Here is a 142442-nt window from a genome sequence, read left to right as displayed (position 1 = left end):
ATTAAGCAACGTTTCTTAAAAGCCATCTAAGTAATTTAACAGACTTTTATGAATACATGCATTTGTCATGGCAGGAAGCACAGGTGTTCCTGATAACATTAATGATACTCTCTTCCATTGAGCTGTCCCGGTAAGCCCTGAAAGTGAGCCAGCATACAAAACAGAGCGCTGGCACTAAAACACATAATGGAATGCAGCCATCATTAATGTTATTAGTTACACCTGTGCTTGACGAGTCACAATCTTTGCTTTGAGAGAGGCCTGTAGCTCTGTGATCGAAATAAAATGATCATTCATGGTTGAAGTTCCACATAAACAGTGTAATTTTCTGACTTATTATTGCAATCAAAATCTTCCTGTCAGTCATAATTGCTTCATGGATTAGCAATGGGTACACAGCAGGATTAGTATGGAGTGGTATGTCCACATGTGCAAGAGCTGATCAGTTGACATTGTATCGTCGTGATTCTGGATTGACTTCAGCCTTTAGAAAAAAGGATTTCCCCTTCGTCGAGTGTTTCCTCTGGTAGCTTTAAAAACAGCTTTAAAACATTTCCACACTTTACAGGCTTTGATTCATTAGAATATTAAGACCCTAGTTTTATGACCAAAATGTTAGATCAAATGGAAACAATCTTAAACTCTGATGAATCACTTCATAAATGTTCTCCTCCAAAGTCCTTAGCAGAATGTACACACTGTTCTGCGGGCGTTTTAACAGTGCTTGTCTGCACGCCATGCGTTTGTAATGATGGACCCACTTCAACCGGTTAACACTTTTTAAAGTCTTCTGGGGAATAAAAACACTCCCTTTATCTCTGACCTTATTCAACCTGCATGCAATCATCAAACTCTCAGCAGAGATCATACAAAGCTTTGGCATGTGACTAACATCGCTATCATGCTGTTTGAAAAAGATTCAGTTTCAGCAGCGATTATTGTTCCTGCCGAACATGTTTGCGCTGTATATGTGAACTAAAGGTGATTATTTTATCTCTTTATATACCTTTATTTGTTGTACAAGTTCAGTTTTTATTACAGATGGATGTTTTTGTTAGATTGAATGATTTTTATCTGTGGATTTTATCAAATATTAACCATACTGGCACCACCTTCCACTAAGGTGCCCCATGAAAAAGTAATAATGCTCTATATAACAGCTGTAAGTGATTGAGAATAACTTTGGGGTTGCCATTTATGCATGTTGTTTACTAAACTTACTTTTACATGACTTATAAATGCTTTCCTATCCAGTATTTTTCAAACCCACACATCTGACATTTCCCCCCACTGTGAGAGTGCTACTGCTTGAAAGGCACCTTCAAAACTCTGCACACTCCTGCTGATGCCCTTCAGTTCAGCTCCGAAAGTCTGTGTCACCGCACAGAAACATGAAGCACACTGCATATATGCCTTTACAGTCACGGGCAGAGAAGTGGGCCAAGAGCAGGGGCTCGATGGAACCCAACCGACTGATAATTAGTTAGCTGCTGGCGAGAGCCCCAGAGAGGGTGGGTGGGTGGTGTTAAGGTTAGGATTCAGGGGAGAAGGTTATGGCAGGGTTTTGGGGAAAATGGAAAAATTAGGTTAAAAAAAGAGAAAGAGAGAGCACGAGCGCTGAGGGCACTTCAAACGACATTGAGGTCCCATGTAAAAATAAACAGCTTGAGCCCCTCTCAGCACACCCCCTGTTTATAACGACAGCCGCACGGGGAACCCCGCCTGTTTACTTTCCCTCTGCCGACTCATCTTAAGTCAGGACGGCACGTTGGCGTTATTGTATACATCCTCTCACACACTCACTCGCTCAGGACTCAGCTGCCACTCCACATCAAAGACCTCGAGCCCTGAGTGGGAACGGAAGAGATATTAATGGGTATAATACCAGCATGTCCTTGTGCAGTGTGTACGTGTGTGTGTGTATGTGTGTGTGTGTGCAGGAGGGCTACGGTCTCTCTGTCCCACTGTGCCACACACACGTCCATTGCTTGTGGTGTGTGGTATCAGTGTGTCAACATTAAAGAAAGATGGCTATCAATAGCTCCTCTGCCTGTATTATTGTCCCATCCATCATTCTGACATCACACCACTGAAGGGGGTCTCTGCCCACCTCACACTGATGATTCAACCACAGCGTTTTTAAATGAGGATACCTTGAGGCCGCAGCTAGGACTCTGCAGTAACCCAATCTGCACTCCTGAAGACTCTGAGGATGTGCGCCGGCCTCGGTGTGTGTGTGTGAGTCGACTCGCTGTGGGATTATTTTTGGGTTAGCTGCTTACATTTGACAGCAGCGACTGTCCAGGATGACGGTGGGAAATTGGCTTTCCCACTCGGCGTGTAGCACATGTGTGACTAACCCACCGAGAAAAAAGATTGCTTGGAAGTACGTTTGCGTTTTCACATACATGCATGTCTGTGCATTGAGGAGGGGGTTCAGGTACCTCTCTGGTGGTATTTAGACCCTTCATTTGTGTGGAATCCAGCATCATTATCCCAAAGTGTTGCCAGCTGGAAGCGCTTGGGAGTTCCCATTTGAACTCTATGTGTGTTCTGAAGATGTAGAAAGAGCAAGAGAGCCGAAACGCTCACTAATGAAAGCTCACGCTCTGGTTCTCATTCCGCCGTGATGTTCATGAGCGGCAGAATCTGGCACTGTCTTGTCGATTAGCTAATAAATTGCATGGCCACAACAATGCCACCCAAGGCTACAGAGCCTCTCTATGAATCACTTATAATCCAGTGAGCTGGAAGTGGATGATGGTGAAGGTTCAATTCAAGCACACTGATAGTAAATAATGGCCAAATAAATGTGCAGTCAATTAGGAGAAAACTTTAAATGTTTCAGTATTTCCTGCGTGCCGAAGTCCATCAACGTCAAAAATTGTAATTATTACCAGTTTTGACTGGTGTGTGAGCATTCAGCTGATGCACTTGTGGCAACTAAGGAGCGTGCATGCTGACATTACTTGGGTTTCTAGATGTTCATGCTGATCAATTTTATGCTAGTATATATATCCTGTATTGTCACAGTAAACTCCTTGGCTAACAAAACATTGTTCCTCATCTTAGCCTTGTCAGTAATCGTCTCTTTAGCCATGCTGTACTCATAGCTGTTTGGATGGCTGTTTAAACCACTTTGGTCGAGACTGAAATATCTCAGCAACATTCATGACACCCAGAGGACAAATCCAATGACCGACTTGTTCTGTTGTGACACTCGGAGGTTGACATTTGTAGGTTTCAGTGAAATGTCTCAGAAGGCCCTGGACTGCCATATATGTCCAAAATCTTGACAAACTTCTGACATTCCCATGTGACCATGGCAAATTAGCACTTCAGCATGTTACTGATGTCATTTTGAGTATGTTAGCATGTAGTTCAAAATGTCGCTACGCCAAAGTTCAACCTCACACAGCTGCTATGACTGTAGACTCTTAGCCTTGTTCCAGTAGCATGCATTCATAAATGCCTTCAAAGCGATGCTTATCCCAGATTTGATAAACTCCAGTCAGTTCATATGCAGAATGAGAGTTTTCTAGGCTACCCAACCTGACCTGCAGAGTTAAACTGAGAATGAGTTAATTAACAAATTTGGAAATGAGTAAGATTAACAGCCAGTTTATCTGATTATATTATTTGTGCCAATCATGTGCAACCTTGAAACTGGTTCAAAAAGTCCTCAAAAGGGTCAGCGTCTCACTGCTTATCTAGGGCCACAGATAACCACAGTGTACCCCCACAGCTAGACAAGTGTACCCACATTTACTGTAAGAGACGAAGCAGTGTTTCTACCACTAGATGGCAGCGTTGGCCTAGTTTGACATGTTCTTCCACCTGTTTCAGAGTTTGCTTTGTAGGTCAAAGTAGGCGACCATTGACCAAGGCCATACCAAGAGAAAAATGGTCTAAATTGACACCAGGCTAGCACTGAGAAACTGTCACACTGAGCCAGAGGATGAAAAGCTTCTATACTGTGATTCATCAATGTAGCACTCTGCAGGTGTAAATCCTTAAAATAGATAGTTGTTTCTTTTTATTGATCAGGAAGGATTCTATTTTGTACGTGTAAACCTGTATTTGTGTTCATATTGAACATAAGAAAGTAAGAGTGGCCTGTAAGAATGTCCGGTTTTATACCCAGCTTCCTAAACCAGTAACCTCAAATATAGTCTAGGGTCAACGCGGTGTTGATGTTTTCTGTAGGGTTTAAGTCTCAAATGTCTACGGAGAAAAAGTTTTCTTTGTCAGGCCCAGTGGTCAACTTTCCGTAGTCATTTCCGTTCACAAAAGGGGCATTTACCTTCAATATGGTTTGCATAAGCGGTGAGAAGGCTCAAGGTGGCTCAGTAATTACAATGCAATTCAAAACCAGCCCTCCCATTACTAAAAGGATGTCTCACCAGTTGAATAATATTAAATGGGCATAATGGGTGGTATGGCTCACGCCTTTTCTGGGAAAATGTTAAAAGATAACACAAACCGGCTTTTATTGTTTACAGTGTTTTTGCTGTTTGAAGATTACAGCCGTCTTATACATTAATTTCATTCAACAAGAGAGCATGACCCATGTCTTAAGTGGCACACACAGTTTTAGGTAACACTATGAGAAATTCACTCGACAATTGTCCGGCCAATTACGAGAGTATTACATTGTCTTGTTGGTTGTGGTCTCTTTGAGCGTAACATGAGCCATTTCTAAATGAGACTAAATGCCCTCTGATTCAAACAAGTTCATAGCAGTGTTCCCATGGGGTCAACCCTTGTGCAATCTGAGCTGAAAAGCATCCCATTTGGCTCTCCCTTTACATTCAGATCCTATTGACAAGTGCATGCAGGCAGGCAACAACACACACACACACACACACACACACACACACACACACACACTCACAGAAACCTGCCCCCTTTGAGTCTAAACCTCTATAGCCATATATGTCCATTCCCTAATTGGTGGTTCTTCTTTCAAAGGAGTGATTATGTGTGTATGTGTTTAGAGGCGTCCTCTGTGTGCAAGGCGTCTCGATTCAGTCCATCTCCAACGCCAGAGGGGACAAAAGAGGCACCCGTTCCTCCTCTCGGGGCGAGGGGCCGTTGACACCAATAAATCCCCCCTTCCACTTCCTCCCCGGTGTGTTGGGGTTATGTCAGGAATGTCCTGGGTCCCATTGTCCCCCGGTGCTCTGTTTTTGGTAACCCATCACCAAGCATTCTCTGCTGCTCACGGTGCCTCCTCCCTCCCCCTGACACACCAACACACATACATGAGCACTCACACACGTCCACACCCCCTGGGCTGTGTGTCCCCTGGTCCCTCACTCTGAATAGACCACCTCGGCTGAATACGACAGACAGGCAGGCGTCAGGACGTCAGGTTCAGCGGCCCAAGTCGCGCATGGTGGCCAAGCGGGGAAAATACAGCCAGTTATTTTCACCTGTTTGGTTCCCTCGCGCTCTTTGTCTTATGGGAGAAAGAAAATTAAACAATGGCCAGAGTGTTTCAGCCTCAGCTCTTAATACCTATTCTGTCTTCTCAGAGGGATCGAATACGCTGCCCTCTTCACCCCGTCTGTAGTGATCAGTGTTAAAGGACACATCAATCTGATGCTTTTACACTGTCATATAACATTGATCTGTCATGTAGACGGTGTTCCAGAAGTTATCCGTGCCTGTCGATAGCAAGTTTCTCAAGTTTAAATATACTGTACACATGCCGACACATTGGTTTTTTTCATCTAGTCTTCAGCAGGGCCAGACAGATACACTGAACATCAAAATGGAAAAGTACAGAACTGTTTCGGCTTTTTCCTCTGAGGCTGTGTGTATATAATGTTAGCGTGCCGTGATGTACATTTTCTGTTCCCATGTAAACATCACTTCTCTCTCGTGCACTTCATCTCATCAAGATCCAAGTTAACAATTTCTTACCTTTACATTCAGGTGACACAGAAACTGGATAAAAAGCAGACAAAGACATAATGAGAATGAGCCATTTCATTCATTGTTCAACCGCTACCTTCTTCGTTGGATAACCTTATCTCCAAGGAGATGAAAGATTAAATAAACTCACTTGTTTTAAACAGCAGGGTCCTACTTTCTCTTTCTGACTGTTTACTATGTGGAACCTGTTATGAGGAGACTGACTTGGACTTTCTTAAACTGGGGTCTTTACACGGCTCAGCAACTGACATGTAATCATGACCCATGACCCTTCTGTCTGTCACTATCATGCACTGCAGTGTGGGTGTGTGTGTGTTCATGTTTTTGCATTGCAAGGAACAAAACCCGAAGCATGAGAACAGGACAGTGCAGTCTCCTTTATGGACTAGTGTGGGATTTAGTGGCATCTAGTGGTGAGGTTGCAGAATGCAACCAACTGAATACCCCTGACCTCCCTCTCCCCTACAGTGACCACTAAAAACGTAAAATAGCCCTCTCCAGATTCAGTGTGTGGTTTGTCCTTTCTGGGCTACTGTAGAAACATGACAGTGCAACATTGCGGACTTCATGGAAGAGGACTCACTCCCTTTAGACAGAAAGACCTCTTCTAAGGTAAAAATTCTTAGATTAAGTTGATATGAAAACAATTATGAGTATTATAATCCATTTCTGGCAGTAGACAGCTCTGAATGTTAAATATTAGACCTTTAAAATACAGCAATGCACCCAGCTGTCATTATCCCAATTTCTTCTTTAACTTGTTCGAAATCAGTTCTTGTTTCCTGTGTTTTGCCTTCAATAACCTCAAAGTAATTGCTCATTCGATTGGTTCCCCGTCCGTTTTCCTAATCTGACCAGAAAGGAGCCATCTGCAGAAATCCCACTTAACCCGAATCATCTCCATACTTCGTTTCATCCAAGCCCTCTTCATCAGCTCCCTCACTCCCTTTCTCTCTCGCGGTCACACACAGCGCACACACACATTCACAAATCTCTTTGGTTGCCACATGTCACGCATAACCATTCAAGACATCATGTGTCCATTCATTGCAAGCCCTTCGTGCATTCATTCAACCTGTAATAGCACACATACTCTCTTCTCCGGCCTTATTTTTAGCTTCATCTGATCCTTTCACTGCAGTCACAGGAGAGGTAACATCACATTCTGATGCTGCTGCTTCCTCATGTCACCTGGCTGCATTAGGGCTCGCGCTCCTGCCAAACCCCAAATACCAGAGGTTTGATTTGTTGTTTGGTGGGGGCGATGTATGTTTTCTGTGCGTGTGTATGTGTGCGAGAGGGAGTAAGAGGGAGTAGGTGGGTTGTACACATGTTACGAAGCGAGGCGCCGTTGCGGCCTAAAAAACTATTAGGCTCTGTAAATACACACTGTGGCGAAAGTAAACATTCTCAGCATGCCATCTAGGCGCACAGAGGGGTACTGGGAGACAGCCGCCGGACAGGCTGTGAGGGGGAGGTGTATATGTGAGTGTGTGTGACTGTCTATGTGTGTGCGTGTCGGGAGTACAGCAGCAATCAGTGAGCTGAGAGGAGATGGATACGGAAAATATATTTTTTAATTGGGGGGAAAACTGAAGTGTGTGTGTGTGTGTGTGAGCTGGCGCAATCATGATCAAGTTGAGTAGCCAAGTAAACAACTTAAAGATAGTTTACCTGCATGTGTCGTTATGACGGCCAGGGGCCAATTATGTATCAGGAGCGATCTGGGAACACCTTGTGTTTGTGTGGGCTGGTGATGAGTGCTGTCCAACTCTAATGTCTGTCCTGAGGTCCTGCGCGTGTGTGCGTGCGTGCGAGAGGGAGACGTTTGTGTGAGCTGTGTGTGCAGTGAGTTGTTGTGATCACTCAGCAGGGGGGTGGGGGGGTCCAATGGGTTTAAAAGAGTCTCAATTTTGTGTCCCATTTGACAGACAAGCAGGGTTTCTGATTTTAGTTTGATGAGGTAAAGATGGTAAAGTCAGTAGTGGTTAATGGCGTATTTGTGTCCATACATTTTTAGCCCCGGGTCTAACACTTTCACAATCCACAGTCTGTGACACTGGCATGTACCAAACACGCTCCACAAGCTCCACAAACGCTTGCTTCCTGATTGGTGAGGGATAAACATGATAAAAAAGTAAAATTAGGCTGTTCTTAAAGGGATGAAAACAGCAGCCGTCAATGCAAAGGGACTATTTTCTGAATTCAAGACCCATGCTGGCAATGGGAGAAAGCACAAGTAACCATGGAAACAGAGCTCAGAATATGCACTATTCCCAGCCCTGCGAGCGCCACACCACCCACAGCTCTATTTTTAGGCCTTACTTTGGGCTTACAATATCTGTTACATCTAACAAGAGTTAAACTGAGTAATCAGCAAGCATGACTACAGAAATGTGACTCTGACACTATGCGTCCGATTAAAAGGGTAGCAGCATAAGAGCATATAGGGCAGCCGGGCTCTGGCTGCAGGCTTTAGACTGCTGTGTGTTTAATGGGAGCTCCAAGGACACAAACTAACATAAATGCACATGATTTAGCTGATTATAACTTCTCAAATCGCTTGTGTTAAGAGATTAAGAGTATAAAAGGTTAATAAGATACACTGGCCTCAGGAGGATTACAGCCACAACAGAAAACACGTAAAGACAAATAACTGTGAGCATGGAGAAATGTTTTAAGAGATGATTTCAGACCTGAGGGAGCGTTGATACTGAAGGCCGGGTCAACTTTGGCCTTCTGTCTGTACTTTAAGCAGGAAAGACCTGCTTGGCACCACAAGCTGCTCTTCACATTTGGCATACTGAAGTTACCAGCCAGACCTTTCCACATGTGACAAATAATCCCTAAAAACTAACTGCCAGCCGGTGTTGAGAAACTATGATATAAGTAATAGAGTCCTGTGAGTGATGGATGGCCTCATGACTCTTTGTGGCATTGCATGCATTTCCAGTCTGCTTAATTGTCATAAGCGCCGCTTGTTGGCGGTGACTGGAGTTTGATTACAATCACCTGTTATTTGATTACAGTCACCTGTTGTTTGCCGGCAAAGATGGCCGCTGTGTTGATGTAATGGCATGTTATGAATTCTGGGCCCGCTGCTGCTGACTCCAGGTCAGGTTTGTGAGCTCTCGCAGTGATGGATGGTCGACATCGGGACGGGCCGACGATCTTGGATCGGTCTCAAAGCACTGAATGTGTGTCAAGAGGAATCCAGAAGACCGTCTTAAACACACGTAAAAACACAGACATGTCTTTCAGGTATAACCTTGGTGAGAAAGGACTGTAATTAACCAATCAGGGCCTTGTGGTGGTTTAGAGAGTGACCAATCAGCTAAAGACCACCACATCCATGTACTCACACACCATCACTACACACACACTGCTGAGACGCGTCTCCTGCTTCTTATACATGGACAAATACCCAGACACACACACACACACACACACCTCCAGACACCACAAGCTGGGGTTGGTGGTCTGACAGAATGCCGGGTATCATCTGCGGCGACTCCATTTGTGTGTGTGTGTGTGTGTGTGTGTGTGTGGGTGCCCTCCCTCCCCTCAGTGCTCCATCTAATACCCTGTCATCATCAATAACCTCAGCAGTGCTGACTCACTGGCTTTTACAACCATGGGGTTTGGGCCTTACTTACAGCCACAGACCCTTGTCTCCGTCTCTGTCTGTCTGTCAGCTTGCTGCACACGCGCCGAAGATGTGTGTGCGCCTGCGGCCGATTGCGTGCACGCGCGCAATCAGCATACATGCTTATTGCACACTTATTCTTCAGCGTGGATGCATCCGCACAGGTACGGATGTGTCCTTCACATGTGCGCTCACCGGAGACCCTTTACCACCCACCCACAGACTCACCCCAGTCATTCCCAATCGGACCACAATCCATCATAATAATTCACTCTCATCAGGAGACAGAGCCTCATCATCTTCACCACAGAACCCTTCCCCCTACCATCCCTGTCCTAATTGTCTCCAGGCCTTTATTTTATCTCCTTACAGGCAGCAAATATGTGATTTATCTTATATTAAATATATATGCAGCTTCCAAACATACCGAACAGTATTTATTATCGTGGGGTCGTTGTAGCCCCAGAGGCCTGTGCTGATGTATGTGGAGACTGTGTCAGACTATAATGATGTGGAACGTCTGACAGGGTAAAGGCCACCTCTGTCTTGACATTTTTATGAACAGTATGTGAATGCAGGCTGCTCTGATGTGTCAACGCTTCACATGTGGTGCTCCGATGGTGTTGATGGGGAGACATTTTCTAATTTTTCTCTGCGTAACGTGTCAATCTCAGGCCTGCCCGTAGCCACGACGATTGTAAATTTACATCAAGTGAATTTTATGATGACATTCTGTGATCTGTTTGATGAATGAAGGTATAGATTTTATGAATGGTGTGAAGCTGTGATATAGACAACATGAACGTGAAGACAGGGCTCTCTGACAGTTACTCATTCAAGGACTGGCATTTTTCCCTGGGTGTAAGAAGAAAAACCACAGGGTCTGTATTTAACCTACAACCGTGTTAGATGCTTCTATTAACTGTGTGTTCAAAAGGTTTCTATTTCTAGGATGGGATTAATTTAGTGGATGTACAGCGGATTTGTAGCTGGGGCTGGATTTGGAGCAAAATAGAAGAAGAAATGTGAGTTCATCTAATCAGACAACACTTTCAGGACAGTGAGGAGTTTAAAACAGTAAATATATCATATCACATATGTGTCCTGTTCATACATATTTTAGGTTAATTAAACACAAAGGGACACCCTACTGAGACGATTCTAGTTGTTCATTTAACATCTGCCGCCCTCAGTGAGGAGATGACAGTGATTAGATTGTGAATTACACTTTCAAGTTTATATTATCATTTTAATATAGTCCACTATGGGCTTCCATATTACAGTGATTAAAGTAATAACGAGCACAGACAGTAAAATGACGTTACTCTAGTGATTTAACTACTTTGCTGAAATTTAACTACTCGTCATTTTGCTGAGGACCCCCTGGAATCCCCACAAGGACCTCCTGGAGGTCCCCGGACCGCACTTTGAGAACCACTGATCTGACTGGCTGGCAGGGCCTGTTTCTAAAAGGTGCGCACCTAACTGGCTGGAGCCAGGGCGGCGTATTGCCTTTCACACGCTTCTAAAATACTCTCCGGGCAGAGCCTGAAAGGGTTACTGTTTCCCAAAGTGCCTCATTCTGCGCAGTCGAGAGGGGGCGGCTGAGTGGCGCCGTCGAGTCAGAGACGCAGTTTCTAAAAACCCCGAGACATCATCAAGAAAGAAGCTGACAGTAAGGAAAGCAGCCCCCCTCCTGCTCCTTCTCCTCTTCCTCCTCCTCCTCCTCCTCCTCCTCCTTTTCTCGCATGCCGCCGTTCTTCTCCTCTGCTTACCAAATCCCCTCAGTGGTTCTGTCACAATAACCGGGCGGCAAGTGTCAAATCCAACTCTGCCCGCAAAAACACAAATCATTTTAACGCACACAAGATGCGCCCAGTGGAAACACTAAGCTGCTTTTAGCTCGCAGACATTTAGTCATAGCTCTGTTTAAGTCGTTGATTGTATTTAAAGAATAATATAAACACTACATGGCCCCCTCCTTCCCCTGCTTCCACAAAATGACTCCTCGCTTTGATTTCACAGGACTTCATTTCCCTGCGCGTCCCGAGCGCCTTTAATTGACCATATCTCTTTAACTCGCAGACAGCGCACCCCGGCTCTCCAATTAATAGTCTGCTAACGTCAAAAACAGTTGACCATTGTTTTATGGGCTTTGTGTTTTTTTCACTCTCTCTCTCTCTCTCTCTCTCCAGGGCGGTGAGACTTGAATAGGCGCCGGTCTGCTCCAGTCCACCTCTATACAAATACCTCAGTGGAACTTGTGTGGAGCTTCCAGCGTCAAAAGCGCAGACCCCAGACGCCCCTGGCTTGCGCGTATACGCTCGCCATTTCATCATCTGACACTGTTTGAAATGTCTGAATCATATTTTACCCATTATGTTAACACCTCGGAGCCCTGAGACGAGCATGTGCGTAGACAGGGCAGATGAATGTGCGTGGCCTCTCTCTCTCTCTCTGGCTGAGACAAATGAATGCCAGGTCTGTAGAGGCGCTTGAGGTATGTGTTGCGCATTACGCAGCGTAGTAAATCAGCCCTTTCTAAAATCACTGTGACGGCGTGGAGCGTCAGGCAGTCCACACAGAATCACTGAAGCTTGGACTTACTGTGCAGTTAGTAACTCCACTCCACCTCCGAGCCCGAGCGGCCACACTGCAAAAAATATCAGTCTGGCATCGCCTGCAACCACATTTCATAAAACGTGGCTCAATTTCACTTGTTTCCAATTCTACAAAACTTTTTTTTTTTGTTTGTTTGTTTTTTATCAAATGACAATATTATGGCACGTATTTATAGAAAGGCCTCAAAATGAAGCTCCGGACAAGTGAGATAATCGCAATCAGCAGACTTCTCTTGCAAGCAAAGACTGAATGACACAACATGTTCAGATGATATTTTTTACAGTGTACACGCCCCCTTGGATATAGACACTCGTTGTAAGCAACATGGCTTGACACTAATACACGTTGAAAAGATAGACTTTATTGCTAAAACGTGTAAACATAACATGTACACTGATATGTTTTACTTTTTATTTATTTTATTTGATTTTTTTTTTTAAGTTTTTAGAAATATTCAAGTAGACATCTCCCATATTTTTTTTCTGGTATACTCTGCTATTCTCTTTCCTTATGCTCTATACTCACAATCGTTAAAATAATAAATAAAACGTACAGATTTGTTTATTTCTACAATACTATGTATTCCAAAAAAAGCTGAGTTCACGCCTTTATATATATCTTTAACCTCAACTTTTTTTTTTTTTTTTTACAATTTAATTATTATTGATATTAATATTATACAAAAACTCTAGGCAGCATTGCAGTGAAATAACAGTCAGCATCAATGTTCAGTTGAAAAAAAAAAAAGTTCACCTCTTGGAGAAGTGTAGCATATGCATTCCATCTTCAATGTCTCATAAAAATATCAAAAGAAAAAAAAAAAAAAAAAAAAAAAAAAAAAAGCTCTTCCTTATGAAGTGCTCGTGTTCCCCCAAAAAACACGTTTCAGGGTTGAGAATAAAATATGGTCCTGGTTCAATTAGAAAAAATAGCTGCATTTTTCTTAAATATGTACAATGTTGGTATTTCACTTAAAATGCTATATAAAAAAATAGATTTGCTATGGTGCCCACCTCTGTAGAGAGTTAACAGTGCAATAGAAACCGTATTTCCAGTCCACTCCCCCCCCCCACCCCCCCACCCCCCCCTCGACCACCACTAGGCCTACTTCCTTAGAGAAAATCAGCACGAACACTTGCACTCTGAGATGATTGGGTATTGCACCTGTATCCACGTACAGTATTTCTGTCTTAGAAAGCCTTGACAATACCACCGGAGGAAAATCTTGTTGATTGACTTGACGGGTTTGCAAGACATCCCCTCAGGGAAGGAGCAAGAGCGCTCGGAGAAACAGTTTCCCTCCTTGATGTAACGTGGCCAGAACCTCACGCCCAAATCCTTCCAGGTGTACACCACTGGGCAGTGCGTATAGGTCCACAGCCACTGCAGAAATTTCCTACGGGCTTTCTTGCCCACTTTTACCCGCTTTCCATAGGGGGTCTCTGTGAGGTCCAGCTTTTTAATCTCGTTAGGCATGGGACCCTGCAGCTTCACCTGGTTGTCTGATGCGGAGAGGTTCACCAGCATAGGCGAGCTGATGGACATGAAGTTGGGGTCAAAGTTACTGCCGAGCTTTTTCCTCAGAGTCCTCTCGGCCAAGTCCTGCTCCCGTGGGTCGTACTCCGGGTCGGGGTCCTCCTTAAGGTCGGGCACGGGGAGGTGATCACTGGGCGATGGACGGAGGCGAAGGTAATGCTGGGAAACTCCGAGGTGAACGCACAGCAGCACGTAAAAAAGTAGCGTTTGTGAGAGGCCCATTATTCCTCTTGTTTTACGCACCGGCTCTTCTCGAGGAAATGATATTCAATTCTTTTCCCGGTTACTGTATTCTCTGCAATGACCAGCCCGGGGCTTCATAAATAGTAGAAGTTCAGTCACCAGCAAGGCGATACTTTTAATAGACCACGTCGGGTTTGAATGACATGGAGCGGAGTGCTTTGCTTTTTAGGGCTCCTTCAACTTTGCAATTTGCCCGCTGATGCAACCCTGCAGCGCGAAGCGGTGCCCCTGCTCTGCAGAAAACTGTTTAGTCTAAACAAAAAAGAAAAAGCACAAGACAAAATGGGGAAAACTCTATTCACGCGCTCTCCGGCCTCACCCCGCTCCCTTGGATTCACTTTGGGTTTCTTTCGGTTGTCATGGTTACCCCGGGGACTCTGAGCCACGACGAACTGTCTACGCTGGATGACAGCGGCCGAGGCGAGAGCTGCATGGAATGAAGTGTTTTCTAAAGAGACAGAATAGATCCGGAGCGTCCCGAGAGACAAGGGCGCACAAAAGAGCACTTCACCAAGTTTTAAATGTCACGCGCCCGGCAATGAGGGCTGCCTTGGCCAATGTTATTTTTACGCACGGCTTTTATAAACGTGGCTTCTCTTCACGTCGCCTGACGCTCTCAGGTTTGACAAGGTCCCAGGGCGCACAATCCATGGACTGAGGAAATGGTCTGTGCAGTCCGTCCCCTCGCGGTATTCCAGCCGTCGATATGTGCACCTCGCTGAAAATGTCCAAAAACTTCGAGAAAAATGCGCCGCAGTGGGATGCAATCTCAACTTATGAAATAACAGCCATTTATCTTTTCCAGAGGATGTTCCAAATCGCAGAGCCGATTTTTCTTTCTTTCTTTTACATAAAAGTCTCAGGCTGTAACATTCCCACAAAACTCTCGGTGGCGCGTGTAATAAAAACAACGCTGAAAACAGCAAACTGCAGTGTCAGTGCATATCAAATGCAAGCTGCAGAGAGCCAGTACGCGGTGTTAGTTCAGAGTTCCTTTCACTGTGGCATTGCTGAGTCCTCTCAGAAAAACTCCAGGTCCCACTGTCGCTGCATGACGAGACAGTCCATAATCTGGAGCCTTTTCGTCCGGTCGATGCAAGCGGTCAATTCCTGAGGGAGCCTCTCCACTGCTTTGATAACTGGTACAGAAGCTCCTACTGAGTCGCTCCTACTTCAGGAGTCTGAGAGACTTGGCGCTGGAGCGTTTCTTTGCTTAGGCACACTGTGTGTGAGTGTGTCTGTAGCGAGTGGTGCTCAGTCCCAAGTTAAATATCCCCCTTCGACGGTACAAAGTGTCAGAGGGGCCTGCCCACCCCGGCCACTTTCACTATGATTGACAGCCCCCCCTCCGGGCCACCCCCTCCCCTCACAACGTGGAAAATATCAGCCACAATCACAACGATCAACTGGGTCCTAAAGCACCAGTTTTATCCCATGTTATAATGCAATATTCCGCAGCATGAACAGTGTTACCCATATGACAGAATTCCCGACATCTCACACACGCTCGAGCTGCTGTAGAAACTCCTCTCTCCCGCGCGCTTCAGCAGCAGAGTGTCTGAGATGCACTAATAGGTTCAATACGCTGTCAATAGTCAGCTGAAGCGTTTAACAGTTTCCTTGGCTTGAACTTTCCCATGAAATTGATGCGAAACGTTTAGTAGCTTGTCTACGGAAAGAGGGCATCACATTCCACCTTTGTTCGTCAACATTTGGGTCCACACAGGAATTGGCCCGTTGAACTTAGGGGTCACAAAATAGGCGCGTAATTAAAGGCTATAAATGGCCATGGATAACTAAGCGGTACCTTTCCCATGCTAAGCAGTCATTAGGCCATGCTGGACTTTTTACTCTTGCTTGAACTATGATTGCGCTCCTGTGAGCCACTTTGGGCAAGTTTCATTTGTTGACTATCGAGTTAATGTATTTAAAAATGTTGTGTAGCCATAATAACCCTTAAGTAACTCGTATTAAACTGGTATTCAAGTTTTGTCAAACTGCAATAATCCAAATATTTTAACTTTTAAAAATCAGAAATAACAAACAGTTTTACACATTATGTCATGAAAACCAGCCACAGACATCTGTTAACCTAGTTTAGATGTGTTTACACAATGAATTTTATCCTGGCTTTCGGCTGCTTTATTTATCCTGCGCAGTTTGGATAGGCTGACCAGGGTTATTGGATATTTCGGCTCGTCATTGTGCTTGTCTTTTGTAGTGGTCACTAGAGGGCGTCGATCCAGCACGGTGAGGACCTGCAGCCAGGGGCTCCCCTGACTCTCTCTCCCTCAGTGTTTGACTACTCATGATTGAGTGCATGGGGAAGGAATGTGCGCTCATAGTTATGGTGCAGATCAAGTGAAATTGCTCACCAGCTTTGTGATCAAAGTTCTAAAAACCAATGCTGCGGCCATTGAGCCAAAATTAAGTGATTAACCTGAATCATACTCTACACATGTATAATATAAAAAATGTTCTGTAGCAGGATGGGAGAACTTTTATCATAAGAACTGTTCTAATTTTAGCATCTGGCAGGGTTAAGAGACTTCATCAATCTTTACTGCATTCACCACACTGAAAGAGTTTCTGCCAGTCTTTTGCATCCTATGAGCAAATTCCCACTGACCCCTCCAACATGCATACAGACACACTAAGTCATAATCTGGTTAATGATTAGGGTGCCAGTGAAGACTGAGCTCAGTGGGCAGCGGGGACAGTAAGGCTGAGCTGGCTACTGTAGAACTGGCCATTTCCATTGTCCTCCTCCACAGGCCTTGGGGTGGTGGGTTGACAGAGAAAACCCCATGCAGGGAGAGACACTTCCCTTCCTGCTTGTCTCAAGCGCTAATACTGTCGAGCAACCTAGCAATGAGTCCACCCCCATCCCTTGGCTAATTACTGGAGATAAAGACAAGGAGAGGAGAGAGGAGGGGACCGGCGAGCACAGTGGGGTGGGGTGGTGGTGGTGATGATGTCGGGTAAGTGGGGGTGAAGGCAGAGGAGGTGATGAAGATGGTGGTGATTTCAGCAAAGAGAAGAGGATTGAGGAGGGGGCAGCAGTAGTGGTGGTGCCGGATGGCAGTTTGCTGTGGAATGGCTAATTAAATAACGCCATAAAAGGACCCCAGCTCGCTTTAACGAAGCCCGTCAACCTCTGACGAGTGGGGTTGGGGTGCTGGGATGGGGGTGGGACGCACCATGGAGGAGAGAGGTGGGGCTGGTGCTGAAAATTGGGCTTGTATAACAAGGGGACTTAGCTCTTTGGTTTTGCAGTGATTGTTCACGCTCCCTTAGGTCTCAATAGGGCGCACAGTGAGGGTGCGTTGGGGGGCAGCCCTTAGGCACAGATAGGACCCCCTTCTCCCCTTCTGCTGTGAATGCTATACACACATACACACCAACACGTAACACATGCACAAACACATACACACACTAACACCCCCACGGCTCTATACAAAGGCCTCTACCCAAGGTCCAGGCAGGAGCTTATCCAGTGCAGGGGCACAGCAAGGGGCAGGCCTGGCCAGACTGGCTGACTGTGCCCACTGGGGACTGGTAGAAAGGCACAGGGGGGTGGATGGAGACGGACAGCTTGGAGAGAAGAGAGGGGAGTAAAAAGGAGAGACTCAGAGTCCAAGACAAAAAAAAAAAAAGCAGACCTGGATGGACAAAATCAGCATTGTTTGTGCATTTCATATCTTTTTCTTGCTGCATTGAATGAGCTAATGTCAGAAGATAAGGGAAGGTAAGGAATTTGGCAGGGCGCTGTGGCCATTTGGAAACAGTCTTGAGTGGCAGAGATAGTGCAACTCTGAACTCCCCAAGCCCCCCTCCCTTCAAATCAACAGATATGCCTGGAGCATGTCTCCTAATTAGTTTTGTGTTGTGGCGTCTCCAGCAGAACACTCTCTGTTGGGCCTTTGGCAGGATGACAGACTTCAGAACCAAGCAGATCCTCCGCAGGTTCTTTGGAATTGTCAAAGCCGCAGATATATCTTAAAAGTATTTTCAACCAAATATTTCTAAGAGCTGTGAGACAAGAACCACAGCAGATTTGTTTCGATTATAAAATCCAGTATGATAGCCCACTTAAATATTTTTGTTGTAATAGCATATGAAGATGATCAATTTATTATATCTTTGGATTGTCTGGATAAAAAACACTTTTCTTGCATATACTCACGCACACGCCATGCCAAAACAATTCAAAACTTCTCAATGCAAATAAATAGCTTTCCACCATTGCCTGTCAACATTGCATTCCCTCTATTCCCTGCTGCCCTCGCCATCTTCTCCAGTCTTACTCCCCTCTTCCCTCTCCTCCATATTCGACTCTGTCTCCGAGCCTTAACCCAAAGCAGATGGCTTGGGAAGCATGTCAAAAATCTGTCTCCCGTTAACGCTACTTTTGAAGCTCCCTCTACATTTTTTTCTCTCCCTTTAAAAATTCATCATAAAGTTATTTTTGCAAAATACCCAGTAAACAGCATCAAAGTGATATGTTTCCCCTTTCCTCTGCTGACAAGGAGAAGGAAAGAATACAGCGCTGAGCGTGTAGCTCGTCCCTGTTACTGAAGAAATGCTCCACCACACCGATGTACAATCTGAAGTCAATCTGGGCACGGCCCCGCATCCTTTGTTTCTACTACGGCATTCCAGTCGTGATGGAGAAAATGCTGCTCGATGCTTGATCACAAGCTGTGATTAATGGTGATCATATCGCAGACGGCTCAGTGCCTTTGTGATGTGATGGCGGAGCCCACTTTGAACTCAGGGGCTGATGAACTCAAGCGAAGCCAGAAAAACATCACTGTGCCACACGCACACGCACATGCAAACACACACACACACACACACACACACACACACACAGAATTTAAGTGCTCCGCTTCAGATTTTTTACACGTTCAGTCACTCATTACTGGAGTTCTGTTCTGTTCTGAAGACCCTGTATATTATGGTACGTGCAACCAGGGGTCAAAGATTCTTAAAATATTCTACGACTAGAGGTCCCGTTACTTGACTTGACGGATAATTCTGATTTATTACAACTTTGATCTTATTTTTTTTAGTGTTGACAGCTGGTAACAAAAACACTGCAATAACAACACTGTACTCTGTCAGTCAGGTTGGTTTTAAATAATTGTTGGACTACTTGTGTTTCTTGGCCCACTGGACTCAAGTGTAAACCCACCATATGGTCACCCGTTCGCTTCTGGACTACTGTTAGAGGCCTCAAGTTTGGCATTATGACCATTAGCATCTTTTTTTTCCGGAGGCATTTGTACGAAAGGGTGGGGCTGGGGAGGATGCACAGTCCTCGATCCCGATTGGATATTACTGAGAACCCAACGAGACTCGCTTCAGAAGCGTCGTGTCGATCAGAAGGGAGCCACACCTGAAAGCATACCCTGCTTTAGCATGTTTTTCACTCCAAATGGGAACATCATTTACAACATGAACATCATGGGGTATTGAAGAAAACTTGAAACGAGCTGCCGAGACCATAAACTCATTAAGAAACTATTTACTGAGGTAATAAATCAAGTGAAAACTAGAGTCATTTTCTCATAAGCTTTCATACAATCAGACTTTTTTTTGCATCCAGTGGAGTCACCCCCTGCTGGCCACTAGAATGAATGTAGGTTTAAGGTGTTTCCACATTGGCTTCACTTTTCAGACCCGGAAGCTCTGTCCACTTCTTATACAGTCTATTTTCTCGAATCACAGCACTTGCTTTGATGAGCACAGTGTGATTATAACTAATAAAAATAACATCCAAATTGTAATTACCTTTAAATATTGTCATGTAAAATGTAGAGTGCTATGCTGAGCCATCTACTTCAAATTAATTTGTTGGGCCCGTGGGGTTACTTGGAGTGAGAGACTGTTAGTTTCCGTAAGCCATTCCCCCTCTTCCTTCATTAATCACAGCTATTCTTCTGTAATGATGCCCGGCAGCTTTTAATTGGGGAGGCTGGTGTGACCTCACGGCATTCCAGGGTGATTACCCTTATTCACATCTTAGAAAGTTAAAATAAAAAAAGGATCTCAACAGCTTGGACCGTCCCGTGTTCCACATCTTTTCACTTCTCCTTTCATTTCGTTTGTTGCGTCCCGTTTTGGAAGAGTTAGAGAGTGCCTCATCCCTTTTCTATTCTCTGCATCTCCTCCTCCTCTTGCCCTCCCTCCCTTCCTCCTTCACCCCCCCTCCCTTTCGCCAGAGCAGGGAGTGATGAGGATGGAATTAAATTGATCACCGCCTTCCGGAAAACAACAGGAAAAAATAGTGCATTCCGAACGCCAGGAGGGCGTTCCCCCTGGTCTTCCCTATGGCAGGATGACATCATTGGCCTGCTGCCCAATTCCCACCGTTCACAATAGGGTCACTGTTGCCTTCTCCACGGTGGCACAACAGCCAAGAGAGGAAGAGAGACAGAGAGAGCAAGACAGAGAGAGAGAGAGAGAGAGAGAGAGAGAGAGAGAGAAAGAGAGAGAAAGGGGAAAAGAAAAAGGATGCCAGCAATGTTAAGACCTAAAGGCCTGCGCTTTACACACTAGAACACAAACACACAAACGTCTTCAGACAGCCACGCTGACCAGTGCTCCACATTCCTTGGACGCTTGAAGGCATCACGCTGCGTTTGAGTGGATGCCATGGCAGAGATATGAGAGCTGCCATAGCAGAACATACAGAATATCACAGTTTATTTGGACAGTTAAGTCATGTGTTTTCACTGCTCATATTCAATCTGTCAGTCTAATCTACTCTCTCATCAGTGAAATCATCGTTGGCCCGCTGTATCGATCACACTCTGCACGCTTGTTGTTATGAACTAACTTCCTGGGCTCTTGGTTTACACAAGCTGACAAATGGAAAAGTAACTACAATGGAATAAAGACTTCAGACGAAACATGATTTGGAGTGAATAGGTTACTTCAAACTGCAAAGTTCCACCTTAAAAGAGCACAGTTGTGTCAAGACAATGTCATTATCCTTTTTTATATCAGTAACTAAGAGTGATTTGATGTAAAATGTGACCACATGTCTTTCAGAAGCTCTGTCCAACTTAGGTAAACCCTGACCACAAGTACTGGCAATTCGGTCATTCTCCCAACCACTAAGCCATTGTGTTGCCACAGGCCATCTTGTCGAAATGAAACAGTTTGCCCACAGCCACTGACCACAACAGATGTTCCCTCGCCTGACACTCTCCTCAGCATGTGTGTTCTGTTGAGTCTAGAGCCAAGATACTTTCATAGACTGGCACTGCGTAACAAAAACAAAGGGAGGGAAATTCTACGATGGCGTCTTCATTGGTCTGTGACAGGATTCAGATTGAGGTAGCCCTGTTTAAACCTGGCAGCCTGTTAGACCGCATTAAAAACTCCTGCGTCCCGGATGGAATGCAGTCAAATAATCACTGCAGGTTGCACAGACATGATGGACCGCATCAGTGTCGCGACCTGAACGAGTCCCACCACCCCTAACCCCAATCAAGCGTGTCGACAAACGGGCAGCGCTGGCCCCTGCTGCCCTTTGGCCCTCTGGTATGTTTGTGGAACACGCAGGAGGGTAAGAAGGTGACAGCCTGCCGAGATGCCAGGAGGACTGGGAAGGCTTTGGGAAATGTCTCGCCGGTGTGTGAGCGCGCACTGCCGCCCGGGGGGTGCCTGCCTGCTTGGGAACTGGACGGAAAGGGACGGGGGTTTGACAACAGGCTGAGTGTGCGCTCAGAGAGATAGTTTGTCCAAGGGATGTACCAGATGTTGACTCACACTGGTTTGCTAATCGGGAGCCACAAGCCCCTGGAGCCATGAGTAAACAGGAGCGTCTGCCTTCCTCTGTCACCGCAGGGAAATGGAGCTGGGCTCGGGAGGATACATATGAAAAGTGAAGGAGAGTAATGAAGTGACAAAGTCCTGAGAAATTGAAGAGGGGCTGTGGTTAAAGAACAGCAGAGCGATAAATGCCTAAAGGCCCCTTAGACTTCGACCTCAAACTGCTTATGTCTCAATCAAGGATTAAGGTGGTTTTTAACTGAGAACTCAGTGGGAACAGGGAACACCCATTCCCACCCACCTGTCATTGTGAATGAGAATCTCTTCCTAATTGACCGCCCGCTGGAATAAATGCAAGCGAGGGAGCAGCAACAGACAGCGCAATTAAAATGACTGACAGGTTTCTACAAAGCTGAACAACAGTACTGCCTGATGAATCCTAGAAAAATATGACTAAATTTAGGGAGAAAATCATCAGCAAAAAGACATTTTCCAAGGATCCTCATCTCCTTTCACGAATTAATCTTTCACCCAGTTGGATTGATCGGAATATTCTAATTTAACCAATCAATTCCCACACCGACAGTTTTCTGACCGAACCGGAAACCTTCAACTGCTGGCACAGATAGCTCCGAAGCAGGAAGCAGACGACAGATAGCCCTCTCCATACGCAGAGCAGCAGACAGAGGCTGTTAAATGCATTTACACTCCAATAACTTTCACAAGTCAGAGGGCCCATGGAGAGAGAGAGAGAGGAAGAGGGAGACGGCAAACTGCCCGGCCAAGTAGATCAACAAGGAGCTATTGATACCAGCGATCTGTGCTGGTGTCAGTCTGAGAGCCAAACAGGATCACAATTGTGGTTTGTGCCAATAACCTTGTTGACCTTATTTAACCTTGGATTTGGCCAGTTGAGAGCTCAGACTACAAGTGTCCATTCACAATGAAAACTAGGAAATCCATGTATGTGTGAGAGCACTCTGAATCTGACTATTGAACTACACTATGTGGCCAAAAGTATGTGGACACCTGGTTTGGGGCAAGGCCTCTTAGCTCCAATTAAGGGAAACTTAATGTTAGAGGATACAATGATGGTTTATATAGTTGTGTGCCAATGTTACGTGTTGATATGGCGAGTAAGGTGTCATTATGTAGCCAAGCAGTAAATATATTAAAAGGCTTTCCACAGGCAGTATATAACATCCATGGTTTTCAAATGAGGAGTTCCCCAATCACATGTGGGTGTAGAATTATTGTGTCCACATACTTTTGGCCATTTTACTTTGGTGATTGTAAGTTTCCTCTCTTCAAGCTGCTTGTAAATGTAGTTCTGGGCTTGTTCAGGTGTGCGACAGAGGAAATCATAGTGGACATAAAGCTAGTGTGATAGAAAGACAGAAGGAGAGACACAGGATTCAGGAGCTGGGCACCTTTCTCAGTCTGTCTGGTAACAGTGTGTGTGCATGCATGAATGTGTGTGTTTGTGTGTGTGTGTGTGTGTGTGGTGTAATTACAGCCAGGTCCCCGGCGTGGAGCCCAGTAGAAGTATCGTCAGTCTGTCTGTGGCATGCGGTGGTGCTGACCTTCCCTCTCTCCTCTCCTCTCCTCAGGCCTGGTGACTCTCTGACTGGCTCTGGCTCCACCAGACACCCCACCCCACAGCACCGCTCGCACACAGGTGCTAGCGGGACAGCTGGCTGCTCGCTATGTGCATAACATGTTCGGTGAAGTCCTCCCTATGCAGGTCTCACTCATTAATCATAGTGAATTTTGTGTGTGCTGATATTTTTATGTTTATTAGATACTGATGCAACAGATGCACCAGGTTAAACAGAGTGGGCGCTACCTGAGCCATTATATCACAGTATGAACATTGTGTATGTGTGTGTGTATGTGTGTGTGTGAGAGAGAGAGAGAAAGCAGGGATCCATTCAGCTCTAGACACTGTTTACCTGACTGTTTGTGTAATATTTGGTCAGTTGATCCAACTATCGAGCTCTTATATCTTCATGCTGGGCTGTGAGTACACACACACACACACACACACACTCAGACACACACACACACACACACACACTCAGACACACACACACACACACACACACACACACACACACACACACACACACACAGAATTATAATAAGTGAGTCTGACATTAATCTGCTCAGGGCCTTGAAGATGAAGCCGAGATGGACATGTGTGATATAACACCAGAGAAGAAGAATGTGGGTGGATGGTGGCAGGTTCATCAAACAATCTGGTCAGTATGAGTCATGACGATTCCCCGAGGAAGTCCATGGCTTTCAGTCAAATTCCATCCGAGCGCTGTACTTGAATGAGTGCTTATTTATTTACATGTGCCTGTCGCGAGCAGCGCTCAAAGTGTACACGTCCAAGAGTGCGTCTGTACGATATTGCATGCCTTTGCTTTGTGTATGTAGTGTGTTTTTGTGTATGCAGAGTGTGTGTTTAAGTGTGTGTGCAATCAGCGAGTCTGGAATGTATCAAGACATCGTGAATTCTGATGATCAACATGGTGATGCTGTGCTACATGTGCTGCATTTTCAGGGTGTGCTTACCCAAAGTAACTTAGAGACGAGGGTCTCTTTCATGTCATACAAAGATTAGATGAATGTAATAAGAGTTAAGATTAAAGCGATATCGAACAGGGTGGCAGCTAAAACAGAAGCCCTGGGGGAAACTGAAGCGCCTCTGCTCCAAAGCTGTCGCTGAGCTCGAAGCACTGAGAGGGATTGAAATGGTGATTGAAACAGAAGCACCAAAAGATGAAAATGCTTCTGCTGTAGCTGAAGTTGAAGTACGGAAAGAAGTTAATGTGGCCGCTGAAAAGAAGCACTTGGAGCTGAAATTGAAAAGGCAGTTAAAGTGGAAGTACTGGACGTGAAGAGCTGAGCAGAGAAGATTCAACAAAAGCACACACAGACTGACATGGGTAGAACTATATGAAAGCACAGCTTCAGTATATTGATTGGACAGACAGATCTCTCTCTAAGTGTGAGATAGCTCAGGTAAACATGCTCAGAGTGTGTGTGTGTGTGTGTGTCTGTGTGTGTGTGTGTGTGTGTGCCCGCACGTAAGCCTGCACACTCTCCCCCTCCTCACTGCATCCAGGGGGATTTATTTGACCCCTTATTGCCAGCGGTGAGCCTGTGGTGGAGATGAAAGCATGCCTTCCCAGTGTGGCCCCAGTTTCTATAGCTATGGACACAGACTCACACTGGTCGGGGACAATAGAGGGGCCCTGCCACTCGCCCCTGCCAGAGCCCTCTCCTCTCCCCACCCCATCCGTCACCGCAATCATATTTTCAAAACAATAACACAGCCGGGGGGGTGGGCATGATTGAAGTGTGTGCGTGTTTGATCTGTTGGTATGCGAGTGTGTGTGTACACGTCTTTTGTGTGCGTATGCATGTGTGCTGTTATTTTTAGGCATGCGTTCGTTTCATCTGAGTGTGAACATGCTCGTTTGACTTGTGTCTTTAGGTCTGTACGTGCAGTCGGGAAGCAACTGTGTGCACGCATGCTTTTGTGTGTGCAGGCAGTGTGTGTGCGTGTGTGTGTGTGTGTGTGTGTGTGTGCTGTGAGCCGGGCCTTTGATGGCGTGGCCGAAGCGTGCCTAATGTGACTGCTTGCTGGGGTGAGGTGGGGTGGGGGGTGGCAGCGTTGAGCCTCCTGCCCTCGTACTGTCTACCCTGCCGTGGCCCAAGGCTCCCCCTGCAAACTTGAAAGGACCAAAGGAATCCCCCCCCCCCTTAAACCCCCCGACGCCGCCCCCCACATGTTTTCAGAAAGCATGACATCATCCTTTGCACAAAGGGGGCTGGAGCTGGGGTTAATATGGATGTATGTGTGAATGTGTGTGCGTGTGTGTGTGTGGGTACAAGCCCATCAGTCACACAGCATTTGGCTGAAATGTAAGATTTGTCCTCTCTCTTATTTCTCCATGTTCTCTGGATCCCCACTGGACTCAAACTGGAAGTCGACTTTTGGCATTTCCAAACATTTTCTCCTCTAATTCTGGTGTGCTGGAATTCTCCAAGTCCCCACTCACATGCTCACACACATCAAACCGAGCTGGTGTTTTTCCTCTTTCCTCTCTTTTTGAGACCCTTTAATGTCAATGACTAACAGGGATTTGATCCTAAATGTCCTGGGGAAAGAAAGTAAATTGCTTTCGGGTTGTTTGCCAGGTGCAGGGTGCTGAAACCGAGCACAGAATGCCCTCGGCTGCCCCTTCACTGCCCCTCCCTTCTCTCATCTTTGTCTGCTTCTTAGATTTTTTTTTTTTTTTTGTCATCAGTGTTGGCTCTCTTCGGAACAACCCTCTGGCTCCCCTGCATGCACCCAACTTTCACTGCAGACCCAAGCTGTTGTTTTCCCCCCAGCATTCAAACACAGGGTGGTTGAGGGAAGTTTGGAGCGATTTCAGACAAATCAGCGTGATTCATAACTGTACAGACGATGACAAATGGTTGACACGGGAAGCATCAGGGGCTGCAGTTAGACTCCACAAGGATGCTGGATGAATGATTTTTTTTCTTTGACAGCCAGCAGAGGTTTCATGTCAAGATGTTTCCATTTTATTAGCATTGGGTAACACTGGGTAACAAGAGGTGCCAAACTCGCCAAAACATGTATTATCTGGATTGCCAATTCTATGTAGGTGATTAGTTAACGATCAGACATCCCTGTGGTGAATGTGCACATAGTGTCTCAACTCTGTTTTCAGGAGCTGTTTCAAATAGTTATGATTAGAGCACTTTTAATGACCAAAACAGCTGAAATAAATACACAAACAAGCGATTTAATCAGATCCCATTTACGACCCTTTACTCAAGCAAGTAATCAAACTGGATTACCAAATGAGGGCCAGATGGCTGAGGGCATTTCAGAAAAGAAGACATTTTCCTGCCAATGCCTTGATCAGAAGGTGAGAATACACACCTCTGTGACAATGGCGGTTGTGGAGGGCAAAGGCACAGTCAAAGCCACCGGCATGGCTAATGTCATGGCCACTGAGTTGTAACTGCCACTCCCCACACCCCCAGAAATGTGCAGTCACACACGCTTCAGACTTAAGAAGCAGTCAGGTTTTGCATTTCGCAGACACACATTCCTTGATTACTTTTATCTCCTTCCCCTCTCGCTCCTTGCCTGTGTCACACTCTCTCTCTCTCTCTCTCTGCTCTTACAAGTGTTGCTTCGAGGTGAGGGCCCGTCGCCCTCGCCTGTTTAATGGGCCGTCCGTTTGCCAACTGTTCCTTTGAGGGGGCCGGTGCGTCGGGCGTCGGAGCCGGGATTTGGGAGGGAGGGCCGGTGCCGCTGGATCAGACAGATGGAGGGGGGTCCGGCTCCATTCATTTAGCTCTATGAGAACAACAGAGCCCCACTTCAAACAACAAGGACGCAACCTGCTGGCCCCCATCGTCTGTGAGCGCGTATGCAGGAATACGCAGACACACACATGCTGCAACAGATGCACGCCTGTGTTCAAACACACATGTGCTTTTATTAGAACTTTCTTAACTTTGATTTGATGTGTCTTAAATCTACCTCAAGGACATAAACTCAACACCCAAAGATAAAATTGTCGCTGTTGCTGTTCACACTGCATGTGCAGCTCATCTGCCCCCCTGACACACACTTGCATGCACATACACACACATATGCACCACACACTACACACATATGCACAGGGGGCATAAAAACATTGGCTCCACAGTGCCCACCCCCATTCCCAGCCCTTCCTTCCCTGGGACTCCCTCCTCTGCCACCACCCAGCACCGCCCGCCCCCCCCCCCCCTCCCGAATTCACTGGCACCTCCAGAAAGCTCCGAGGCGCCAGCGGAGCGGGGCTCATCTCTTGGGAACAATAAAGCCAGATCTTCATAAAAACTTCAAAAAGGCCTCGCCAAGTGTTTTATAGGTGCTTTAAAGGTTTATGGGCCCTGGGGAGGGAGGGAGAGAGAGAGAGAGAGAAATGAGTGATGCAGTAGTGGCCGGCTTCACTTTTCCCACCCACTGCACACACACACACATACAGAAACGCACACATGCCAGCATATGCATACACACTTCATATGCCACTGTTAATCTGCCAGCAAGTGCCAGGCTGGAATGGGCTGGTGGTGGGCAGGGTGGGGCAGGGGGTGGCGGTGGATGTGAGGGGCTGGGATAAGGGAGGGAAACAGGTGATCAGTTGGTGCAGGAGAAGAGGAAAGAGGGATGCAACTGTGGCGTCGATAGAAAGCTGTCAAAGCTCATATTTTTACTGCTACATAGTGTGAACTTCGATACAATTTGAAGCATATGAGAGGAGTGTTTCATGTGTATTGAACCTGTTTGTTTGAAGAGCACATGTCATTTTCCTTTAATACATGTCTGCATCCAATACCACATGTTCAGGCATCCATCCATACAAGAAGGTTGCACATGCTGGACAAGTGTGCCCATTTTTGATTCATGTAACATGAGCTACAAAGGTTGTGCGTGTGTGTGTGTTTGTACGGTTGTCTGACCGAGGTGGGGAGCAAACCTTTGGCCCATAATCCTAAACAACCTCAAGAAGGGTCAAGTTGAAGAGCATGATGTTGGGGCACTCTGAGAGAGAAGAGATTAAGGCTGGAAGCCTGCTCAGTTTCAAGATGCGCTGGCTGCTGTTTTGCAGGCGGGTTGTTTGGCCACACACAAACTGAAGCGCGGACTCACATGCAACCAGCAGTCTGGACTCCCAGTACAGGAGCTGAACTGGCTCTGGATACTACCTCTCTGTCAGGGGAAGTGCTGACAAAATCATGTATCAAATGATTCTCCCGGATGCGCAACTTCACTTTGTTGCTGTAGATATTTTGATGAGTCATGTGTCGCTGTCCCCAAAGCAATGCACACTCCACTCTGAATCCCTTTTATGAGCATGAATAGCCACTATTCAGAGTGTTTTGGGAATGTTTTCTTTATAGTTATTCAGATATATGCCAGGGGTTATATTTAGCTCGGGTCCTCCTGGAGTCAGAAGGTTTAAAATTAGGAGGTGTCAGAATTCCAGTACAATTCTTAAGTTACTGTCAATAAACAGTAAAGGGCTGCTCTTAAAGGCGCAGTGGATGTATTATGGCATGATTTGAGTGCGATAAGCTGCTTGGGAAAGTGTGTGTGAATTTGTCTTGATATAGTACAAAAGTGTAAATCCTCTGCATGGTACACATGAGCATTTACACATCTAAATATCAAGATTCCTCAGTGCATGCCGCTTACGCGCACCGATGTGTGTTTTTGTACGTGTCTGTGTGTCTATCTGCACATTAGTGTTTGTAGGATCTGTTGACAGGGAAGCATGCAGCATTTTATTTGCTCAAGAGCAGAAAAAACACATAGCGCCAGCAAGGGAGCGGTGTGACATGAGCCTGCTGAAAGCAACCTGGCCAGCCAGAATTCAACCCTGGGATCATGATTCAGCTAAACATTTAAACACACTGTGTAATAAAAGAGCTGGGCAGCATAAAGCTTATTAATACATATGCAAATGTGCATGCTTACAGTTTAGTAGTTCCATTACTTTTAGAAAATTTATCTGTGAACCAATATGCATCTAGCCTTCAACAGTAAATGCGTATGTAAACAGATATGTATAGCATGACTCTGGGCTGTGACATCAATCACATGGTGATTTTATTTAGAAAGCGTTTAAGGTACATGTCAAGACATTTTTAGAGATATTTTCTGAATTGCATTAATGTTGACAATTTAGAAAATATAAGTATATATTTACATCTTTATGTAAATGAATGCCAACATTGGGTTCAACACCTCCTCCATTGCTGCAGTGATGCACAGGTGTACTCCAGGACACTGTGACATCACTGCTGGGTGTGGTCACAGGTGCAACAAAGCATGTGTCTGAACACACCCTAACACACAAAATGAAAGTGTTCTATCAGTCTGGATGAAGAGCTGACGTTCACATTCTGACACAGAACCAGGGAAGCTGTCCATGGTTCGAATGAGCCGTCGCCTCTCTCACTGCTGTCACACCTAAACTTCGCCTGTAGCTGCCAGCAGTTCATAGACGGCTGAATGGTCCGAAACGGCTGTGGTTTGGCCTCAAGCCCAAAGCTTGAAGCCTGGCCAGATGGAAATCTCGGCTTGCATGATCTCGCGAATCCAGCTGCCTCCCAGGGTAAGAGATGATTAGAGAAAAATATTCAATTTAACTGGTAAAGGACGTGAGAAAATCAACATTTTGTGTCACTTTAAAGAGTGTGTCCCCTTTTCTAAAATGAAATGTGTAGATTCTGACCTATTATTAGTGCAGCAAAATGCTCTTTTTGTTCTCTTCCAGCAGAAAGCACACTTTCCAGGACAAAATTAAACTACATTTTGATATCCTTTGTGTACATGTGTACTTTTACAAACATGCATATCTCATCTTTGCGGTACTGCACTGAGAACGTACAGCTGACATAACGCACATCATCCTGAAACTGGTCGTGGGGATGTCATTATGTCACATATTTTCCTAATGCTAAAGCCTACACGCTATTCAAAACTGTTCCAAAACTGATGGCAAAAACACTACATCAACATCAGCAATAGTAACATCATTGTTCATCCCTGGCGAATGCACGCCGCTGGCTTCATGTGGCCGTGCCCGCCACTTACACTGTGAGATTCTGTCTGCAGCTGCCCACCATTCACTTTTCATCAACTGGGTGGCAAACACTGATGAGGTCATTGCAATTTAGCCTCTGTAGGAACAAGTGCCCTCTATTTGTCATTCCCTCTCATTCATATCAAATGAATGACCAGCTTTTGGGAGTGCATACATGTGGATGAAACTCCAAACTAAAAGAATAAGCCCCAGAGAAAATCCGATCTGCACACACTTGAAATATAAGCTTGTTATGCTCCTTATGGCGGACGAGGTTTGCCAAAATATATATATCATGGATTCTAGTGGAATTTTCAGCTCTCAAACTAAGACATTGTAGCACAGTTAATGTGTAAAGTATTTTAAGTGGTCTATCTCTCAAGCAGGAAGTGTAAAAAAGGTCAGTATCACATAAAGGATATTGTTATTGCTCAGCGGGACACACATGAAGGTTAGAAACTTCCTACACTCGTGTGCAGAGACCTGTTAAAAGAGAAGAAACCCACATAAACAAGCGAGGCTTTTATTTTGTAATATTCATTTATTGTTCAATAAAAATAGATTTTAAAAAAGTGACGTGATGTCTCCTTCATGACTTCGCCTGATGGATCTGCCAACAGCTCCTTGTAAACGTGGGGCTTTATTTTTTGACTGGAAAGGGAATTTAAACCCCCTCTTCCCCTTCAGCATAATCTTAATCCCATAACTTCACTGGCCTTTGACCTCTGCACTGACTCCAGCCCCACATTCACTTCCTTTCACATTTCAGGCAGATACTGTACATTCGTCCCCTGGTCTCGTTTGTCTACGCGCATTGGTTCGGTTTCTGGTTGTGTGATTTGTTTTTTGCAGTTGGTCCTCGTAAAAACCACTTTTAACAATGTGAATAAAGAAGACATCTAAGCGCTAACACAAGAGCTCAAGCCATTAGTAAAACCAATTACAACTTATAACATCACTTTGTCTTAGGACATCTTTATACAGTAGTTACACGTAAGCACATCTTTGAAGGTGTAAGGAAAGTAAACTCTGTAAACACTTTGAGAGACAGCACTGTCCAGTCCCCTGCGGCAGGTTCCACAGCATCCTGTGAACCTGGATTGCTACAGTAACTGAGGCCAGGTCCACCGACTTCACCCATCAAACTCTCCTCTTTTGGACCTTTCTGGTGCTACATATGGAAACGCTACAGGCTATCATAACGGCATGATGTTGCTGAGCCTGGTCGATATTTTATAGCGGAAAAAAGTATTTATCATATGCTGAAAAACGGAGGATAGAAAAAAATAAATAAAACCCGACAGCTTGCAGCTTCTGTGAGTGTGAGATGTGGAGTTCGATGTAAACAGCGTGGTTCTCTTGTACAGTGTGAACAGAGAGACCAAAACTTGGCAAAGGTTCCCAAAAATGAGCTAAAAAGGATGGTTTAAACTGTTAAGAGGCTCCTGCACCATCAGTCAACACACGTCCTGTCTGTTTTATTATCATTGTTATTGTTTTATCTGATAATATAGCTGGCTATCTTATTCAATGTTTTCCTGCAGACTGGCAGTTGTAAGGATTACAGACACATTTGTTGATTGCTGATGTGTTGTTTAAGGGGATCCTTGGACGTAGTTTTCAAACTCTTATTAAGTACAAGCTGCATTTGCAAGAATGTTCATAACAGATGAAATTCCATCAAAATTAAAGCACGCCACACGTCTCCTCTCCAGCACGCCATGCTTTATTTGCCAGTGTTTTCAGCCATGTTTTAACTTTGGTGAAACTGCACCGAAACACACACTGGTCTGCATCTCACTGTGTGCGCGTTCTCAAAGTGAGAAATTGTTGCATAGTAGATATAACGTCATATTTTGGAAGCAGGCTGGCTTGCCACAAGTCTGTAGACTGTTTTAACTGTTTTAACATTTGAAATGTTTGCATTGTTCAAATCACAATTTGTCAAAACTAAACAGAGATGACAGAATAAAGGAACGGTCGATTAGCATGGTTTTAGTTTTTTCCTTTACTGCAGAGTTTTACTTATTTTCCAGCAGTGTGCAGTCTCCATCTTCACTTCTACAAGTCAGCAAGGCGACTGAAAACTAGCCGAGAGATGGTTTCACTGTTCTTCATCCCCGCATTGCAGGTCGTAGCGGTTTAGAGTCTCTAAATATATTTCTAAGCATCTTATAGTAAAATCTTTTCATCTATAACTTATGTGGAGGCAGTTTAGGAGACAGGTTGTTGCTTTGCTAACAAACACCGAGCCTCTTAACAACTCCAGTCATCCCTCTCACACTAGCATCCCTTTGGGCGACGCTGCTCTAGACTGATGGGCACCATTTTCTGATGCATCTGGGAATACCACAGAACCAAACACAGCAAAACACTGAACTGGTTTACTTTTAGCACAGCATGACTACAGTACTTTAGATGTACTCAGCACACAATTTTGGAAGGTTTACATGCTTTTTTTCCCATCTATTAGAAAAACAAAAAGAGTATTGCTTGTTTTTTTTTTTTCTCTCTCTGTTGTGAAAATCCAAATTAGCTGGTTTTAATTTGTGGTACTTCACAAAATGAGATGATCGCATTTGTTAGCTACACTACAACTGAGTCTACTATACAGAGGATTTGTGGCTGCAAACGGGAGAAAAGGAGCACCAGAGAGCCAGTGCCAGGTTCTAAAAGATGCAGCCTCTACCCTCCTCCTCCTCCTCCTCATGCTCTCTCTCTCGCTTTCTATCAAGCTCTCTCTCCCTTGCTTGGCTGCTTCACTACCAGACGGTATAGTAGCCAAGAGCAGTTGAGTGACAGGCTGACGGGCCAAATCGTCAGGCCGATTGCGTCCCCAAGCGGAGACGCCAGCCCCCCTCTGCACTTCTCCCTTCCTTCCTGCCCTCTGGGCCGGGTCCAGAGCCCACATCCTGGGAACATGGGGCCGGGCGGCTGCAGCCGACAGCTCTTTGGGAATGACACAATGAGAGAGTTCATAGGAAAAGCCGTGTCCGCGTGTGGCTGGGGAGGAGATGATGCTGCCCATGTCGCTTTGGCAACACGCACGGCCCGATGTGCCGGCGTCAATCATGCCAGAAGTCAAAGTGACGCTCCATTAATCTTGCTCAGCATCATAATCTTTTTCCCAATGATTTCTGACAGCACAAAAAACTCTTTTCTCTTTGTTCCATTTTGTTATTGTTCATTTGGTGTCCATATGAGGGTCTCTGATGTTCATAAAAATGGAAAATGGAAACAGAAGCCTTTCAGATAACAAGAACACAGCAGAAACCATGACAACATGTTATAGCTGCAGTGGTGGACGGTAGCACCACGGTGAGACAGAAAATAGAGTAGAGTTCAGGAGCCTGTTTGTACAAATGTAAGAGTTCCAGCTTCAGTACACATATTTTCTCTTTGCTCGTTCTCTGTCAGGAAGTATCACACCGTGGTGGCCCGGCTGTGTTTGAGCGCTAGTGGTGAATACTCCTTAATGCGAACGCACAGTTTACCCCTTAGCCAGGGGTTTTGGAGCTCCAGGGGACAGAAGTCATCCTGAAGCCACTTTTCTCTATTGTCCACAACCAGCACGAGGCCAAAGTGCTTCAACTGTTCAGAGCTGTAGTACACACACTGCTGCTGCTCACCGCCGCTGCTGCTGAGCATGCGCCGAGACACCACGTTCATCTCCTGCACCACCAGCTGAACCATCTCCCGTGCTGATGTTCCTGGAGTTACACAAAGCTGAAACACAGGAGGAGAAGATATCATGTCACAAACATAACAACAGTGAATTACTTCAACGCGTCAGAACGTATCTGTACCTTAACACTGGTCTCCTTCGGCAGGCCTGTGCGGTACTGTGGGTACACTCTGAGCGTGGCATGACATCTTTTCCTGAGGGCAGCAGATGACGGCGAGGAGAGTCTCTGTGTGCCGCTGTCCTGCGATAACGTACGTGCTGGTGGAAGCTGCGGTCGGCAGCGCTCACATGAGCAACAACGGTCCACCGACGAGGGCCTGTGCCACCTCCGCTGAGGCGAGGTGGATGGCGAGGGGCAAGTGGTGTGGTAGCAGTAAGGCTGGTGGTGGGCTGAGGTGGTGGAAGGGAACTCCAGGCTGCTGGTTCTCACACAGAAAGCCTGTCTCTTCTCTGTGATGTGCAACAGCTCGATCTGCCTGCTGGGCAGGATGAAGTCACTGTCAAACAGTTCCGGAGCCCCCCTTCGCCTTTCCCCTCCACACCGGACTCCTCCTCCTCCGCCACAGCGCTCACCTTCCCTCCCGTGCTGTGGCTCTGAGGCCTGGAGGACATCTGGCGTGGAATCTCTCAGCGCTCCCCCTCCACGTCCACCCCCACTGAGACACAACCCGCCTCCTGAGGTGCTCCCATCACTGCGCAGGAAACCACGGGGCTCCAGCGGCGCAGAGGATGAGAGGGGCGAGGGGGGCAGCAGGTCAAGCTCACGGGGACTCTGGGCACGGCTGGAGTCGTAGTCACTGTCGGTGGTGAGGAAGACCTCAGAGGAGCCTTCCTCATCCGACAGTCCAGCAAAATCTGCAGAATGTGAGAAAAAGGTCACGTTGATGTGTGCATGAGAAAGTAAAGAATTGCCAATTTGAGAGAAAGAATATTAGAATTTTGTGTGTTCACGTCATTTTTGTGAGTTGCACATAAAATCCTATATTCCCAACATCATAAAACTGACCTGAGTGCTTGCGGCAGGGTTCGGGTGAAGGCATGGGGGAGGGCATGAAGTCTGGCTGAGAGGAGGTGGAGGGGGGCTTTTCGGGCATCACTTCCTTGGAGAAGTCAACAATCCAGCTTATGGAGATGCCCCCTGTTGGCTGTTTGTAGCGGGCATACTGCAAGGCGTCCATGATCCACCTCGCATCACGCCACACCTCCTCCATTTGCTGTTGTACAGTCATCATGATCACAATAATTAATCATTAAAATTTGAATCCATTTCCCACACATACTAGCCCACCTAACCTAGAAGCATATACAGTATTGTAGAGTTTATTCAAGCTGTGTAGTCCTTCGATTGTCTTTGAAGACTGACTGAATGGTTTTACCTGCATGTGTTCCTGGACCTGCTGGTGCTTCTTCTTAGCAGCCAGGAGCTCGGCCTCAGAAAAGGCCTCCCTTAGTGCCTGCTGGGACATGAGGGACTCCAGCTCCAGCAAAGCCGATACTCTGCAGTACTGGCCAATGAAACTGGGGCAATAGGCGTTAAAGTGGACTGTGGGTGAATCCAACAAGAAAAAAGAAATGTATAGCTTTGGAAACAGCAGATGGTGTCAAATATTTGTTTCACATAATGCAGAACATGTGTGATTATTAACCCGTTTCTGCCTAAAATCTGATATACTGACCCAGTTCAAAGATCTGCAGGGGCAGGGTGAGGAAGCCAGAGCGGGGGGAGTATGGGTTATTCTGACCGGGAGCGGTGCACACTTCATCTGAAGGAGGCAGGAGGAGCAGGAAGGACACTTTGTCCCCAAACTCCAACACCTCCTGGCTGTAGATACGGAAGTCCTGTGCCTAGACGCATAGAGAGACTTGATCTAAGTGACCGAAAACTAACATATCCACTGAAATCTCTTTTTAATACTGTATATATGCAGTGTTCGTCTTGTTCAGGGTTGGGGTTTCAAAAGGTCACGGTTACAGCGTAGACTGCTGGGCCACCATGAAGTCAGTTTTCACTCATTAAGGTATTTTGAAAGCAGAACTTGAGGCTCCAACTCCAATAGTGGAATGACAAGTATGGAATAAGGCAACTGCATGGTTTGCTGTAATTGGGGGTTACTGCATATCACTAATACACTGTTGGGCTCTTTTGTGGAGCAGGTCAAGAGTAAAAGTATGTAAGTGCGAAAGGCGTATTTGTTGTTTTTAAACCTTTTTTTAAACACCCATCCTCACTGAAAACAAATATTTCAGGTTTCAGTTCTGCATTCTGATGACAGTCTAATCTATCCATGTGTATATTTAATATATATGTCTATGTAACTTTTAATGGTACATCTTTGCAGTCTGTGAAGTTCTGAATAGTACTAGATGGAGCAGTGGGTGGTAAAATGTTAAAGCCAAACGGACAATGATTGCCACTGTGCTGGAATTCAAACCATGTTCTTTTGCAGAGATCATGTAGAATTAGTGGTCTAACCAGAACTGGCTGATCGTCCATTGGAAGCATTTTCTTTGCTTTGAGCTTTTGCTACTGCCTTCCACTGGAACTTGGCTGGATAGTTTCTACTGGATTTCATGGTATCAGTCAAAATCAAGTCATACACAAAATAATGTTTTTTTGCATTTAGTAATGAAATTACCAAATGGAAATGGTTTCAAATCTCACTATCAAACCTTGTGTGCTTATGGAGAAAGTTGCACGCAGTTTCAGTTTGACTATGACCTAACTCGAACCTGATTTCCAGGGACATTGATGTGTGCCATCAGATCCTTGATTGCACTGCGCAGGTCCTGTAGGAGGCGATGTGGAGCACTCTGTACCTCATGGTCCATTTCCAACGACTCCTCCAGAGAGCTGAGAGCTTGTAGCCACTGCCACTCCTCTCTAACACAACACACATCGAACACACATTCACAGGAATGCTACAAACAGTGCATCAATCCATATCACAGGTATCGCTGCTGTTGTTTTGTTGCGCATAATCCCCACCTGGACACATTGCTGTTGTCTCGAATTTTGGTGTGACAGAGGATGTTGGGCAGTTTCTGGGGCACCAGTGCTCTGATCTGCTCCACAGATGTGCACAGCTTCAGGTAGCCCAGGTATAAGCCTGGGGACAACATCTTCTTGCTCCGCCTGTGATAAGCCAGCTTCTCCTGGGAACAGCAGGTGGACAGAGACTAAGTTAGAAGACGGCGCAGTACTGTCGACTGGGGTTGAACGTGTGGTGACACTGATTCTAATTTTGTCTCCATAAGCATCCTCACATTCATTTAAATGATGTTGTTTTCATGTTTTGCTATTGTTAGTCCTCGAGGGACTTCAGTTTATAGTTGTTCCAACATGTTCAAAGTGGAAGTCAGCACTGCAGAATAGCCCATCAGCACATTTTTATGGATTTCATCATACAATTTGTTCATAACTGGCCACAAAACAAATATTTCAGTGAAATGTGGTTTTGCCAAAGGGAGTCTCCACCATTGTTTTGGAACCACAAGGCCAAACCAACTTACACTGGAGACAAAACAGCTTTGCAACAATGGTATCAAGTTTACCGGCCTATATAGACAAAATCAACTTGTGGTCTAGTTCCAGATTGTGGTCGCGCTGAACAAAACAGCCACACAGCATTAGTTACAAAACACAAAACAACAACAATTAGCTAGATTATCATCATCACGCCCACAATGCTGACATTTAAATGCAACTTTCAAATTTCCACCGCCTGAATGAGCAGCTGATTAACATTCATGATGGGCTGGCATGGATCCAATATTTGACCTGCCATGTGTCATTTTAATGAATTTGATGGCGAGTCAACTCAATATGTGTCCTTGCAAAGAAGGTGGCAAATGGAAGAGGAGAGTCATGGTGATTAATGTTGTCTAAATAAAGAATGTCTGCACAAGCAGCACTCATAATTGGAAGCACATTGCAATTTACAGTCCCATTGTTTCAACCTCGTGTTTACTGGTTTTCTGTGAATGAGAGTTTAAGAACATTAGAGCGATACCAATAAATAAATGTTTTCCAGGACTTTTGGATGTATTTTGTTGTTGACAAAGTGCCTTACGCTACACTGTTTCATCTTGCTAAATCTCTGGGTAACAAAAAATGCAAAGAATGAGCCTGATAAAAACCACAACCGCTGCTGACAAACCCTCCTGCCATTCCTAACTGCTGTGGAAGCAGCCTGTCTCCAAAACAAAAACAAAAAATAACCAATTTTCCAAAACTAACTTCCAATCGCTGCCCGTCTATTCCTGTGGGACTCACATGGAGTGTGATGAGAAGCATGTCCAAGGCAGTGGGCTCTTCAGGGGACGAGATGGACTTGCGTTGCAGCTGGAGTTTGCAAAGCTGCGTCCAGCGAACCCCATCCAGGTTGGGACAGGCATTCATGTCCTTCAGGAGCACCAGCAGGGCATTACCATGCTTGTCTTTGATTGGCTCATAATACACCTGACCAAGGTCCTGGGTACCCAGCATTCCCTGAGGAAAGATATCAGAAAATAGCTGTACTGCTGCTCTGTTTAGAGCAGAAGGATGAAATCATAGAGGGAGGGTTACCACGACTGCCACAATTTCAATTACAAACCCATAGTTCCAGTAGTTTGTGATGTTGAGGTCAAGTCTCCTGAGCATTGTACTACCTGTAGCTGGGAGACAGCCTGAAGCATCTTGAGACGTGTCTGCAGAGTACACGAACAGGATGACTGGGAAGGACTGAGACACTGCTGCAGCCAGGGAATCTCCTCCCACAGATACGACACCTGGAAAATAGATAAGATGCACACACACATTTTTTTTTGTTTGGTTTGCCATGGGTGATCAATTGTCTAAGAAATATATCAAAGTTTGTTGTTGTATGTGTCTTCCTATCTGTCTTTTTTACTTTCTGTTCCTTTCTGTCTGTCTGTCTACCTTAGTAAACCAGAGGAAGTCCTGCATTAGGGAGGTGGAGTAGGAATCTTCAACCTCCACAATCGGAATCTGGTCCTCTGAAGTCACCAACACATTATCATCTCTGTAGAATATGGATGTCAGATAGAGACCTCTGGAAAGTAACATAGAAACAGTACATGTGTCAGAGCAGAAGCACCACAGCACTGAATGGGTAAATATCAAAATGGCACATCGCACAACACACCAGGCGTTATTCATTAATTTTTTTTTATTTTGCTTTGGTATGATGGACTCGCATCAAAGCTTACACTGATTTGCATTTTGCTGAGGGTGCGTTCTCAAAGTAAGAAAAATCAAAACAATGACATATTAAAAATGTGATAAATACACTCAAAGCATGGTGCTGCCATGCAAACGATCACACAGTCATGGCACCCAGTCAGTACCGTATTTAATATTCAAACTGGGATGTAGTGTGCTCTCTCTTAAATGAATACTGATTGAAAATCTCTGTGCAAAAAGATAATGGACCTTTTCAAGCTTTTAACAAATTTGCTGGTTGGTTGGAAGAGGTGGCGCAGGCTTTTGGACACTGAGTGCTTCCTCCCTTGTGGTGGTGCTTTGCACTGTTCTGTGTGGACAAGACAGAGAAAAGAAAGGATTTTGTTAATTCCACAGCAACAGAACAACTGAGTCAATTTACTTCTTCTGAGTGAATATTCTGACACTCTTGGTGCTTTAAAGTCAAGGCACTGGTAAGAAACTGTGGCGCGACTGATTGGTTGTCTGATTTTCTCGCTAACACCAATGAATACCTCTGGCCTGACAAACTCTGGAAACATCTCTTCCAGTGACAGGCCGTTACCTAATTGACAACCAACCTGACACGTCCAACAACACGGTCGGAGTGGAATGTTTTTCGACATTTCATGCGCTCCAGTGGCGCGGCACCATTTGACAGTCATGCTGGCTGCCAACAGCAGACTATGGGCCTTGAGGGAACCACTAGCTCTCAGATCCCAGAGGGACACTAACTCTGTGTATATGTATGCATGTGTGTGTTTACCTGCATATACTATTGCTGCTGGAGCATGGCATGTCTTGAGCTACAGCCATATGAGTGGAGCCAAGGAGCTGTAGTAATTTGTGTATGTGTGTCTGTATGTGTCTTAACCCTTTGCCACTCACTGACAGGGAGGTCAGTTAAGTCTGTGGGGACATGTTTATTTTTAGTGGGCCTGGAGGGGGTTGGAGGCGAAAGAGGGAGGTGTGTGTGTGTGTGTGTGTGTGTATATATATATATATATATATATATATATATATATATATATATGTGTGTGTGTGTGTGTGTGTGTGTGTGTGTGTGTGTTTGTGTGGGCGCCTGTTGGTGAGATAACGCACCAACCCAACTCATTAGAAACCTTGAGTCCCAAACCCTTCGCAGATTCCCTCTCCTCCCCTCCCAGGTGATCTTACTCCAGCCCCAGGCCACTTAAAGTCAATAAATCCCCCCATTCAAGACCTGAAAATAACTAATTTTCTCTTCAGGTGGACGAGCCGAGGTGGAGTAAGAAGAAAAAACAGCACCCCTCGACCCCTCTCACCTCCCCAAATTTCTCTTTACTCACGAGTCTGTTCAGCTCCAGTCCTCCTGGCCTCAGTCCCTGTTTGACACTGAGTAAGACAGACAAGTATGGCCGTCTGCTGGGGTGCCTGTGTTAGTCAAGGCCTCTTTCACAGTTTAATTAATAGTGTTTGGACAAGAGGGAGAATGTGGCGTGGGCTATAAGCCGGGCTGTGATGGGGGTGCGTACATGGACATGTGTGAGAGAGTCAGGGTTGAAAGAGGGAGCATGTACTTGAATATTTGTGTCCGTTCACGTACATGTGTATCTATGTGTGCGCCTGTCTATCTTTACGTGTGTATATGTATGGACAGTAGACAGGACGACTGGTGGGGGTGTGGAGGGGGGAGGTGGCAGTAGTCAGTGTTAATTTATGCCCTCTCCCGACTCCAGCCCAGGACTCGTCTCTTACAGGAATAACAAACATGACCCCGGGACACGCCACCTTGGCTACCGTGTCTGAACTCTCAAGCTCCATCAGTCGCCGTCTGACAAACCAAGAGCCACTCAATACTGACTATTATATTGCGTCTCGCCTTATTGCAAATATGGTCTAGCCACAGTGGACAATAGTAAGTGGGTGAGTGTGTTTGGGCGTGTGGGGGTGTGAAGAAAAAGAGAGACAACTTGCTCAATGCTAAATGCAGTTTGCTGTCATGTAAAAAAGTCAGTGTGGACAGGTTTTGACACTTATGGGACCAGCTTACAGCCAGCAGTGTTTGGGGATATAAACAGGCTGAGTGTGAGAGAAGTTGATCTGCATTTTGTCACAGAGAGAGAGGTATTCAGCAGAGGAAGGGCTGAGTCATGGAAAGACGCATAAGGGGCTGTGGGGTTGTTGAGACAGAGGGGAGGGTATTATTTTTGAGGTGGCACGCCGTCTTAGGGTGTAAGGCCCCCAAAGTAGTTGTCATGCCTGAGATTGTTAAGTGTCTGTCAAGGTGAGATGAAACACGGCAATTAGTGAGACGTGTTACACCTGCGAGCCGAACTGTCCGTTGCTCGTGTTTGTTTACGCCAAGAATATTTCTGAAACATGAACTAGACGGTGGCTAAAAATTTAGATGTGTTTTTTTAACATGTGATGGGCGTAGTGAAAGCGACAGAGGCTCGGGTTAATGTCAGACGCTCATACCACAGCGAAGGGTGCATTTCACTTCAACTTGTGCACTTAACCTCAACTGATATGTGTAGTAAAACTGATCGTAAGATTAGGATCAAGAATATGAGTCTCAAGGCTGTTATTCTACCTCAGAATTTGCTGCATGTAATTCCAAAGTTAAACCCATTGGCAGTTTAAAATGTCTAGTATGATATAAGGTGCTCATATGTAACTCAATGAGTACCTCAAGTCACTATCACTGCCAAACTCGGTAGACAAACATGTCAAACAAGGCTCTCTTATTACTGTTTAGTGTTTCAGGTGAACACCCCACTAAATCGCTCAAAAAGTTGTTGATACCATGGCAGACACAGTGGCGGTGAGCTTCCTTTATCTGTCCAAGTAGCTGGTCTAGTGCCTCCTTCTGGCCTCTTTGACGTGGAGCACGGCCATCGATATCCCTCCAACCTGCAGACAGAGGTAAGAAGGACATATTAGAGAAGTGACCATGCAATGTTCTGGCTGTCTGTCACTGGTTGGTCATTGCACCACTTTGGTCCAGACTGAAATCTGAACTGATTGGATGGATTATCATGAAATTTGGGAAAAGACAATCATGTTCCCCTCATGTTGAATTGTAATAACGTTAATCTCCGAAGAAGCACCATCAGCAGGTCAAAAGTTTTATTTGTCCAATACTCGGATACTTATAAAAGTAATAACATTGTCGTTAGCCTCAGCTGTGCTTTGCTTTTAGTGGTAATTAACAAATGTTAGCATGCTAACATGCTAAACTAAGAGGGTGAACACGATAACACCGTACCTACTTGTTAAATTTGCCAATAGCCATTTCCATCTCCATATTTTTATGTACATTTTGAAGTATCGTATTAGAAAAGGTTGATTGAAACAACAAAACTCTAAAACTTTAATTCAGGTGGTTTTTGTCTTTTTCTTCTTCTTTTTATTTCTGACTTGCAACTTCTATTACCGCCATGTGCGATGTAGCATATACCGCCAATGTATGACAAAATGATGCTTCTTGTAGCCTAGTTCATTTGCTGCAAACCAGACGTTGGTCGGGTGCCCAATTTGCATTTTATGTTTTTTCACCTTTGCAAAGGTTTTCTTCAAATTTGCTATCCCAAACACAAATGCAAGAGAGACTTCCTTCTTTGTTCCACGGATTTTCACGTTTTCAGACCAACAGTCTTCATTTATTCTTCATTTATTCGTATAAATATGGATCAGCCAGTGTTGACTACTGTCAGTCATTCACTTGTTTTTGTATGTGCAAGCCTTGTAAGATTTATATCATGGACTAGTTGCCCCTGGGGAAGCATACAGATTGTGTCCAAAGTGGAAAGTTTGAATTCATCAGCATTGTTTGGTTTATTTGAAATGGGTGAACCTGGATCTATGGACTATGGAGCAATAACTTTGGTTAGATGAAAATAAACTGGACGTCATGTTTGAGCATCTACGGAAAGTTTGTTTATTTGAAGATGGCCTCGAAATCACACATAGAATTATGACATGCACAAAATATTCCTTCTTTCAATGATTTTAATTGTAGTAAAAACAGCAGTCATGTGACAATTTTACTATTGTATGACCATACAGTGCTGACACACACACCGATGGGACTTGAGGTGAGGTTAGTCTGGGGACTGGGGAGGGGGTTAATCAAATTCTGCTTGGGACCCCAAAAATTTCTTGGGCTGGCCCTATTCCTGAGGCTTCCAATAGTAGGAGTGTGAGGTGTGTGAGACGGCCTGCTTCTCAAACAGGTCTAGTGTGTGTACGATCGGAAACAGCACCCACCCCAGTGTGAGAAAGCTGTGGTTGGCTGACAGACAGACTTACTGAGCACCATTGCGACTGACTGCTCTGCGCATATTTGGGCACAGAAAAGTATGCACACACACACGGACACACATGTACCCAGACACACAGACATAGGGTGGCTTCTCCAGTGACATAAAGTGAGAAAAGTAGCACAACGCACATCCCGCTGCGCCTCCAAGAGCAAAACATACAGTTATTGTGATACAACCTCTGTCTCTGACTGTTTCTATTCCTCCCTGTGTCTCTTTGTGTTCCTCCTTCCCAGTAATAAAGGCACATTTAGAAACACGCCATCACAAAAACAATGAAACTTTTTGTTCACTGTATGACAAACAGGCACTTTCTCGACCCTCCTCATAGATGACCAGCTCTGCAGAAGACGATCCTTCGGCACCTTCTGCCTTCTGTGTAAGTAAGCCAGCATCCTTGCTTGCTCACTGGAGGATGTGTCAGCGATAACCCGCCCCCTACCACCATCAACCACCCCCCACCCCCCATCACCCCCACCCCAACTCCCTCTCCTGGAGCCCCCCGGAGGGCGCGTGGGGCTGAAACACGGTGAGCTCTATTCCCGGAAAGGTGCCTGTCCCGACAGGACAAGCGGGCCCTTTAATGGGCGTCCACGGCCCGGTATAAGGCCCCCACTGTTGGGGCCGCGCCGCGTGCTACAGCACAGACATGCAAATATTTCCAGTGGTAGGCCCAAATGGAAAACACAAACACGCAACATCGAAATTAGCTCTGAGAGAGGGAGGGAGGGAGGTGGACAGTAGAAAAAAAAGAGAGGGAAAGCCCAGTCTCCTAAAATGAAGACGCACACACACACACACACACACACACACACACACACACACACACACACACACGCTTACTGAAAAACACGGTGTGCTGATGAGGACAAACATGTTCATGTGTTCCCCAGATGTGCCCGAAGTGTGCCAACACGCACACAATCACAGTACCTATGTTCCCTCTCTTACAGTAAGTCTGTACCAACTGTGCAGACTTTACATGCTGCACGCAAACAGCAAGGATGAAACTCATCTCATAAATCAATACACTGAATTAATTACTTCACATAAATGAATTGATTTACTGACAAACCACCAAATGGACTCTTAGACTATATGGCCAAAACATAAAAACTATATACAAAAGAAAATATTTCAAAGTCCTCAATGTGGCATTTGTAACTTATTAGAAAACCTCAAGTATAGATACATACATACATACAGATAGATAGAGAGATAGAGAAAGGGAGAGAGAGGGTCAGAGCTGCTGTGGTGAGTCAACACCTCAGCTGTTGTTGCACATGACTTCACGGTTAACTTCTTGGCTGAACCCAGACAGCTTCTTCTGCCAGCCAGCCCCAAACACCATCCTGAGGCTATGGTTACACACACTGACGTCCGCAGAGGGGGTCCCAAAACCCACCCAGCCTGCTGGCCAAGGAGGGTCCAGCTGTCACCCCCCTAATGATGTCAAAGCAACGCCAGAATGACGTTGGAATAACCAAATCGATTGAGTGGATGTGAAATGATGCGATTGTCCAAGTCCCTTTATGTGTGGGAAAGCTCAAGAGAGATTGTATCTCTCACGCACACACATGCACACACACGTGCACACACACACACACACACACACATACAAGTCCTGTGTTAAAACTATTTTGCACTGGTGTTAATTTAGTGAGGCCGTCCAAACCCTTCAGGGCTCTTGTTTGGTTGTTAACTTGTTTTGTATTTCGCTTAATGCCAAACACACACATGAACATGTACATATGCTTGCGCATGATGGAGACTTACTGGAAGGTGCAGCGCAGGCAGGGGTGGAGACTAGTGGAGGCCCCCAGCCCTTCATGTTGTAGGCTGACACCTGGACATAGTAATAGGTCCCCTGTAAGGACAGGACACATAGCAGTTAAGGCAAAAGCTCGCCACACATTCAGTACACAGCTACAACCCAAAGAACAGCGTCTGTAAACCACATATGTATACATATGTATGTGTGTGGTTCAGTGCATCTGTTTCTCTCTTGTTAGATCCCTGTCTGTCTTCATTTCTGTGTGTGTGTGTGTGTGTGTGTGTGTGTGTTGTGGGTGAAGGGTCTATCTTGAAGCCCTGTCTGTCTCCGTGCCCAGTGCGCAGACAGCAGGCCTCTGTCTCTCCTTTCTCAGCCAGATCAATCAAACCAGCCGCCGACACTTCCTGACCTCGCCTTGACCCCTGTCATGTGACAAGGAGTGAGCTTTGGCTGGCAGCAGGGGTCTTAAAGGGGGTGGGGGGTGAGGTGGAGGGGGTGCTCTGTCACACAATAACATGCCCGCTTAAAAATGCCAAACATAAATCAGGTGGCAGGCTACCAAGCTGCTCTTTTTATCATTTTGGAGGCTGTTTTGCAACTGTTCTTTATGAATGGTCAAGCGCCATGACTTCGAACAAATAACAAATAAACTGTGTTTTTTTAGCAGGTCCATTTGGGATTGATGGTGACTACAAATTGTGTGTGGAGTTTGATGTATGTAATAAAGAGGCACATGGGAAATGCCTTCAAATGTCATCTAAGCAAACGCCTCAAGCTTGCATGGAAATAATATCAGGGGCCTTCATGTGGGAGAATAGCTTTTAAATTTTTTATCCGTCACCACCAACAGCTGGAGAAGCGAGAGCTTAGTGGTTCTTTGTGTTGCTTTGTCAGAAATAAACGACCAGATAATGCATGATTGTATCCTTTTTATCTGGTAGTTCTTAAGAGACTCAGGTGAAAATGGTGTGTTCTGTAAGGCTGCAGGGGAGGACAATACGCATGAGTAAACCCTTAGAAGAACTGTAAAATTTATTGTCAGTGGAGCTGCTCCTGGTTAACTTTTGACAGCATCCCATATAAGAGATTTAGTTCAGCTATTTAGGATTTTGGATGGGATTCTTCCGGATTGAATGATCACACTGAAGAAACTAATTCAACAGACCACCAATAACATGGCGGAGACAGAGATTCTGGCAGAACTTACAGATGTGAGTCCAGTGATGTTGCACTGTAGCAGAGTGGTGTCCTCCACCACCATCTCCCCCAGTAAAGGAGTGAGTGAAGGCTCACTGCTCCAGCCCACTGCAGATTCACACAAACAAAACATGTTTTAACTTAGGTATCTTCAATATATACCTTAAAAAAAATTTTAGTATCTCATTTAGCACCAGGTCTTTACATATTGTGATACTAAGCAGTTGTTTCTAAATGAAGCAATGCAATGTGGCTGACCTTTGTACTTGGTAACCACAGCAGAGTTGACACACAGAGGTTCCTGGAAGTCCACCCTTAGACTGGTGCTGCTGCTGACAGACAGGCGAACCACACTGGGAGCCTCCGGGGGGTCTGGATAGGCAGACAGATGGAAAGATGGCAAGTAAATAAGTACAGAGACGGACAGGTAAGAAGCAAACGGAGATCCTACGCTCCATATTAAAACCACTATAATGGAGCGAGCGCATGCAATTGGCAGCTTAATGTAATGACATCATTTAGTCTTCCTGGTCTGTTGCACAATGCGTTGCTCAGTTGCAGAGGTGGAAAACGTCTCAAAAGTGTCAAGTCATGGATGCTTGTGAAATTGAAGCAATTTACAGTCAGTAATGGATGGAAAAGACAACAAGGCTGGATTTGTAATCTACCATCTCCACAAATTAATGTCAACTCAATTGACACTAAAAAGAAGCAATGACGTCACTGGTAGTGATTGTGAATGTAGCTATGTAAACATAAACTACATTCATCAATTCATACATCAAACTATGTGAGTATGTCTAATTACAAAAACTGACCTTTTTTTTTTTTACATTCAAGTGCAGATTGGTTTGGGTGGAAGGGAGCAATGTGTGCACCTAAGTGTGTGTCTGCTTTCGGGGGGTGGTTGTCTACTCTAACACTAAGCGTGTCATGAAATGCCCATAAAAACTAAAGCAGGAATACAGCCGTGTTGTGTTTGCGCACACACAGACACACGCGGTGTTGTGCACTGGGCTCCCCAGTGTGGAAGCCATTAACTCAGCCCAGACAGAACGCCAGGAGAGAAAAAGGGTGCAAAAATGAAAACCAAGGACGTAAGTAACAACCATCAAAGTCATCCTGGAGCCTTACTAGCATGCTCGAAGCCCGTCTGCATGCGTCGTAAGAGTCGGAGCCTCCACTCCCAGGCCTTTAGCTGTCTCTCCCGGTCAGACCCCTCCCGGTCAGCAGGACCCTCGCTTCCAACCTGGGCCTGAAGCTCTGACACCCGCTGCTCTGCCTCCTGCACCAATGTGGCCAAATGCACTGCTCGGCCCTCCAGACTCACAACTAAGAAATGCATGAGAGAGACAGCAAGAGAGAGAAAGGTCAGTGCATTCATACTGTATTAAAAGAAGAGTTTCATTACATTTCGGCACATGTTAAAGTGACTCCATTATTTCAAACTACTTTGACATTCACAAAAATGCTTTTATATTCACACACACACACACACACACACACACAAAAGGGCAGCTGGTAAATACAGCTCAAGGCTGAGCTGAACTATAAATTTGAGTGTTCTGTTGTTCCAACCAAGATTCAAAGAGTGAATGCAAAAATACTGCAAACTGACGACAGTGAAAATTCTTAATTAAAATAAAATTCTCAAGCAAGCATCACTTTTTTGATTAGAACTGTTAAATCCGGTCAAACTATACCATTGTGGAGGTTTTCAGGAACAAAACACGCTACAAAATAATCTATCAGCTCAATTAGAGAAGTAAATAGTGTTGATTTTACTTTTGTCACGTGCCTCAACAATGTGCATGGCTACACTGATACGGCAAGAAACTCTCTGCCTGCAATGTTGCAAATTGCTTTTGCAGATGGCTCTTTTTAATGTCTTTGTTTGCCAAAATGCTGCGCAGATTCCTCAATAAACTTCATTTAACTAAGCAGTCCCTCTTTAGGGATGACATCATCTCGAAAATGACAGAGAAAATGTGGCAATGAAAGCAAGAGGGGCAAGAAAAGGAGGGGTATTTTTCATATGCGGTTATAAGGCAACACAAAACGGTGGGAACATGCATAGGCATCGTTTTAAACTGCCATTGTAAAAGTATTCTTCTGCAAAACCTGTGGAAAAATGTGTATAACTGATCTATTTTTGTTGTATACCGCAGGCTCACACAGCCTCCGTCCGAGGAATGTTTTTCTGGGTGTTACTAAAACAATGAACATTGATGTTTACTTAAACAAAAAGCACATCAGTGTAGTAGATGAGATGTAACACCCAATGAAAATATGCAAATCATGGCCGTGCGGTTAGTGATAGTGGCTGGTGGTGGCATCACACAAAGATCAAAGATTCAAATCCAACTGCACTTGAAATTGCCGACGTGTGCAGATCACTCTGAATAAAAGAAAAGAACAGGTAATGTAAAGCTGCTCAGGTCACAAAGGACAGTAGCTGTACTGTACTTCTTCTTTGGTGGCTGGTCATTCTTGGAGTGTTTGGGGCTGGTGTGTGTCTGTGTTTAGTCTGTGTGGTCTGTGTTTGTTCATTGTAGATTCCACTGTTGAGCGTTAGATTCCACTGTTGACAGTAAGTTTAAAGCTCCGTGTCAAAATGTCCATCTGGGTGTTTAATTCTGCGGCTCTCTCTGTGTCTCCGCAGTGGCTGTGAGCTTCTCTTTGAATCTGAGTGTCTCTTCAGGGTGTCAATCTTTTGCTGTTCTCTCCAGCCTCTTGTGTGAAGACTTCAAGGCCGTTTGTCACTTAAAACAGCCAACACAAGGGTTGGAGTTGAGATTTAAGTTTAGGGTTAGGACTATTGCTGCGGATCATTGGACTTGGATTGAAATAACTGTTGAAGGTCCATTTTGATTTACATTTCCAGCGCTGTCAGGCCTAGAATCTGGTCCAGATGCTGTCACCAGTGTGTACGTGTGTCTTGATTTGTCCTTATTTCACATCAAGGCTGCAGTCTTCCACAGCACATTAAAGTGACTTTGTCCTTCTGAGAGGCACTGAGGGATTTATAATGTGAATATGAAGTTGCTTTTGAGAATTTGTTTGATTGTCTTTGTCTGCCCTTTGTCTGTCTCTCTGCTAACCACACAAAATACAGTCAAGCATGGCAATATTAATACGCATCAGAATCAATTCCTTTCAAAGCTCAATGAAAAGTCTGCAGCGTCTTTGATGTCAATTCTCCTCAGATGGAGTTTGATTAGTATGTGCTTATCGAAACAGAAGGCGAGTCTTTACTTTCCTTATGTGCTATTGTTCTCTCCCTTTCTTTGTCTGTTTCAGTCTTCACACATATGCACACACACACAGACACACACACACACACACACACACACACACACACACACACACCCTCACATGAGTTATTTGAGTTCTGGAGAGAGAGCACAATCAAAGAGCAAACTTCAGTAAACATCACTTTCCATTCAAGTGTTTTCAATTTAATGATACCTTTATAAGACGTCTGGCTCAGCTCTGGAGAAGTCCGTGTGCGTGCGTGTGTGTGTGTGTGCATGCGCAAGTACAAACACAAACAGTCTAGGAGCCGTACTGGCGAGTTCTAATCATTAACAGAGGAAGGGAGCAGAGGCTCAGCAGATCACAGACAGTGAAAAGTGCTTACAAAGATGACTAATATTGCATCATTATTAATACCCCTTCATCCCCTTTAATATGTTTTCACTGCCAGCAGAAAACAGAAAGCGATGTGTGAGTTTGTCAATAGTGTGTGGACGAATGCATTACCGGTATGCATGATGAGAGATTGTGTTATGAGTTATGTGTGCGTCGTTGCTTTGGTGCCAGCTGATGTAGCCGTGACAGCGGCTTTGGCTTCCACAGCAACAGTTGCTGATTCCCATAGAGTGACTATTGAAAAACAAACAAACCCTGTCTGGTATCAGTTCCGAGCTATGCTAAAGATTGAAATCTCCATATAAAAAAAAAAATGGTTCCACATCTGTCAGTAAGTGAGAGATGTGGTTTTGGGCCTCACTCACATCATAACTTGTAAACGGTACAAGTTGTGATTGGCAGAAGACAACTAGCTTTGGCTTTTCCACGAATTACACAAGATTTGATTGGCTAAAAGATCAGGCAAATCAACTTGCTTCCCGCTCAAAGCCAAGGTAGCATTTGCTATGGTGGGATTCACCTGTAGGTGAGCCAAAGTTCTTTTAAGAAAAGCTGTCAAAAGAAAAAATATGATTCAATACAAGACTGACTACATGAGAGAAACATTGCTCTTATTAGTACAGATGACCCCAGAAGAGATTTGGAATATTTTCTTCAGAAATAAAAAGATATATAGAGCTTCTACGTAGTGATTATCTTTGTGCAATTGCATGGACTGTAACAATAGGCTTAAAAATAATCTTTTTCAGCTTTGCGTGACCTCACTTTAAAATATGTTTTGGGTTTTACTCCTTTGTGCTAATCAGTCACAGAAAATAAACACAATCCAGCACGTGGGTGTTGGTGCTATGCAGTAAAATGAAGAAATAAATTTGAAGCAAGTGTGCTAAAAAGAGTTTTCTTCATATCAGAAGCACAAAGCACCATGTCCTCCACCCACTGTGACCGGGTAGGTACTACTGTTACGTGGTGTTCCTCTACTCACAGTGGGGGCTCTCCTTGGCACCAGCTCGCAGCAGCAGCTTGGCCATGGGCACGTTGTTGGTCATGATCGCAATATCGAGGGGCAGGAGGCCCTCACTGTTTGGTGTGTTGAGGTCCAACTCTTCCAGACTGTACTGGGACAGAAGTAGCTGTACCAAGTCCAACTCCTGGTGCTCCACTGCTTCAAACAACGCTTCATTGCTCTGGAACTGGCATACAAAGAAAGTTTACATGAAGTGTATACATGCAGACTGTTTCTGTCTTGCTCTACAACAGTTAGATGGGTGGGTGTATCACATTACTACCTGAGGTTCTCATATTATCCAACTCTATATGTTTTCCCTGGCTATTTTTAGACTACGATGTTCCTGGGCTTATTATTTTTTCCTTCTCTTTCTCTCTCTGACTTACTATGGTGGTTTTGCGCAGCCTCTCCTTGTCTCCTCCCCGTCCTAACACCACACTGTCCTCCAGGGCAGGGGGGTTGGTGCCCGCACGGAACTTTCCAGACAAGTTGCGGTATAGGCGGCGAGCCGCGCTTGGCGAGGAAAGGCTGGCCGACTTGCGGGCCGGGGCCGGCTGGTGGGCCTGGTCCCCCCTCATGGGTTGCGTCATCTTGGCAGTGTCAGCCCTGGAGGAGAGATTGGAGGGCAAGAGACAAGAGGGATATTGTGGGTGAGAGAAAAGAGTGCAATATGACATTTGATTCAGCACATGGACCCTGTGAGGCTTGATCTCAAACCCATTATAAGAGTTTACGTCTCTAAAGATTATTACGCCCTCACAGACAAACACTAAGGTGCAAGGCCAAAAGAACAGCATCAAAAAAAGTTTGTCCTCTTCTCTTAAGCTTAGAGCAAACTTGCCTCATTACATTAATAATTCAAATTTTTGTTGCTGTGAGTCAAAAAGCATTTTTGCTCTACGACGGTGGAAGAACAAAGAACAATAACCTGAAATAAGCTCCTGACCTCTTATTGGCTGGGGGCCCACTGCCCAAAGGAGAAATGTCCCGACCACAGCAAAATAAGAAGAAAGTACAGGCAGATAAATACATCACCACACATTTCTGGTGAGTTATGAGTGATGATTGAGAGGGATCATTTTTAATGAGTCCATTTTAAGGAAAATCCTGCATAGTATACCTTTAACTGATACTGCTACCTGTAAACTGTGGTTAAAATCAATGTTGCTCTGGTTTCTACTCTCCAGCTTATTCAGCAAACAGGTTTAGATTCTGGCTCCAGAACAGCACCAGACACTTGTAGGGCTGAATGTGGCAATACTGTTTTAAGCACCCAGCCATCATGACTCACTTTGCATCTACATCAGCTCCACATATCAATTGCTGAAACACATTTAATGCCTAGTGTTGATTTAACAGTATGTATGGCAGTGGCCGTGGAGACTTTTGGATTGTGACCCCTTAAAACACCGGTTTGGATCATTCCACAGGTGAACAGGTTCATTGGTAACAGGTGATAGTATCATGATTGGGTATGAAAAGGGGAATCCCTGGGAAGCGGGTTCAAACGCCTCGCTCAGAACCACTGATCTGCCAGATGAGCACCACACTGGCATTGTCAGTTCAATAGGTGCCATATGAGTCATTCTGGACTGGTAATGCCTGCCTGGTAGCCAGTTTGCCAGTGCTGCTCTGTAACGTCGTCTCTCTTAAGTTTTAAAAGTCTCGGCATCTCTTGGCATCACTGGTATGAGGGCTATGCTGGCCCTCTCCATTCTGCCATGGGAACTATGTCGATGACATTGTGTTTCTGGGGTAAGTCTGGTGCTTGGTGTTCACACACGCTCAACTGCTGAAGGAGATGTCAGCAGGACTCTACAGGCGATGGTGACAGACTCCGTGATGGGTGCCACCAAACAGAAGCACAGAGATAAATGAATTCCTCAAGGAGGCACTTTCAACAGCTCTCTCTCCTTCTGTTCCTGCCTTCTCTCCGAACATCTTACGAACTTGTTTCTCCTCTTATCATCTTCTCCCCTCTCTCTTTTTCTGCTCCATTCCTTCCCTTTGCTCTTGGCTTTTGGCTCTTTACCCATATCTCCTTACTGCCTCCCATGATCATAATCAAGGAATCTTTGTGAAATAGACAGTTATTCTAGTAGCACCCCATCAGAAGTCCCCACACTCACTTCATGTTGATGAAAAAGAATCATATTTGCTTTGAATGGGAGCAGTTACATCTTTAAGCATTTGCTGAACTAGTCATTAGAAGACTTTGCAGTAACCAAAAGATCATAATTTGAATATGAATCGTTTGCCTGTGGCCATGTGCCGTGTTCAAGTCCTTGAGAAATCCTTGCTTATTATCAGTCACTCCGGAAAATACCACAAATGCAAATGTTGTTCTTAAAAAGCAATGGTTTGAACAGGGGCATGGAGAGGTTGAGGAAAGTAAATAAAGGTTGAGTTACGTTGGGCCATCATGCCATATGCCAAGAAGTATCACGCAGGCCAAGAACAGATTTGTCAAGGTGAGAACATCTGTAGGAAAAATGTTATTTATACTCCCGCTCCGCTATGGACGTGTGAGCCCACACGAGCACGCATACACACACACACAAACCCTCCCCCAACACATGCAGTTTGTACAACAGCTGACAGCGGCCCACATAGTAGACTTTAAAGCAGCTCCAAGCCCCCGCAACAAGCCCTTTTTCACAGGGCCGATACACCTAAAATACCCCCGATCCCCGTCCCTTCCCGCTCTGTCCCATCCATCTCCACTCCATCCCGTAATAGAGGCCTTATTTTAGACATCCTCGTGTTCCCGGCTGGGCCTAACCTATTCCAGGGTTCCAGATAAAGCGCGGCAGGTATTTGGAATAATTTTTCCATGGGCCTGGCCCGGAAGATAAAACAAGAGATATATTTGTAATGCGTGTGCCGGTATCCCATTTCAAAGAGAAAGCCCATTGGAATCCAGCCCCAGGCTTATTGTTATTTGCCTGAGATGGAACAGACAACTTTTTTCTGTCGGCAGGACGGTGCCCCATCACTCTCTGACGACATTAGGGAGTGTATAACATGGTGTGGGGTGAGTGTGTGTGTGTGTGTGTGTGTGTGTGTGTGTATGTGTCTTTACTTTCAAAGAGATGCTGCATCCTACATGTGAGATTGGGATGTCATTCCCCAATGACATGCCCTCTCCCCCAGAGAAAGATGAAAGACAGAGAAAAGGCAAGACAAAATCATACTATAACCAAGTACAAAACAGAGTTTATTAGAAAGAGACTGTGTTCAGCAACAACTGTAAGCTGATGACCATGATGATGACCGTAATGACCAATTTTGATGACCTAACCTCAGTGATAAATGCATTTAGTTTCCTGTGACTGTTTCACAATAAAAGCCACCCTGTGTTTGACTAGTTAAATGCTTTAAATGTGTTCCTGTAGGACATGTTCACATTAGCAGAAATTCAGCTCTGATATGGCATTTAGGAGAGCTGGATTGAATGCGTGCATCATTTCCTGTCCCTCACACTTAGGAAGACAATTTGAATCCAGAGCCTGAATGGAGGACTCCACCACTAATAATAAATACTACCATATAGAGAGGTAATCATTAGGTCTGAACAATATGCAGAAAAATCATATTCTGATTATTTTGGCAGATACTGTGATATGAGTCATGATTTTAGTGGGAATGGTAAGTCTTGCATATCATTTTCACTGAAAAATATATAAAAATTATGATCATGTCAGTTATCAAAAATTGCTGATTGCATGATTTGGATATTCCACTTGGTCATAGTGCGATTTTGATAATATTTTGATTAATCTTTTAGCCTTAGTAATTATAAAATGACAATTCATTGAATGGCTGTTGCTGAAAAAATGTTATATTTATGTTAAAGTGAGTTAAACATGGGGTGTGAACGAAAATCTTAAGGATTATAATGACAAGTTTACCGCAACCGTTTGGAAGGCATGAGTGGTACATACCAGACATGTAGACGATATCATCAACACCTTCATCATCTCAGGCACTGCTTTTGATCTACCACTGCTACATTAATCAGAATAAATGACCAGAGATCAAAGCTAGACATCCTATACCTAATGATCGACACACACACACACACATACACACACACAACAACTCACTACACTTTTACCAGGTTTGGGAAACAGGAAGCAGTTGTTCTGGGAAACCAAAGTCTCTAGCAAAAGCCAGACTCCATGTTTGGCCCCCGATCAATCCCACATCAAATACAGCCAGCCTGCTACAGTGAGACTGCATCAGCCCAACAAACAATCAACACCCCCAAACTGCATACACACAGCATCCGCTTTATTAGTTATATCAGCCTGTTTACGCAAACAGTTTAGTTCTCCAGACAGTGAGTCACATGTAAACAAAGACTACATAAAAAATACGCAGACGGAGTCTAGACAGTGAGCGTTTGACTGAAAGTTAAGATGGGAAAGACCTGCGATTTTGGAAAATTTAAAAGCAAATTATTGCTTCCAGCATCACAGAAATTCTGAGATTTCTGTGCAAGCTAAGAGGCAGCCACATGTATGCACATAACAGCCCATAAAAGCAGGAGGCAGAGTGAAATCTCTCTCTTCAAAGCAAATCTGCAAACTGACAGCGGAGTGGAAAATGTTGCTTAGTCTGATGACTCCCAGTTTATGTAGCAAAATATAAATGACATGGTCAGAACTGTAAGAAAGAATGAATCCATCCAATCTGTTTTCAACAGTACAGGAGTAACCACAAACACACACACACACTCATGGAAACACACACATCTGACTCAACTGTCAATAAGATTAGATTTCCAAATTCAAATCTGAACATCTTGGTGAGGTACCAATGAAATCATCCACGCTAATAGACACATGTCTTGGTCTGGGGGTTCAGTTTTATCAGGATCTGGACTGGATACATGTTTTCTTCTTTCTCAGCATCACCAATGAAGTTCCTTTGATTCTGAGTCATTTTGTGTCTCATTTTTGTTGTCCCTCCCACGTTTTTCTTTGTCTCTATTCTTTTTCTCTTCTTGCCTCTCTCTCTCTCCCACACACATTTTGGATTTGCCTCCATGTGGTGTTGCCCACTCTTGACATACTGATGCAACTTGGGGAAAAAATTAGGGAAAACCACTATTTTTAAAACAATTAATTTTTCAGCCTGACTGGGTAATGCAGGAATAGTTAAGACAAATGGGAACTTGAGTGTCAGCAGAAAAAAATGTTCTTGGCCCGAGCTTCCAGCATCTATAAATAAAGATAACGTTAATCTAAACTATAAACAATGGAAAATTTCTTCAGAGCACACACACACAGGCAGAAACAGTGTAAAGCTACACGTTGTGTTGCGTTGTGTGGTACGCACAGGCATATGTTTATATGTGAGTGTGCATATGTACAGAAGCATGTAGGTCCCGGAGAAAGACATTACAGGGATTGTTGCCCAAATTAGCTGCAGCAGCACGAAGAAAGATATTTTGATAATGAAGAACAATATAATAATGTTAAATGCAACTATATATGGACGCTGGCACGCCATATTTGTCCCAAAGAGCTTCAAGGCAAAGAAACAGTGTACAATAAGGCGCTTTTGTGCCAAAAATCAGTTAGATTCTCTCTGTTTTCTCTTCTTCCTTAACACATCCTGCCTCCTTTCCTCCTCTCATCTCCCTTTCTACCACCTTTCTCTCTCTGCTCCGCCTCACACCCCAACTCCATCCTATGCCATTGCACATTGCATGTCACAAGGTCAGCTGTGTGCTAACAGGACCCCCCTTTTTCCAAACTCCTCACAAAGGTTAGTTTATTGCCACGAGAACACATAAATCTCTGCCGCATGTTAGTGTGTGTCTAATCGTGTTTATTACACACAGGCACAAATGACCATTCATATTAGATGACATGTATTGCATTGGTTGTCTGCGTAGGTCAAGTCCCATAAAACAAACAAAGAACTGGAGGAAGGTAGATGGATAGAGGGGAAAGAGAGAGAGAGAGAGACGTAGAAAAGGTGAAGAGCGGCACCAGAAGGACAGTGCTCACAGAAAGCAGGGTGGTGGGGGTCAGAGAGGCAGACAGTGAGAGGAGAAAGTTACACAAACACACACACACACAGAGAGAGAGAGGGAGAGAGAGAGAGAGAGAGAGAGAGAGAGAGAGAGAGAGAGAGTACGCTGGCTGCTCTAAATGTGGCTTGTAGAAGGAAATTCTGAAATCTGAGTCTTGGCACCAGACAGGCTGGAAGCAGGCAGGCTGCTGGACGTACAGAGAGGGAGAGAGAGAGAGGGAGAGAGAGAGAGAGAGAGAGAGAGAGAGAGAGAGAGAGAATTCATAGATCCGTCCTCTCTATTTGGCTCTTATCAGCTTATAGGCAACATGAGGCCAGGCCAACACTGTGACCTGCAGCCCCTCACACACACTGAGTTGGCATGGCAACACAACAAATGCAGACACTCACATATTAAAACGCACGCATGCATACATTCAGCCGTTCGGAGGGATCTCACGTCATTTTATGGCCGAGAAGACAATCAGAGTGACTCTTACGAGTCCACAGGGGCATATTTTAACGATGAAATTTTATTGAGGGGTGTATCAGGTGTGTGCACGAGTGGGTCAGTGTTTCAGTGGTGTACATTTGCTAAAAACATCCCCTTTCACTTTATCCCAGAGGTGACTCCACAGTGAGATGCGGATGGATTGCTCTACCAGATGTGCATCGGAAAAGTGGTAAATGGCCTGGGAGCAATGTACCTGATCAGCAAGATTACTAACACGGACTGCGGCAATCAAATGATGTTGTTTTGGTAACTAGCAGGCTCTTAAACGCTGAGAAAACATGACTGAGCCTGTTGCACCACAGGCAGCAGACAGCACGACTGATACCAGACAGGATAAAGCCATGGGTTATTTTGTTTGCACCAGATTTACACCATCTAGAAAATATGTGACGTCTTCCACTTTTGGTGATCCACTGCCCACTGTAGCCTCAACGTCTTCTTCCTGATAAGCTGGATGTGCTGAGATGGTGCTCTGCATGTCACGGTTGTTCTGAGGTGATATCTATTTGAGAGAGCCAGCCTTATCTTATCTGTGTGTGAAAATCCTTGAACATTTGATGACTGTGATGCTAAAATCTGTGGTAAGATCACTGGCACCCAGGTCCCTTCGTTCACATCTGCTGTTAGCAACAGTCAAAAAGTATGCGACCCGGCCTGTAGGCCATTCTGTTTTTACTTATGCTTTTAACTCACATGTAACTCACTCTGAAGTGTGAGCTGTGTGCACACAGTGACACCAGGTACATGCTATATTGTACAGCATGCTCCCACATGGACGCGCTCATACTGCCCTTTATCTCTCTCCTATTCATCTTCTCACTTTCTCTCGCTCTCCCTTGGGAGAGCGGCAGAGAAAGAGTGGGCGGTCCGCTGTATGTTTAACCTTTGAAGTGGGCCTGCTGTGCTGAGCAAGGCCTGCCACCTGTTGGCTCTGTGTGTGTGCATGTGTTGTGTGTGCATGCAGAGGTAAATCTCTCTAATTTTGATGAGCAGAGACAACAGCGGAGTCACCATGGGGATGTGGTGGCGGGCAGCGGCCGACGTTCTCAGGATTGGGGTGGGGGGGTTGCTTCCAAGGTGGAATCACTCACACACACACACACACACACACACACTCAGCAAACGTACGCACAGCCCCTCCTCTGTCAGAGGCTTGGTGACACCATGTCTCCCACGGCGATCGTGGGCCCAGCCTGGGTGGCTCCAGGCCTTCTGTGTGTCTCTCAGTGTTTGTGTGTGTGTGTGTGTGTGTGACACCAAAGGGGTCCCTGCCTGGGCCGCCATATGCCACCCACCCAGCCAGGGAGATAAGAGGGGTGGGGGCGACCCCGGGCCACTGAAGCCACCAGTTGGCCCATTCTCTCAGTCACACGCCGGCCGGGCGCCATGTTTAAAGTCCCACGGCTGTTTATCTGGGACAAGGATGGAGGGAGGTGGTAGGGTGGGAGTATTCTCCTGATGATGATAGATCCTTGGTTAAAAAAAAACAAAAAAACAAACATTCCTGATTGGAGGGATGGATGGATGGATAGAGTGGCGGTGTATCACACATGACAACACAAACTAATTTGACATCAGTGTGTGTGGACTCACGAGCATGGCCGCAGACACAACACACCCCTGTTTACATGTACACTCACACACTCGTAATTCATATGTGCTGCATTGAGCATTGACTTAAATACAACAATATTGGAAGCTATTGACTGTTACTAATCAAATAAATATATCTGACATGGCTGAAGCATATAGGAAAAGCTACTGTGAATATCCATGAAAATTAGAAATTAGACCCCACTGTGAAATCACTATTTCTTTTGGAGGGAGTCATGGGAACATTCCCTGATGGCGTCTAGATACTTGTGGCAGTGAACATCTGAAGAAACGTGAGCCTTCAGATGGAAATCTATGAGGATCTTGAGTCCTGACAGCGACGAGGTGACTGGTTGGTTAACAGAGGCTGGGGCATAATCGACTGGGTGAGGTAAATGGGGGAAACATCATCAGCTGATTGAGTTAGAAGTGGGAAAAGAAAAATACTAAATAAGAAAGTGCAAAGAATTCCTGTGGATTGACAGAGCTCTTTACTGGCTCTTACACTGCTTCTGTTCCATTGTACGCTGACGTGGGTGTGGAGGTCTGCACTACCTGAGCTTCCTATCTCAATCTGTAAACCATTTTCCAAGACTAGTTTCAAACCGCAAGCCTCTTGGGTCCCAGGCTGATTTTCTTTCTGCCTCTGACCCCGCATACAACCCTCACACACTCACAGAAAAGTAGGCAGAGGGGTGCAGTTTCCCCAGTCTCGGTTGACTTTTATCAGCTTATAAGCAACACATGGAGCCACGCTAACCCTCTGACCCCACTGGCTGTCTCTGCACTCACAAACAAGAACAAACACACACAGGCACACTACATTAAGTGGCTTTTTTTTTTCTCCCTTGCTCTTTATTTCGTAACTTCTCCCTCTCCTCTTTCTTTCCAACTCCACAGTCAAGCATTCGAGGCTCTTCATCACTCACTCTTGCTGTCTCCCTCCATCATCTTTTCAATCTGCCTTTCCATCTACTTGAATCTCTTCCTCACTCTCTCCTCCTCCACCCCTCATCTCCTTTTCTTACCTATTTAAGTCTTCTCTGACAACCCCCCTTACTTCTCTCTTTCGGCCTCCCACCCTCCCTCTCTCTGCCCTCCATCCCCACCCCCTGTCTCTCTGTGTCTGTGTGCTGAGTTGAGGTTTGGAGTGGAAACCAGAGTATCAAGTCGGAGACACACAGGACAAGAGGGAGCCAGCCTCATAAATCTCCCTGAGTGCAGCCCACAGCATCCAGAATCAAGAACACAGTGTGTGAGTGTGTGTAAATATTTGAGTGCATGTATTTGTGTGTGTGTGCGTGCATGTGAAAAGCTATGCATGTTCATGTGTGTTCACGTCATTGATCGTACAAATGTGTGCATGTACTTAATTTACTTTATCTTTGTGTGACTGCTTGAAGCTGTGAACGGACACACATGTGAGTGGGTTTGTGTGTCTGTGTTTGTTTATGTGTGAGTGCATGTGTACATGTGTGCCTCTGTGTAGGAAAGAATAACCCCGGGCCTGTCCAAAAGCAGAGAGGTAAGCAGAAATTCTGCTCTCTCATGTGGACTGGAATCTACAGTCTCATCTGGCCAACAACCCAGTCTCAACAAATTAATACTGCAGGCCAAGAAGCAGTTGAAGTACGAACTTCACAGGACATCTGAAACAGCATGAATAAACAGTTTTGTTCTGGTGAAAATGTTTCCCACATCCTCAACGGTTTGTCAATAAAAACTATACTTATGAGTGTCACCAAACAGCACAATTTAATCCCTGCTGGAGGCACTAAATATATCACCACAAGGTCCACTTAGCAAGACTCATATCATTCATCAGAGATCAAGAAAGCCATGCCAGCATGAAGAGATGGCATCTCAGTAACTGTGGCAAATGATTTAAGATGAAAATGTTTGTGCAGTTCAGCAGTGCAGCGAGCTTTCATAACTGAAGCTGAATCCACACACCCCAAACAGACAAGGAAAAAAATTGCAGGAGCAGACAGGGGCAAAATCCAAAACACAAAGAAGAAAGACAAATTACCAAACTAATAAGAAACCAGTCAGACACAGGCAGGAAACAAACACAGGACAAGGGAACAAAGAAGACAACCTGACAACTGAAAGAGGGCAAACACTGACTAGACACACAAGAGGGGGAAAGATAACGAGGTGCAGGTGAAACAAATCTGCAATCACAAGGGTGGGAAAGGCACAAAGGCAGGAAGTCAAACAAAACACTCGGCTATTTCTCATGTATTTTTAGTGAAACAGTGAAAGGAATGACCTTCTAGCCAATATACAGTATAACATTAAGCATGTTAAAGGTTTTTTTCTGTTCAAATATGCTCTCAGAATAATATCATTTTAATGCAGCCACAAAGCAGAAGTAAAATGTCAGTCATTCCAGCACAAGCAGGAACCAGTCCCTCCCTGTAGTGATCTTTAACAGTATGTTCTGATCAGAATTTCTAAAGAGAAAAATTATAGGGATCTCTAACGTCCTCATTTGTCCGTCTCGTTTGAACTGACAGCTCACAGCCGCAGAAGAAAGGAGAAAAATCTCAAGCGAGGATGAAAAAGAAAGAGCGGGGGAATATTAAATCAAATTAGAACCAAATGAGGCGAGTGGCACACTGTCCAAAACCACTTTACACCCGGGCCCCTTGAGCATTGCCCTTCTTTTTCCACTAAGACTTTGGTGATTTTCTCTACTTTTTTTACTCCCTTTGTGCACAGTTCATAAGGATTAGCACTTGGTAACCCTCACTCCCCCTTACACACCCAACTCAACACAATCCTAACTATTGCAATGTGTGTTTGCTCATGGATGTGTGTGAGCATGAATATCAAGGAGAAAATCAGACATGCAGACATGAGTGTCTACCACTGTGTGTGTGTGTGTGTGTTGATATATCCACTACGGGAAGGGGAGACTGGTTTCTCTCCTGACGTCGAAGTTAAGACGTCATTCTAAGAGTGCTGTCAGCTCTGAGTTATCCCTGAAGACAGGGTGGCACCAGGCAGAGCAGAGGGGCCTTCAGGGGATGGAGATGGAGAGGATTTAAATCCTCCAGCGCTCACTGCATAACCACACATATCACAGTCAAACACTTACTGCTGTGGTACCAACTGCACTCTTTCAAATTTCAACTCACGTTTATGAAGTGGATATGGTTTGAGTACCGAATGCTATGTTACACGTTGATGTTGAAGTACTTATGTATAGAGTTTCCTCTCCAGGCGTACTGCGGGGGAACTGTTATGGGAAATAAAAACTGCTTGGCCGACATACATGGCTGCCTCTCCATTGTACTCAGGGTTTTGGCGCAGGGCTGGAGCTGCCTCTCTGTCACCATGAGAGGATATGGAAATAAAGACTTATTTACTGGCCCTATGCTGGAGCAAAACCAGTGTCCCTTTACAACCCCAGTGCTGACTCTCAGCCTCTACTGGATGTGTCCCGTGTCCACGCACAGGAAACAAGGCAGCAAACGAGCTGATGTTAAGCTGAGCATATTCGTTCAGATATTGAATGTTATGTTCTTATTCTACAAAGAATTCCCTTGCTGACACATAGTATCAGCGGCATACTGAAGTAAAATTACATTCTCAAATGACTTTTAGAGAACCAGAGGTACCAAACTGAATTTTATTCTGAATTATCCCAATAGAAATCTCACAAGTTGGCCATTTTTATCCAATGATGTCACAGACGTACAATGTAATTATTAAATCTAATGGTCTCCTGGAAAAAAAAGTATCAAGATTTTTTAAGCAATCTTAACAGGCAGCACATGCCCTGTTATTTCCCCTTTAACACTCTCTCTCCCCCCCTCCTTCGACTCTTTTCTCCAGCCATACCCTAGAGCCCATTTACTATGATTACCAATAACAATAACACCGCCATTATCTTTTATTATCGCATTTTCCCAAGGCCCTGCCAGCTCTTACAGACTTTGATAAAGCTACAAAGCAGCTCCTGTTTCAAGCTTGTATATGGGCTGCCTTGGCTCAGAATTCCCTTAATAGTCACAGTTTGTTTGGGTATCTGACTTGAATCGACATAAACGGCAATGGTCCACTAAATAGATAGTAAAGTGTTAAGCCACCTGAGACTGCTTTGCTGTAGAGGGCTGCCGGTAGGTCTCCAGCTTGGTATTTAATATGATCCGTGTGTCACACAACTCTTAAAAGTTTTGATTGAAGGAGTGAAAGGAGGGGGCAGTACACAGATAGAAATAATTAAACCTTAATCTAAAATTGTTGGATAACCCAATATTTCCACATTTCACTTTCATTACAGGCAAACATATTCCAGTGTTTTCCAGCAGTTTTCCAGCCTCTGTATCAAGATGCAAAAGATCCACTATGGCCTCCAACAGACAACCTTTTTAGATTGACCTAATCTGTACTCTAATTTCTTAGTACATAAGGCATCAGGGTCCTTGAATGAGTAACATAATAGAAAAAGTAGAAAAGAATGCTCCTAAAACCCAAATAATATCGGCATATCCCGCATGTCTTAATTGGAAAACACACTATTTAGAAAATATAGCTGTGTGATAACAATTACTTCTCAAAGATTCCCATAAAGAGTGAGCAAGACAATAAGACAGACTGCTTAGATAGACTACAGGAAGTGCCATAAATGTCGAACAATTCCAGAAATGCTACTGACTCATGATGTTTGCAATAGATGCTACTATCACGCGTGTTTTCTTTTTGGCCATGTTGATGACTGTGCATTCCAGAGGAGCTGTGCTGGTCTTGTCAGGAGCTAGTTCGACCTTGTTTCACCTCCTAGTAGCATGACTCAGTCTTCAACCTTGAATCTCTCCTCCTGGGGTCCCTTGTTTATTATGTCACAAAAGGCCAGTCACACTCCTGTAACAGTGGCTCGCCCCGGAGAAAGTTAGAATCCAGCTGTAGTCGAGCCCCCCTCATCCCTCTCGTAAATGAGCATGTCCAATCTACCCACTGTGTTTCATTAAAACCAGACTACATCAATCAGGGCCTGAACTTTAAAGGCCAGGTCCCCTCTCCAGCAACATGGGAGAAAAACACGGAGCTGTTAAAGTAAAGGACCTCACACTGCACATACACTCCAATGCTCATACACTTAACACCACATTTCTGGTGGCGGACCACACATTGCAACATCAGTCCGAGACCACACAGTAGGTCTCGTAAGGCCGGCAAAAGAACTTGTAAGACCTCACATCAGGCCCTAGCATGATTCGATTGGACCTCAGAGAATCCCACACCTGCGACTCCACAAACCGCAGAGTAACTCTACTGAATAGCTACTGTAGTCCCCGCACAGCAATTAGAAACCTGGAAACTGTTTAGACCCGTGACTGTTGGGACACTTTTCACTTGACAAAATTAAGTGCAAAGGAAGTGTAAGATCCGTTTTAACCCAAGGCTATTTTCCCAATGGTGAGAGAAGTATAGAGGAAGAGCCAAGAATACATAGCAGGAAGCTCAGAGGGGATGCCAGATGGATGGACGGCAGGATGGATGGGTAGATAAAGGAGTGGAGACCAGGCAACAAGAGGGGAGACTGGGAAGGAGTCCCATGGGTGGGGATGGGAAGGCAGCCTCATGATGGAAAGCTTTCAAACTCCTTTCATCGGCTGCCTGAGGACTGGAGCTTTACAAGAGCAAGATGAGCCGGCGCCACTGGAGCTGCTTGGCGCTCTTCAACGAAACCCAGACGCGGAGAGGGAGCAGGGCCCTATCACAACTCCGCCCACTCTCTGCCCCCGCCCCAAACACCAGCCCCCAATCCTCATTGGCCTCAGCCTTGACTTTGAACACAGACACATCATAGAAAGCCTTAGTTGCAGTTGTCACTGTCTTGCTAGCTGTTTCTTTTTGGATCTCAATTGTGATAATTGTCCGATTCAAAATTCTGCTTCTGGTACCAGTTTTTGAAGTCTCACTTCACCTCATAATCTTACCGTCTGAGAACATAAAAGCCCGACGATGGGTCTCATGTCTGAGTACTGCAATTGCTTCCTGTCATTTTTCATCATTTATGAGAGGAAGTAGTGAAGGCCAAGTACACTCTCACAACTTTTGATGTTTTAGGGATGGTGAATGAATGTGACTACGCAGGTTGAGGGATGGTCTTTGGTCTTACCAGTCCACACTGAGAGATCGTCTCCTGTAGGAGGGAGGTCTGTCTGAGGAAGTCTTCTCTGCCTTGGCCACACGCTCTTTGAGGGATAGACGATGGGTAAATTTGGAGATCCCCGACTCTGACCTTGGGGAAAGAACAAGAATGGATTGATTAGAATATAAGACTCGGTAACTTACATATAGGGCTTGGCCCATTGCTTTGCCACTCTTCTGTCTTGCCCCATATTCCCTTGTCATACATTATATACTCTTACATAGGGGTTCAAGAGCAGTTAACATTGAGTTAACATCCATTGTCAATATGGAAAAAACATTGGTAGTAAAAAAACAGACAGAGGGACTGGTATTTGCACTGTGGGTTTATCACCTACAGCACTATAGACATTCTCTATGACAAAAAGTTAAAATGCTCAGCCAAGGTCAAATATTGCTGGAGAACAAGAATGTTTTTCTCTTATGCCTAAAACTAAACTCAGTTTTGCAGAAATCACAATACTCAGTGGAAATGTAGTCCATGAAGTTGATAAACAGTGTAACAATGCTGCAGTTCCCAGAGGAAACATTAGGTTTCAGGGAAAGCCGCATGCTTCCTGTCTAATTTTCTCCAAATCTTTTTCACAGAAAAAAAAAAAAAAAAAAAAAAAAAAAAAAAGTCACACACATTTTAATCTCCTCTACTGGGCTGCCAATGTCCCAGTTCAACTTTTTACTCAAAATTAAAAACAGGAAATGTAATATTTCTTCCATTCAAGCCCAGGACACATTTGATGAGACTCAGTCATTGCAATATTGCTGTGGTAACAGTGGGGACTAATCAAAACGCAATTATGTTCTCTATCAAAGAGCCAGGCTCACAGAGGAACACTGAGTGAGCACAGGAGAGTATGTGATGTAAAAATCCTCAACACTTATTAAACAAAGGTTTATATGAATGCAGCCAAAATGAATAAAAATCTGTGGATAACATCAAGGTAAGTCAAAGCACAGTATAAAAAACAAATAAAATAAAAAGCATAATTGAAGGAAGTTCCTCCCATGAAAAAAGAGAAAAGGACAGTAGATGGTTCGCTCACCTAATCTCACACACATGCTGTTTCCATTTCATTATGAAATGATAAAACATTCCTAATAATGACTCATACATACTTGCACACATACAGTACATAGATGTCCTCTCAACAGGAGCCAAAAAGTGTTTTAGTCTCCATGGTGAGCTTTGTTGGAGACAAACTGCAGGGATGGTTGGATTGAGGGGAGCACAGACTACTGGGGTGCACCCTGCCACTCAAAAACAAAGCTTGTATTGGCCATCATTGTCCTTTCTGTGAGATGCTGCAGAAATAACAGTTCACATAAGGCTTTGATAAAACGGGATTGATGAAATCGTATACAATAGGTCATGCTCTTACTTTGATTATGGAACAGTGACATGGATGAATGACAGTGCAGTAATGCGTCCAGTTGCACCTAATTCAATTGCCAAATTGGCATAATGTCACATGCTCATTTGTTGGCATTCTGATGCAGAGGTCTGACAGGACCTTGAATGAGTAATTCAGACGGTCTGTCCAAGAGACTGTATTACTTCAGAAAGAGGACGAAAGGTCTGAGAGTGTCCTGTCAAGTCTAATGCTTTCAAGAGAGATCGATCAGATCTGAGAGGATGATTACACAAAAAGATGAAATTGGCTCAAGACCTTTATTGCATCACGGACTTGTAAACGTTCCCATAGGTGTGAAGAAAAGACCGTTGTGACCTTGGAAATTCTGAAACCCTTTTAAAAGTTACAGATCCATGACAAATGGGCTTTCTGCCCCCTTGCTTGGAACATCATCTTCTCTTTTTTTAAACTGATGTAAAAATAAAGGTCTAATAATAAGATTTGTTCAATTCCAAAATATTATTTCATCCCTCTTCCAAAACAGGCAGAATCCACATCCTTGACAGGCACCATAAATCCACATTGTCTAAGCACCAACTTTAAAAAAAAAGTGACAAATGAATAATAAATTTCAATATGGGCATGAAATCAAAGCATCTTGATCACGGACTACAAATAAACCTACGTTATGATCATACTGAACAATAATCTATCGAAAATTGTGATCGGACTGAAATGAAACTCTGACAATACTCCCTCCTGCTCGGCAACAGATTCCTCTTAACAGCAGCTGTTTCACGATAAAGATGTTGCCATAAGCTGAAATGAAAATACATGAGTTCTCATTCAAAATGACCTCATGCTATGGCTTATCGAGGAGAACAACCCCAGCCCTACTGCCTTCGTTCCCACTCCTACACCCTCGACTACTGTTTCCTGACCCTACGCCAGCTTCTCCAAAGAGTTGGTTGACCTCGGAGACAAAGAGGCATATTTTCCTGTATGAATCACACAAATGGGGTGTGGGATTTTAGTCAGATGGCAGTGCAACCCCTAATTGATGGTATTAAGTTAGGCCGGGCTTCGTCTTCAAGGGCTTTTAATTAAATTAGTAGCACTGCCTTGTGCGTGCCAGCTACTGCCAAGCATTGATGCTGATGTCCCTTTACATAATCTGTACATTTCACTGGTCTGACAAACTGTGATTCATAAATAGACCACAGGAGTGATCGGTTTGGATCATCATCGGTTGTTAATAATTGCCTTGGTTTACGTCGCCCTAATATGTTTGGCCTGTGACCAATAGCTACATTAAGAGTTCCCTGTAAAACTTCAAACAAACTTTTGGATCAAACACATGACACGACACGACCATTGGATAATGACTTCAACGCCATGAAAACACATAGGATCATGACTTCAAAGACACGGGGGCCAGTGGACATAGAAGAGGACTCAGGGAATCCCTTTGAGGGGTTTAGAGGAAAAATGGACATGCGAAGCAGGTGGGTCTCTGTGGAGGGGATCTGCTGGCAACTGGCTGCCTCTTGGCTCCCTGAGAGCCTCGACCCTGGTTCCGCCCCATGCAGCTGTCCCTGATAACATCATCACAGCAGGCACACTGTGATGATGCAATCCCTTTGGAGGCCCACTCAGGATATCCCGGTCGATTATCCTCCCATCAGAATAATATTTTCTCTTTAGTTTTCCTGGTGTTGATTAATGTTTAAGAAATCAGTCATTTGATTGTTTTTCCTTGTAGATCTGAAGCCAGGGGAGGATGCATCAAGTCAAATCACTAAAAAATGATCTGACCTTGATGCCACGTGATCCTAAATACACATAACCAGTGGAGCCTTTAACCCATACCACCACCAGGAAAGTGCATACATAGGGGCCAGCTAGTGCATGGACAACTGCCAGGCTGCCCTGAAATCCTTCAGGCCTACAGAGCCAATGCAGACACATCTGTATGTGTCAGTGCCTTGTCATTTCCCATCCCTCACCTCAGCTGCTTTGCCCTGCTGTCGATGAACACAGACAAAGGCTATTAAATCATTCAGATCACATGCAGAACGGATGCAGATCACTCGCCGAGCAAAGCTGCACAGCATGTGTGCACAATGCAGTGGAAGCTTTCTTTTCCATCTCTTTTCTATTTTACTGGGAACCGTTTGCACTTTTTTTCCAGTTTGAGTCTTTTATTTACCCATGAGTGCTTAACGGCGTGGCACTAGAGACGGCAATGACGGTCTCTTGGTAAGGCGGTCCAGTCATCATTTGATGGATTGCCATGAAATCTTGTGGTCCTGAGATGATGAAGCCTACCGACTTTCCTCTAGCGCCACCATGAGGTTGACATTTTTGTTTTTTTGATCAAATGTTTGGGCAGCTATTGGATGGACTGCTATCGAATTCAGTACAGATAGCCACGGTGTCCTGAGGTTGAATCCTGATGACTCCGATGATTTATGCTGGGAAATATCTCAACATGTGATGGATTAGCATGAAATTTTGTACACACATTCATCTTAACTTTTCCTGTGAGGGTGACGTTTATAGTTTTGATAGAAATGTCTCAACAACTATTGGGTGGATTGCCATGAAATTTGGTACAGACACACATGTCCCTCTCAGGATGAATTTAAATTTGTTTATGAGCAAACACTTAACAAACACCAGTATTTTTGCCATTGTGAGTATGTTAGCATACTGACTCTAGCATTTAGCTCATAACACTGCTGTGCCCAAGTACAGCCTAAGAGAGCTATTTTTAACTCTTTTTATTATGATGTTAACCACTTGGAAAGAAGCAAAGCTAGAGAGTGTATTTTTACATTGGTTAATTAGACATAAAAGTCCACTTTTTTGTAATTTATATTTTGTTTTATTTATCATAAAATCCGTGTCCCCGCTTTTATAGTCCCACTGACTACAAGATACGATAACTGTTCCTAATATATCCCTCCAATGTGAAAGCCCTCCACTGCCTCACTGCAATGTGACTTAGATTATGATCTTGCCAGCATTAGTAACTTTCCCCAATCCAGCAGCACAAGTGTGCTTTTGTCAGCACTGAATGGCTTGTGTGGTGATACAGAGAAAATGTTGACCTACGCTCACATACACACTTCAAGACCTTACACACACACAGTGACACTGTCACTGCGGAGGATCGCTTTTCTTGCCGCTCACCTAATGTCACTTTCCCTCTCTGTTCTGTTGCCATGGCAGCAATTAACTGTTCAGAGGTATTCATGTGCACAACAAATTCTGCTAAAGAACTGATTGTTCTTGCTCACAGTACACAAAGCTATCGACTGTGCACTTTGACCCCGCTCATAGCCTCTGTAACCCACTGCTATTTGAGAGCAGAGTTAAGACTGCGTGGAATTTTAGCAAAACCAGCTCAGAGACGTTCAACAGTGAGCTGCAGCGGGAAGCTTATTTACACTGTGGGCAATATTCATCATTCTTATGTGTTACTGCTGAATTATTAATATTAGCCACAAACCCCAGGGTGTTAAGTATTAGATTTATGTAATTTATCAGTATTTTCTGTAAAACAAGTGATACAAATATCATATTATATTTTCATATTACCATAATTGGAATTCTAAATGATAAAAAAATATCCTTGTTATTTGGAAAAAGACATTTTCTTCTAATGTATGCACAACTATTATACTATGTTTTGCATTCCCGCTCTAATGGATGATACATACATTATATTGATTAATGGGAAGTAACAGGACAAGCGTGCTCTGCAAAGCTTCTCAGAGCATACAGACGGTTTTGTGTGAGGCGTGTTTATAAAGGGATCCCACTGAAACCAGCTGAACGCTGTGCATTTACACAATCTACGTGGTCTGTCTGAGGTTGGGCTGCCCTTAACCACAGATCTTATTTCAGATTACTAAGGCACAGACACTATAGTAAATCATAAGCAGGACAGACAAATACCTGACCCTGTTTCAGCAATTATGGGCAATGGCTGCCTACCTAAAACAACTATTTTGGAAAGGAGGGAAAACAAAGCGCTGGGATTTCTTTCATCTCTGTCTCCTGCTATGGCTTCGTATTCCTGCCAATGGAACTCTAATACGCCAAAAGGAATGTGGGCACCCACCCATATAACAGATACATGCAAATGAAATGGATGCAAGCACACATGCTTGCTAGCGTGCGCATGCACACATAAACAAACCCAGTTTAATTCAGGAACATACCCCTCAATGTGTTTCATTAGGCAAACAAAAAGGCTTTCAGTGGTCCAATCATAAAAGAACACAGCCAAGCTATGAACATTGCTAATTAAAATCTGCTCAAAGAAAGCCTTGTTTTCCACTCACCATCTCCATCCAAACCCATGTCTGTGTGTACGTCTCTCTACATGGTGGAGGCCGCTTTTATTTCACTTGGACTACAGTCTCACCAATAAAACATGCTGATATTTCTTCAAGCTAACAAGCCTTTCCTTCAGTTGCGATACGATTATATTATCGCAATTGCTCGAAGTCTAATGTTTAATCGTTGGTAGCAATGGGGGTCAGCAAATGAGAAGCAATATCACAGCAGCCTGTTGCATAATACCTAATGCACTCTGGAGTCAGATGAATCTGGCTTGTGTCTTATTACTATAAAGTTTTACGAAATAATCCATCAAAATGATACAATGCATGACAAAAAAACAAGTCAACACTGAGCAAAAATGCTGATGAGAATGATAAGTCTTCTGGCACCCACATGGGTCCTGAGGAGAGGGGAGGCATTTAGCAGCTAGCTCACTGCCATGACAAATAAATCTTTAACAGTAACTGCCTCAACTTCTAGTGCTAATGATCTAAGCATAAGGCTACGAGCCAAAGGAAGGGACTCTGTTATCACCCTACGCACATCTTCTCATATGCTGCCCATCCACCCACAACGGTAAACAGAGATATTTCCATCTCGGCTCCTTTCCCTCCATCCCTTCATTTGCACATTTCTGAGTCACACTCATCGTTTCATCTTCTTTTTACTTAAACGTCTCCCTTTCATTACTTTCCTCTCACTCCTGTTTTCCATGGAATCGGCACATACGGTACAGAGTTTGTCAGGGAGACAAATGAGGGAGGAATTCTGTGACTTTTTTTCAGTTTGGTTGGTTCCCTGCGGTGTTGGGTTTGATACCAATCCCTCTGTGTCCCCCTCTGCTTTTGATGTGTGGCATAAAGCTGACTCAACACATCGAGATATACCGATGATGGATCTGCAGTCAAATTAATCTTGAATTGAGTTGACAAGCCAGCAAACTATTAGAGACTGGAGCTGGAGTACCACACCACTAAGAGGGAAGGGGCAAAGCGAGCGGCACCACAGACAGTTTTCTCTTTCCACTCGCTTTAGGTTCAGCTGGATAATAATGTGAATGTGATTTGGAGGAAACTGATCTGGGGTAATTTAATAGCTATCACACATTGGGGAGACGTGGTAACACCCAATTGAGCATACAGCAGCAGACATGCATGAGAGCACTGCACACCTACAGTATGAAGGCGCGCACGCTATAATGTCAGTTACTTGTGGAATCCAAGGGGAGCAGAGGCATTGACTGTATTAGAGGGGTGCAACCCATGAAAGACACACAGTAACATGATAACGTTCAAGTGTGTGGGGAGCTGGTCTAATCTGATTCAATCTGAATGCCTTATCGTTGCTGTCAAAAAACTACACAAACCTGACAACTGTCACCAGTCGCCACACCACAGGGCTCGAGACTAACTGTGTCCCGTCATCATGGGGACGTTAGTAAATGTGTTTGGGGAAAATAGAGTTAGCAGAGCTAACAGAGCTAATGGAGCTAAACACAGAGCAGGACTGAAAGTTTCTGTGAGGAACGAGAAGCGTTAAACAGTGAACTGCAGGTTAATGCGACAACACAACACGTTTTCATCAAATAAATGTACTGAAGTACTTGCTGAGAACAGTTTGGAGGTAAAAGTACTTTGAGTTAGGAGTTAAGGCTCTACTTAACATCAGTTCACATTTTCCCAAACTTCTGTCAGAGATGAAAGTAGGCAGATACATTTAATCCAGTTCTGTAGACTAACAGAAGAAGTGGATTGTATGCAGTTGTTACTGACGACAAAGTGATTTAGTTAAACTTTGTCACTAACAACTAACAGCTAAAGATGATAATAACTAAGGAAAGAAGCAACATTTTGATTTTAGGACGGTTTACATTCACTTTGGGGCAGTTCAGTTTTTATTTATTTTTATTTTTTTGCGGGAAGGTGTTGAAAAAAATTAGTCTGGTGGTTTGCCACACCATAACACATAACATCACATGATACTGTAACCCACGAATAATTCTGCACAGAATCTCATAATTCTCCACATAAAACTCCAGCTGGTCTCCTCTAGGACGCAGAAAAGCTGATAAAACCTTGTGGAGCCTGGATCTTAACCCCCTGTATCGAAACACTCAGTGTTGCAGCTCTGCCGCCGGCCTGTAAGGGTTCACGGCTCACTGGCTGACTTGCTGAATGCTGAATAAAGAGTGAATATGAGAGTGTGCATGTCTTCCAGTCTGAGCAGATCTCTTTGCAATTTGCAGTAAATGTGCTATCATTTAAGTGAATGAGTCTGCATAGCTTATGTGAGTCCATGGCTGTGGATGTGTGTGCCAGCCTTCGTTCTAAACTGAGGTTTTTGGAGGCCTGGCCTGACGGAGGTGGACACCCCTCTGGTATTATGTTAATGGCCTTGAAACAGCTTTAAACGCAGACACACACAACACGCACAGGGCACCCCACTTTCCCCCATCAACCCACAATTGAGCACGGCGTCGAGATTCCAATCAGGGTTGAGCCAGCAGACTGAGGGGATTATTTATGCTGGAAAGGAGAAGGGAACCTCGCGGAGGGAGAGAGATGTGTGCGTGTTTCTTGCATTTCTATACTTGTGAGAACCAAAGCTCTATCTTAAGGACAGAACATTGAGCAAAATCGTCCCGAGTCAACAATTTTTCCTGTCACAACTTATAGAGCTAATTGGGTTTATGGTTTAAGATACAAGGATTAGGTTTAGGTTTAAACGTTTAGCAGGGAAAGTCTGTGTTGGCCAGAGGAGCAGGGGAACACACACACACACAAAACACAAACAAATACGGCTTTCAGACAATGTGACGTGGGTTAATCCCATGCTGGCAGGGTGATCTGAATGAGTCAATATGCATCATCCACCCTGGCTTCATGACCGTCCTCTCGACCTGGGTCGAATGTGGTTTGGACACTGCTCGGCTCGGGTCAACAGAATCCACTTTGAGGTTTCAACGACATTAATAAGTATTTAACTAAAAAAAAAAGTTTCTTTGTGTTGGCAGTGTGGATCTAAATGCATAAACGACTGACCTGACAGGTTATGAGGGATGCCTGCACATTGCGTTCTCTACGGCCTCTCTGAAGTTGAGGGCAGGAAGGAATGATGATGCTGTGGTGAATCCTCTGTTAGATTGTCTCAATTGTGGGGAGAGGTTGAGTTTCATCCCACTAGCCTCTAGTATTACAACTTCATAAGTCATGTGCTACAAAGGAGGGGGCTCCTGTAATGGGAATTCAGAAATGCAGAAAATGCAGAACCTTCAGCTGGCCACCATGATGGTCCCGCCTGAACAGTGCAGCAAATAGTTTAAGGTTAGGAGGAGGACAATGCTGTAAAGTCGCCCGGTGACAAAAAACAGCAAACTTGAATTCAAATTGTCTATGAGTGATGATGGCGGTTGAAATGCTGAGTTGGCTTGTTTCTACCAAAAGCCGCTTAATCCTGAAATCATATTTGCGCAACTGCAGGCCAGCGCACAGCGAGCATCCAAAGCGTTCAGATGTTTTTGGGAAAGCTGATCACATTTTCATGTGTGTTTTCAAACTAGAGGGAGAGGGTCGCTGAAGGACTCGACTTGTTGTGCAACATAATAGAAAGACATTTTCCCAAAGTATTCCCTCGGCTAACGCGGTTGTGAGGATGGAGGGTTTGGATGTTATGCTGTTACATGTGCGTGCATGAATGTGTGTGAACGATTGTTGTCTTTAAAGCTAGAACGAAGAAAGCTATGCACTGCTGCTGTTCAAGTGCTCTAATTTAAGGTCGCTTTCTCCCTTTGCATCTTTCTCTGTGTCCCTCTCTCTCTCTCTCACTGACACACACACACACACACACACACACACATAATTATGGCCAGGGTGCCTTACCAAAACAATTGCTGTCTCTGCCTGCTCAGTTCGTCGGCCTGGCAGTTTGCTCTTGGGAAGTTCTCAAACAACCCAACAAGACTGCAGCCAAGCCACATCAAATAAGCACCCGCACACAGACACACACTCACACACACACACGCACAGAGGGATAAATATCGCTAACAAGTACACACTCTTCGTATTTGTGATACACACACTGGATCAACAGTATACATAGAAATACACTCCGCTGTCGAGAACATGTATGCACACATACACACTAGATGAACTGTACGAACAGTCACACACTCAGATAGTCCGCCAGCAGCAGTCTCCTCCGGCCCGCTGAGTTAGCTCCCTCTCCTACCACCATTACCACTATTGTAAATACTCCTCAATATGTATTTACACTGGGATTTCAAAACCCTGGAAAAAAATGAGGCGAAAAGAAAAGGAGGCTGGAAAAATGAAGGAATGTGTTTCGCGTCGGTCAGACAGCGGGAACCCTCAGTCCTTATTATCTTTCTGCTTGAATTTGCCTTGGATTGTCCCTCTGGGGGATGAGACGAGGAGTAATGCGGTGGGTCTTCTCTCCGTATGTCACTCTCTGCTCTCTTCTGACTCCTGTCTGCTTATTTCCATCTGATGCAAAAAGCAGGGATTGAAAGACGCCAGGCCAGAAAAAGACACTGAGAGTTAATTAAACTACAATTTCTTCACTGGATAATTCTTTTTGCATTACTTTGCGAAGGACACTGTTGCTCATTGGCGTGTGTGCCTCTTTACTTGTGGTTGGTAGATAAAGTATTCATAATGTCCTCTGATCTGAGACATTGAACGCTGCATTCGATCAGCTCCATTCAGGACTGTGTACTGTACATTCAACGAAATCCATAAAACCTGTCATGTCATCAACATGGTGCTGGGATTTAAACGCTTTAGGGCTTCGGCTCCTGTGTCCCCTTGTAACCACGGCAACAAGCAGCTACTGCCGGGAGGAAAAGTCCTTTAACTGAAGGAAGCGTGGCAGTAAAACAACAGCAGGGTTTGAGGCGCAGCGTCTTTCGTGTTAAGCCTGCGGCTGTTATCTCAGCAACAGAGAGGTCATGAAATATCAGGATGATCACCTCCACTAAACTGCAAAGTGAGCTTTTGAAAACTCTTAATGTACATTTTTGATAGTGTCAGATAAATATATACCACTTTGCACACATATCCTTTTTTGGATGAACGTCAGTATTAGAAAAAGAAAGAAGCACGTGATTGACCCAGACTCCGCAAGAGCTTTAGTCTCCAGTGGTGAGCATATTTTTCCCTAAAGTGTAGGTCCACTTAAGGAAACCCCTTTATATCCAACACTGTGATAATAAGGTGTCTACATCATTTTCCATAAGATCTATACAGTGATGTTACTGTGGGACTGAGAAATTAGACTGAACAAGAATAAGGTCTTATTATCTAAACAAAAGTCAGGCACATTACCGGAGAACAAATATCCCTTCTTACTCACTTTAGGTATCTCACACACACACACACACACACACACACACACACACACACACACACACACACACACACACCTACGTCACCCCCATATGAGAGCAATTACATGGCTTGCTCCCGTGAATAAATTAGTCTAATCAAGTTCTCTCTTCCCTGACATCCGTACCTAAATCCCTTGCTCGATGAAAAAAGCAGAGCATCCCCCAGCCTCCAAGACACCCCCAGTACACCATCCTTCCATTATTCCTTCCTTCCTGTACTGTCTGTACAAGTTAAGAAAGCAGAGATTTTGTATACAGAGTGCACCATGACCACAGAGTGCTGAAAGATCACGAGTGTGTATAAAACATGTGCAATAACAAAAACTGTCGAAATACGAAAGAAAACTGATTATCTGCTGAGGCACATGAAAACAGAATTACAGTGGTCCAAGAGGGACAAAATAGAGGCATGAATGGCCATGTCCATGGAGGAACAATGAGCCAGAGTTTAGCAATGTTCCATCCGAAGGTAAGAAGAGGAACAACTCAAATCCTTGACAAGAGTAAGAGAATGAATGAATGAATGAATGAAAGATACCAATACATTCCTCCACCTTGCAGGATAGCCTGCTGGGACAGAAATAAGCAAATATTTGACATTTTGAGGCTAAATGTTGTCATAGTAATCGGATATACCTTCAAAACTCCTACTCATCCTCACAATAAAAAGCAGATCTGAAGGCAGAATAGGAGCCAGAACAGAGAGGAAAAGACTGTTAATATGGTGGAAGAATACAAATGGGATACTAAAGAACAGAGACTAACACCCCACTCACACCTGGTGTTCAAATGGGATGTGTATCCGGATACATTATTCAGATAATAAAGGATTCAATCTTCTCTTTGAGTTTACACCTGGAATTTTTTAATGCGATCTTGTTGTCCTCATTGAGATCACATCTCTGTCCTCCGGAGTAAAACCTGCACGTGTGTAATCTGAGGAGGCAGCAAATCAGCACCAGACTCCCTTCAAAAGTCACAGAGTTTTGTGAGTTGCTGAATTAAGAGAAACTTTCTAAACTTTGCAGTCTGTGAAATATTGTTAATTATTTGTCCCCAAAGTTCTTCTCTTTGAATAAGAAATATCAGTTTGTCACAGCACGTGGCAGTGAGGGCATGTATGCTACTCTGTGAGTGGATAAATCATGTCTTGTTGCAGATCAGCTGCACAGGTGAGTGCAACACACACCGTCACACACACACAGTTACATCTTGCTGTGTTTCATTCATTTTCCACATGTATTGCTGTTATTTTTACGTGTTGAATAACACATCTCATGACACAGAATACACATATATGTTTTGTGTTAGGGAAGAAATGCTTCTATGTTGTCATTTCTTTCTTCTAATGTATGTGCATACATTTACCCCTCTGCATATGTTCACTTATGCTGTTTCGCATGTTTCTGCTGGCACAGATAAACGTGTAGCAGACTATACTGAGCACTCTTGTCAGACTTTTATTGTCCCCGAGGGGGATTTGTCTAACACAGAGACACACAGATACAGACGCAGCAGCATACAGCATCCCAGCATACGGCATTGTCAATGAGGCAGTCTCTTTCCCTCTTCGTCTGGGGAAGACTCCTGTTACTTGACACTGCATGATGATCGTACTGGTTCACAAATACAGCTGCTTGTCTCCAGGCAACAGATGTCTCCCACTCTGGCACACTGAGTGCTCACTGTGCCAGCACACCTGGCACATCGGCCATGTCGGATATGACAAAAAAAAAAAAATATGATGCAGCACATGTCCCACTGTCAGCGACGTATGGGCCCGACAGGGTTCGGCCTCAAGCACTCACGCTTGCACCCAGGCAGCTCACAACCACTGTGACATTTTCAGTCAATGAGTGAACTTTCATTTGATTCAGCCACATTACATTTCTCCATTGTTCTTCGGGACATCACACACACAGCGCAGATCAAATGTGCAGCAGAAAACTGACTTTTTACTGAAGATAACACATGATCACACCTGAGACTACTTACGCAAAGACAAACAATCGATAGTTTTACGAGTACCAGGCTGCCTGAGACAAAGGATCCACTCATTGACGCTTCAATTCAAAGCTTTCAAAGAAGACAGCTAGCAGAAAATCTTCCAATGAGTTAATTGGCTAATTGGTCCAAAATGAGGCGTCCTGAAACTCTTCCTCTCTGGATAACCACCTCTACGGTCATTTCAAGTACCCATTCACACCGAGAAACTGTCTGTGCACCAGCTGATAGGAAGGAACAGAGATACGTTGTGTGTTTAAGTACGTCCATGGCTTTAGTTGCCGGGCAACTAAAACATACAGCCAATTTAGCTTGAATTAAGTTCCCGCCCCACACATCTTTCACTATGTCCTCACTGTCTGCAGCCAACCTCAATTGTTCGGTTAGTTTCTGTCTTTTTCGAACAGTTATCTAAGACATGCTAATGTTTTCTATTAAAACACTTGCTTTTTGTCCTATTATTGCCCCAAACACAGTACAGTAGGAAATTAGCAATTAGCAAAGCCAGTGGTTGCTGAGCGACTAAGAGAATATTTTCACAGCAGTGGTTTGCTCATATAAAGTCTGTGTTGGGTTTGCATTGACAAATTGAAGGAGTGGGAAAAGTGAATGTAGCAGATCAGAAACAGAGAGGCTTCTCACGAAAGCAGGATAAAATATGAAACTGGGGAAATATTGTATATCCTCTCCCGCTGTTACGTTGAATCAGCAATCTTCATCTGGTCGTTTATTCTGTAGACACGAGCTAAGATAAAAGGCTCCATGGTTAACAGCGTCGTCTATGAGCAAAAATGTTCCGGGTGTGAATCACAGACCCACAGAAGATGTCAGTTTAGAGATATCAGTTACTGAAAGACACAACACAACACCACAGTTCGCCCATACGTACGAAATACAAAACCAGTGAATGCTTTTGTTCCATGAGACAACTTACAGCAAATTCCTGCTCTGATTGATTTGAAAAGTGCCACGCTGAAAAACTGGAATTACTGAGGAGTATCACTGTTATGGAATGGATTATGGGCCAGGCTGAGACCGACTTAGCTCCCTTTTCAGACACACACACACACACACACACACACACACACACACACACGCACCCACATTGGAATTCACTGGCATCTAAACACAGATGAATCAGGTCATTTTTAGGATTTTTTTAGGAACTGGGTTGCCTTGTAAATTTGAGCTGCCTAATAATCTTAAGCAGAATTAAATAATCAGTTATGCTCATGAGGTCAGTAAGCCAGTGAATGCATTCATGGCAGCATGCGTCTTAGTATTAGAAAACTTGAAATATGTTGCCACCATGGCAAGAGACCCAACCATTGGTGGGATTACATAAGTCTCTGGGAGCCATTAATTTTCACCATGTCTTTTGCTGATTTGCTGAAATTAGGAGTAGGAGGGGAAATGAGGGACTTACTTCTTACGCTGATTCTCCTTCCGGTCAGCCGAGCCCAGGCTCTGGAAATAAGAAGAAAACAGACATTAAAATCACCACATAAGACAGGCATGTTGTGGTTCTCCATCTTTAAGCATTCACTAACAGAGAGCACCCCAACACATAATGTAAAACCATGTGTTGGGTCAGGGGGCATATGCAGCATACATGTACACACAGTCCAGTTCTCCTTGTATCTTGTTTATGTCAACTTGGCTGAATCAGATGGTTAATTAATCCAGTTACTGTACTTGAAAAACAGCTGACTGCCGAAAGCTGATGGCAGTAGTAACAGATAGCAAAATGCACTGGCCTCAATTACACCATCAGCAAGTTACTGTAATTAGCCTAAAAAAAGGATCCAATTACACAAACACAAAGACAAGATATCCTGCTTTCTCCCTTAATTGAGTTTGGTTTATTAAAGTCGGGGTGACCTACAGTTAATGTATGTCTCAGCCCTCCCACTAATCTGGACATTTACTTCAAGGCAGCACCGATCAAATGATTAATGTCACCCTGTAAGAGGAAATTACATGGGTAATGACCTTGTCTCTGGTGAAAAATAATTAGCTCCCTGGCTACAGTCACAAACACTGGATTTACTTTATTCACACGCATTTATCAAAATGTGGTGTCTGTGTGCAAATGCATGCCCGTTTAGGAGGAGAAAAGTGAGGCGAGAGGACGAAAGTGAGTTTGAAAGCTGTTTCACCGATGATGGAGTCAATTGAGTTCAGAAACTCCCAAGTGCAAAAACTACACTTCCTTTCAGCTCTGCTCAGCAGGGGTCATTTGAACACATCCCTCCGGCAGAGCCAACTTATTATAGGCACACATGCATAGCACACACAATGACACTAACTCGCACTTCTACACAAAGGTACAGACACATACAGAGTATCCCGCTGCTGTCTGCCTCCTCTGGAGGTGTATAGCTCTCAGTGGTGACACTTAATGAGAAAGACAGAAGCACACACACACAAGACACACAGACACTCAACACATACATGCACATAACATAGCTGCCGTGATGCTGGAGACATTTCTGGAGTGAAATTCTTTCATTGTTTTGCATTTTCATCTTCGGCAAGAAGGCTAATCCAGGTTAAAGTGAATTTCAAGGTCAGGAAAATACCAATCAGTGGGAGCACCATGAAAATAAAACCTAATGTCTCCAATTTTGTCAGAACACTGGAGCCATTTATGGACATCTACTGGGGTTCAGTGAGTTTGGTGCAAGGTCTTCCTCTGTGTCTCTCCGTCAAAGTGGTACAGTACGGCAAGTGCATGCTTGAAAAGAAGTGAGAAAAAGGCATTCCATCCCTTTGAATTTCAAACTGAACATCAGAGGGAACTGCTGTTTTGAGTGTGAGTGTGTTTGTGTGTGAGTGTGCTTTTATGTGAGCAACGCAGTGACATTTTGACCAGCGAATGACTCTTCTACTCCGGCGCTTTGAGTGTGCATGTGCATGTGTGTGTGCTTTTATGTGTGCAGTGCAGTGACATTTTGACCAGCGATTGACTTCTGTGCGTAGAAGTCTGCATACGGGTTTGGTCCACCTGGTGTGGACAGGATAGGACATACAGAGCGGCTGACCTTTCACCTCCCAGCTCCCCTACAGTGCCCTCAGGTAGTGCCGCCCTGCCATGGGGACGAGGGCAGGTGGGTGTACTTCATCTGAAAGATACAGGTCTGTGTGGGGCGAAGGAGGACTATTGTAGAGCCAACTTTCAGGCTGAATTAATTAATTACAACATCAGAGCATCAATAAGGAGCCAGAAGAAGGAAGAAGTCTATTGCATAATCCCCTGATTAATTTCTACATTATTGATGTAGCTTGCTTTCAGAGTTTTTTTGGCCACTTGGGGGCAGTGGACATGGTGAACTTACTGGGAAACAGTTGCTTAGTTATGCATCCATCAGTTACAGAGCTGAAATTCGCAAATAAAGCTCTGTGAAGCAGAGTGGAGCTGCTCATCAACCAATTATTACAGCGTCAAGTGAACGGGAAAAGTGTGTAATAATACGTGCACGACAACTTCCTTTTTAACGAAGTTTAGTTTTTTGATTACCTGTGGACATTTAGTTCATTGACACGTCCTTTTATATAAAATAAGTGCACTGCAGGCAGAGTGTAGTTCTACTTAAGCAAGCAGAGACACAGCAAACAACATTAGTGTTAAATAAATATTCAGTAATTGTGTCTCATTTGAAATTATTATTTAATTGTTGTATTTTATCAGATGCAAAAAACAACATGATATTGGTGTTATATTATGGGCCATTGGCTGCTCTGCTCACTAAATATTGGTCACTTGAAAAACCATATCAGTCAATCACTAGTACAAACAATTATGACCAAACAAACAAATATACAAGCATTCTCATGTTATCTCATGTGACAAAGTGTCTTGCACAGTATCCTCTGTCAAATTTACAGTATGTGAAGTTATGGAAGCAAGCTTCAGTTAAAATGCTGTGGATTTCATCACTGACCACTCAGCCTACCTAGATGTGACCATTCAACATATCAGTGGCGTCGAATGATATTTTGCCCATGTACACACCAGCCTCTCGTAACGGTCTTCATACAACTTGCCATCTGAACCCTCTTACCTCTGTCCACATGCGCCTGCAGAAAGCATAACAAATACTAACCGATACAAAAGAGCAAAATTCAAATCAGGAGCGACAGTTCATGTGCAGTCTCAGCTGCTCATACAAAACATTTCTCTCTCCGTGCATCTTGTATCATTTCTATCACTTTTACGGTGCATAAACCCCCCCTGAGCCAAAAACAGCATGTTTCCGTAGACAATGATTGCAGGAGACATCGCACCTGACAACTAACAGAGCTATTCTCAACACCTCAGTCAATTATCTTAGTACTCAGTATTAAGTATCCTTGATGAGTAGACTTGATGTGAAACCCAGTATCTCATCAAGTCTAGGACATATTATGCACAAACAATTTTTTAATAACCTGAAAAAAGAGTGACATATGCAATAATATGGCTCGAATCATAAATACGAATCAATTAGTCAGTTTTCAAAGCATTCATCAGATTCCAGCTTTACCCACAGGCTTAAGTTTACATTTTGTGTGTGCGTGTAAGTGTGTTTATGGAAGCAGGTGAGTGAGCGCATACCTTTACAGCAGGTACCAAAAAACACAAAAAACAAAACAAAACTTGGCATTCCATCACAGCTCGCAATGTATGCTGTATTCTTTCAAATGCCTCCAAAGCATTATCCGCTTACCACGGCTTTGTTCAAATACTGACTCATGAGCGAACAGAAACACAGGAATACACACAAAAACATGTGGACAGAATGCCTTCACTTTGCATCCACTGATTCCAGGCGCGCGCACATACCTGTCGAGTTCCACCAAGTGAACCCGGTCGGAGAACCTTACTCTACTCGCCCTGTCTTCTTTTTCTCTCTTGTTTTCAAAACCGAAAGTCCTCGCTGTGGTGTATCGGCGGAGGCTGTAATTGCTGTTCACCTGTCCGACTTCAACTCTAGCTCCGTTTCCCTCCCTCCCTATCTAATTCTCTCTATTATCCTCTCTTTCTGTCTAAAGCCGCCGGTCACACGAAGGTTTGTGAAGCTTGCTCCGATGGTGGCTGCTACCTCCACTGACTTGTTGTACTTTAATTGTGGTTGCTAGGTGATAAGCTTCTCCAATTCTGCACACAGTGAGAAGGGGAGGACAGGAGAGGAGGGGGAGAAAGTGAGAGAATAGTTGGTGGCGGTGTGTGTGCTGGGGGGGTGTGTGTGGGGAGGGTGGTGGTTGGAGGAAATGCTCATTATAGACACAGTAGCCTGAAGAGAATGATCAACGGGGAGCAGGGGAAAGGTTTACAGGAGGGGAAGAAGTTGTGCAGATGAGAGTCATGGATGGATGGAGAAAAACAGGTGCACTTCCTTGTTTTTATCAGGGACCACCTTGTGCAACCTGTGACACTTACGCAAGCTAAACAGCAGCACACTTGGAAGATTTGCCATAATACTTTATAGTCACAATAGTCAAGCGTTTCTGCACAGACATTGATTTTTCCTTTGGGTTAGTATTGGCTCATTGGCTTTACGCTCATTAAAGGCAGGAAAAATGAGACAACAGCGACGTTTTTCAATTATGTTTGGAAGGACAACTCAGATTTAGAGTCAGCAGTAACGACACAATTAGCTAATTATCCTTTTCAGCACTTTGCAACAACTCCCTGCTGCTAATTATTGTCTTTGGTGTACACAGGTGTCTAAGCTGATGAACAGGTCAAAATAGCATTTATGTGTGTATTATGTCATTATGTATGTCAGAGCATAGCAAGAACAAAAATTAGCACAACGTGAGATTAGGCACAAATAGCAACTAGTCATCAGCATACTGTGATTGATGATAAAAATACATATTTGAACAAGATTCAACGTCATAATTTCAATATATGGCGATGCTTTTCTCGAAACATAAAACATTTCTACTGAACAGTAATGCTGACAACCAAAGATATACAGCAAGAGTGGATGTGTTCAGCCACAAAATGTATATTAGATAGAAAAGTTCCCCTAGTTTCCCTCAGCATGGGCAATTACCCCCACTGCAGCTTGGGTAAAGTTTCTGCATCAGAGTACAGAATCTGACTGCTTTTTCCCACATAAAGCTGATTCACATGAGACCTACAGACCTCTGATATCCTTGAGACAAGCCCTTTACATAAAGGCATGACACTCTGATAAGGCACGGCATCCCATAAATTGCTTCATGTTACATTAAGGACTTGTGCGAACAAACTGGACAGGTAACAGTGAGAACTGGTTTAAAAGGACTGGTAGACACATAAAAAAACAGCAAGCAGAGCGCTGCTTATGACCAGTAGGCAATTCATGCTTCCTTGTGCAGGCCACCCGCTTAGACTTTCAGCTCTGGTGAATGTCAATATAAATCAGTTTAGTCATGACATCTACAATGTGCTTAGTAGCTGGTGACCTTTAGTGCAACTGTGAGTAACTGCTGAAGGTGAGCCTCTGTGTGTATACTGTATGTGTAAGTATGGTGCTGGCATGGCGTATTATGACTCACTGTTTTCAGAGTCTGGCTGTGGGCACATACAAATCTCTGCCACCTCATTGTCCACTGAGTGAGTACTGAGCAGCATGAACACAGAGCGGTATAGGGAGTATTACTCATTGCTGGTGGAAATGTCAAACATGCTGGAGTTGCTCTGAAAGGATACACAGGAAATGGTGTCATACTTTCCTTTGTTATCCTCCCTTTCCTACTTGTGTCCATCCATCTCTCCATCGACCCTTGCTTTTACTCAACAATAAAATCCACCTGCCAATTTCTGGGGCTTAGACTAGAGGAGATGCGAGCACCCAGCATGCACCACCGAGGGGCCACAGCAGGTTGCTCCGACACCTGTCAGTCAGGAGGAACTTTTCTAATTATAGCTCACACACATTACGCACACATCCCAATACATCCTTATGCACGCCCACACACACCAGTCATTCTCACACATGCACACATGCACACATTTAGCAACTTCCTTGAAGGGCTCTCAATGGGTTCCTGGTGGCCTTTCAGTGTATCCTTCCTATACAGGCTCCTGGGAAGGGTTTAAAAGGAACAGTGTGACAGCAGGCTTCAGGATACACACTATGCACTGCCAAGCCTCCCAACATCAACAATGTAATAATACTACCACTAATAATAATAAGCACTTATTAATAACCTCTTAAGATGCAATTACTATGTACAATCATTAAACTATTGTTAGGCTTTAACTCTGAATGTTTAGAGTGAGAAAAATATAGAGTAAATTACTGTAATAGAAAAATTTCCACTGAATTGTTAGACAAAAAGATTGTAATGTTGATGGAGGCGCAAAGCAATTAAAGCAATAAAAACATGCAAATCTGTCTCCAGGTATAGGTAAAGTGATATTCATCAATATAAAGCTTAAATACTTAGAGACAAAAAGTAAAACAGCTTTGAGATACAGTACAACTCCTCCAACACTGTGTCCATCTAGCAACAACTGGCAAGTAAATTAACCATAGTGTGAGTTTTATGGCATTTACAGCTATCTGCAGTCCCTCTTGCTAGTTGTTATACCATCAGGGTCAGTGCAGTTTTACAGCTTAATCAACTGCCAGATATGTTTGGACTGGGGGCAACATTGTGCAGGCTGATCTAAAAAAGCACAACCCAATTATAAACAGCAGCTTGTAATAGTCAACTGGGGGCCTCCTACAGAACCAGGTTGGCAGAGAGAAAAACAAGGGCGAGAAGGTGAAAAAATAAGGAAAGGTAAAAAGAAAAAGAAACCATTCAAATAGAAAAAATGGCAGTCGAATGGGAGAAAGAAGGGAAAGGTGGTGAAAGAAAGCCAAACAAATTGAAATTATGCATGCATGCAGCAATATTTGTTGGTGTAATTATAAATTGGCAAACATCTGAAAAATACACTCAGTTTTGGGCACAAACATTTCAGAAATCGCCACAAGATGTTTCTGGGTTTATGCAAAGGTTTCAAAAGCCAAAGAGCTCAAATCATTTAGAGAACCGTGTCATTTTTAATAGAATACAAACCGTAATATGCTCCATAAATATTGAACAAAGATGAATGCAAGAGTGATTTGGAGGAACAGTGTGTTATTTCTCTTTCTTTCTTTCTTGTGCTAATCCATTTTCCACTGCAGTGTTAGAATTAATTGGGCTCTTAAAAACTCAGACACTTCTGAGGGAAAGACAAAAGAGGGAAAGAAAACAGATGACAACGGAGAGCTGACAGGCAGATACATTACATCAATAAGACAGCAAATGGACTGAAGGACTGGACCGCTAACAGGAGGACAGACAGCGAGCTCGACAGGTCCACATTTACAGACGGGCAGGTGTATGCAAAGAGAGGAAGCTACTATATGACTAAAAGAGAACGTTTTAGTTGGCATCACACATGCATGTGCCGTGCTTCCTGATTTCACTGACCAATCAAAACATGTCAACAGCACTGGGTGATGAGAGAGTGACAGGGCGGGTCTTCTCTCCCTCTGTCTCCACTTTTACAATGTCATTATTTGTACAGGATTCCCCCTCCCTAGTCTTGTGGTCTGGGGACCAAAGGGACCAAAACATGGCTCATAAATCAACCCAGCAGAGAGAGACTATGGATATTTACCCATAAATCACTGCGGCGGAGCCACCTACAATCAGACTAATAGGGCTGGAAGACGTGCTGTCATCCAACCCATGATGTCACCAAGCCTGAGCCTGTGGGTGTTGATGTTGGTGGTGGGTCTCTGGATCTGTGTGTGTGAGAGTGTGTGTGTGTGTGTGTGTGTGTGTGTATGAGGGGATGCCTGCATATGGGGCTGTGGGTATCAAGCTATGTGCATGTGTGAGTGTAGGGGGGTGTCTGGGTATGTGGTGGTAGGTCTACAGCTCTGCTTGTGTAAGTGTCTGTGGTGAGTGTGTGTGTGTGGTGTATGTGGGAGGCGGGACGTCTGTTTATACGGGTTTGTGTGTACTAGGGTGGCCGATGTGTGTGTGTGTGTGTGTGTGTGTGTGTGAATTTGTCTGTCAGTATATACTTTCATCATGTCTTTGCAATTATGTACATTAGTCTATACACACACATAAACACGCACACACATGCATACACACTGGAATTGTACATCTTAACTGGACTTAACACTCGTGTAAAACACACACACACAGACACATACAGACGCATGCACACACACACTGGTCTTGTGGTTAGTGCTGGCTTACAATGGGTGTGGGATTCCATAGAGAAAATCTAAACAAGTCGAGCGGTTAGCACGGGTCTGCCACGTTTCCACACAATGGCGCTCATTGACATAAATAACTGGGGACTTTGTGAAATGGGACACCCATTAACTTCTCCTCCACAGATAATTGCCCATTAGATCTTGGAAGAGCACCGGATTGAGAAATAACTCAACTCTGACACTAAATGCAACTTGTAATAATAAAAAAGTCACATTGTGAAAGGGGGCCTGGAATCCGTTAAGATGTGCTGGCTTTACGTACTATCATCCAGCCAAGCACTTGGATTATCAACAAAGAAAACCGTGGCTTGTTGTAGGAGCTCTGCGAGCCTGTGCCTTTGCCTAAGCTGTACTTTGAACATGGAAAAGATGATGACAACAGGGGAAGGAGAAGACAAAGAAGAAGAGAACTGCAAATTAGAAAATAAGACGCAAGAGTAATTATTGTAGAGGAAACTGAAAAATATAGTACAAAATGAAACAGAGGCTGAATAGTTTAGAAACGAGCTGATTAGCCAAGGAATCTTAGAAAAGTAGAAGAAAAGTGTTTGATCAGGTTGAGTTACAGCTTGAGAAGTAAATGTAAGTAATTACGGTGACTAATAAAAACACAAACAACGCATCCAGTACTGATGTCACTCATGACGTACATAATTTACTTGTGGACACCAAGGACAACAACCTTCACCTCTGATGAATCAGAGCAGATGGTTTTGTTGTCAGTCCCACAGATTCTCGGATGAATTGTTGTCCCCGTGTCAGCGCTTCACGTCCGCTTACTGTCACCCACCTCACTCTGTGCGCACGGTCCCGCCTGTGAGTGTCACCGCGGCATGAAAGGACAAATATCCAGAGTAACATGACTCATTCATAAAATCAAACGCCTCTTGCCTACAGCCTTCAAGAGCGAACCACACGCAATACTATAAACAGTCAATTACAGCAACGCTGGGTGAGTCAATCTTCATGTAAAATATGACGAAGGTAATTATCCTCATATGACTGCACGGATCAATTCTGAGGTTAAGAATAGATCTACAGGCAGTGACACATCAGTGAGGAGGCTGGCCGCGAAGATAGTCAGACTGACACGCACACAGACACATATGGGAACACACACACACTTACATATGCATACACACATGCATATGATACATATTCACTCCACCTACACATGCCAGTGGCCATGGCTCTATTTATTTTCCCTCATTAGTTTTAAATGGCCCATCCAGACATTACTGTGGCCCCTGCTTTTAATCACTGGAGAGAGCGCAGCGCTGGCTTCGTCCGCTTTGATGGCCCTAGTCGTCTGTCAGCCAACCAGCAGGCCAGCTTCTCTCCTCCCTTGCCTTTATGCTACTGCAAACAGCTGCCCCTTCTGCTGCACTTTGCAAGGCTATTTTCATATTGAGTGATGCATCTATCACTATCACTCCAAGTGGACTGATCTCTGCTTAATGACTGGTGCATTGATGAAAAGGGCAGCAACCTGCACAAAAAAGTGTGTGTGTCTAACAACAAAACTATAGCAGCACGTGTGACTACAATAATGGTGTTTCAAAGGTAATGCTTCACTAACTCTAGCAGGTGCAGGTGTTTATAGCCAAGCTTAAGGTGCCAAAAGCATGAAATATAACAGCAATAGTCAAGCTGGGATGCTTTTTTTCAATGCTGTCTAATGTTTTATTTGTTAGCTGCTCCAGAGGGACAGCCCAGCAGCAAGGATGTACTGTATGAGTTAGAGAGTAATGAGAGGAAGCTCCCATCGGCTTCTCAATTACTAATGCTGGCCTCTCATTTGAGAAGGCTGGTTTATCAGGTTGCTAGATTAGTTGCCCCTCAGCAGTCTTATTTTTAGGACTTCCGCTATGCAATAATGGTACTAAACTATAAGAACTGAGACTCAGGAGGCAGGAGACACGGAAGAGAGGTTAAGAGGTCAAACAGAGGCATTTATTCAATTATTCATCTATCATCTTGCCATAAAAATTCAGATTTGACATCGTATTTGGATGGATCGCAGGCTTTTCTCCTGCCCAATATCACACTGCAGAGGTACAGCATGCAGAAATGTGCAGCTACTGCACATTTTCTTCATTAGTCTTGTTTTGAATGGACAAAAAGCACAAGCATTAGATATTCCGATAGGGATGAAACCAGACACACACACACACACACACACAGCAAAACAAAGCAAAAACAACTAACATAATCACAAAGTTTGCACAGCATGGATTTTTTTCGGCCAAAAAATGCCAATGTTATTCTGCATAGCACTTGTCTAAGCCTAAACAAAAGAAACGCCGGTCTATAGAATGTCCTTGGGAGTATATTAAAACCAGAAGAGTAAGGGAGTGTGCATGTGCTCTAGATGATAGCAGGGTGCCGACTAATAAGAAATGTTAAGAAGAAAAACAAGCCTTTGATATGAATGACATCATCACAGCTTGACCTGTTTTGAATTTCTGACTCGAGGCCTAAACATACACTGTTAGCGAGGCTCGCACTTCATTGTGGTCTATGACTGGACTCGTGCCCCCATTCATTACAAGTGAAACGTTGGAATAAAGAGAAACAACTGGTGAATAATGGCAAATTGCAGTCAAAACGGTGTGAAAATAAGTAACAATTCATTTCAATTTAGCTTTATGTCATCACCACATTTACATGGATTCCTCAAGTTAGCAGAGAAAGAGAAAATATTATTTCTAAAGTGCCTCAGTAATGTTTGACCTGTCTTTTCAAATCAGGTGTTGAGAAATATGGAGTGTAGGGGCAGGGTTAAAACAGCAGGTACATTCGCAGTGATACTACTGGGTGGCACAGTGTTGTACCAGAGTGTGTGTTCCCTCCTGATCCCAAAGTGATTTATTTCATTTTAATACAGCATGTTTGCCTTGGAGCATGATATGTATTTGGTCATGAGACATTAATAGAGTAGAAAACATGTTGAAAAATGAGCTCGCTGACGTGTGTGTTTGAGTACTGTATGTGCTTGGGTGTGTGTGTGTGTGTGTGCCTGTGTGTGTCTGTACTGCAAGAGTCTTGAGGCCCATGCTGTCACTCAGCCCAGCTCACAGGGTGGTCCAAACACTGAGCCCTCTTTACTCAGTCACACACACACAAGCACATGCACACAAACAAACAAACACTCACTGGTGTACATGTAATGACATACGTAACAAAGTATACGTACATAAATATATGGCCATATATATGACCATAATGAAGCAATCAAATAACCTCAGCGCTTCCCCTCTTCCTGTCCCAAACCGTACACCTAAATATACTGCCACAGACTCCATCGCACAGCAACAAAAATGGGGAGTCCAGAGGAAAGGAACAGCGCTACACAGCAACCCTTTCATGCTTCACATTCAGTGTAGTTTCGCTGGAAGGATGCTGAGTTTGACAGCACGGCGTACAGGCCAGTAAGTGACGGTGTGATTTGGCAGTTTTTTGGTAAGCCTGTAAGGCAAATGAGCAGTACTGACGTAGACGTAAAAGGGGAAGTTTGCTTGCCCACCCTGCCAGAATTTCATTATGTCAATTTAGAATCTCCACCAAATGGCTCCATAAAAGCAGCCTGACCTCTTGCCGCCTGATAAAGCTACTGATATTACAGGAAATGGCTAAGTTCTTGTCAGTGGAAGAAATCCGCCTCAAAACCTCTTGGTAACCAACTTTCCAAAAGCTACTTAACACTTACACTTAGGCTGTTTTTGTTTTCCAGTAAATTGGACCAGAGTGACATTGACTTTGGCCTGCTCATGCTAAGCTGGGCAAGCAATAAAGCTGCTCCCTGATGCCAGATATTTAACATTTGATTATTCAGCAATATGGCTGGTGTAAAGATTTCCCAAATTGAAGACGCACAGCACAATGATTACTCACAGAATCACTTGCACTAAAACGAAAAGAATCAGAAGCGTGTCTGTTTCAACATGTGTGTATAATTGCAGCAAAGAAACACAGAATACAAGTGAGCCAAAGGACTGTGATACAATCACTGACGGTTTGGTGTTGACATGTCAAGAACTGAAACTTCCTGTGAGCCATTACCACTCAGAGTGAAAACCGGGATGTCTAATTAGAGTATACGCTTTGCAGCAAGAGCGAGATAGTTTAAAAGAAGTTCAAACATAAGAAAATCACGCTCCTTTCATGAGCGCCGGACCATGCCTTGATTTTCCATATCTGCTCCTCCAAAAGACAACAAGCCACAAAGTGAGCTCACCAGTGATTTATTTGGGCTATTAGCACTGATGTATCTGGATTAGCTCCACTTTCGTCTTCCAGGTGAGGGGGAAATGAGTCGTTAATATTTGTGCTACGCTACAGTTCTCCTGCAGCATCACAGCTCGCACAGCAGGAAGCACCAGGCTCCCTCCCCTTCCCGCCATTAGACACTCACTGAACAAATACTGCAAATGAGCCCCGCTTCCCCCACAAAATGGTAATAAGCCATAATTGCCTGTAATCTGAATACATTAGTCCTAAGAGGGTCCTGTTGCTTTTGTGTGCAATCATGGTGGAGCGTAAGGACTAAAACATGGCGGTAAGAAAGGTGTATGACTCTCTCCAATTCACCAGGGGTCAGATTTTGGCTGGGTTCCTGAACTCGATCACACAGTGCATGTAATTTAAATGTAAGTTTATGGTGCTTGACCAGATTCTCACGAGCATAGGTGGGCTCCTGTCACATATGAGAAAGTGTTTTAGACTACAGTAAAAAAAAAAAAAAGAAAAACTGGCCTGCAAATTATGGCTGAACAGTTAATCGAAACATTATTGAAACAGCAAAATGGCCCAACGGCAATATCCAAATTGCAGGAGCAGCAATTTTTTGATGGAGGTAAAATTTGTCACAGCATACCATTATAAATGAAGCAAGCACTGTTTGATACAGACACTTTTATAGCGAAAATGAAATGCAAAAATTTCCATTCACATTAAAACTGTAACTCATATCACGCTTGCAATATCTATCAAAATAATCACAATGTCATTTTTTTTTTTTTTTTTTTTTGCATATCGTTCAGTCCTACTGTGGAAGTGAGAGAACTGCTTGCTGGGAATGTGATTTTCTGGAAATAATAAATGCAACACACGAGAGACAGTCTGAGACTGAAGGTGGCTGTTGGTTAAACCACAACTGATAGATGGGATCAGGACCATTTATAATCCTTCTGCAAGCCTCTAGACAAGCTCTTTACTTATTTATTTTTGTTTTTTTGCATGTTTTGCTGAGTGTGTTCCCTTCACCAGCATGTCAGTCTGGAGCTTGGCATGCTTTCGTCCTGTCACTCTTTTTCTCTTTTCTTCTCTTTTATTTTCTCATTGCACCAATTTCTTTCTTTCTCTAGAGTTGGAGGCGCCATTGTGTGCTTGCGGCTTGTTTACGAGGAACACTGATTCACCCAGTGAGGTTTGGCTTGCTCGAACAGGGAGGGGAAGAAATATGAATGAATTTGCAACACCCCAACCCTCCACTCCCCCCCCCTCTATTCCCGAATTCTCCCATCATCTTTCTTCCTCTCTACATGCTCCTCAGCCACCTCCAGTCACACTTTTCCACTGGTGTGTGCGTGTGTCAGTGAGAGTGTATTTGTGTAAAGCCAGAGGGGCGGCCAACACTGGCCAGAGGCTCATTTTTGTGGCCAGGCCAGTGTGTATCCCGACGGCTTGCAGGCGTCTCGGGGGCCAGCTCCTCCTTCCAGCTCCATTCCCTCACCCTAGGGCCTCTCCAGAGAGTCTTTGCAACCAGCCACTGCTTAGTCATTTCAAGATCCTCCAGGACAAAAACCAGTGCTTAGTTTCAAGCATTTATTAAAAATGACAGGCTGTGTTTGTGAGACCTGTCGGGGAGAGGAGGACGAGGAGGAGGAGGGGGAAAAAAGTCATGTATCCAAAACTGGAAAGAACATTGAGAGTGGGTTTCATGGCTGGGTTGGCGAAGGGAAGTCTTGGACTAACTTGTAATGGTATCTCTCAAAAATGTCAAGGTTAAAAATGTCTTCTTAGCTCCTGATGGCCATGTTCTCTATCTCTCCTGTGCAATGCCTGTAGTTGCCATAGAGACCTGCAATATTGCCTATTCTGGTGCATTAGCTTATTATTACAAGAGTAAACTAGCTGGAATCCAAACTCAAACATGCTGAACCGAGGACAGAAATCTATATTAATCCCCAACAGGGAAGAATTTAAAACTATCAGGCACACAGTGACATGTTGGACCTAAAGAAACCATACTAGCTATTAATATCCATGCATCATTAGAAGCCGCAGGCAGGAATCGGATCTTTTATGTGGGTCGTGAGCTCTTGACTTGAAGCGTCACTTTGAGTCTTTTTCAGGCGTGAGGAGCTGAGCTTCAGGTTTTGGCTCACCTCAATAGTTCACGTGGCAAACAAATAAAATGGCACATGGTTTTCAGAGAGTTCACGAGTTCAGGACATCAGTGAAGGAAGGGGGTGGTATTTGATTTCTCGCTGACACAAGAGGAAAAAGTTAGGGGTTGCTGAGTGAGAGCAAGAGAGAGAGAGAGAGAGGGAGAGAGAGAGAGAGAGAGAGAGAGAGGGAGAGAGAGAGAGAGACAGGGCATGGAGACAGCAGCATCCTCTGCTTCACACCTCATCTTTCCCACGGTATTTGGTTTGTTTACAAGCAGTGGAGTCAGTGACAGGTTCATTCCTTGTATCCTGGCTCCAACCAGCGTCAGGTAGGAGGCAGCTAGGCTGGGCTCTGAGGCCGTCTTGCCGCTCAAAGCTCCACGCAGGCCAGCATGACCAACAGGCTGGGATTTCCATGTCATAACATACCCCTCCCCAACCCCCGACTGACGCCAAGGCTTTCTCCTTCATCTTTGCTGTCTCATTCTCCGCCCCCCCCCCCCACTTCCTTGCCCTATTTGCCATGTCTTCATCTCTCCAGGGGGCTACAGTAGCCGCGAAACAGCATGACCAATGCCGGAGGTTTCTACATCTCTCCCTTCCGTCTAATCGTTTCTCCAGTTTGTGCTGTTTTGGCGTCAGTGTCCGGATGCTGATACCCAAGACAGCAAACCTGACCCCTGCTGACTCCACACTGCCTTACACTCCCCAGAAACAACCCCCACCCCACAGTTAGCCTCAAATCCTGTCAACTCTCTCCCTCCCCTCCCCAGCGTCCCCCCACCCCATTCCCTTCATGACCCTTTTTGCCACCTGCAGGCCTCTAATTTACAGTGTTTGTGCGTACTGAGATATCCGTGAACGGCTGGCTATTCTGGGCATGTGGAACATGGCATCAATGCCGGATCGCATCCATGCGATTTCCCCTATCTGCACCCCACTTCCATACCACACTCACCAACCCCTGCAGAAGCATGTATGCAGTCTGGCTCAGGTATCCTGCAGTCATGGAGTCTGGAGAACATTTTGCTTTGTCCAAAAAGGCTTAGGAAGTGATACCAGAAGCTTTGGGAACACTGGTGGTCAACACGGGTGATCCTCCATCCCATGCCTGGATTGGTATGTTTCATAGCAGCAATAATGCATCTTATTCCAAACCAATTTCCAGAAAAAGCAATGTCCTGCTGTGCCAAACTTTAGAACACGCTCCCTCTTAATCTCACAACTGAAACTCTTTAGTTGTGTGTTTAAATACAAAGCATATGAGTGGTTCTCATTATTACAAGCGTGTGAGACTGCATGAGTGACTCAGTCTCAGTCTCAGTGTGACAAGTCGTCCTAGTCTGCAAAAAACAGACTGAGAGAGCAACAGAGAGAATGCAGAGAAAGAGTCAGAGAGAGCAGAGTTCCCCATAACATGCCTTTCCATCCGAGGCATTTGAAAGAAGAAATACCACAGTCTCTGCAGCGCTACAGCTCTTGTAAATAATCCGAGTCTGGGCGCCACCTCAGAATCCCCAGCCTGGTCCCTGGCCTGGTGGGTGCCATGTCAGTTCAGTTCAGGGGGAGGGGTTTAAGGGGAGGTGCGGAGGGGGGGGTTATTGAGAGAGGAAAGAGTGAGGCGAGGAAAGTGAGGGGAGAAGAGGGGAGGAGGGACGGGGGCGTCCAAGCCTGCTCTTGCATCATCACTTGATACTACTTACTGCATACTGCCGGGGTGAGTGAGTGGGGTACATGTGTCAAGATTGAGGTAAAGAGGAATTCAGTAAGTACTTCTCTGTTTTTCTTTTTGCACTTTCTTGCCAGCTATACCTGCTTCACCCACCACCACAACCATCACCTCTTGCAGAGTGAATTAACAAAGTCCATTCAGTATTCATCCCAACGACTTACTGAATGTCTTGATCTTGTTTATTTCCCATGCAGCTCTTTTGACATAAATGCTAGGTGAGTCTGTTTTTCACTGCTTGTTTTTTCACAGCTCAGAGTTTTTCCCACTGCATGGGATGCAAGCGCTTTCATTTATTCATGTCTGGTCCGTGACTTCCAAAACAAGGAATATTTATGGGCGAGACAAGGGTCTAGCTAGCTATGACTATGGAAAACAGGTCCTGGTTTTAAACAGGCCCAGCACAATGGAAATTGGGAGAGAGAGAGAGAGACAGATACTATACAAACTGTACAAAAATAAACTTCTGCTCTTAGACTTCAATTTAAAAGTATATAGAACACTTGAACTCAGTGACACAAGCTCTTATCCTGTGAGAGGCCCAGTGGATGTCACACACACATACGCACACACACATCACTTCAGAGGACATTACATTGACTTACATTCATTTCCTGTAGACTTACCATAACCCTCAGCATAACCACTACTTGCCTAACCCCGGCCCTTTACCTAAACTTAATCTAAACCTAATCTCACCCTAACTTTAACCCAGGCCTTCACCCTAAAATGTAATAATTTATGTTATGGGGACTTGCCTTCTGTCCTCATAAGAAAGATGAGTGCCAACAATGTGACCAATACACTTCCACATACACGTGCACGCACACACGCACGCACACACCATGAATGCATCACGAATGCAGCTTCTGGATTGAGGCTGCAATGACAACTGTGCATAAGTGCTCGACATTCCACAGGGCTTGCAGCAGCAATCAGAAAGGCCAGACAAATACAGTACATAATGCAGGGGGCCTAAATGAGATCCAGGCTGCAAAGGCCAGGGAAGCTAAACTTGACCTGCCCCTTGGCCCCAACATGAACACAGCTGCCAGGCATCCTGATTTCCACCACATGACAAGAGGCAAAATCTTCTCTTACTGTGAGATACATCCGCAACAAATGAATCAAAATGACAAACTGTGCAGTACGTGACATGTACTTGCATCCGGTTCCACTATCTCTTTATGGCAGCACTGCAAAGGTGTAATCTCTTACAGTCTATGATGAAGGTCAAATGCAAGCACATCGCAACAGGGACAAAAAGGCAAAACAAACATAGATAAAGCCAGCACTTTAAGTTAAAAAATACATGGCTTGGAAGAAAAACATGAAAGTATACTACCAGAGTATCAGGTCTATATCAAGGTCAATTAAACATAATATTATGGTGAGTCTCTTGAGATGCATTTACAGTAGTGCCTAATTATGTTCCCCAATTAATTTGTTGTACGATAGTGTGTCCCACGACTCTCTGAAGTTTATCCAAAGGACATAATAACAAAGAGATGAAAGATTTTAAAGAAAGCCAGTAATCCATCATCTCCTAAGTAGCTTGCCGGGTTTCCAATACCTGCCATTAAATAAAAACTATTCAAGTTCACAGATGAGCAAACAAATGGGGGATGGGTTGCAGGGGGTTAGTGAGTAAGGTAGAGGTGATAACTTGCAACGTTTTGGGTGCATGTTCACTAAATTCAGAAAATTTCACACATTATAATAAATCAATTGTGAGCTCCTCTCTGTTTAACTGACATCTGAACTACAGAGGGAACTAAAAGCAGGTTTCCTGCACCTAGATAGCTGAAATTGAGAATGAAAGAATTGTTCCAGGCAGCTGGCCCCAGTGCCTCAGGCCCCTAACATCCAGGTCTCCTGCTTGGCTCATGGGCAGCGTGGCAGGTGAAAGCCGCAGATGGTTGGCATTGCCACTGTCCCCTGCACTGCATCCAGCTTCTCAAATTCCATATTGGGCAAGAGGTAGACACAACAACAATTATCCATTCATACTGGCATGGTGCTGGCACTTCCTTGGCAGCACAGACATGAATGGAAAGCGAGCAGAGTTCAGTTGCATCTTCTGGCAGCTAACAAGGAGAAGTAGTTTGAATTGATGAATACAATCACCTTACATCACTCCTTTTTTTACGTACCCAAAAAATCCTGTTAATCATGGTGAGCAGAGTAGTGAAAGGTAGCAAAATGAACTCAGCTCCTGAGCTGTGAATCTGAATCTATCCTGTCCTCCATATAAACGAGTAGAGTCAAATCTGAAACACAGTGACAATATAGGAGTCAGACAAATAGATTCCCAGTCAAGCCTGAAATTGTTTCAGAGTACAAATAAAAACTGTTCGGCTCTCGTCATTACATCCTGCCTGAAGCCGGTGAGTGGTTTGCCTGTATGAGAGTGGATACAGAATATTAATGTGTGTGCATGATTGTTTGCTTTTAATTTGTGTGGCATTACAATACCGTAGTCAGGAGCTGTGGTAAGCCCTGGCTGGTCACAGCAGTTTGTCAGCCTCTAGTGGTTACCTGTAGAACTATCAACTCTCTAACCATAGAAGTAACTACCATTCCTGCTGCTGGAGTTAGTACAGTATTACTATGCTGTACTCAGCTGAATAGATCTGCACCAGAAATGAGTAGTCAGGCAATGGTTAGACCAGTGATTGTATCCTTTAACTCAATACTTTCAGCCTGGATGCTTTTCCATTATGTAAGCTATTTAACACAGTCCTCACCTTGTTTAAGTCATTTTGAATAGATAGACAGAAGACCATCAATAACACGGTGGTTCCTGATGACCAGGACAGGTAACCTGTGAGCTCAGAGACATTCTTTCTTGACGCCTCCTTTTATAAGTGAGAACGTGTTATTGATTAACACAATGTTCACTGAGATACATGAAATTTGAGTCGCGCTTCAAGCATGATGAAAGGCTGAAATGGTGAGATGCTGTTGCCTTTCACATTGTTTCATACATCAACGTCCATTCATCAAGCCATTCATCTTTCACACTCATCCCTACTTCTGTTTCATACTTGTGTGTCACTGTCCCCAGTGGGTTCATGTCTCGAAGTTCCATCTGTCAGCACCATCCAGGGGAGGTGACAGAGCGGATGAGGCCCAGGGGAGAGACATCAAACGTGGGATGCTGGCCTTGGTTCTCCCCCTTCCCATCTCTATTTGAGTTGCTGGCCCCGCCATCTGTCTGCGCATGATTTGGAGCTGGCTGTCGCAGGAGAGAAAGAAAGGCCCTCCACCAATGACAAATGACAAACTCAGAATAAACACGCAAGTGAGGGAGGGGAGGAGAAAAAGAGCTGAATCACTCTTTCATCATCCATCAGCCTGTGTTGGTCTTGTCATTAACCTCTGGTCTCTGCCCCTCACTCTCTTCTGGTGTCTGTCACTCATTGTCTATCTTTTCGATCACTCTCCAACTTTTGTAAACACATGAGGCAATTTGTCTTTTTGCAATAAGAGCAGGAAGTGGAATAAACTTTATGGAATCAGATCTCCCTGTAAGTCCCAGCGAAAATTTCAATTTAATTACAAATTACAAAATACCCATGAATGCTTGATCATTCATGTAAAAATGAGGCTCATGGCTCTCCTGCATGTTAAACTACAACATGCATGCATGCTAATGCTGTAGACAAGGATACCACCAGCAGTGCAAATTGTGAGTGCATACCAAAAGTATGCCGACTCATTCTCTACTCTAGCTCTCAGCACCAGCTAAAACCTGCAGCCAACATGCCGAGCCCCCCTGATCCCAGTGCCGGCTCGACCAAACACACACATGACAGATGCCTCCTCTGCTGCAGCGCAGGCATTCAGAGCATCTCCTCCGCCACCAAAGGCATATTCCTTTTATAACCAGCAGGGATTAGGGCCCATTGGAGGAAGCTAGCATGTGCGCTGGCCTTAGGCGGCTTGCAGATAAAAAAGCATCTCAAATTGAATCAATAACCACCAGCCGCCAACTAATCCTGGCTAGCCCCCATAAACACCGCTACAGCAGTCTCCCACAAACCCCTGCCAATGCCCTAGTCCAGCCCCACCCAACCCAAGCCCCAGACCCCTTCATCTTTTTATAACTGCACCCCAGGGCCATGCAGGGGTGCTCAGGTGAGGGCTTTCAGGCAGGGTAGGGTGAGCTGTATATTCAGAGCAAAAGGGGATGAAGGGGTACACTCGTTCGCCCAGGTAATCCATCAGCAGACAGGCCAGCTTTGGACTGCACGGCGACTGGCAGCCGGAGAAAAGTGGACAGCTGATGTGGGTCGAGCCCAGCCACAGCACGCCAGACGGGATAAAGAGATATAAGCCCCCCCACCCCCGTCCCGTGCTCAGTGCTCCCCCTCGTCCCCCGACCATAGACCCATGTCATCCCAAAGCTCTTTCATCTTCTAACCCAGCGGGTGATAAAGCAAACTTTCCACTTTGGCTCTCTAGGGGCTGGGCATTGTGGAATTGCAGAGACCTGCTGTCTTTGCTCAGTGCCTCAAAGAAGGGTGCCACACCCCTTGACTGATTGGTGAATTCAGAGACCAGTAATGGCTTAGCAGCATCAACAGGAGGGTGGAAGATCCATCCTAATATGATGACTGTATAAAAGTCAGCATGATAAAAGACCTATCAAATTTTAAATAAGTGTTACGGTAAAGTTTGGATTTTATTATTGACAAGTTTACGACAAGATGAATGAGCTTTTGCAATAGCTCTAACTAAGAACTGCTAAGCCCCAGTCCCGCTTATGATCCCCAGGAGTGTGTTAAATACAGAATTTGTACAATTATTAATGTGTTTTTACAGTGAAATCAAGTTGTCAACTGGCCTCACAGCCTCCAAGTCCTTGACGTCTCTGAAGCTCACACAAATTCCTCACAGCCCTCTTCTGTCTCTCCACTAAATTAATACCATTTTCGATCTTTAAATTTTGGGTTGGGACAGAAGATGCAAGCTGAGACGAGGATCAAGCCGTGGAGTGGTGGGATTTCCAAGCTGTCAGGAAAACTGAGCAAATCCTATCCCCAGGCCACTGGCTCCACACAGGAATGTGGGGCGTCCACTTTAATTGTGCTTTTCTCCCGATCTCCATCTCGCAAAATCAAATTTCCCTTTTCCCACTTGTGGATTCCCTGGAGAGCTTGGAGTAACATCTTTAAATGCAACTCAAGGCCACATATAAAAGTCACAGTGAGGGAAAGAGGAGGCTTCGATGGTTAGATAACTGAAAGCTTCAAAGTCAAAAGGACTATAAGAGACAGCCAGACAGTAAATCAGAGAGACACTTCAAAGCAAGCTATGGAGACAGCCATGCAGATAGACGAATGGCAAGAAAGACAGACATTCAAACCCAAAGAAAAGATCATGGTGCAAATCAAGACGCAGACAAAACAAACAAACACCACCACGCGAGGACAAAACAGGCTAACAATAAGCTATATAAACAAACTATCAAAGTAGATAAAATATGACCAACGGTCACACACACACAGCTGTTGTTAGCAGCCAGCCAGGCAGGCTGACAGAAAGGCAGACAGACAAATAGAGTGAGAGATCCCCGTGTGAAAGACAAAGGAGGGTACAGTAGTGGGTAGCAGCAGCCAAGGGAGACTTCATTAGTGAGGTCAGTGCCCCAGGGTACTTAGTGTAACACTGGAGGCCTATGCAGCCACCCCCCCGGCCCTATGCCGAGGTGGATATTGCATCTTTGCGATAACATCTCCCTACATAGGAGGGGGCCCCAGCATCACAGCATAAAGACCCCTGTTTTCGGCAAGTTTGAAATAAGGCTTTGTTCCCCCAAGGCCTTGGCCCCCTCCCCCCCACCTCCTCCTCCTCCTACTCTTTCCTCTTGGGTGGGCCAGAGACTTTCCAAAAAACTGAGCAACTTGTGTCTGGGGATAGACCCCCCTTTTGCGCATACACACACACACACACACACACACACACACACACACACACACACACACACACATGCACGCATACAGGCACGTGCACACTTACACACACATGCAGAGACACACATATCTTCCACCACCCTCAACCCCTGATCCCGACAGTGGCGTCCCCTGGCTTTTGGCCACGTCTGTGTGGAGCGGTTGGTAAGAGAGGTGGAGATCCAGGACTGCAGGGGGAACAGCTCCAGGAGGGGCCTTGGTGGGCTCATCTCACCCCAGGGAGAGTGGGGGGCCCACAGAGATGTGTGTGTGTGTGTGTGTGTGTGTGTGTGTGTGTGCCTGTGTGTGCGAAGGCCTGAGGGGGCCTAGTCCTGGTCAAAGGTGCCTGGCTGCCTGGGCACTCCAGGGAGCTCCAGAGACAGGCAACCTTTACATGGAGCCTCCTTCAGTACAGACGCTCCACAGTCAGTTACATACAGTTTACTGTAAAAGCCCTCGCCACTCATCAATAGCCATACTCACACTCAAACACACAGACAGTAATAGTAACACTCATGAATCAGCACATTAATTCTTACCAACAAACATGCTTCGTATCAACTAACGAAGAACCAAGAACTTGGAACGTTACTGTCGCTGTGAAAATAGGGAAAAGGCGTTGCATGCTAATTTCCTTGTCCATTCCTGACATGTGACGGGTTTGTCAAGGTCTTACAGTAGGATGGGCAGTATAAATATCCCTGTTGTGATGCTGAGATGGGTTGCCAGGTAGGAAAGACACGCGTGCCCCCATTTATACCCACATCAGCTGGGGGATTTATAAGACCCTTAAAACGGATCAATCATTTTCCACTCCCAGGTCTCTACACCTCTCATCCCCTCTCTCCACACTTGCTTTTTTGATTCTACAGTCACAGTGTATATGCAGAAGGGGGAGTGGGGTTATGTTTGTGCATTCTGCGCACGTTGCCTATGTGTATGAGTGCACCTGTGTTGCACGAGTGCGTGCGTACACCTTCAATGTATCTCTGTGCGTGCACATACATGTAACACCGATTGCGTATGCGTGTATGCACACGGCTGCATGTGCTTAGCGGCTCAGTCAACTACCAGCACTGGGTGCTTTTCATGTTCATTATCACTTGTTTTATAGTGGAATATTTAAGTCGGGGGGCCTTGGCACGGCTGTGGCTATAGTTAGAGAACAAAGGAGAGCGCTGGGGGTGTCAGGAGGGTGTGGCATGCCGGAGCGCAGTGCAGAGCTTTTCAGTAAGTGTTGCGCCCCACACTTCATGGAAAGCCAGGGGGGCTGGCCAGGCCAGCCGTGCAGGCAGACGGAGCTAAATTCAACTCATTCCTGTATTAATGGGAGCTTATGTGCCATTCCACCTCACTGAAGAGGGCATTAGACAGGGCCAGACAGCCAGGATACACCTCAAAATATCTCGTCTCTCTGGCCTTCTCTGTCTCTCTTGCATTATGTATTTTTTTCTTAGATGTGGGTTAGGCAGCACAGCTGGTTAGACTAAGGCTGTGTCTGTGTGGGGAGGCTATCTGATACATTGTCTGAAATTCAGCGATTTCTTTCCAGTTTATGTATACCACGTAAAGCCCATAAAGTACACCAAGTACCAGAAATTGGACTGCTTGGTATGTGAATGGTTTGGTGTAAACATTCATACCACTAAATACATAACATTCCAAACTAAACTGGAGGGAGTGTTTGGTTTCTCAACTAGAGTGGATCTATAATTCTACAAGGTTTTTCCACCTGCCGAACAATGCGGAAATATTTATCAGGAAGCTCCGTTTTTGCAGCAAAGAGGTGAGCTGTGATTCTGAGGGAAACCCAGGAAAACCCTGCAAAATTAACATTCTGTTGACATTGGGGTGTGATCAAACTGACCCAACATCAATGACCTCTGTGTAAGAGATGACCCTGGCCTTCACGAGATCTGACTGATGTGGTTATTGTTTCTGAAAACACTGCAGCTCACTTACTGATGCATTAAAATGACAATGAACATCAATTAACATTTGCTCATGCACAGAGTAAATGTACAACGACAAAAACAGCAACAAGGTTTACAGGCCTGTGTTCTCACTGTCGTTTCCAATTAAACATTTAAAAACTGAGAGGTCTCTCAGAAGATGTAACCTGTGGCTCCTAGTTGGTACATGATAGCTAGTAGGGGCCATATATCAACAAAGTGTAAAACAGAAAGGAGAAAAGACAGCCTGAGTACATCAAAGCAGAGTAAACAACATAATGGTCATGCAGTAACAACAGTAAGCAATAATGGAAGCAGGAGAATAGTGGGTTTTTTTTTCCAACTGCATTTTGAACTCACCTTTGCAGTTTGAATGTTACTATGCTGTATAACCCATACAAAAACAGATAAAGCAATGATTTTGAACATCTGATCTGCTACCCTCACTGGATGCACCACAAAACACGTTATGGACACTCAGTATCACACACTTCCTTTTGTACAAGTTCTGAAGTGTAGCACTTTGTAGTGGTGATAACTGACGACTGTGACTTTTATTGGAAGTGAACTGTGCTATCCCAAAGCACTGCTGTAAAACTGGTCACTGCAGTCTTCTGCTTTGTGAGCCGTCAAGAGTTATACTAAAGTGTATTGTTCTGATTTAAATTGGTTTGTTTTGCTGGCTGCCTTTCTCTTGGGGTTTCTGTGTGTCCTAAAGACTTGGTGTGTCCACGTATGTTAAAAGAGATACAAGTATGCACACGGAAGGGCATTCATTGTATAACAGGGAATTTTGTGTGTGTCTGTGCTGTGCGATGGAACGAGCTGAGCGGTTATTAGCTGGCAGGGATAATTGGACTCTATGTAGGTGGCATGACCCAGCTGTCTGCAGCAGGAAGGCCCAGAGCTGAGCGTGACCTCAACCGCTGACCTTACAAATGCAATACAGTGACCTTTGACCCTCCCCACATTAAAGAGACAGTGTTGTCTTTCTGCAGTCAGCCAGCAAATTAGAGCACAACGGGCCAAAGAATCTTCACCTATTCTTTTTGTTCAGACTGGTGTTGCATCCTGTTGTATTGTCGTTAAATTGCGACAAGAAATATCACTGTGGGGCGCATTTGATTTGTGGCAGGGATGTGTTTTTTAAAAGTCACCTGCCTCACTGTGTGCCTCCTCCCTCCCAACTGTCACCCAGGCTCACTCTTTTATTCAGGGATTTGTCCTTTACGTGCAGAGTTTTCTGATAATGCAGGTTATAGATGGAGGATTCCCAAAATTCCTTCGGCACTGGATGCTTTTTTCAGGTTAGGTGGGATGCCTCCAAAAACATAACCTGCTTTCCTGACTCAGTCATACCTTTAATGTGCACAAAGACAATTATTTTCAACAGAAAAACTACATTACACATATTATTGAAACATGTCTACAGTGCAACTATTATGTGATTTCATTATTTCAGAAGAAAACCGTGGACATTTTATTCCCTCTGCCATCTAATTATTACAAGCAGATTATTCATGTGGCATCAGCAAAACTGGGACTCCACCGCATGTCATGGATACACACACACACAAATAGAAGGATACACTTACAAAGCATATGAGCGTCTTGAATTTATGGTACAGTCTTTCAAGATATCCCCCCATGTCCCTCTTGTCTATGCATCAGTCACCTAGGGGGCAGGTAGGCCTCTCTTGGGGGACATTAGAGGAAAGATGTCTGTTAAAATGGAAGCAGTGCTGCCTTGGGCTGCCACTGAGCAACAAGCGTGTCTCCTTGCCTGCTCTCCTGTATCACAATACTGCTGCTGAGTGACTGCGAGGCCCTAATGGCTGCAGGTATCTGCTGTTGGTCTGATCTTCTATAAAAGCTCTGGCAAAAATGAAAGATAAGGGGAAAACTGAGGGGAGGGGGAGAACGTGTGTGGGTTTAATGTGCTTACATGTAGGAACTCCTTTGATGGGGAAGCACGTCTGATTTGGTGGCTCGTGCATTGGTGTGAAGAAAATATAATGAGGATATGTGTGGGTGTGTTTTGAGAAAAGAGAAAGTGTGCGGACACATAAGTAAATACAGGTGTGTGTTGCTGAGTGAGTGTCCAGCAAGCACGTACTGTATATGTGCGTGTTCGGTCATTAGTGCAGCTTTAAAGGCTTGGCATCCCTGCTGAAATCTGCAATAAACCAGAGGAATTCAACAACTCACAAAGTCATCAGGGGGAACAGAGTTTACCAGCCAATCCATCATCTAGATGAGTGTTTCTCAACCTTTTCAGCACGCAACCCAAAAACACCTCTTGTTTCAGGCAATAACACAAAGAGTGGTGAACTTTAACACCAAAGGATGGATCCTATTTCCTTTTTCCCCCGATATTTTACATGATTATGTATTGGGGAATACTGGCTAAAACACACACTACAAAAAAATCTATTGAAATAGCATCTCTGAACATCTACATAATTGTTTTTTCTGCCGCGGCACAAATTGCCGTCATTGTCATGTCATTCTCCTGAATCTTCTCTGTGCGTCCCTGCCCACAACCACCAAAAACATTATTCTTTGGAACCATATAAACCTTTGAAACTTTGAGCTAAATATACCTGCCTTGGGCTATACTCAATGGTTTACCGCCAAGTCAGTCATCAGGAGAAGTAAAGATCAATTCAACTTTTTTTTTTTTTTTCCAGATTTTCCATTGCACAGAGAATTTGTGAGTAGTCTACAGTGAATTTTGCACTCAGTGTACTGCAGCATCAGATGAAACTGAGAGAAAACACACAGCTTCCCCTTAAAAAAAAAAAAAAACACTTTTAGGTTTGACAGCACCTAAAAAATTGTTGTAGGGTATCTTATTCTCTGGCTCACACCAGACCACCCTGATTCATCCCACCCCATCTTTCATTTCACAACCCAAATCCCTCTTTCCTCTTCACTTCATCATCTCCATATCCTCCCTCATCCCCGCGCTCTTCTCTTCTCTTGCCTGGCATTTTCTCCTAACCTCTCCTTACTCTCTTTCACTCAGACCCTGTTGTCTTTTTCTTGTTTACTCCACTCATCCATCTGGCCTCCTGACCTGCATGTTGTCTGCAGGCTGAATGAGCTATTGCCTAGCAACCTGACAGTGTATGAAATGAAAAATGTCAATGGTGGTGCAAAGGTTTAATGATTAATGCTTGAAATATGATATACATAATAAACCTCCAAAAATGGGCTTTATATTCCATAAAAATGGTCATTTATAGCATTGCCATCTAAAGATGCATCACGCTTTTTTTTTTTTTTTCTTATTGAAGCTCCATTCTACTCTCACTCCACACAAGTTGAGAGCATCCAACAGGGGGTGTCTGGAGGGAGACAGAGAGAGAAGGACAGGACAGGTCAGGGAAGAGATGAGTGCAAATAGGAAAGTGGCTGAGAAATGAAAAAGGTGCAAGTGAAGGTGAAGACACAATGAACAGCGGGAAAGAAATGGTGGAAACAAAAAGCAGTTGAGGAGCACAGAGAATTGACAGATTGCAGTCAGGGGCAGAGTGGATGGCTCGACCCTATTGTTTCAGGCTAATTTCATGGGATCAAACCAAAGCACAGCCCCAGACACAGACAGAGCTGCAGCAATCTGTCGGGAAATCTCCCCTCTAATTGGCCCCAGAGAAAAGGCCACCGCCAGCGCACTGCAACTTGCTCTTGATTGCTTTACCTCCCCACATAAGCGGCTGTACGAGCAGCTAGGCCTGCCAATCAATCAACACAAAGACAGCTTGCTGTGGCTAACAAGACAGCACACAGGGTTAACAGTAAGTGATTATTTTATGGTGCTGGAACAGTGTGTGTCAATTTTAGAATGGGGAAAAAAAGCAATAAACAGGGCTTTCACTGTCAGCCAGTCAGCCAGTCAGCCAGCCAGTCAGCCAGTCAGCCAGCCTGGAGGATGAAAACACTCCCAAACTGGGAGGCATGGAGCGAAAACTTGACAGGGATTGACTGTGTGTGTGCTAGTGTGTTTGTCTGTACGTGTGTGTGAGTGGGACAATTGGGGAGAGTGAGAGGCTTTGTTTTGAAATGCTTCATAATGAGAGAGTGCAGCAGCTGAAGGAGGAGAGAACAGACAACTCCATACAATGGGTTTACAAGCATCTTCCCTCTTTGTCCGACTCCCACCTGCCCATCTATACATCAGTGGCTGTCACTGTATTGCACTCCACCTCTCCACACCTTCTGCGCACACACATACACACACACACACACACACACACACACACACACACACACACACACACACACACACACACACACACACACACACACACACTGCAGGCAATCTCTGTCAGTGCCCCATGTGATAAGGTCATGGCTGGAGTATCTCTCCTGTGGCAACGCCAAAGAACATTGCAGCTTACCCAATGATCACAGAGATCAGTGCTTTTGTGCAGTATACCTGTAAACGTGCATGCAGTTTTCTTGTGTGTGCGCAGGAAAAATACACTCTCACGAGCGACAATCCTGCATCGCCTCATTGTGCCAAACATCAGTCAGTTGTGTTCACTGCACAAGAGCCTGGACATGGGAGGGAAAACAGTGAAAAGTCAGCATATCACAGGGGAAAAGTCCGTGGCTGAATGACAAGCACCGACATAATCGTCTTGCTCAGAGAGAGCCTGCTCAGGCCCGATAGTGGCGACAGTCCCGTTGTGGGGTGAGTCATTGTTTCCAAGGCCTCTCATATGTGTCGCATTAGGAGGAGACGACAGACAAAGCGGAGCTCTCCCCTTGTCTCCTCCTTCACCGCTCCACTTTTCGAGTCTCCTCATCCTCTGTTCCCTCTCCTGTTGTCGTTTTTGCTTTTACTCTTTGGGTTCGCACGTGTCTGTCACCTCCTCTTTCATCTGCAACACCTCACTCCTTTGTTTATATGTCAGTTAGCTCTTTTTTCCTTCCCCACACCCCTTTTGTTTCCCCTATCCTCGCCTCTCCTCGCTGTCTATACAGGAACTTAATGAGGGAACATGGTAAAAAAAAAAAAATTGGCATTCTTTTTAATCTCATCCACTTCAGATCTGTCAAAGGCACGTCACTGTGCTTTTCCATCTTTCTCTCCTGTCTCACGTCCTCGTTCTCTTATCTACCACCCCAAATATTTTCTCTGTATCACTGACTTAGTGTGTTGTTACTATTTTGGCAGGAAACGGATTTCTGCCTGGTATCTGCTTACCCTCGTCTTGTTAATAATATGGTTCAGGTAGCCCTTTTATCAGATCGCTAAAACTTTCTAAGTCTGTAGGACACACATTTCGTTGTCACATCTCACTCGATCTCTTTCGATCTATGCCAAGACACGGCCCGGCGTTTAAAACCTTGTTACTGGAAGTATTCCTGATTAAATCCTTCCCTTGTCCTATCAACGCAAATACTTCAAAATACTTAAATGCGGGTTAAAGAAATAAGAAAAGAGCAATGAAGAGGGGAAGTGGCTGGCAGGATGGGGAAAAGTCCTGCCTGAGCTTGGACAGCCAATAACAAGGAGCTTTCCAACAAGTCTGCCTCAGTCTGTGAGTGTGTGTGTGTGTGTGTGTGTGTAATGATGCGTGTGTCCCTGGTGACAGACACTCTTAGTGACTTACAGTATGTGTATGTGTGTGTTATGAGAGTATATGGGAGATGGGAGGAGAAGGAGGGGTAGGTCCTTCTAAATATGCATCTTAATGGCCGCTCTGTTCCCACCATTCACACCGAGGGATGGAGAGAGAGCAAGGGCAGACAGAGAGAGAGAGAGAAAGAGAGAGAGAGAGAGAGAGAGAGAGAGAGAGAGGCAGGGGAAGAGGAGAAGTGGTGCTGCATGTTTTCAAGTGGGCAGCCAAGACAGGGACGCAGACAGAGAGACAGCGAGTTGAAAAGACAGAATGGTGTAAGCAAACGTCAACAAGAGAAAAGCTATGTAAGGAGCCGCCATACCTGACTCCTTCAACCGTGGCCCCATTCCAGAGTGACACACACATACAGACACACACGTACAAACACACACACACACACACACGGGCCTCAGCAGCAGTAGTATTGAGGAGCAGAGTGGAGAACTAGCCTCCTCAGGCAGTAGCTGTTTGTCGCTAAATGAAGGCCGGCATTCTTTGGTTTCCCAGGGAGCTGGGTGCCTGCCAGTCCCCCGGCCACTGAGTGCCATTTTATTAAGAACAAAATGGAGCCCCTATGAAAGGAGCCCAGCACTGAGCCTGCACAGGTCTCACTGAGCTGAGCCTCGGCATAAACAAACACCACCTTAAAGAGACAGGCTGGCAGAAAATGAGGGACAGCAGGGCCCCTCAAGAGCCCTCTGAGAGATACACACTACTTTGGGATTGGCAGTGGCAGTTACTGATGAGCAAGAATCACCTTACAGAGGGAAAGCGAAGGCTGAGCTTAAGACTGCAGTGATAAACAAGCTAGTTCGACTTCAAAAACAAACAGCATTTTATTTCCAAAACCAATAGATTATGGTCAGATGCGATAGATAAGATAATGACACAGAGGTCACTTTCAGAACAGACAAGTCCACCTTAAACAGGCCATACCTGACAGCAACTACATGCGCACCACCTTACAGTATCTGCAGTCTATAATCAGCATGTCATTACAGAGGGGCGCACTGAAAAGAGCCTGGTCTTTTTATGCCATCCCTCCACTTCTGTCCCTCTTCATGATGAACACCATATTTCACAGGTAACAGATTTGGACTCTGGCGTCTCATGAGAGGAGATATTTATTGGACACTATACATATGCCAAATGTCCAATTCACTATGCAGCCAGGAGAGGTCAGTAACATTAAGTATCTGCTGAGGCTCACTTTCAATATGTGTGTGAGTGTGTGAGAAAGAGAGAGAGTGAGAGAGAGAGAACCTCTTCGGTTTGTGTACAAGAGGGACGGTCCATGATATGTGTGTGCGTTTTGTTTTAACCTGCCTGAACACCCAGCAATGGGGACTTCCTGTCACTGTGGGGACAAAATTGGGGTCCTCATGGTTCAGACTGCTTTTTGAGGGTTGACACAGTGTTAGGGACTAGGGAATTACGTCCTCTGCCTGGCTTCATAGTCCATCAGAAGTGTTTGTGTATATAACTAAGGACCCTGTAAACAGTGATGATAAACATTTCTATATTTCATTTCTTACTGTATCAATCCTTTTTTATCTTCTTATTTCTTACACAAGAAGACTGTTGAAAGAAGGAACAATATGTATGTGATCACAGTGTCACTGTTATGATGAAAGAAACATTTTCAGAACTATTTAGCTGAGAAAAATCCAAAAACAGTTGAGGTTTGACTTATTTGTATCTACCATACGTTTTTTATGCTACAAATGAATCATAATTATCTCGACACACATTAATTTCCAAGGAAACGTGTTCCCAAGGATCTGTATATCAGTACTCCCCCTTTTTCCTGATCACACACACACACACCATAAACACACACACACACACAAAGTATGATGGGACCAGAGCCAACATCTGTCTTTGATATTATTTAACTAACCGCTTATTGTGGGAGCCCACCAGCACCACGGATGGCGTCGTGTGTGTGTTAGTCTATGAGTGCACTTCGGCGTCCATTCAGACACTTTGGCAAGCCGCCGTTGTGTTGTTACATCCTTCACGGGTTGAGCTGTGTGTGTGTGTGTGTGTGTGTGTGTGTGTGTGTGTGTGTGTGTGTGTGTGTGTGTGTTCAGTATGTGCGTCTGCATTTCTGAGAATGTGACTGCATACCAGCGTGCAATGTGTGTTTCCACAGACATGTGAGAACAGTGTGAGTGTGTGCGGTGGCTATCCCCCTCCATAGTGAAAGCCACAGCCTCAAACCACATCAGAGAGCGTGTGGGAGACAGAATGACAAGGCCAGGAACCAGCCAGCGTCTGCCTGCAGCCACACACAGACACAGACACACGCTCACACACTGACACACACACGCACACACACACAGAGTCATACTTGCACACATATTTATCACACTTACCCATCTACTTATTGACACACACTGTCTCTTACGCTCTCCCTCTGTCGCTCTCTCTCCCCCTCACACACATACACACACACACAAACGTTTAACACCAACCGTCATCACACCGCAAGACCCATCCAGTGGTCACCGGTTAAGCCAAGGATGCAGTCAGCAGCAGAGCGAGATGTTTGTGTTTGCATACTTTCTCACAGACAGACATTGACTGAGCAGAAGGCAAAATAGGCTTTCTACTGTGGATTTGTTTTAGCGTTTTGACGCAGTGCAACTGTCACTCATTGGTGTGTGGGATGAATGAAAATGAAAATATTTGAATTATTTATTTATGTCCACCTCACTGGGCACAGAAATAAATGGCATACAAGCATATAGGTTAAATAGGCTAACAAAAGCTCTGAAAACAAGATAATTACAGAGACGTACCCGTGCACACAGCCAGCACGGGTCCACACATATGCACAAATTCATATGAACGGACAGAGAGTCAAGCATGATGCGTGCTTGCCTTCTTACACACACACACAAACATGCTGCTATTGCCAACGAATGACCATTCATGCAATTTCTCACGCTGACACAAGTACGCACACACACACACACACGCACACAGACAAAGCCACAGTGCATGTGTAGATCATCCATGGGTCAGTGAAAGCTAGAAGCAGTGTTTTTCCTTGCGGTGGACACACATCAATTTCAAGGAAATTGCTCGCCCCATTATTGGAAAGTGTTACCGGAATGTCAATTAAGGGGGAAGTTTTTAACCTCGCACCACACAAATAAACAGTGCACCCCACTCCCCCTTATTAAAGGCGGTGTCAGCGCAGACAGAGAGTCTGGAGGGGGTAGAGGGGAGGGATGGAGGGAGAGAGGGAGGTAGGGATGGAGGAAGGGGAGGCCCGGGGAGAGGGAGAAGAGGAGACAGGAGATTTGGTGCTCTCAAAGAAATGCTTTTGGCCCTCCTTTTGTGCCCGAGGCCCTAGACCCTGAGAACCACTCAAAACCCGGGCTCTGGCCTCGACTCAGGCCCACTTAAGGTTAACCTCAACAGGCAGGGATCTGTTTGACAGCTGGTTGGATCCCGTAGGTGCAACTGCAGCAGACCAATTAAGGGCAGGTCAGCGGAGAGAAAGAGGGGGCCACTGAGATAGAGGTGGGAGATGCGAGAGGGAGAGGGGAGAGGGGCAGATGGCAAGAGAGGTGAAGGAGTGTCGCAGAAATGATGTGTGTGGGGAGGCTTGACAGAGGTGAGAGGAAAGATGCAAAGGAGGGAAGGAATGAGGAAAGGAGAGATGTGGGTAGGAGATATCAATAGTGTTTGCTTAGTGCTGGCTTACCTTAAAAACACAGTGGGCACTAAAGCAAATAAACACTGTGGGGAGAGATAGATAGACTAAATGCAAGCAAGCATGTACAGAGAAATAGCCGACCTTTAAAAATAACATAAACAGTGGGAAAGAGAGAGATAATATGATAACACCAGATGACACAGACAGGAGTATTCAAGTATGATGATTTCATATTGCAACTCTACTTCTGTGAAAGCATCATGGATACATGCTGGAAGCAGTAGAACAATACATAATGTATTGAAGGGTAGGGACACAGCAGCACATAGCATATACAGCATGGACCTGGGGTGGCCTTATGTCCAATCCAGGATACTCTACTACACCTGACCATCAGGGAGCACTTCAACAGCTCAATAAGTAGCCCACCAAATATATATCCTCAGGGACCACAGTGTGAGAACTGAGCACTGATCTCCGAATGATCCAAAAATATTCAACAGCAACAGATCAAAGCCTGAGATGAACTTCAAACAGGCATCCTCGACTGATGCTTGACTGAACAGAACCTCCAAAGATGGGCGGTGTGCACTCAAATGGCTCCGGGGGTCTAAGTCTGCGAGACCATAGGCATGTGAAATGCCTTCAGATAGCCAGTGTGTGAGCCTCTGTTTGGAAAAGGGCTTGCCAAAGAGCCCCATCACCATAACAGACGAACAGCTGCTGAGTGGCTGCGTGTGCCATATAGCTTTCTAGAGCACAAGTACTGTGGGACACAAATGTTGCAGTTCCTCCAATCACTCTGGATGGAAAAGTTATGGAGGAAAAGTTAAAATAACAAGCCACATCACATTTCCATTTGATGTAGCAGCGATAAACACATGGTGTCTTGGATTATAATAATTCGCACAGTGTAGCCATTAAAGTTCCATATATACTGTATAAATATATAAATCTCCTCTATGGTTTAAAACAGGGCTCCCAGGAGCTCTGAGTACCACTGCTCAGTGAGCCTCTGCCACCTCACACCCTGCATGAAGCATTTCAGGAGAGAATGATCAAACACTGGCAAGTGGTGAGGTGAGAGAGCGTCCCACTCCCTGCATCCAGGCCATCACCACCTGAAGCCAGAGGCATGGAGTTGCACGTCATCAAGTCTGTCATCCAACGTCTAGGTCAAACCGCTCGCAGTAGTCACAGCACGGCTGCCGCCCTGCAGTCGGGGAAGTCGGAGTGCTATTGGAGGATGAGGATCACGGAAAGACCAGGCACATCCTGGATGGCCAAGTAGGTTCATGAAAATTTCAGTGAATTTCTCTGCAGGGGAGAGTGGTCAAGCCTGTACAGCCTGTCAGAGGGTGAAGCCAGGGTAAACAGAACAAGAGAATTCAAAGCTAGGGAGTACAGCGTGTAATTCCACTGCCCCAAATATGTCCTGCGGTTAAGAAGTCTGATTTCTTCATTGAAACAGTCAACGTGGAGAGTAGAAGTGGAGGAGAGGAGAGTAGAAGAGAGGAGATTATTATACATCATCATTAGTGAACTACTGACTCCACAGTAATCCTCCGCAAGAGCTCCCATGTCAGTAAAAACCAAACCCCAGGCCTGACTGCAGGCAGAAAAGAGTGGAGAAAGAAAGGGAAAGGGAGGGGAAGAGAGAGTGATGGAGAGCTAGAAAGGGAGACAGATCAGGAGAGGAGCAATTCTGAATCTACATAGTTAATGAGCACCGTTTCACTGGTTACCATCGGCAACCAAAGTGGCTGCAGAAAACATTCCCATGCCATTCTTGGTCTGTTTTGGGCGAGCTTGTGTGTGCGCGCACGTGTGTCAAAGAGAGGTCTCGCTAAGCAAAGCACATTCAAATGAGTGGTATTTTTCTCCCTGTTTTTACATGAAATAACCAGATTGCGGTTGTCCTCTTTGGCCAAACTCACATCCATTAAACCAGAGCTACAGGCTTTTTAGAAACACAGGCAGAAAGAACAGAGGGAGGATGGAAAATAGTGCACTGCGAAGAGAATGGCTGAAAAACGGTGATGAATTATGTGCGATGATGTGAGCTGTGTGTGTATGGGTCTCCGAGCGTGTACAAGAAAGCCAACCGTAACCAAGCTAACCATAAATGCGCCTTTCCCAGCCAGACCACTAGAGTTGTGCATTTTCTGAGCCTCGCTGTGAGTCCGGAGTACAATAACTTTCACCACTGCCTTTGGTGCCCTAAATTAACTTTAGCCACTGATGCAGGTATTGAAAAAATGATGTGCTGCAATCACTTAACATCAAGAGACACTTCACGAAATCCCATTTTAGTGTTTGTTTATCCACATTAATCATTTTTACGATGTCATTCAGATAATTCATCCATCTTACATGTGTATTACAGAGGAGGGCGGCTGTAAAGAAAAATGGACAGAAGCTTATGAACCAGACTCAAAGCTGTGACTTCATTACTTTATGGGTCTTCGCTTGCTGAGCCACCAGTTCACAGCCCTGATTGTCAAACCGGTGTTCGGCATAGGAATGCTGAGCAAACAAAAACACCACTGTTTGATTTTCACAAAGTAGCCAAGGGTCTGGCTTCTCTCTCCTGTTTTTTGCCTGCTGCTGTGCATTCCAATAAAAGTCTCCATAGATAATGAATGTTAGAAGGCTGTCTGCAGCCAAACCTTGGCTCCGATGACGGTTATGACTGTCCACTGTGGTGTCTGTGTGTTAGTCATCTCAGGATGAATGAGTCACAAGAGAGAAACCTCAAGCACCACCCAGGTAACAGTTCAGCCACACACACATGCATTCTCACACACTTTCACACACACACACACACACACAGCACTGAGATGATTGAGGTGAGGGACTGTGCAGTGGGACTCCCATTGTGTAGCCTTATGCTGCCACCATGTGGCCGGTATAAGAATGAACAGAGCTGCAGGAGCAACGGCTAAAGCAAACAGTAAGAGAATATTACCCAGGAGTTTGGCATTAAAAATGACAAAAAAAATTAAATGAGTGACAGATCTGTGTGCAGAACATATAATCAAGACACAGATGACAGCTTGTAGGCCTGCCTGCAACTAGTAATGAGCTGCTGCACGTTGTCATTAAGGCACCTACTCACCCTTTGTGCAGCCACTTATTGTGGCTGATTAGACCTCTTCTCTGGACTGTGTGGGCATGTGCACCTCCTAATTTGCCGCTGTCTTACTGTTAGTGCAACATTTTTGTACGTACATGTTTTTTGGTGACATCCTCCAACTTCAACCTGAGCCGATGGCGAATCAGCCAGAATGAGCAAAAACACCTGAGAGCTTTTGCAGGGCCTTTAAAAAGCCTTTAAAGTTGGTTTTGTTGGTTTGTCAATGAGGACATAAAAACTGTTATCTTAATAAAACTCATGCAGACCTCAAACATTAATCTTCTCACATATGGCTGCATGCATTACAGCTAGATGATCCAAACCATGACAAGTGCACTAGACAGGACAGGTATTACACACCAGACAAAGAGTATCTAAGGGTGAAATTTAAAAGGCAGTGGGTCAGATAGAAAAATGCGGCTGTATTTTCTGTCTGGCTCTTAGTTTTTTTCAGCAGGCGCTCTATCAGCACTGACAGAGCACATTGTTTTCAATCCTCCATGCAGTCTTACAGCTATCTGATTTTTCATACCGGCAATCTGGGATTTTAGTCAAGCTTATTTGCATGTTGTACAAATGCTTAGCTGCAGTGGATGAGAGCAAGCTAAATGTAAATGAGAAAATCCACAGAAAAGCAGGGCTCATCTGTGGATCTTGGACAGCAGAGTCTCAAAATATGAACTAAATCTTCCACACTGCTAGACATGAGGATACCAGCACTGATAAATATGGGCAAGATACCTCTTTTACATGGGGACATGTGAAGCTAATTCAATGGCAGTTCTATCTTAAGTCTTCAGCATAACAATATCACAAATGAAATCCTTTCGAAGTAGGGATATCCATCTAAGTCGTCATCAAATTAGCACTGTGGCAAGTCAGCAGGGATATGTACATACTGAGTGCCCTGAAACTTTTCTGAAGTACTTTGGCACTTGTACTAAGGAGTCAGCTAATCCATCAAGCTAATTAGGAGTGATTAGCCAAGCAACCACAGTCCAACAGCAAAACGGCTGTTGTTCCACTTCTCTGTACCTTTATGGAGAATAAGAAAGACGCTGTCATCGCAGACTGAGGTTTACTGAATGGGGCAGAAATTAGAATGAAAAACGGTGGAAAGACATAAATGAAGACAATAGATATCACAAGAAGAAAAACAGCTTGGAGGAGTTCTCATCACATGCCTTCCCCTGACTCCACGTGGACCACATCATCAGGCTAATTACCCCAGAATTTACTGAGCTAATGCTGCTAAGGCCTTGAGGCATCCTGTTTTGATTGAGGCTACTGGAAGATAGAAAGTAGCAGAGCTCTCAAACTGCTGCCAGTGTACTGCTCATCTGTCATCCCAGGCCGGTCAGTAGATGCGCCCCAAAGAGTGTACTCTCTGTTGTTTGAGGGGCATATACAAAAACAATGTACAAAAACAATCACATTTTATGATGATGCTCAAAAGGACCCCACTCAACCCTTAGCTGGTATTAAACTAGCGTGCCGCTAGCAACAACCACTTCACCTTTTAATGGGAGAATTAGGTGGCTGTGCACACTGAGACCCTTCACTTCACCTCCCTGCTGTTCGCATCTTAACACAAACACTAATACACACGACTCTGTATAAGAATATTCATCTGAGTTGAGTGTCCATGTTATCATTACAGTTTTAAGTGGTAGCAGTTAACAAGCCCTCATTCTGTAGAAAGCATTAATTATCATTTTCAATAATCTTAATAAAAAAGGGTCCTTTAGCACACTGAGTGCTTCAAGGTCACTCAGCTTTAGCTGCGACTTACGTTATCCATTTATGACTTCAGCATCTGATGAGTGGCAGACATTTTTCTGGTCAGTTCAGTTCAACCAACATCCGGAATTCAGAATAGGCTCTTCACCTTCTGTTCAAGCACAAGCACAGCGAGTGTTAAAGCTCCATAATGTACTATAAGCGTACTCATGTTGATGTTGAATCAAATAACTTCCTGTAATCTGAAAAGGTTACTAATACAGCCGATCCCACAGAGAATCCCTGTCACAGTCGACACGAATATCCAGCTCTAAGCCACCTTCAACACAATGTATCCACCAATAAGAAAATCATTCACTGCAATCCACGTTGATGTCCATGTTGTTTAAATGCCATCTGAGGATGCATCAGATGGTGACTTAGTCAATGAAAGCAAATGGAAAGCCCATGATTCATTGCAAAAGCAACACATTGCATCCAAAAAAGTTTAGAATTAAGTGCAAAACTAGTTGAAACAGATGGTGAAATAAACAACTTAACTGCTGTCAAGCACAGAGCCCATTTCAGACTGTAAGGATGACTCTCTTTCTTCAATGCGGCACAATAGAGTCTATATTCTAGGATTTCAGAATCATTGAAGACATTTTGTGAACAGATGGTCAGGCTGAGTAGAGACTTTTTCTTTTTCAAATATAAAGCAGTTGCTTTGCAGAAACCTGAGTGCTATAGATGGAAATCTTTGAATAGGTCCCCTCGGCCCGTACCTCAGGTGAATGCTCTCTTGTTCGAGAGGCAAATGTGCTGATTTACAAACAGATCATGTCGTAAGACAGTCCTCAGAAGTCCTAAAATTGTATCACTTCTAAGCTCTCCATTAAAGCCTCACCAATGCCATTTCAATATCTGATATCTGGATTTACCCAAGATGCTCTCTGGCTATCTTTCATGTGTGTGTTTATGAATGATGATGAGTGATGATGAGCACAAACTCTGTGCCTGTTTGCTCGCAGCATTAATGATCACAAGGAGGGACGGAGCTTAACCACAGGGAACAGCGACGTATCTCTTAAACCAGTTTGGATGACCAAGAGCCTTTTGAACAAAGCAACATACTGAATATCATTCGCCTCATTGGACAAACTGGATACCACTGAGTTTCCTGTCAGTACTGTATAAAGCAGCCTGTATGAGTGTGAGTATGTATTTATGTACATGATCTGTTTGAAATTGGTCTTGTGGCGTTTCCTGTGGGTTTCTAGTTAAGCGGGAAATTATGACAAATAACAATTTGCATCCCTGGTTTATGAATAAATGGAAGGAAATGGACTCCCCTCGTTTCATTTAATAGAGGAACTTTGTGAGTCATCTAGCCAACAGAGAGTGTGTCAGACTGAAGTGCTGCAAATAAGCACGAACAAAGCATTATGTAGCTACATCCATTCAATCAACAGAAATGATACGCTCTGTACTTTGATTAGGTGGATACTCAGCCCCTTAGCATGCCGCTGTCACGCTTTGAGCGCATTTGCACCCTCAGGCACATTTATACAGGAATAAAAATCAGACACACACACACACACACACACACACACACACACATTATTTAGAGAGGTAAACAGATTTTCACTTAGTTACTCACCCTTGCAAACTCATTTAAAATAAATCCAATATGATTAAACTGCATTATCTCATGAGATTACATTATGATTGATGAAAACAATAAACCTTCAATGTATTTGATTGTTCATATGAGGCACATTGGTATCATCACCTCAGAGAAGACTCGTGACTACAGCAAGTCACAAGCTTTGTCTCAAAAGTTTAGTCTTTTGTCCTTCGGGTAAAATTTGTCATCATCTCAAAATGCTTCCAGGAGCATGAAGGTGACTTCATATCAGGGCCCAGAAGTCAAACCAAAACTGAAGAAGTATGAGATATGAGGTGCGACTCGATCTGAAGCGAGCAACATTATCGGGTGACAAATTCTGGCTGTTCTGCAGGCAGCATTGTTTACAGCGTCACAACAGGAGACAGCGCTGCCTAGATATATCTGATATTAAGTCACATACACACAGAGAGGAAGACACGATAACAACCACTACCCAATCCTACGGATATATCTGACTGTATATATAGGAGATGGTCAACTCTCATACAAATACAAATCAAATCAATACAAATACTATTAAAGTTTTATAGCAAGTTCATTCTTTCAGCTACGCACTTAAGCCAGCGTTGTTATGCTGTGCATTCACAGAGGCAAGTCAAGTACTGGTAAGCTGAAGCATACAGTCTCTGTCAGCTTGGCAAAGATTAAAGAAGCTCTTGTGAAGTCACAAGCTGCTTATTTTGTAAGAATCATATGGGGAATGATTGCTATTTCATCCTCAGACGCAAAAGGAAAACGGCTTTGTTGGCGGTGTGCTCCAGAAGTAGAGAGGTGTGACCTTGAGCACAGAAGATATGCGGCCCTCTGGGTGTGATACTTGAGAGGGAAAGTTGCTGGAGACGAGATGATGCTGTTATGGTGGATAATTAACTTTCACAGTAATGCACAGTTTGGCAGCCGTACAAACATGGGGTTGCATTCTCCCTCCCTCCTTGCTCCTTTTACTTTATCATAGAAGTAATCCATACACACTCTGTACCTTCGCCTGCCCTTTCTTTACCAAGATTATAGTGTCTTGCCGCACACATTGATCAAATCTATGTCTTCTTATTACGTGGCAGATGTGTATTTAACACACACCAGCACACCATTCTGCAGTATAACTCAGTTTGTGCTGCTGCACCACTGCTCTAATATTAAGACATTGCTGCGCTGCTGTGTCACTGTCAGCCTCCGGAGTAACACGTTATAACGCTGCAGCGCAACTGCTGTTTGCGTGAGCCAGCGGGCTAAGCCGCAGTTTTTTTTGTCACTCTAATTTTCATGAAGCAAGACCATATAAGTAATGCGCAACAATGAGCCACTCTTAATGTATTCTCCTTGCATCCATAACCAACATGCCAACACTGCAGCTTTTGTGCAGAGAAAGGACAAGGAAAAGAGACTGACTGAGACAGACAGAGAGAAGACAGACATGAATGAATTGTATCATAGACATAAAAAACTTTCAAACTTTTAAAAAAGATGCTGTGTTTTTCTCCCAAATTCCAAAAATAGATTAAAAGAAATACATGAACACAGAAACAAACCTGTCTTATTTCATCTGGCTCACCAAATAGCATCCCAGTGGAGCCAAATAAAAGCATCCACCACATATATCATATGGTGTACCAGTATGAACTGTTGGACATGGTGCTATATTTTGATATCACAGCACAGGAATAATCCATCAATAATTCATTTTAATGCTGTGTGCTATTACAAGACAAAACTGCGTAACATCTCACCCTAAAACACGTGCGGCAGGTCATCAGATCCAGTGCTGTTGCCATTATACCAACAGGTATGCTTGACTGTTCAGGTCAAAATGTTGAACTGTGATAAAAGTTGCTATAAAGAGCTTCTTTCTTGTCTTTTCAGCTCAGTTCAGAATCTCCAGGTCTGACTTTGCCCTTTGATCGTACACACAAAGCGCCCCAACTCCAGCTGGTTCATGAGTGATAAAAGAAAAGTCCCTTCCAGCTCTGACGAGTCGATTCCATTTGAAATCCAGACGGTTCTTTCAAACACTTGTGTCTGATGATTATATCTCAGAAATGACTTCCTCATCAGCGCAATGTCTCCTCTCCATCCACATCCAGCAAGCACTATACTATAGGAAGAAACTTCCCAGTGCCACCAGACTGTCCCTCTGCCTATGCTGGTGTCCAGTTGCACCTAAGACACCGGAGAATCAATTACAAAGCTCAGGCTGGTAATGAGGTCTCCAGTTACCTGATCCAGTGGCCAAGCGACAATATGGAGGTCTTCAATCTTTAATGTACACTCACCAAGCCTGCTGTTCATGTCTGGCTGACCCCAAAACATTCAATGAAAACCACAACAAGCCAATTCTGACTAAGTATACAAACAAATTAAGATCAAAAGACTAATTTCAATCTAATCACATCTAGTAAGACAATTATTCTTGCACAATTAGGTAGAATATGGAAAGCTTTGTCAGGGCCTGACAGTTTGAGAAAATGGAAACTAGCCAGTAGCTCTGGTTCGCCAACGTTAGCAGCTTGATTGACGATATTTTAATTCCTGAAACTTCAGAATTGGAATTTCAGTTAGCACAAGTTTCTTTCCTGGTGTTCTCACACACATATACACACACACATGCACACACAGAAGTAGCTTTGCCATTAAATTGATTTTATAAGGGGCTCAGCTTCATTAACTGGGAACAAATTAATTTAGAATGAACTTTTCTTGTAGGCCAAGCTGTGGTAAAAATGTTTGTCACTGTTAATCGTTGTCTGACGAGCTATCAGAATAAACAAATTAAAAAATGTCTGAAGCGTCCCTTAAAGGGCACTCCCCTTGGGATGAGAAGTGAGATTTATATGGTGCTGTCATAGGATCAGACAACATGCGCTGAGCTGCAAGTGGGGCAGATAAGGCCAATTGTTAAAAAAAAGTATCTTAAAGATAAAGTGAACAAGAGAGATTGTGAGAGAAAAACAGAGAGACATGAAGGACAGAGAGACTCGTGCTAGTGTCTTCTTGTGAAAGCTGCTGTGAATGTCTGCATGACGTTCTCACAGCAATTAAACCACGTTCTTCTAAATGACCATATGCACTGCAGCGACCTCTGAGGGACCACCTTCATTCCTCCAAACACTTCTGTCTGAGCCAAAGCCAAGGGTGATACTGTGCCACTGTGTGCTGACAGTGAAGCTGCAGCTCAGCCAAAATGCTTCAGTGTTTTAGGATTTAGCCTCTCATTACTGACTAGAAACAAAGAAAGGGAATTTCTTTGTTTGTCATCTTAGCAAAAAATAAGAAACGAGGGGTCAAACTTACAAACTTTCTCTTCAGCTTGCCCTTGCTGCCACGGGTTGGCTTGCCCTCCACTGCAGTACCAGAGTTGTAGTCTGAGCCCATGTCCAAGTGGTCGTCTGCGGACACGCTCTTGCGGAGGTAGGCAGCTCGTGCCCGGAAGTGGGAAAAGGGAGACTGGGAGCGAGGGCGGACCTCAGTGCACCCGCCGTGCCCAGGCTCGTCTTCTCCCTCCATGTCATCCTCCAAACGCCACAGTTCCCCTGGAGGAGAGGAGGTGGGAGGAACAAAAAAGACAAATTGTATTAGGGTGCAGTCAGGAAGGGAACAAGATAACAGACGAAAAGGAAGGAGACGGGACACAGAAGGAGATATATGAGAGGACAGATTGGACATGAATGAAATGAATGGTTTGTTTCTGTCGCATAATTACTGCAAACTCACTCCACAAATTGTCAAGTGTCCTCCACCAGTGCCGGCCATAAAATATTTCCTGAATGTAATTAAGCTTCATTTTAAGGTGAAATATTTTACACCCAAACATGATTCCCAGCCGGCCTCCTTAACAACTCGATTATGATTCCGCGCGCTCGACAGAAACGATTGCCTCATGTAAAATGCAGAGGAAGGAACAAATTTGCAGCGACAGTGGTGTTTTTCCTGTCAGGATGAGCTCTCACAGCAGAGACGGATGTGTGCTGTCAGGGCGAAGCTCAGCTGCAATAATCACTACTGACTTCCATCACTCTGCATTTGATGTTCCTCAGCTGTCCTGTCAGCATCCAAAGCCTGACTAACTGCACTCATAAAACACTCACAGGCCTTTCAGTTACTTACAGCACCTGATGCATGCTGGGTGAGCTACAGCAACTCCTTGTCCATCAAGGCGACGGACACTGTGGAGTCACGTGCAGCAAAGGTTAAAGGCTTGACCCGCCACAAATATTGAATCACGTCCACAAATTCTGTGTTCACAAATCAAAATATGGTTTATTTTTATTGAGATATCCAATCATGGTTGTCGATTGTACTGAAACTAACATTACCTAAATGCAAAAAGAAGCTGTCTTCTTAGTTTCAGGCAAAGTGTCAAGCCAACAAAACTTTTTATAGACTAACCCATGAAGTTTCTGAAGTTACTGGTGGGTGTTTTGTCTAACTTATGTTCTTAAGACACATCTATATTAAGCCTTTTAGAATTGCCTTGTAATGACATACTTAATCAAACGATTTCAACAGCAGGTCTTTTGACAGTGGCTGCTTTTTTGTGTGCTTATGAATGACTTTCACTGTGTGAAATATTACACTGTCAGTTCCACTGTCTGAGCAGCAGCCAGCATGCATCTGCTTTCCAACACTGAGCCAAATAACGCTGCAACAAAATGACTGGAGAGCAACTCCCGATGCAAGCTGTGAGGCATGCTTGTCACTATTAAGGGATGTCGCTTAAATCTGTGAATGAAGCGTACCTCGGTTATTAAACAACTTGAATTAAAAAAAAAAAAGTTGTCTCAGCGGCTGGAGAGATAAAGACAGACAGAGAGAGGTAGACAGAGAGAGGCAGCATCATGGTCGATGACAGCGGTTGCTAGGCAACAAGGGGCCACGTGAGACCAAAGACTCTCTCTAAGTTTGATATTTGCAACAGACAGCAGTGGGGTAAGGGAAAACAGACAGGCTCGGGCAGGTGAACTCAGGGCATGAAATGGAAGCGCTTGGGCTTGATAGACCAATTATAGATGATGCCATGAAGTCCAAGACTGTTAGAAGTACTAACAGTAAAGATTTATTGGATTAGAGCAGTCAGGGTTGGGGACGGCTCAGTGCTCTTCTACTAAAAGGTTTAGTGAGGACATCGCAATCTCAGAGTCCATACGAGATGGATGGTGGGACCGTGGAAGGAAAAGAGAGCAGGTGGAAGGGACATGGACAGAAAGAGAAAGTGGCTTCATTCTGTCTTTACGTTTATGTCTTTCATTAATTACTGCATGCTGTTTTCATGAGGAGTCTTAATCAAGGAAGGGACCCAATTAGGTGATGAGTATTAATTAAATCTAAACGACAGGCAAATTTGCTCTCATGGTTTTGGCACTTAGACTATCAGGGGATAAATGCGAAAAACTGTTTCCAAACAGGCCTTTTAAGCTAAATTCATTCCCGCTTGCTTTTGGTGTGCTGGAGTGAAGGTTTACCTTTCGGCCACCTGGTGATAATTTGTAGTTTATTTATGGTCAATTTTAATGTTAGAGCTGCATGGTGGCTCTGGGGTTAGCACAAAAAGAAGGTTCTGATTGCATTACATTGAGAAAACTTTGAGTGTGTTTGAGTTTATTTCGAGGTTGGTACCTCCCATGTTGCTGCCTGTCTCCCTGTGAATCCAGCGGGACTTTGGTTTACTTCAAGTGGAAGACTTTTGCCTTATTTTAATAAGTTCCTTTTCTCTGATGTTTGCCGTGTCTTTGCCGTCTTTGTAGAGTGGCACTTTTATTCTTTCTCAAAAGCTACACAGAGGACAGAGTGCGGTTTCAGGAAGCAGAGGGCTGAGGGTGTGTGTGTGCCTCCTTTGCTAGCTTCTATTGTATTAAACATCACAAATAAGGATGATAACAACACAGCATTTTCCCTTTTCCCAGCACTTGAAATGTGACAATTCTCATCCATCTAGCGGCGGTGGGGAGCTTTGATCAAGGTGAGTTGAGCGACGTCAGTCAGCAGTGACAGATCACTGTTGACTGTTGCGTGTCTTGCCTGTGAATGAGGAGAAGGGTGTGTGAGGACGGTTAACCTGAACCACATCATGCTCTGACTCTACAGCTGGGGACTCTGACAAGATAGATACTGGCTTGCTGACATTTGAGGAGCGTGTCCATGTCTCAGATGTGGTGTTAAAAGGGTCAAAGATAGGAACACTCCAACAAAAGTATCACGGCTGATAATGCGTTCATGTATTCAGAATTGTTGTCGTTAAACTACACTGATATTACGACACTCGCCGCCACTTTACAGCAATGTGGCGTTAGCCTCTCATCAGTTGAGTGGGTAGGCGGAGGATGAGCAATGTCAGCAGATTGGAGATATTTTAGGATAACCAATGACAACAAAAGTAGAGCAAACTGCAAACTATGCTCTGCTAAATTGTCAAGAGGAGAGGTGAAAAGTAGCTCTGTAAACAGGCAATTTGATAAAAGCAGAGTTCGAGGAGTTTGCTAATGCTAGCAACCAAACAACCAACCAGCAAAGGGCAGTAAAAACAGATGCTCTTACCCAGTACATTGCTCTTGGTGAGAAGCCATTGTCAGATGTAGATGATACAAGATTTCATCTTCTTCTCAGTGGTATGAGATTCCCAGCCATCACCAAACCCATATTGCCAAACAGCGTCTCATCGAGCAGAAGTGGAATATTTGGGTATTAATATGAGCTCCCCCCCCTGCAATCTCATCGTTCAGCAGTGGACAAAAGAATCTATCTGCTCTTGCTCCATTTGAGGAGTTTAACCCGAAAAGTGCATCAGATTCCTGCTGCGACCGTGCTTCAGAGACTTTAAATCACAGAAACAGACGAGGACTATGGCATCAGATCAGTGAAGGGAACCTCAGCTGCAGCCGTCAAGAGACACTTCACTGGCACAGAAAAAAACCCACTCTACTGTGTTCCAACTGTACTGGATCAGAAGTGTGTGTGCTGAGCATGTTAGACATGTAATGGTATTACTAAGTACTCAATCAATACTTGGTACTGGCAATTGTTCTTGGTCTGAATGAAAGTGGCATCGGTGCATCGTTAGTTGGAGAGATTACTTTTTAAATGACCCACTTTGAAAAATTGTGAGAGGTGCTGGAAGCAGCATCTGATGTTTAATTATCCACTGAGAAATTATGAATGTATTAAAGCATACTGTATGTAGGTCACTTCTGAAACTGCTTAAGACCAAGCTCAAGGTTTCCTTTCCTTAAGATGTGTTCAGGTGAATATTCGGCAAATTCTTGGCTCTAATGTTTTTGTTTTTATTAGAAACTTCATGTGTGTTCATTCTTCAGTTCAAATGAATTCTATTAATTAAGTCATTTCTTTCTTAGTGCCTTGTCCTTTGAACATCTAGGACTCTAGAGGTGTTACGGAAAAGCTCCTTTTTGATCTGTATAAATCAAAGTGTTACACCAAGGCCTACTGCTTTCACATAAAATCTTCAGCACCTATAAATGTTTTCAAAGCTATCTCTGCCAGCAGGTTTCAGCTTCAGGATTCACCATGACAGTTTCTCAGGTGAAGGAATGGTGTTTATAGCAAGGTGCTGTGTGCTCTCCATCTGGAGATGGATATATCAAAAGAAGCAAAGCATTTGTGGAAGTTTGATAGGAAAAGGAAACGGGACATGATTGACATATCTAAGAGGACTTTATTCTAAGCTTCACTGGCATCATTCCTTTTGCATCTCCAGCCCAGCACACTTCTCTGATCAGGAGTTCAAGAGGCACACACACTGTGAATTAAGAGGTCAGAAAAACAGTAGACTGTCTCCCAGAAACCTAATATATCAGCGCTTGTAATTTAGCCAGTTACGGGATCGCAGCTATGAAAACTTAAAGTGATTATTGGTGAATCAGTAAGAATCTGCTGCTAAAGCGAAATCGTCTTCTTGATTCCTACATCACAAGTCAGACAGAAAGACCAATTTCAGGACGACAAGAAATCTTTTGCCATAATTGTGTACTGGAGTGCATTTGGGGGAGATTTGAGGGAATTTGTTCAGGCTTTGTCAAAATCGGATTAGTGATTTGCTGGAGATATTATGTGAACAAATGAACGGATAAACAAACAAAGGAGATGAAAGAATCACACAGATGCAGTCAGTTCTACAAAGTGGCCTGCTGCTGTTCTGGTAAACACGCACACATTCCCCAAGAAATGAAAAAAAAAAAAAAAAAACACTGTGGTTTTTTAGTTTTCAGCGTCCATTTTATCTTTACCTGCAGGTGGCAGAGTGCAGGCCTTCGGGTGGCTGGTGGCAGTGGGTGGGTTCTTCATGCGAGGCGGGCTCCCACCAACGAGATCAGAGTGATGGACCCTGGAGACTGTGGGAGACTGGGGGATGCTGGGAAGAGTGCGGGACTTAGCCAGTAGGGGTCTCTGCAGCTTCCTTTCCAGCGACCTGGTTGGACAGCGTAGATAAGCCAATTACATGGAGCGCCATGTTTCCACTGTTTACTGCGCCTAACGACAACATGCGAAAACGACAACGGCCGATGTTGGATAGTTTTTCTTATATAAGCCCCGGATTAATGTAATGGAATGTATTTCACTGAACGTGTTTTTGCACAGAGAGGACTGTAGACGTTTAAGCTATCAATGTGCAACACAACACACACAACACATGTACGCAAACAGCCACCCATACACACAGACCAACACTGGTACACATAAACACACGCACACACAGACATCTTAGAGTTAATGAGCAGCAAGAGAGCAGCTGTACTGATCAATAGTGAAATTACTTCCACCTCAGTATAATCAAGCTGAAGGCTATTTGGAACACAACCAATTTAAATTGTCTTTCTTTCATGGCAGGTGATACCACACACTCTCCAGTGGGAGACTAATCAATAGCCACAATCACAAAACTGGCTTAACAGCGAATTTGTGACAAGCCACAACACAGTCAAATAGTTCCAATACATCAACGATGAGATGTGATATTTGTGTTAAATACCTATTTGTTGTTGCATGTTTTGAGGTGGCTTTTGTAAGACACAAATGGGTGTTTTCTGTCACTGGTTCATCTTTAAGCAGAAGAAAATATATTGTTCAAACCTTTTAGCCAAGTAGCTAATACATAAGACTTTTTCTAGATTTCCAATATTACATTACAATAGTTGTGAATATTACATAAGCAAATCCCCTCCCAACGCCGGCTCTGATCAGTTTGATGTGATCAAATTCAGTGAAACATGGCCAGCATTGCAGACATCAGAGTCAGCCCGGCAGACGTGGAGGATGTCTCATCCCCAGACTTGCGTGACAAGTTCGGGTACAGAACACATGATCCCAGGCTGCAAATCAGTCGAGGACATGCGGGCTGATATCCCCAGCCTGATGTGTCCTGACATTTTCAGTGAGCTGGGTTTTAGGCTGTGAAGGTAGTGGAGCTGATATTAAGATGATGAGAGAGATGCATTTGTCTCATTTTGATTCTGACAAAAGCATCGGTGGCAGATTAGGACACAGCAAACAAAGTCATTCAAGTTCACTTGAATGTTCACTTTCACTTTCTCTTTACAGAGAATTAGATGTACAGATCGATATCTCTGTTCATTAAAAAAGAAGCTGGAGCTTGGAGACAATTAGCTTAGCATGAAGACTGGAAAAATATGGAAACAGGACGTTATATCTTGTGTGTTTAATCTGCGTGAAACCCAAAATGCTGCATTTCTAGACTGAGAGCAATGACTTCCTGGAATCTCCGCTGGCCTCCTGGCAACTTCATGGTGATGGCTCCAGTTCCCCCCTCATTCTAGTCCTTACGTTAAGCTAAGCTACCCGTCTCCTGGTTGCAACTTCATATTTAACCGATAGGTATGACAGTGGTACCAATCTCCTTATCTAACTCTCTCCGAGAATGTGAATAGGAGACAGCACACCCAATTTTAGCTGAAATACAATACAAAACCGTGATGGCATAAAAATGTCTCCTATGTGGCCAAAGCGGCCACAGTGCTGGCAACTGTGGCAATACAAATTCACACATCACCAAATGAGCATATTTCATTAAACATCATCAGCATTAACTGATACAAACCAGCTAATTATACATCCTTTGATCTAGGAATGGGATAATATCTAATCTCCTAAATGCCTGACTTTACAATAGAAGATTATTTATCGTTAATTCATTGATGACAGAATCAAATGCTGCAGCATCATTCCCTTGTATATGCATTACACACTGAACAGCAGCCTTCTCACTCCCAGCATGTTTTGACTCGTGAGCAAAACTCGATGCTTGAGTGAATACTTCAGTTCTCTTTCAACTCCCTTGGATGTCTGGCTCAGGTTGTATTTTCAGGCTGTCGGCTATTTATCACCGGGGAGCTATTAGATAAACAGACAGCCTGTTCTAAGTCAGCACATCCGCAGGCTTGAGAAGTAAAGCACTGACATACAGTATGCCCGCTGTCAGCTACTAAACTACTCCCCTGACAGTGAAGGTGGGTGTTGCAGTCATGTATATTTGACCTGGGATCAGTGAATCCCTGAATGAGATTCAAAGCAGAAGCACAGAGGACCCAGGCCGGTCTGATGATGAATAATGCTTCTGTACTGCTGAATATCAGAGGAAGGGTTGATAGTGACTCTATACATGCAGGCACGCTGTAGCACACGCACACACACACACACACACACACGCACACGCACACGCACACACACACTTTGAAGATAATAAAAACAGGCAGGTCTCTCACTCCTCAGCAATCGATACTGACTTGCATAAAAAAAAATTTGGGCTGAAACAAACACACATGCATATACACACACACACAGTTGGCATAAGATGAAATAACTCGGGACCCATCGGTAAACACACGCACACACACGTGCACAAACACAGTTGGTGGCCTCCCACCAGCACATCATGGCGATAACACACTGGGCTGAACAGCCGGCCCAGGCCACTCTGACAATTTGGGCCTCACTCATCCTACAAACCTGTTGCTAAGCGACTCTGTCTACAAAAACAGGGAGAGGAGAGGAGAGGAGAGGAGAGGAGAGAGGAGAGAGGAGAGGAGAGGCTAATTTTTGTTTCCCAGCAGCAATCAATTTGTGAAAACAAAAACAATGTCTTGCCCCGAGTTGTAAGCATCAAATACATGACATGTTTCCTGTTGCCAAATTTATTATCTCTGGTGTTGCAGTCAAGGGGAGACAACTCACTTTCTTTCATAGAGTCAGTGTGTGCAAAAGCATTGTGTGTGAGACAATACAATACGCTTTAAAAAAACAAACAAACAAAAGAATGATGATGAGGTGCTGAAGAGTATGAAGAGGAGAGATATAGCAAAAGAATTATAGGATGACGGTGCGATGCGAACGTGTGAAGATGCACTCTGTGTGAACACAGAGTCTGTGTGAAAATACTTTCCTACACGGGATAATGTGTCTATTTGAGGAAGCCCACATGCGAGTGAAACAGGTTCTGCACATGCTCTGAGCACTCGGGCTCTTTGGCTTCTTCCCTCCATCTCATTCTCTACTTGATTGATGACGAAGAGAACTCAGACGACTTTGCAAAACGCTTCAGTTCTCTTTCTCGCTGACGGCTAAAAACATGCTTCCCTCCCATTTCCACACGCACAGATTCGTACAGCCGTTTGTATGACCTATTTTGATGATGACAGCATTCGTACCACGCCTTGAAATCAGCTTCCTGTAGCTGTATGAATGCTGTATGATGGTGCGCGGCACTGCTGCTGGATGCAGCTGTAAGGGGAACTATCCATGGTGCTGAATCAACTTGTCACGCACACACAGAGGCTGACGATTACAGTTCTGTGATTAGTCTAAACCATTTTAAAATTTAACACGGACTGAAACAATTCAGACTAATGAGAACCATATATCTTTTTTTTTTTTTTAATCTTTTGTCTAAATCCAATCTTAAATATTCTCCTTCTGCTACATCAGCACTAATGAATGTTCAATTTATTAATGTAATGCTGTTCTGAAGCCGGTTAAATAGCACATGGTTACTCATTCATAAACCAAATGTTCTGCTTGGTACTGAGCCATTCATTAAAAGTCTTATTCAGTATTAATGTGCTCTCACAATGTTTGAATGCAGCTGTTGTATCGCCGCGCTTCTTTTTCCTTCTGCTCTCATCTCTCTCTTTACACGTCTTTTGTCTTTCCTCCAGATGATTTCTAGCTACTTCTGTGCATTTCCTTTCTTTTCATTCATCTTTTCATTATTTTTTCCCATCCTCTATCCTTCTTGAGACAGCTGCTTCTCCACCAAAATGGATATACAGGAAGTTGTAATCTACAGATAAAACTGACCCAAGTGTGGTCAAGTGTGATAGTGGCTTTTATATATCTCAGTAGGAAGACATGGACAAGAGGGTAGGAGATACAGGCTGACCCTATGAGACGAAGGAGAAGGACACCTTAACCTCTGTCTTTATCTTTCAATGTATCAATAGAGATTGGTCGACGGGTCACTAGACTGAATAGACTGAATGATGCAGTTCTGAGCAGCTTTAGTGACAGGCAGGTGCAAAGGTCAGCCATTGTGAGCTTGCAGATTTATCCCTCTACATTACAGAATGAAGGACATTAAATTACTGATTTGTCATCACTCATGATTCATTATGGACTGACGGACTTATGACCATTCATTTTGGCTGTATCCCAGAGAAGGCACAGTATTTCTGCACAGTTACAGGTAAAGATTACGCGACACTAATATTATTAGTATGCCTTTATTGGATTAGCCTGCTCCCCACATGCATTTATGATGCAGAAACAGATGAGTTAAATTCATTAAGGAAAGCTGATGTAATAAAAAAAGATGAAAGAAGAAGATGAATTCATTTAATCCAATAGATCACTTAATTCAGATTGAGGATTTTGTTCAAGGATTTTAGCTTTTTTGGGGGGGGGGGGGGGGTGATGACATCATAAAATATGATGACAGACATTCGAATTTTCATTCAAAAGCCTCAACAGAAGCTTTGAAAGAGAAAAAATGACATTCGGTACAGCCTTGGAAGTGACTTTGCATGTAATCTATAATCATGCTCCTTCACAGCAAAACTGGAAGACTGAAAAGGATGTGAATAATTGAAAAAATAAACATAGCTGGGCTGCTGAAAGCAAAGTTATAGAAAAATAGCCAACTTGATGACTTCAAAGTAAATTCAATAGCATGTAACAAAGATATGACAGTAGGTTAATATGGGCCCAAGTTCCAATTAAAACGTTAGTAATATCTCAATGAAATCTGGCAGGAGTGGAAGTTTGAGAAATTTTCAGACCGGCGGCTGGAATACAGTACAGACTGAGGTCTTGGCAAGTCTAAATTTAGAAACGAGGCCATTAATTACTCTCAGTCGAAGGTGGCAGGTGACATTGGCACTTGCTAGACCAGACTGGAATATTAGAGGGAGGCGATTACTAAGACCATAAAGGCCTGGTTTCCATTCAGTCACAGCTTTTCTCTGCACATAAGACATACGTGTATATATGCATCTCGGTGAAACATAAATCTATAAGCTAATCACTGCAGTAGCTGGTGACTTTTTTGCACTTTTCCTCCTGCTCCTATTCCATCAGTGACGAGGAAGGCAGAGCCCAGCTGTCCTGTTCCAATATCTACAAACAGACTTGTCACATCTCTGATAGCCAAACACCCTCCGGCTCCGTCTTGGTCGATGTCACAGTGGAGAGAACAGGCATGAGAGACAAAGCGGCGATAGAGAGGGAAAGAGAATGATAAAAAAAAAAAAAAATTCCAAACAAGAAACACTGAAGTCTGACGAGAGAAAAGACAGGAAGAGATGGAGCGGCGTAGGAAGAGGGTGGCTTGTGAGAAAGAGACAGTGAGTGGGAGAGACAGAGACAAAGACACTGTGGGGATGAGAGAGATGCTGGATTTGTAATGGCAGGGAATCTGAGGGCTTTTTTTGTACCACACGTCCACCCACGCTAACACTTGTGCTGCGAGTGAATGATATGAGTTTTGATGGACATTATTTCAAAGTCTCGAGTAGCGGCAGTGGTGGGAGTTTTTTTTTTTTTTTTTTTTTTAACACTATTCTGATTTGTACTTTAATCCCGGTTATATAATTAAACATCAGCTCAAAAACAATTTAATGGAATTATTGTTGTTGTAGTTGGGAGTTTTGAGGGTTCATTTTTTAAGGACACTGTTACCAGTAAAGACTGGAACGCAAAAGAGAAACACGGGGGTCGTCCTTGTGAAGCAAACTTTTCTTTGTGCATTTAGAATAAAGATTTAGGCTGGCTGCAGTGCTGTGACACAAATCAAGAATGTGTTAAGCTTAGCGAAGCCACGTAACTTAAGTTGTGTTGCAGTGGAAGTAAAATTTCAAAATCCACCTAAAATACTATATATATTGAGGTTTAACATGTTGTCACACACCCGCTTCACACTGTGGACTCACAGCATTAAGATTGCTGCTCCAAATCCCCAGACTGCCTTGGAAATATTGAGTATAAACCCTGAAGGAAGAACATTTTCCACTCCTCAACACTTACCGCTCAATCTACCCTTGAGCAAAGCACTTACAGACACATACTCTGCTGCTCAATAATTAACAGTGGAGAGTTGTGGTGGTCACTGGGAAGCTCCCAGTGTGAACGTATGATGTATGAGACGGGATGCTGCTGGAACAGACAGCATGCACTCCCTTTGCCCAGAAAAGCTCTCTCTCCCTCAATCCGTCTCCCCTTCTCTTGTGTAGCCAGAATATTGACTTGATCCTCTGTGTTTTTATCTACAGACAACCCTCTGAATTCAACAATGCATCAGTGGGAAGAATCCATAGTAGCCAGCGCCATGCCTGACAGCACACATCGATTGCACCTCCTCACTTATGTAACAGAATGCTTGCATACACATGCATACAGACACATGCTTGCTGGCACACACAAACACACTCATGTATACAAACACCTGTATGCCCGACAGTCCTGTCTGTGTGCAGACGCAGAGATACACCGATAGACTTTTTAAAAACAGCATTAACTTATTCAGACTGACTTGAATTGAAGGGACCAATCCCATTTTTTCTCGAATGTCCGGTATGTAAAATTCACATCAAATACATTATATGTGAAATTGTGACAAAAACACTGAGATACAGTGTGTGATGTACAATGAGGACTGGTGCCATAATTTTTTCAGGGCACAGCATGTCCATTTGTTGCACAAAGAGAAACACGTCAGGACATGACAATGTATGATCACAACTATGGCGACAAATGCATAGTGTGCCATGCACCCATGTAGCCTGGCATACTTGTGCACAGACACAGATGCACATAGACACACACACACACATACACACAGGTTACCTGGCCTCTGCCACAGTGCAGCAGTAACTGCCGCTGCGCTGCGAGCTCCTGCCCACCCGCAGCTCCTCTTGAGACTTACGGCGATTAAAGTAGTCTGTGAGTTTCCCAAAACTCGCCATCTTTCCTCTCTCAGCTCACCTCCACCTCCCTCTCTCCTTTTGCCTTTTTTTTCCCCTTTGAGCCGTTAAAAAAAAAAATGTTTCTGGCTCTATTCAGCAAAGCTCCTTGGCACACGACCTCCTGACTTACTGTCTTCTTCTACCTGGATTCAATGGCTCGGCGTCAGCCGTGGGTCCGAGTCTCCCCGTGCTCCCTCATCCTTTCTGGTGCACAGCACTTCATGTGCAGAAGAACGAGCCAGACCTCGCTGTGCCTCTCTCCCCTTTTCATCGGTCGCCACTGCGTGCGGAACACACACACATACACACACGCTGACTCTCTCAAAATAGTAACGTTTGTAACTGCCTACCGATCGACACAGCAGGAGGAGTGCCCCCTCACTGGAGAGCAAACAAGAAGGAGGAGAGAGAGAATGAGAGAGAGAGAGAGAGGTGGCAGCTGAGCGTTGGTCTTCTTGTGAGCTGGTGGGAGAATATGAGCTGCTATGATGCTTGTATCTAAGCCCACCCCCCTCTTTCTCTCTGTGCCTCTCTCTGTTTTTTTAGCGCATACTGTCTGTGTCGCTCGCTCTCTCTTGCTCACTCTCTCTCTCTCATGCATGAATTCTTTCACACGACCGTTCGACTCTCAGCGAGCACACGCACACACGAGCTTCGACTGGAGAGCAGGTGGCAATGGTTGAGCTTTGTGTGTGCGTCGCAGTCTCTCTCTCCGCCACACACACGCACACATACACGTATTCACACAGACTCACATTCAACCTGAAGTGCACCTGCTCCTCCAACCTTAACTTCCCCTGCTTGTTTGTCTGCGTGTTTGTGTGTGTCTCTGTGTGTGTGTGTGTGTGTATGATGTAGAAGGATAGCTCTCGCTTTAACTCTAATTTCATCAATAATGAAAAACAAGCAGAGAGGTTTTTGCCAGAATGACCGGCTGGTGGCCCTGTGAAGGAAATTCACTCGGAAGAATGAAAAAGGATGATGCCAGGAAGGAGGCAGTGAGGGTAGGAAAAGAGGGGAAGTGCATGAGGAAGGAGGGAAAGGAGGCATAGAGGGAGGGCTCTCTGTGAAGAGCTCATTAGTGAGCGTGTGTGTGTATATGTGTGTGGCTGCCTCCCACACATCCAGACACCATACATACAGGCATTCCTCTGTCTATTCGCTGTCTCGTTCTCACTGTTTTTTTTTTAACCATTTTAGAAATAGGTGCATACGTGTTCTTCTTCTCTCCCTCCTTTGCTGCGTTCACTGTCAAAGTCTTTCAGCTACACCCCCCGTTTACCTCTCCATGCCCTCCGGCTGCCTGCTACTCCTGTCTTTATACCCATCTCCCTCTGCATGCCTGCCTTTTCTATACGCTCTCACTCTCTTTCCGTCTTTCTTCTCAATGATGTGACATGTGCATCATGCTGATTTGAGAAGAAATCAAAGATCAAATCTGAAATGTAAGAACGTGTGTGTGTGTGTGTGTGTGTGTGTGTGTGTGTGTGTGTAGTATACTTTCATATATATATATAGTATACTTACAGGTCTTCTGCAAGACTGTGGATCTTGAAAAAGGGTTGAAACATCATCCTAATAAAAGAGAAATGCATTTGGAGCCAGAGTGTGCAACACCTTTTTCCTAATCTCAAACAACAAAGTGTAAACAAAGAAAATATCTTTTGTATTTTAGATTCTTCAAAGCAGCCACCTTTTGCTTAGAAGGCAGCTTTGCACACTAGTTGTATTATCTTAATCAGCTTCACCAGGTAGTCACCTGGAATGGTTTCAATGAACAGGTGTGTCTTGTAAAAACTTAATTAGCGGAATGTCTTGCTTGTTGTGTTGTGAAAGGTAGACCAAGAGTTACCTCTGCTGCAGACAGTAACTTCGCTACAGCTACCAGCCTCAGAAATCGTCAGTTAAGGCACGTCAACTACTGCACAGACACCACTACTGAGGGAGACCAACAACAAGAAGAGAACTGCTTGAGCCAAGAAAGACAAGGAATTGACATTTGACCAGTGGAAATTTGTACTTTGGTCTGATGAGTCCAAGTTAGAGATTAACTTCCAACCACTGTGTCTTTGAGAAATGCAGAGAAAGTGAACGGATGCTATCTGCATGTATGGTGTGGGGATGCTTTGCTGGTGACACTGTTTGCAATTCATTCAAAATTCAAGGCACATTTAAGCAGCAGACCAGCACATTACCGCAGCTTTCTGCAGTGAAAGGTCATCCCATCTGGTTTGTGCTTCATGGGACCATCATCACAATGACCCGAAACACACCTCCAGGCTATGTGAGAGCTATTTGACCAAGAAGGAGAGTGATGGAGTGCTGCATCAGATGACCTGACCTCCACAATCACCCAACCTGAACCCTACTGGCGTGGTTTGGGATGAGATGGACCGCAGAGGCAAGAAAAAGCTCAGCATATATAGTATGGTATCTTATCTTATCTTATCTTAAATCCTTCAAGACTCTTGGGAAAGCACGACCTCATGAAGCTGACAGTGTACACTTTCCATATGTTCTTTTATAGTTTTGATGTATTCAGTATTAATCCAGTATTAATCTACAATATACAAGTTATATTATAACAAGTTTTTCCTGCTCAAATGACGTATTTGTGAACATTACCACTCGGGTTTCAACTACCAATTTTCATAACCGATTACTCTGCTGATTATTTTCTGGATTCATCATTTGGTCTATAAAAGCCAGAAAACAGTGAAAAATGTGAAAATGTGCATCACAATTTTCTTCAGATGTTTTGTTTTGTGTGACCAACAGAAAAAGCAGTAGAATCTGCCATTTAAGAAACTGGAATCAACAAGTTTGGCATATTTGCTTGAAGAATGATTCAAATAATTAATCAATTATCAAAATACCTGCCAATTAATTTTCTGTTTCTAGAATAATTGATTAATCGCCACTGATGAGTTTCAGGAGACAAGAATCTTAAGGGTGCACGGCGTGGCAGATTATAATGGCTAACCTCAAGTGAAAACAAGGACATCACTGATAAAATGTTGGAAGTACTCACTCCTCATTTTCAGTACATTTTGACATTATTCATTGTGAAAATTCATCCTTCAAAGTGCTGCAATTTGTCTCTTACATTGTTAGGGGTTGCAAAGCATGTGAAGCAGACCGCTTTGTGTGACAGGCAGTTAATGTGCAGACGGCCTCAATGACAAAGTGCCCAAAAACATATGTCATTCAAAACACAAGGGACAAGATAAGATGACAAACGACACGGCGCTGCTCTAAAGTGTCCATGGCAGCTACAGTTATTGGTAGCTTCACGCTGAGCCAGTTAAAAAACTATTAATCAAGATTTTATTACTCTGCCAAGACAAAACATATTCCAGTTCTATTAAAAGTTGCATTAAATCAGAATAATTTGAGATTTCGAAGCAATGCATGTAAAATAATTTCTCTGAGATTTTGACAATTTACACATTGTGCGTCTTGGTGTATGTTTGTGTGTACCCGCGTGTGTGTTCTGCTTCTGTCTGTTGTGCTGTGTTCCCACGCTGCAGTTAATGTTGTGTGAAAGGTGTGGGCTGTGTGAGCTCTGCAGGTTCCTGTGCTAAAGAGTTCAGCTTATTGATCAGCCTCTCCCATCTCTCCTACCTTCAAAATTCTCTTCATTCCCTCAGTCCCTCATGATTTTGCACAACCCCTCCCCCAACTGCCCACTGATCTGAGGAGCAGTATGGTCTGACTATAGTGCCCAGGAGGCAGAGTAATATTTTGAGTGCGAGTCCCTGGGTAGAAAGAGCAGGGAGAGTGAGAGAGACAGAGAAGAGAGAGACAAATGAGGTGGATGTAGTGTAATATTAATGACTCTTAAAGCCTCTGCATTCCTCTTCCTTGCTGACACTACAATATTATCCTTCAATAAACCTGCAGTGTTACAGCAGTGGGCGCATATGCTTCTGTAAATCAGATTCATCAATTCGATGTATGTGTGCATTCTGCGCAGCTGCATTTTAATACTCCCTATTACCTGAACTGATTCCTGCACATTGGCTATTGCACTGAAGCTGCATCAACAGCAGCACTTTTTTTTTTCAGCCATACTGGAAACAACGTAAATGTTGAAATACCTGTAATTTGTGAATGTTTATGATTTATTATCACTAGGATAAGGAGTAATACCATTAGCAGTGAAGCAGTGATAGGCTGATAGAAAAACATATTGGCTGGGACAAAGTTAGCCTATATTTAGGAATAATACTGAGTTAAAAATATTGTTTGAATATTCCTTTTGTCAGTGCTGCAAGTGTAAAAAGTCTTCCACACCGTTTTTGGGGGGGAAACAAAACTTCAGCTGATAAATTAGGCTGCTTGTTTTAAATAGCTGGAGAGGAAGAGTCAGGGAGACAGAGAGCACTGGAGTTCAGAGGATTGAGGGAGATCGTGAAAGAGAGGGAGTCTTGACAAAGCAGCGGCAACGGAGTGCACGACAAGCCTCAGAGGGGAATCTACCACAACGGAGAGGCTGAGCTCTAACTACTGACTGCCCGCGCCTCTTTTTGCCATTAGTCTGCATTTGGCTCTGAAATGGCTTTGGCTGATGAATAAATCATATTCCCTTATTTTTCAGGGCTATTTTCACTCAAACACAAAAACATCCTCCTTTTGGCAACATCCATTTGGGAGCACAATATTTGGCTTGAGGACGTTGTTTTTCGCTGAACCAAAAATGGAGATGACGTCCTCTGTGGACAGTCACCAACAAGTAAATGCTGAATAATTCAATCATGATAACTTATTATTCATGACTTACTTATCAAATCAGCTGTCAAAACACACACAGCATGAGGTGGCTCCTCTCATTTGGGTTTCAGGCCACAGCAATTTGATTTCCATAGACCAACAAGAAGCTATCACAATACAGAGGTGTGGAAATTGTTAAGAGACACATTCATTTTTTTTTTTTTTTTAAATCCGACAGTCAGGAGTTTCACAGAACTGGAGCTGCGAGTGCAGTAACCAGAACATGATGCTTTACCAGCATTCAACACATAGACGCTGAGACACATCAGAGAAGGCACAGCTGCCAGGAACTGAGCTGGTTCTCTCCAGCGGTGGCCAAGTGTTTCATGACTGAGTGCTTCTATTTTTGCATTGTTATTGCATATATGAAACAAGTAAGTGCTCTGGAGGCAATTTAGAAACACTGTTAGTGACAAGTTCATTTTTACACTGAAAAATGTTCAGCACTACCCTCTGTAACTTGGTCACATCATAGTAATGATATTAATATCAACATCAAAAATGTTGAAAAGCTGATTTCTTCTGAGCTATTCTTTAAAATATTCATATTGGTCTTATCATCAAACATCCTGCGTCCGTCAGGCTATAACGTACACACGGAGCACGCATGCAATCATGAAATAAATGTCGACGCGTGACATGCTGACAGTGACACTGAATATTCACCGAGCGCTCAGTCTGCAGACACCTTGATACGTCACTCCACTTTCCAGCTCATTTGACGGGAGAGAAACAGCCAGCCATGGAGAAAGTGAGAGACAGTTTAAGAAAGCTTTCTCCTGTAATTACTGTGGCAGCACTCAGCAGCCTTCCCCTGCTGGGATTAGGTAGACAGGACCAATCACAAGACGATACAGACACACACACACACAGAATCTAACTTATTCACAGTAAAATGAACACCATCATTTTGGAGCACACCGGAAGAATCTTTTATATCCCTGTGGAATGATAAGCACCCTCCATAGAACCAGGCACACACACACACACACACACACACACACACACACACACACACACGCTTTAATACACTGCATGCTGAGGATGAACACTGCTACCGTCTTTATGAGTCATCAGTAAAGGCCTCAGGATAATCTCCCTCTGACTGTGTGTGTGCGTGCGTGTGTGCGCTGCGTCCTGACTCCGTGCAGATGTGTGTGTGTGTGTGTGTGCACGCTGCAGCCTTGACGTCCCTGCCTGTGACCATGTCATCACCCCTTTTAACTTTCCTTTCTTTTATTTCTCATCCGCAGTCATTCGTTCCTCTAGCTCCAAGTCTCTTTTCTCTGCTAGGTCTCTCTTAGTCTTCCCTCAGCGCCTCTTTGATCCTAATCCTATGAAAACCCAGAATCACTACTCTTTTTGGAGTTGCATATAGTTGCATGCTGTATGTAAAGTAATTCAGAAAGGTTAAATTGCTGCAACACAGTAGCTTGGTTCTACAGCTATTTATAACTACAGCTACCTGTGCCTGCTATGGGAGTAAAATCAGTTTGGGAAAATATAAAATAAATTTGTAAAAAATGTAAACAGATTTCATCCAGTTCTACAAAGTCAAAAACATTTCCTTTAAACTCCTACACATGTCTAATGTGCATGTTTACATGCATGTGTCTGTGTGTGTGTGTGTGTGTGTGTGTGTGTAAGAAACAGTAGCTGGGTTCTGCATGATTCATATCCGTTTGTATTAGCAAGGACATAAAACTCACATACATGTTTTCAATACACATATTTTTTATCAGACAAGTGAATTCGTTCTTTAAAGGTAATGGAGCACTAGCCTGACAACAACTGTATTATAAAATTATGTTTGCCCCTGGGCGCTGAGACTGAATGCCTTCTGTCGAGCTACAATCAGTCCTTCTAAATGTCTGATGAACAAAGGTTGTAAAAGTAATTCAGGTTTGCCGTGCGCTTTTCTCTTACGTTGACATTTTTTTTTAAAGTCAGTGTTGCATAATCAGCTTCAGAATAAACCTTTTAAACAGCAGAAAAACTGACACATGAAAGCAGGAAAAACTCAGGAGAGATGACTGTACTGTGCCATTATTATGGAAAACTCCCATCATTATTGCTATTAGTTACACTTACTCTTTTCCTGCTATAATGAACCAAAACATCCTCTACGAAAAAGGCAAAAAGTCAAACCCTCAAAAGGTCAATTAAATCCACTACATTCAGTGGAATAAATTTAGATTTTTATAGAGGATGTCAGTTAAATGTGAAAATATTCCAGCTCTACATCTTAAAGCTCCGATTCGGTGAATTAGGGGTTTATTTCGACCAAACAAGAGTTGACAGGGATTGTTCCAATGGTGCAAGGATGAACCAAGGTGGGTTTGGTGAGTTTTATTTTGTTTATGTTGAATTTGAATGAAGTTTGTTTTACGGTGATAA

General features: G+C 44.2%; 2 protein-coding genes across 3 annotated transcripts; both read right to left on the bottom strand.

Moving 5' to 3' along the window:
- Nucleotides 1–12839: 12839 nt before the first annotated feature.
- Nucleotides 12840–15213, bottom strand: nog2 (noggin 2). Its single transcript, XM_076759281.1, has one exon. It carries the CDS (start codon nucleotides 13964–13966, stop codon nucleotides 13331–13333), a length of 636 nt encoding a protein of 211 aa, XP_076615396.1. The 5' UTR covers nucleotides 13967–15213; the 3' UTR covers nucleotides 12840–13330.
- A 15503-nt stretch (nucleotides 15214–30716) lies between these two features.
- Nucleotides 30717–135642, bottom strand: ankfn1b (ankyrin repeat and fibronectin type III domain containing 1b). 2 transcript variants are annotated; one of them, XM_076760690.1, is made up of 23 exons: nucleotides 135154–135642; nucleotides 128031–128212; nucleotides 123085–123323; nucleotides 80097–80137; nucleotides 65529–65651; nucleotides 51651–51870; nucleotides 51241–51448; nucleotides 47739–47936; nucleotides 46863–46976; nucleotides 46615–46712; nucleotides 45410–45500; nucleotides 42117–42224; nucleotides 39561–39660; nucleotides 39048–39180; nucleotides 38777–38896; nucleotides 38400–38615; nucleotides 37113–37279; nucleotides 36857–37007; nucleotides 35803–35971; nucleotides 35503–35669; nucleotides 35133–35340; nucleotides 34248–34981; nucleotides 30717–34167 (listed from the first exon to the last, which is right to left on the bottom strand). In XM_076760690.1, exons 1-23 carry the CDS (start codon nucleotides 135270–135272, stop codon nucleotides 33865–33867), a joined length of 4209 nt encoding a protein of 1402 aa, XP_076616805.1. In that variant the 5' UTR covers nucleotides 135273–135642; the 3' UTR covers nucleotides 30717–33864. The 2 variants fall into 2 exon arrangements, with proteins under 2 accessions (XP_076616805.1, XP_076616806.1); XM_076760691.1 differs by lacking the exons at nucleotides 123085–123323; nucleotides 128031–128212; nucleotides 135154–135642 and adding an exon at nucleotides 83496–83733 and having other exon boundaries at nucleotides 30719–34167.
- Nucleotides 135643–142442: the final 6800 nt, after the last annotated feature.

Source organism: Chaetodon auriga, chromosome 20, assembly GCF_051107435.1.
Source record: "Chaetodon auriga isolate fChaAug3 chromosome 20, fChaAug3.hap1, whole genome shotgun sequence".
In the NCBI taxonomy this organism is placed as follows: Eukaryota; Metazoa; Chordata; class Actinopteri; order Chaetodontiformes; family Chaetodontidae; genus Chaetodon; species Chaetodon auriga.
Note: the sequence above shows the minus strand (reverse complement) of the source record. Positions and strands in the feature narration are given on the sequence as shown.

Bases quoted from the DNA above. Each gene is read 5' to 3' on its own strand.
- nog2 (XM_076759281.1), bottom strand. From the start codon at position 13,966: ATGGGCCTCTCACAAACGCTACTTTTTTACGTGCTGCTGTGCGTTCAC.
- ankfn1b (XM_076760690.1), bottom strand. From the start codon at position 135,272: ATGGCGAGTTTTGGGAAACTCACAGACTACTTTAATCGCCGTAAGTCT. The intron at 37,280-38,399 runs GTGAGTCCCACA...TGCTGTTCCCAG, and splicing joins TGCTTCTCATCACACTCCAT to GAGAAGCTGGCTTATCACAG. The intron at 35,670-35,802 runs GTCAGTATATCA...ATTCACCCACAG, and splicing joins CCTGCAGATCTTTGAACTGG to TCCACTTTAACGCCTATTGC.